Raw genomic sequence first — 144,179 nt, forward strand, 5'->3', positions numbered from 1 at the left:
AACAACAGTGTGTGGCAACCTTGTGAAGACTTACAGAAAACGTTTGACCTCTGTCATTGCCAACAAAGGATATATTACAAAGTATTGAGATGAAATTTTGTTTCTGACCAAATACTTATTTTCCACCATAATATGCAAATAAAATGTTAAAAAAACAGACAATGTGATTTTCTGGATTTTTTTTTCTCAGTTTGTCTCCCATAGTTGAGGTCTACCTATGATGTAAATTACAGACGCCTCTCATCTTTTTAAGTGGTGGAACTTGCACTATTGCTGACTGACTAAATACTTTTTTGCCCCACTGTATATGTATATATATTAATATTTTTTCCAGCGCTATACAGCTTGAAAGCCGGTAATTCAATTACCGGCTTTTTCTTTCTCCTTCCTAAAACCCGACATGATTTGAGACATGGTTTACATACAGTAAACCATGTCTTCTCTCCATTTTTTTTGCAGATTCCACACTACTAATGTCAGTAGTGTGTATCTGCAAAATTTGGCCGTTCTAGCTCTTAAAATAAAGGGTTAAATGGCGGAAAAAATTGGCGTGGGCTCCCGCGCAATTTTCTCCGCCAGAGTAGTAAAGCCAGTGACTGAGGGCAGATATTAATAGCCTGGAGAGGGTCCACGGTTATTGGCCCCCCCCCTGGCTAAAAATATCTGCCCCCAGCCACCCCAGAACAGGCACATCTGGAAGATGCGCCTATTCTGGCACTTGGCCACTCTCTTCCCATTCCCGTGTAGCGGTGGGATATGGGGTAATGAAGGGTTAATGCCACCTTGCTATTGTAAGGTGACATTAAGCCTAATTAATAATGGAGAGGCGTCAATTATGACACCTATCCATTATTAATCCAATTGAATGAAAGGGTTAAATAAAACACAAACACATTATTTAAAATTATTTTAATGAAATAAAAACAATGGTTGTTGGAGTATTTTATTCTACGCCCAATCCAGTCACTGAAGACCCTCGTTCTGTGAAAGAAAAAACATAATAAACCAACAATATACTTACCCTCCGCAGATCTGTAACGTCCAACGATGTAAATCCTTCTGAAGGGGTTAAAACATTTTGCAGCAAGGAGCTTTGCTAATGCAGGCTGCTCCTCGCTGCAAAACCCCGGGGAATGAGTCTAAATATAGATCAATGAGCTATATTTAGCTTCATTTGCGGTGAGCCGCCCTCTGCTGGCTGTTTATAGATCGTGGGAACTTGCCTAGAAAGCCTGGGAGCTTTCTAGGAAATTTCCCACGATCTATGAACATCCAGCAGAGGGCGCCTCACCGCAAATGAAGCTAAATATAGCTCATTGATCTATATTTAGACTCATTCCCCGGGGTTTTGCAGCGAGGAGCAGCCTGCATTAGCAAAGCTCCTTGCTGCAAAATGTTTTAACCCCTTCAGAAGGATTTACATCGTTGGACGTTACAGATCTGCGGAGGGTAAGTATATTGTTGGTTTATTATGTTTTTTCTTTCACAGAACGAGGGTCTTCAGTGACTGGATTGGGCGTAGAATAAAATACTCCAACAACCATTGTTTTTATTTCATTAAAATAATTTTAAATAATGTGTTTGTGTTTTATTTAACCCTTTCATTCAATTGGATTAATAATGGATAGGTGTCATAATTGACGCCTCTCCATTATTAATTAGGCTTAATGTCACCTTACAATAGCAAGGTGGCATTAACCCTTCATTACCCCATATCCCACCGCTACACGGGAATGGGAAGAGAGTGGCCAAGTGCCAGAATAGGCGCATCTTCCAGATGTGCCTGTTCTGGGGTGGCTGGGGGCAGATATTTTTAGCCAGGGGGGGGCCAATAACCGTGGACCCTCTCCAGGCTATTAATATCTGCCCTCAGTCACTGGCTTTACTACTCTGGCGGAGAAAATTGCGCGGGAGCCCACGCCAATTTTTTCCGCCATTTAACCCTTTATTTTAAGAGCTAGAACGGCCAAATTTTGCAGATACACACTACTGACATTAGTAGTGTGGAATCTGCAAAAAAAATGGAGAGAAGACATGGTTTACTGTATGTAAACCATGTCTCAAATCATGTCGGGTTTTAGGAAGGAGAAAGAAAAAGCCGGTAATTGAATTACCGGCTTTCAAGCTGTATAGCGCTGGAATAAATATTAATATATATACATATATGTGTCTCACTGACATATATATATATATATATCTATTCTATGTGTACACATTTATTCTACCTATTCTACTGTAAGCTGTCAGTGTGATTTTACTGTACACCGCACTGAATTACCGGCTTTTCTCTCTAACAGCGCTGCGTATTTCTCGCAAGTCACACTGCTCGTCCGTGTGAAATCCGTATTTTTCACGCTTCCATAGACTTTCATTGGCGTATTTCTTGCGCAGTACGGTGACAAACGCAGCATGCTGCGATTTTGTACGGCCGTAGAAAGCCGTATAATACTGATCAGTAAAATACGGCAGATAGGAGCAGGGGCATAGAGAATAATTGTGCCGTATTTTTTGCGAGTTTTACGGACGTAGTTTCTGCGCTCTTACGTCCGTAAAACTCGCAAGTGTGAAGCCGGCCTAAGACTATTCTATCTTGAAATACCAGTAAGAAAGGCGGGTCTACCGATAGGGCCTGGATGTCGCTAACCCTTCTAGCTGAGGTTAGGGCTACCAATAGGGCAACTTTATATGTTAGAATATTTAGAGGTATGGAATCTAGTGGCTCAAATGGGGAGCCAGTTAAGGCCTCTAACACTAAATTTAAATCCCACGGAGGTAGACGGGGAATATGGACCGGATTACTACATTCACAAGACAAGGATATCGGAAGGAGATATAAAAGGGGAGACAAGGGGCGCAGAGTCTAAGTGTAGGTGTATATTCACAGCAAGAAATATATATTGTTGCACTCACCCTTTAGATGTCTTGTATGTACATTCAATTGATCCGTATGATGGATCCATGCCTTATAATATTCCGTCATGCAGCACTATTGCAGGAACTATGCCAGCCTTGATCCAAGGATTGCATGTGAATACAATGTTTAGAGAGAAAAAAAACAATTCCTTTCTTGGCGCTTCCGGAAGACAAGGATAGTTTGAAGGTTGAGATAATTTGCTCAGTACCAAATTTATTAGGACACTTTAATAAGAACAAAACAACGCGTTTCAGCCCACAACGGCCTTCATCAGGTATTATATATGTGCTTTTAAAATTGTTTTAAAAGAAAGTTATCTTTATAGACTGGTGACTCCTAACACATAGCAGGGGTGTGCCTGAATTAATTGGGATTAACACTCCACCCCAAGTAAGTCAGTGTAATCTTAAACCAATCCTGGTGTATCAAATGTTATAATGGTATAATAAAAAATAAAAAAAATTATATGTAAATAAATATACAAGACATTATAAATTGTAAAGTTACACAGTAAATCCTTTCGAAAAGTATATAAAAAACAATTAAATTACATATCGTCTTAGCAAAATTTAAAAATTTAAAAGTTAGGCAAGGAGAGAGAAAAAAAAAATAAAAAAGTAAAAAATAAAATAAATGAATGACTAAATACGCGAAGCATATTATAAACTGCAAAATTACACAGTGGATCCTGTAATCCTTTCCACAAATAGTTATAAAACAATTAAATAGCATTTTAGCAGAATTCAGAAGGGAAAAAATATACATATACCTATACGCACATACATACATATATATACACTTTTTTTTTTTGTCTTTCCTCCTTTTTCTCTTTTCTTCTCTCCCTTTTCCCTTCATCTTTCATTTACCTCTTCTCCCTCTCCCTCCTCCTCCCCTCTCCATTGCGAATCTCTATACAAAAAAAAGTGTATATATATATATATGTATGTGCGTATAGGTATATGTATAATTTTTCCCTTCTGAATTCTGCTAAAATGCTATTTAATTGTTTTATAAATATTTGTGGAAAGGATTACAGGATCCATTGTGTAATTTTGCAGTTTATAATATGCTTCGCGTATTTATAAATTTATTCATTCATTTATTTTATTTTTATTTTTTACTTTTTTTTTTTTTTTTTTTTTCTCTCCTTGCCTAACTTTTAAATTTTTAAATTTTGCTAAGACGATATGTAATTTAATTGTTTTTTATATACTTTTCGAAAGGATTTACTGTGTAACTCTACAATTTATAATGTCTTGTATATTTACATATAATTTTTTTTATTTTTTATTATACCATTATAACATTTGATACACCAGGATTGGTTTAAGATTACACTGACTTACTTGGGGTGGAGTGTTAATCCCAATTAATTCAGGCACACCCCTGCTATGTGCTAGGAGTCACCAGTCTATAAAGATAACTTTCTTTTAAAACAATTTTAAAAGCACATATAATACCTGATGAAGGCCGTTGTGGGCTGAAACGCGTTGTTTTGTTCTTATTAAAGTGTCCTAATAAATTTGGTACTGAGCAAATTATCTCAACCTTCAAACTATCCTTGTCTTCCGGAAGCGCCAAGAAAGGAATTTTTTTTTTCTCTAAACATTACATTCACAAGACTTAATAAATCTGGAGACCCACTTATTAGCTGCTATATTGTCTCCATATAGGGCTCCTAATGCTGAGACCTGAACTCTCAAGGTGTTTACCGATAAACCTAATTCTCTACCTTTTTGTAGGAACTCTAGAATAGGTATTACCGGAACTTGCTTAGTGAACAGTATTGTATAAAAGTTTAAGAATTTTTTCCATACCCTACTATATAATAGAGTGGTAGATCTTTTCCTACATAGTAACAGGGTGTTTACCAGTTCTTCTGAAAACCCCCTTGAACTTAATAACTGCCGCTCAAATTCCACGCCGTCAAGTGAAGCCCTTTCACTTGCGGGTGGAAAAATGGGCCCTGGGACAGCAGCTCTTTGTCTAATGGGAGGATCCATGGATCGCATAGACACATGCTCTGGAGACAAGAGAACCATGGCCTCTTTGGCCAAAAGGGCGCAATGAGGATTACTCTTGCTTGTTCCCTCCTGATCTTCCTGATCACTAGCGGAATCAGAGACATCGGAGGAAAGGCGTATGCCAGTTTGAACTTCCAAGGGTGGTGAAGGGAGTCCAACATGTCTGGATAATCCATGAGGTTCAGGGAAGCAAATCTTGTTACCTGTCTGTTACCTCTTGTGGCGAACAGATCTATTTGAGGTATGCCCTATGCTTCTGTTATTATTCTGAATATGTCTCTGTTTAAGGTCCATTCTCCCTGGCGTAGTCTGTTTCGACTGAGGTAGTCTGCTTTGGTGTTTTCCGCCCCTCTGATGTGTAGGGCTGTTAAGGATGCAAAATGAGACTCTGCCAACTGGAAGATGTCTGCTGCTACGGTCATCAGGGTTCCTGATCGCGTACCCCCTTGACGGTTTATATATGCCACTGCGGTGGAATTGTCCAACAGAACTCTCACATGTGCTCCCTGAACCTGTGGAAGAAAATGACTTAAGGCATATTCTACCGCTTTTAACTCTTTCCAATTGGAATAACATGTCAATTCTGTCTGATTCCAGGTGTCTTGGACCAGATCATCTTCCATATGTGCACCCCACCCCATAGGGCTGGCGTCAGTGGTAATCCTCTTAGAAGGATCTATCATCCATGGTACACCCTTTGAAAGGTGATCCATATCTAGCCACCAGGATAGGGATCTTATGACATCTCTGGAAAGAGTTAGCTTACTCTCAAGATGTCGTCTTTTCCCCTGGACTGACAATACTTCATACTGTAATTGGCGGGTATGAAATTGAGCCCACGGTACAGCTGGTATACATGAGTATAATGATCCTAGTAAGGACATAGCCTTCCTCAGGGTCATGTGGGGTTTTTTCATTGCCTCTGACACTTTTGATTGTATAGTCACTTTTTTTGAATGCGGGAGGAAGCTTTTCTGACTTATTGAATCTAGCTGGATTCCTAGAAATATTTGAACGGTGTCTGGATTCAGCCTGGACTTTTCGAAGTTGACGATCCAACCCAACTCCTGTAGGGATGAGATCGCATTAGATAACTGCATTTTACATTGAGTTATGGAATCTCCTATTACTAGAAAATCATCCAGGTAGGGTCTTATTAAAGTGTCCTGCTGGCGTAAATGAGCCATCACTTCTAGAATCACCTTTGTAAAGATGCGGGGAGCCATAGAAAGCCCAAAGGGCATTGCTACATATTGAAAGTGACGAACCTGTCCTGCCAGGATGACTGCTACCCTTAGGTACTGCTGGTGTTCGGCATGTATGGGAAGATGATAGTAGGCATCTTTTAGGTCTATCCCGGCCATGACACACCTAGGGAACAAAAGCTTGATGGCAGAACTAATAGATTCCATTTTAAAGGTATGGTTACACAAAAAGGAATTTAATTTTCTTAAATTTATGATGGTTCTAAATGAACCATCTGGTTTATTGATCAAAAATAAAGGGGAATAGAACCCCTTCCCTTTTTGATCCTGGGGAACCTCTATCAAGACTTTTTTAGATAGAAGAGATAGGATTTCTGACTCTAGAGCTTCTTGTTGTTCCCGTCCTTTTGGCGATGTTACTATAAAAGAATCCCAAGGGATTCTATTAAACTCTAATTTTAATCCGTATCTAATAATGTCCAGAATCCAATGGCTAGATGTTATTTGTTCCCATTTAGAAAAGAAAAATTTTAATCTGTCGCCTACTTCATAGTTAGCGGTACTTGCTACACTTTGTATTATAGGATCCGCTAAGCAGAGCACCTTTTTGTTTAGGATCCTTTGTCTCCCAGTGATCCCTTTTCTCAAACGGTTTGTTTCTGGTAAAGGGCCGTCTTCTGAAGGCTCTCCTGTAAGATGGAATATATTGGTCAGGGAAGCCTTTCTTTCGCTCTCCCGCTTTATTTAAGAGCTCATCCAGTGTTTTTCCAAAAAGGAACTCACCCTGGCAGGGGATCGCACAAAGTTTTGCCTTTGCTTTTGCGTCCCCTTTCCAGTTCTTCAACCAGAGTGCTCGCCGGGCTGTATTCACTAGGCCGGATGATCTGGCTGCTAGGCATAGCGAATCCACAGAGGCATCTGCCATGAACGCTATAGCCTCTTTTATTAGAGGGATTTTCGGTAGAATTGACTCTCTCGAAGTTCTACCTCTAATTTGTTCCTCCAGTTGTTCCATCCACACTGGTAGCGACCTTGCCGTGCAAGTAGCAGAAATGGCAAGCCTGAATGCCCCCGTATTAGCCTCCCATGATCTTTTAAGTAAGGCCTCTGCTTTTCGGTCTAATGGGTCAGTTACAATCCCCGCATCTTCCACTGGCAAGACCGATTGTTTAGAGGTTGATGCTACTGCCGCATCAACTTTTTGCACCTTTGACCAAGAATTCAGCTCCTCATCACTGAAGGGATAGCGTCTCTTAGAGGATGATGGTAGGAATCCTCTTGTATTCTGTTTATCCCACTCCTTCTTACTTAAATCTTTAATCGTGGGTATGACGGGAAAGGATCTACGTTTTCTCTGTCCTAATCTCGCGAACATGATGTCCTGAGCTGACTTCTTTCCCTTCTCATCTGGACACCCCATCGTGCTTCTGACAGCTTTTACTAAGTTGTCTACACTGCTGTTAGGCAGACACAGCCCCCCTTCATTTTCGGATGAACTCGGCTGAGATTCCGATTCGTCTGAGGATTTATGTACCACCTCTGACTCTGAGCTTGCTGGAGATGGGGACCTGCTTGGTTGGCGGGTACTGGTGCTACTTGCATGCGCCAAACCCTGCATCTCTTCCCAGATTATGGCTCTAACGTCAGACGGAGTCATTATATACTCCTGACGTAAGGTTAGCATGATGCATTCTGAGCATAACCTTTTCGTATAAGAATCCAGTAGGGGCTGCGCACATAAGGCACATTCTTTGTGCTTGGGTTTGCGTGTCTTTTTCCTAGTCTAGAGGAAGGGGACACAGGAGGAACATACATCAGCATATAGGCAGAGGATCTTTTAAAAACTCACCCAGTGAAGCTGACAGGTACCGGTTCTGGAGGCGTATTCTTTGATAAGGGATCTCTCTGTTTGGTGGAAGATCTCTCCTGAGGTCGACCACCATTCTTAGTGCTGCTCCTGGCGCTTGTCTCCTTTCTGGGAGAACGCTCTGTCGCAGCCGGTGAAGCCATACTCACACACACCGGCCGACGCTAGCGCCGTAGATTTAAATATGGCGCCGAATCTCCTGCCTCCCCGGACCTAACCCGGAAGTGCTCCAGCAACTTCCGGGTTAGACGCGCCGCTCCTTCTCACCATGCGGCGGCTGCTGGATATTAAGCCGGCCGCAGAGCGCGCGCGTCCTCATTGAGCCGAGCGGACCAGCGATGACCGGACCATGGCGACTTGACCAGACGAGGTGGGAGGCTGCAAGCAGTGGCTCCCCCGCCACTGCCTCTGGAACCGCAGCCCCTGCCGTTCCCACGGAGACCGACGCAGATGGGTGCATGGCCCAGGAATCCTCTTGACTGCAGGTACTTCGGATTCCTATAGGAACAGGAAACCTAAACTGAGGAGGAGAGGGGACCGCCTCCTTTTATTCTGTAGGTTTCCTGTTCCTATGGGCGGATCCCTCGCTCTCATGTGGGGTGCTGTCGTGGCGAAGGGTAAAAAGCAAGTCGTCACTCACATCTGTTAATGTAAATGTAGGGGGCTTCCATGTTACTCAGAGTATAAAGGGTCTGGAAAAGCGAAATGGCTCCTTGCTCCCTAAAAGAAATAAGCATATTGTATGCTCCCAAATCCACATGCCCCCCTCCATTCTGAGCCCCAGTGTGCCTGAACCACATTTAGTGCTCATGTTTGGCATTTCTGTAGTGATGAGAATCCGCCTAATTTTCAGGTCCATGTCTCCTGAAGCACGGGCTAGGCATAATATACTGGTGACTGCAAAGTACTGGTCACTACTGCGTACTGATCACAATGGCAGTTTGCAATTTTCACTTAGCAACATACACTCTTGCCTGTTTCTGGAAAACATCCATGGAGTAAAAATCATCACGACATCTGTAGATAAATTCCCAAAGGGTTATAATTTCCTAAATGGGGTTACTTGGGGGGGGGGGGAGTTTCTGCTTTTCTAGCACTTAGAGGCTCTTGATGTGGAATCCGCAAACTAGTTGTCATGCCGTAAGCGGCGTTAAAGGGGCAGGACGGCGTACTGGGACCCCCACCTGTTTCTACCACTTTAATGGGGCCCTGGCCTTCCCTTATCTCGGGGGTACCTATGAAGATTAGGAGGCCCGAGCCGCCAGCGTATCCCTGTCTCCTGTACAGGCCCTATTAGTGGCCCCCTCTCCCTCCAAGGGAGGTGGACTGCACCAGTGTAATTATACAACAAATAACGGTAAACAGACAAGGTAACTAAAGATTCAAACTCACCAAATGCTCACACAACCACAGAGGAAACACAGAGAAGGGAAGAGAAGGAATAAACTTAGGAACGAAAACAGGTTTAACATGCAACCAAAACTGCAATCACCAATCTCTGTAAATAAACCTCCAACACCTCTCTCCATCAACCTCCAAGCCAGGCAGTAGAACTGATCACTGATACTAGCTGAAATCAGGACTGGGTCTATATAGAGGATCAGATTACAAGATCCATTTCAGCTGAGAGAGACCCAGCTCTCAGCAACTTAGCAATAAGGTTAACTCCTGCACTGCTGGCACAAAGCAGCTAGGTCAGAAAACAGGTGAAGAGTTTCTGTTCACTGTGTGTGAACGAGGCCCAGAGCGCTGCGGTTCTCTGGAACCTCTCTGTCGCGGTAGCCCCGTGACACTAGTCTAGGAAAATCTGCACTCCAAGAGGCAAATAGCGCACAATCCCTCCCAAGTCTCTCTGTATGGCTAAACAGTACTGTACATCCACATACAGGGTATTTCTACGTTAAGCAGAAATGTAGGGACACATATTGGTGCTATTTTTTACCACTTCCCAGTATGAAAATGTGAAACTTGAGGCTAACACAGAATTTTGGTGGTAAAAATGAAAATTATTTTTTCTTCACTGCCCAGTGGTATAAAAGTCTGTGACACACCTGTTGTAATGGGGGTTTTGCAACAGAGAGTCTAGAAGACCGCAACATCTGATTGCTCCCACTCCTGCGCTGAGAAGTAGCAAGTCTCCTTCATTTGAATGGTGTTTATTTCTTCTGGCAGAACAGCCATTTGGGGAGCCCTGAGCTCAGTTAGCCACTCCCATTCCCTTTATAATCTTGGCTCTGACACAAATCCATGTCAGAGCTAGTATTTGTGGCATGGCTTCAGGAGGGAGAGGTGTTTATATGAGGAGTGTTGAAGGAGTTATCTGTGACTTGCATGGTTTGTAAGTGTGGTAATTCCCTTCCTTTCTCCATTTTTGTTTTTTTCCCCTACCTCCACTCCCCAGTGCATTCCTCTGTTTTATGTGGGTGAATATTTTGTATGCCTGAAATTTTCTGTTAACCCTTGTTTGTTTATCCTTGTTTGTCGGGTTAGTGTACTGCGGTGCACAATAGCACCCCTCTTCCCTGGGTGGGGGATAAAAACAGATGGAGGGCTAAGATAGGTCAAAGGTGGCAGCCCCGGCATCTTCACCTTCGGAAGTATTGTAGAGAAAAGGGTGAGCTAAGGCACCCCCTAGAGCTCTGGACAGGGAAGAAGCTCCCTGTCCCATATCACCCGAAAGGTGTGTCGTGACACCTATGGTGTCAATATAATCACTACACCCCTAGATAAATTGAGAGATTTAGGTTGTAAAATGGGGTCACTTATGGGGGGTTCTGCTGCTCTGGCACCTCAGGGGCTCTGCCAATGTAACATGGCACCCTCAAACAAGTGCAGCAAAATCTGCACCGAAAGGGTATGTGCACACGTTGCAGATTTTGCTGCAGATCCGCAGCGTTTTTGACGCTGCGGATTCGCAGCTGTTTTCCATGAGTTTACAGTACCATGTAAACCTATGGAAAACAAAATCCGCAGTGCACATGCTGCGGAAAAAAATGTATGGAAACGCTGAGTTTACACCTGCTCCATATTAGGAATCCGCAGTTGGAATCTGCACAAAAACCGCGGTAATTCCACAGTAAATCCGCAGGTAATCCGCAGTGCACTTTACCTGCAGATTTACAAAAACAGGTGCGGAAAAGTCCGCAAAGATCCCACCTACGTTAGCACATACCCTAATATGATGCTACTTCCCTTATGAGCTTTGCACTGTGCCTTAAAAGTAGTTTTCAACCACATATTGGGTATCTGTGAACTCAGGAGAAATTTGGGGTCTATTTTCTCCTGTTACCCTTGTGAAAATACAAAATTTGTAGCTAACAAAGATTTTTGTGGGAAATTTTTTTTTTTTTTTATATTTTTTTTCACGACTTAATGTTCTAACCTTCTGTGAAGCACTTGGAGATTTAAGGTGCTCAATACACATCTAGGTAAGTTCCATAGGGGGTCTAGTTTCCAAAATGGTGTCACTTGTGGGTTTTTTTTTTTACTGTTTAGGCACATCAGGGAATCTCCAAACGTCACTAATTATTCCAGCTAATTTTGCATTCATAAAGTCAAATGGCGCTCCTTCCCTTACAAGCCCTGCTGTGCGCTCAAACCATAGTATTCCCCCACAAATGGGGTATCGGTGTAGTCAGGAGAGAAATTACACAACAAATTGTATGATCGATTCGCTCCGGTTATCCTTGCGAAAGTAAAAAATGTTAGGTCTAAAGGAAATTTTTTGTGAAATAAAAGTTTATTTTTTCCTTCTACATTCTATTAATTCCTGTGAAGCAACTAAAGGGTTAATAAACTTCTTAAATGTGGTTTTGAGAAGCGCATTTTTTTAGAAAGGTGTCACTTTAGGGTATTTTCCATCATATAAGCCCCTCAAAGTCACTTCAAATGTCATGTGGTTCCTTAAAGGGAACCTGTCACCTGAATTTGGCGGGACTGGTTTTGGGTCATATGGGCGGAGTTTTCAGGTGTTTGATTCACCCTTTCCTTACCCGCTGGCTGCATGCTGGCTGCAATATTGGATTGAAGTTCATTCTCTGTCCTCCATAGTACACGCCTGCACAAGGCAAGATTGCTTTGCGCAGGCGTGTACTATGGAGGACAGAGAATGAACTAGAATCCAATATTGCAGCCAGCATGCAGCCAGCGGGTAAGGAAAGGGTGAATAAAACACCTGAAAACTCCGCCCATATGACCCAAAACCAGTCCCGCCAAATTCAGGTGACAGAGTCCCTTTAAAAAAAAAAAAAAAATTGTTTTGCAAATTTTGTTGTAAAAATTAGAAATCGCTGGTCAACTTTTAACCCTTAATACTTCCAAACAAACAAAAAATTATATTTCAAAAATTGTGCTGATGTAAATAAACTAGACATGTGGAAAATGTTATATATTAATTATATTGTGTGACATGACTCTCTGATTTAAAGGCATAAAAAGTAAAAGTTGGAAAGTTGCAAAATTTTCTACATTTTTGCCAAATGTCCGATTTGTTTCTCAAAGTCATATCAAATACATTTTACCACTATCATGAAGTAAAACATGTAATGAGGAAACAGTCTCAGAATAAGGCCGGGATCACACATGCAAGAAACACGTCTGTGTCTCGCATGTGAAATCCAAGCTCTGACGCCGGCACTCCAGAGCGGAGCGTGCAGCTCCACGTGTTGCTATGTGGCCGCACGCTCCGCTCTGGAGTGCCGGTGCCAGAGCTTGGATTTCACATGCGAGACACGGACGTGTTTCTCGCATGTGTGATCCCGGCCTAAGTGGGATCTATTGATCTAAGAAAACGTGGGATCTACTGAAGCATCCCAGAGTTATGACCTCATAAAGTGATCAGTGGTCAGAATTGTAAAAATTGGTCTGATCAGGAAGGTGAAACTAGGAGTTAGTCATACCGGTAACGGTATTTCCAGGAGTCCATCATGACAGCACCACAGGAGGTTGCTCTTCATATCCTTGATAGGGACAGGAACACAGAAGAGGTTAAATAGCCCCTCCCCACCTCCACCCCTCAGTGATTTTACAAAGTACCACATCAGGATGGATACAACACAATTTTATTGAACTTCCTCTCTATACATGTTCATATCACACATTAGACAGTAGTTCAAGGGGGGGCAAATAATGGGTGCTGTCATGATGGACTCCTGGAAATACCGTTACCGGTATGACTAACTCCTAGTTTCCAGGTCGTCCCTCATGACAGCACCACAGGAGAAATACCAAATAACTCCTATTAGGGCGGGATTACAGCTTGGAAGGCTCTTCTCCCAAAGCTAGTCTGTTGCTTTGAAAGAACGTCCAGCTTGTAGTGCTTGCAAAAGGTATTTGAGTTAGACCAAGTTGCCGCCCGGCAAATTTGGTCCATGGATGCACCCGCACTCTCTGCCCATGAAGCAGATACTGCTCTCAGAGAGTGGGCTTTTAGGTGATCTGGAGGAGATTCACCAGCTGAAATGTACGCAGCGCAAATGGTAGATTTGATCCATCTGGCCAGAGTCGCTTTTGAGGCTTTTTTGCCTCTATTTTTCCCGGACATCTGGATAAAGAGATTAGAGTCAATTCTCCAGCTGTCTGTAAGTTTTAGATACTGCAACACTGTTCTCTTAACATCCAGAGAATGAAGAGAATGTTCTTTTTCGTTATTGTAGTTCTGGCAGAACGTAGGTAAAACTGTTTCCTGGTTTCTGTGAAAGTCCGTCACAACTTTTGGAAGAAATGAGGGATCCAACTTTAAAACGATGCAATCTTCTTGTATCTTTAAGTATGGATCTGTTATGGACAGGGCTTGAATTTCACCTATTCGCCTTGCTGTCGTTATTGCGACGAGGAAAACAGTCTTGAATGTCACAGATTTTAGGTCTGCCTGATCAAGTGGCTCGTATGGAGCTTTCCGTAGCTCATTTAGCACCAAAGTGAGGTTCCATGAGGGTACTAAGCTTCGTATTGTTGGTCTGATACGTTGTGTAGCTTTAATGTATCTCATTATCCAGGGATGATTCGCTATTGGATAGTCATAAAAGGCAGTTAAAGCTGAGATTTGTACCTTTAGCGTACTAGGTCTTAAGCCCATATCAAAACCTGTTTGGAGAAAATTTAGTATTTGAGGAATATCTGGTTGTTGGAGAACGGATATTGGAGTATTGGTCTGTGCACCAAACTTCTTCCAAATCTTCTGGTATATAGCCGAGGTCACCGGCTTTCTACTTTTTTTCATGGTCGAGATAACTGACTCAGACAGTCCCTTTGATCTCAAGATCTCCCTTTCAAGATCCACGCTGAGAGTTGTAGCATCTTTAGATTTTGATGGACCAATGGTCCCTGTATTAGAAGATCCCGTCTTAGTGGTAGTAACACTGGGTCTTCCACCGCCATCCACTTCAGCAGAGGAAACCAGCTCCTCTTGGGCCAATATGGCACTATTAGGATTACTACGGCTAAACTTTCCTGAATTTTCCTCAAAACTCTGGGAATTAGGGCTAGTGGAGGAAACGCGTATGCAAGTTCCATGTCCCAATGTTGAGCCAATGCATCTATGCCAGTTGGATTGTCTCTTGGATTTAGCGAAAATAATTCTTTCGTTTTTGTATTGCTCCTTGAGGCGAATAAATCTATTTGTGGGGTGCCCCACTGTTGGATTAATTGAGTAAAGATTTCTTCGTTTAGAGACCATTCTGACGGCTGTACCTTCTCTCTGCTGAGAAAGTCCGCTATTTGGTTCTGTGAACCTTTTAGGTGTACTGCTGTGATGGACTTTACGGTATCTTCCGCCCAGGAGAATATTTCTTCTGCTAGTGTCTGAAGTGGACGGTGCCTTGGTCCTCCTTGATGTAGGAGAAAAGCTACCGTGGTCGAGTTGTCTGAGAAGACTCGGATGTGGTGTCCCTGAATCTCGTGTTGGCACCTTTTTAGTGCTTCCCAGACCGCTCTGAGTTCCCTGTAGTTGGAGGAACTGTCGCGTATCGATGGTGGCCATGTCCCCTGAAGGTATCGACCTTCTATGTGGGCTCCCCAGCCCCTTGAGCTTGCATCGGTGGTTATATTTATGCATGGAGATATTTTCCATGGTTTTCCTCTTTTGAGGTTTTTTATGTTGATCCACCATGAGAGGGACTGCTTTACCTTGCTGGGTAACCACATCCTGTTGTCTAGTGAATCTTTTCTTCCGTTCCATACCAAAAGAACTTCCCTTTGAAGCGTTCTGGAGTGAAACTGGCTCCACTGTACACTGGGAATGCATGAGGTCATCAGACCTAGAATCCTCATTGCTTTCCTGATGGAGATGTATTTCCGTTTTTTTATTGATTGAAGTTCTTTTTTTATTGACCGTTGTTTTTGGTCTGGTAGGAAGGAGTATTCTAGTTCGGAATTTAGTAGTACCCCTAGAAATATCTTCTGCGTCTCTGGTTCGAGACTCGATTTTTTTGCATTTATTACCCACCCCAGACGTTTCAGGAGTGACGTGGTAATTTCTAAGGATTCTTCCATCTGTTGGGATGAATCTGCGATCAGCAACAGATCGTCCAGATATGGTGCGATGAGAACTTCCTTTTCTCTTAAGTAGGCCATGACCTCCGTCATGAGCTTCGTAAATATCCTTGGGGCAGAGGAGAGACCAAATGGTAGGCACTGAAACTGGAAATGAAGTATTTTCTTGTGGTTTCTTATTGCGAACCTGAGGAATTTTTGATCTGAGGGATGGATGGGAACATGATAGTAAGCATGTTTGAGATCTAGCGTGCACATTACAGAGTTCTTTTTTATTAGCAGTGTAATTGATTTGAGAGATTCCATCTTGAAGCGTTTGTACGCCACCCATTTGTTTAATGGTTTTAAGTTTATTATTGTCCGGTAATCTCCGTTTGGTTTTCTTATGGAGAACAGACTGGAGTAATGCCCCTGAAAATGTTAATGATGGGGTACCGGTATTATGACGTTTAATTCTAAGAGTTCCTGTATGTCTGTTATCAGCCTTTGATGTACTGCTGATGACTCTGTCTGTGTTAAGCAGAATCTCTTGGGGGGTAGATGAGTAAACTCTATCTTGTAACCCTGTGCCACTGTCTGTAGAATCCATTGATTCTGAGTTATGTTCTGCCATCCTTCTTGGAAGTATTGTAGTCTCCCTCCTATATTGTTGGCGTCATTGTTTGCTGGGTCCTGTTGATTGGTCTCGAAAGGAACCTTTTCCTCTGCCTCCTTTAGGGTAGCTCCACCTACCGGACTTCCCTTTGCCTCTGTAGTCCTGTCTTGGGTGGGAGCGAGTTTTTCGGAAGAATTGCGGTTTCTTTGGCTTCTCCTCAGGGAAGCCTTTCTTCTTATCAGACGCTTTTTCAAGTAGCTCGTCAAGGACTGGACCAAAGACGTGAGAACCTGAGAATGGAATCGAACACAGCTTGTTCTTGGATTGGGTATCTCCCGTCCACGATCTCAGCCATAAGGCCCTTCTTGCTGCGTTTGACAGCGCATTATTCCGGGCAGCAAAGCGTACGGATTCCGCTGAAGCATCTGCCATTAAATCAGTCGCCATCTTTAAAACTGAAAAGGATTTAAGGATTTCTTCCCTTGGAGTTCTGTTTTTAATATGACTCTCCAGCTCGTTCACCCAAAGACTCATGGACCTTGCTACAGAGGTAGCCGCTATATTCGTCTTCATAATGGCGGCTGACGATTCCCAGGCTTTCTTAAGAAGATCTTCTGACCTCTTATCCATTGGGTCTTTTAACCCTGACGAGTCCTCAAAGGGAATAGCCGTTTTCCTTGTGACTTTGGCCACGGGAATGTCGATCTTTGGAACCGACTCCCAGACTTTAGTTTCTTCTGGGTCAAAGGGAAGACGGTATTTGAAGTCTCTCGGGACTACTAATTTTTTTCCCACATCTTCCCACTCTTCCATTATCATTGCAGTTATGTGATTGTTGACCGGAAAAACTCTATTCCTGCGAGTTTTCAGGCCCCCAAACATCTCGTCTTGAACTGATAAAGGCTCAGACGAGTCTTCTATTTTCATAGTGCTTCTTACTGCTTTTAGCAGTATATCCGTATTTTCGGATGAGAACAAGTATTTCTTCCGTTCTTCCGGAAGCACAGTTAATGCATTGTCCTCTTCGTCCGAGCCCGGATCGGAATAACCTGAGACCTTTCCTTCCTCGGAACTCACATCCATATCCCATCTAGGCCTTTTAGGCCGCGGAGATTGGGGTGGCACCATAGTAGACACTGTAGCTTGGACTTCGTCTCTAATCATAGATTTAATATTATCTAACAGCGAAGCCTGTTCGTCTTTAAGAAGTTTAGCGATGCATTTTTCGCATAATTTCTTCTTATAGCCCTCTGGGAGTTTGGTGGTGCACAATGGGCATTTAATAGTCATTTTTTTTAGTAGTTGACCTCTCGGGAAAGTCCTTATCCTGAAATGTAAAGGAGATCCCTGTAGGTACAGAACTAACATTTTGTAATGCATCCCGTACCACGTACTACTCACATGGTCCGTGTGCAGCTCTAAGGATTGGACGTCTGGGCGAGTAGCACCTTCCATGTTACTGGGTCAAGTGTGCTGTCAGATGTCGGTCATTAAGTAGCAATCTTACCCAGCTTCAAGACATCTGATTCGTCCTCCTTCCGAGCTCAGCTGCTGGCCTCGACGGTGATTTCAGGTTCCCAGCTGTACTGCGCATGCGTCATCTGGAACGCACGCAGACCAGCCTGGGACCTGGATACCGGCGCATAATCTTCAGCCATTGCGCTCTGATCTCCCCCTGCAGCTCCCAGGCGCCCCGGAAACAATCGGCGCCGCCGACCCCCGGAATCCGGCCATGCCCCCCGGAAGTCGTCACCTCCGGCTGGAGCGCCGGACCGGAAGTTAGGGGAGCGACGCCAGCAGCGGCCGCACGTGGAGCCTGAGGGAGCGCCGGACATCGCAGCTGCTGCCGCAGCGCCCCCTTTGGTGAGGGGATGAGGCAGCGCATGGGAGCAGACAGCTCGACCTAGTCGCAGAGGGACCTCCAGCGGTATCGTGCGACTTCAGGAGTCGCCAGACTCTCGTGGCCAGAGCCTCCTCCAGGAGGATGGAACCGCTTTCAGGAGCTCCTGCTCCACCGAGACCTGACGGATCAGGTAAAAAGAAAAAAATCTAATCTTCTGGAGATCTCTCTCCTGCGTCTGTCCCTGATAGGGACAGGAAAAACACTGAGGGGTGGAGGTGGGGAGGGGCTATTTAACCTCTTCTGTGTTCCTGTCCCTATCAAGGATATGAAGAGCAACATCCTGTGGTGCTGTCATGAGGGACGACCTGGAAAACAGGCTTCGGGGTGAAGGGGTTAAATAAATATATTTGTTGCTTGAGATCTGATCTCAACGAGATTCGAACCTCCAACCTGCACCATTGTAGGAAATAGCAAAAAGTATGAGCCACAGCCTACACCGACAACCATGGGAAAATTATCTTTACATGAAGGTGAATTGTAGACTTTAAAATCACAGGTAGTCTGTGAAATATGTGAAAGTGAAATGTGAATATGTGAAAGTCAGATATTTTTCTTCCTATAAATTACTATAAATAATTAAAAGCAATTATATAAATGTCATTTTAATTTGCTTTCAAATAAATAATTGACATCGAACATTAGCAAAAATCAGACAAAATGTAACGCTAGGGCCGTGTTCACACACACTGTAACTGCTATATTTATTCTAGATTATTTCTGCACGTAGATGTGAACTTGACCACACCTTACATGACTATTGCAGTTTTCCTGATGAAGAAGTTGGTCCAACTTTGACACACATTGAGAATATACCACATAGTCAATCCTCTACATCAGTGTTTCCCAAACAAACTCCAGTCCTCACGGACCCCACAGGTCATGTTTTCAGGATTTCCTTAGTATTGCGCAAGTAGTGGAAGTATCATCAAGGCATCAGGAATTGTCTCACCTGTGCAACACTATGGAAATCCTGAAAACATGACCCATGGGGTCAGTGAGGACTGGAGTTTGGGAAACACTGCTCTACATCTTCTGGATTTCTGTATTTCACCATCAGAAGCGCAGACTACCACGCCTATCCTATTAATTGTCAGCACCACATGACGTAATCACAATCTTCTGATTATTGCGGTTTTGCTGTATTTTTTATGCCTTTTTCGCCTTATTTGATGCATTTTTGGTACAGATGTGAAGCAGCATTTACAAAGCTTATTTATTAGTACGGAAAAGCTTTATTTCAACTCTAAAAAAATACATTTTTTACATTAGTTTTTCTCAGGCTCCACATAGAAGCAAAAAGGAAAAAGCATCAAAACCGCACAGATCAGCAGCATCTTCAGACGCACAGTGAGCACAGATCGCATGAAATCACATCCACCTGTCCAAGCAATTTGGATGTGATCTCATGAAAACTTCTGATCACTGAGAGTCTAAGGGTATGTGCACACGTAGATAAAACCTCTGCGGATTTTTCCGCACCTGTTTTTAGAAAAACGCAGGTAAAAAACACTGCGGATTTAATGCGTTTTTTGTGCGGATTCCACCTGTGGTTTTACACCTGCGGATTCCTATTATGGAGCAGGTGTAAACCGCTGTGGAATCCGCACAAAGAATTAACATGCTGCGGAATAAACAACGCTATGTTTCCATGCGTTTTTTTCCGCATGTGCACTGCGGATTTTGTTTAAAAAGGGTTTACATGGTACTGTAAACTCATGGAAAACCGCTGCGGATCCACAGTAAAATCCGCAGCGTGTGCACATAGCCTAAAGATACTGCTGATCCGTGCGGTTTTGAGGCTTTTTTTTTCTTTCTCTATAAGTTTTTATGTGGAGCCTAAAAAAAGACATGTAAAACAGTGCAGATAGTTTATGTGCAGAATCAAAGGTACAGTGCCAGCAAAAAAAATCTTTACAAGTTCAATGAAACCACAAAATCTTAATATTCAAGTGGATTCAAGTGTTTTATTGTGGATATTTTATTACAATTAGTATTTTGTCATGTCACCCTTACATTTTATCATCATCTGCAGTCGTTTAGGCATGGATTCAGCAAGGCTGGCTAAGCATGTGGAGTCCATGTTTACCCACAGTGTCTTCAGCACCTTAGTCTTAACTGTATATTTTGGGTCATACCATGACACGGTACTCGGACGACGCACAACCTTTGAGCTTCCCCTGACCAGCCTGAAAGTGCTCTCATCACTAAACATCACTTTCTTAAACTCTTCAGATGTCCAATCTTGATATTTCTTACAAAAGGCAAGCCTTTTCATCTTCATTGCTGCTGTGAGCAGGGGCTTCTTTGCAGCATGGCAACTTGGTAGACCCAGGTCCTTCTGCAGGCGGTGCCGAATTGTCCTAGTTGCGATGTTCTGGAGGAGCATAGGGTACTTGTTTTTTAGTTCAATGGCAGTTATAGAAGGATGTGACATCACTTCACGCTTCAGAAGCTTATCAGTCCTTGGTAAAGTCTTCTTCGGTGCGTCAGAGCCTGACTACCTCTGCGGTACCATCCCAGGAGGCAATGATGCCGCCGACCGCTTCAGTTGATAAATTGCTTCTCTTGACACCCCCAGATCTCTAGCTACAGCAATCACCGAATCCCCCTTCTCGAGCAGAGTCAAGGCACGGGATTTATCTTCCATTTTGAGCTTCTTTCGACCCATTGTGGGAGATAATAAAAGACTGCCTAATAGCAAAACTGGCTGAGCTGCACATAACAACCAATCAGAGTGCAGCTTTCGCTTTACCAGAGAAGTGAAAACTGAGCGTTGATTGGTTGATATTTGCAGCAAAGCCAGCTTTAATATTAGACAGAATATTATCTCCCCCATTGTGTACATTTTTAAAAAGTGAAATTATGATGTGGATTTTATATGTAAAGTTTTTTTTTTGCTGCGCAAGTGTAAAGATTTTTTTTGCCGGCACTGTAATCTGTGGTATAAAAACACATTAATAATGCGGCTTCACATCTGCACCAAAAATGCATCAAATAACGGGAGAAATACATTAAAAGTTCAGTAATAACTAGAGGAGATTGTTATTACGTGGTTCGGTGCGGATCCTGCAGAAAACAAAACATTATTTCTGCACCGTGTGAACACGGCCTTACAGACACAGAAAGCCAGATGTCGTATAGAGAAGATTCTGGAACATGAGGAAGTTCTATCTGCTCCGACTGTGAATGATGAACACAAATATCTCCATAGATCCCAACCGTCCCGGATACAGCGGACAGTCCTGGATTTGGGTCTCTGCCCTGCAGTCTCGGGGGTCTGCTGAATGCCCCTCACTGCCCTCATGTCCCCTCCGATATCTCCTCCTGGTGGGGCAGAAAGAAGTGGGAAATGTCTGTGGCCACAGGGGGCGCTAGAGGGGAAGAAACATTTACCGGGTGGTGAGCAGAGATTCTCCCTCTCTCTATTCTGGAGTTCTGCTTCCAGGACCTGTGATGATGTCACAGTCATGTGATCAGTCAAATGGGGGCAGGAGCAAGATGGGAGCATGTAGGGAAGTGGTGACATGTAAGAGCTGAAGGGAAAAGTCTGCACTGGTGAGTGGTAATGGGGGAGCAGGGACTGTGTGATAGGGGGGGACAGGACTCAGTCCTGGGGGGCACCGGACTCTGCACATTAGGGTACAGCCGGCTCCACATGTAAGAGCTGAAGGGAGAAGTCTGCACTGGTGAGCGGTAATGGGGGAGCAGGGACTGTGTGATAGAGGGGACAGGACTCAGTCCTGGGGGGCACCGGGACTCTGCACATTAGGGTACAGCCGGCTCCACATGTAAGAGCTGAAGGGAGAAGTCTGCACTGGTGAGCGGTAATGGGGGAGCAGGACTGTGTGATAGAGGGGACAGGACTCAGTCCTGGGGGGCACCGGGACTCTGCACATTAGGATACAGCCGGCTCCACATGTAAGAGCTGAAGGGAGAGGTCTGTACTGGTGAGCGGTAATGGAGAGCAGGGACTGTGTGATAGAGGGGACAGGACTCAGTCCTGGGGGGCACCGGGACTCTGCACATTAGGGTACAGCCGGCTCCACATGTAAGAGCTGAAGGGAGAAGTCTGCACTGGTGAGCGGTAATGGGGGAGCAGGGACTGTGTGATAGAGGGGACAGGACTCAGTCCTGGGGGGCACCGGAACTCTGCACATTAGGGTACAGCCGGCTCCACATGTAAGAGCTGAGGGGAGAAGTCTGCACTGGTGAGCGGTAATGGGGGAGCAGGACTGTGTGATAGGGGGGACAGGACTCAGTCCTAGGGGGCACCGGGACTCTGCACATTAGGATACAGCCGGCTCCACATGTAAGAGCTGAAGAGAGAAGTCTGCACTGGTGAGCGGTAATGGAGAGCAGGGACTGTGTGATAGAGGGGACAGGACTCAGTCCTGGGGGGCACCGGGACTCTGCACATTAGGGTACAGCCGGCTCCACATGTAAGAGCTGAAGGGAGAAGTCTGCACTGGTGAGCGGTAATGGGGGAGCAGGGACTGTGTGATAGAGGGGACAGGACTCAGTCCTAGGGGGCACCGGGACTCTGCACATTAGGGTACAGCCGGCTCCACATGTAAGAGCTGAAGGGAGAAGTCTGCACTGGTGAGCGGTAATGGAGAGCAGGGACTGTGTGATAGAGGGGACAGGACTCAGTCCTGGGGGGCACCGGGACTCTGCACATTAGGGTACAGCCGGCTCCACATGTAAGAGCTGAAGGGAGAAGTCTGCACTGGTGAGCGGTAATGGGGGAGCAGGGACTGTGTGATAGAGGGGACAGGACTCAGTCCTAGGGGGCATCGGGACTCTGCACATTAGGGTACAGCCGGCTCCACATGTAAGAGCTGAAGGGAGAAGTCTGCACTGGTGAGCGGTAATGGGGAGCAGGGACTGTGTGATAGAGGGGACAGGACTCAGTCCTAGGGGGCACCGGGACTCTGCACATTAGGGTACAGCCGGCTCCACATGTAAGAGCTGAAGGGAGAAGTCTGCACTGGTGAGCGGTAATGGGGGAGCAGGGACTGTGTGATAGAGGGGACAGGACTCAGTCCTGGGGGGCACCGGGACTCTGCACATTAGGGTACAGCCGGCTCCACATGTAAGAGCTGAGGGGAGAAGTCTGCACTGGTGAGCGGTAATGGGGGAGCAGGGACTGTGTGATAGAGGGGACATGACTCAGTCCTGGGGGGCACCGGAACTCTGCACATTAGGGTACAGCCGGCTCCACATGTAAGAGCTGAGGGGAGAAGTCTGCACTGGTGAGCGGTAATGGGGGAGCAGGGACTGTGTGATAGAGGGGACATGACTCAGTCCTGGGGGCATCGGGACTCTGCACATTAGGGTACAGCCGGCTCCACATGTAAGAGCTGAAGGGAGAAGTCTGCACTGGTGAGCGGTAATGGGGGAGCAGGGACTGTGTGATAGAGGGGACAGGACTCAGTCCTGGGGGGCACCGGGACTCTGCACATTAGGGTACAGCCGGCTCCACATGTAAGAGCTGAAGGGAGAAGTCTGCACTGGTGAGCGGTAATGGGGGAGCAGGGACTGTGTGATAGAGGGGACAGGACTCAGTCCTGGGGGGCACCGGGACTCTGCACATTAGGGTACAGCCGGCTCTACATGTAAGAGCTGAAGGGAGACGTCTGCACTGGTGAGCGGTAATGGGGGAGCAGGGACTGTGTGATAGAGGGGACAGGACTCAGTCCTGGGGGGCACCGGGACTCTACACATTAGGGTACAGCCGGCTCCACATGTAAGAGCTGAAGGGAGAAGTCTGCACTGGTGAGCGGTAATGGGGGGCAGGGACTGTGTGGTAGAGGGGACAGGACTCAGTCCTGGGGGGCACCGAGACTCTGCACATTAGGGTACAGCCGGCTCCACATGTAAGAGCTGAAGGGAGAAGTCTGCACTGGTGAGCGGTAATGGGGGAGCAGGGACTGTGTGATAGAGGGGACAGGACTCAGTCCTGGGGGGGCACCGGGACTCTGCACATTAGGGTACAGCCGGCTCCACATGTAAGAGGTGAAGGGAGAAGTCTGCACTGGTGAGCGGTAATGGGGGAGCAGGGACTGTGTGATAGAGGGGACAGGACTCAGTCCTGGGGGGGCACCGGACTCTGCACATTAGGGTACAGCCGGCTCCACATGTAAGAGCTGAAGGGAGAAGTCTGCACTGGTGAGCGGTAATGGGGGAGCAGGGACTGTGTGATAGAGGGGACAGGACTCAGTCCTGGGGGGCACCGAGACTCTACACATTAATGGCTTAGGGATTATTTGGTAGAGAAATAGGAGTACTGAGGAATTTTTCCTTTATTCTCACTGACTGTAGTTATGTAAGCCTGTATTTATGCCTGTGTGCTTGCTGTCTGGATTCATATACACCTGTCCACTTGCTGACTATAATCATATAATCCTGTATTTGCACCTCCGCAATCGCTGACTGTGTTACTGCTGTGACTACATCACTATCTGTTCACCACATGTCTAGTCTTTTTTTTTCTCCTAGGTACATGTCTGTTCCTTTACCTGCATTCTGTACTTTATCTCGATCCGTGCATCATCTTATCTACACATTACTGTGCTCAGATCTGTTAGCTTGCGAAGTTGCGAAGCCAGTGGCTTGCGAAAGGTAAAAAGCAAAGGAGTGCATACTATGTTTAAATATTTTTGTAATCCGATTTGTGTGTGATGCATCAGCACTAAATACACTAAGTTGGTGAAGTGAGAAAAATATAGGTATAAATTACATTTATGGTGTTAACTAACTAAAAATTGGCATGTGCATATGTATTCATCATTTTTGCTATGAGGCCCTTAAAAATTACAGGTGGAACCATTTCCCTTCATAAGTTACATGCTTAGTGAAAGGAAGTCCACCTGTGTGCAATCTGAGTGTCAAGTGGTCTGTTAGTATATACAATTTACCTTTTCTGAAAGGTCACAGAGGCTACAGGCTGCAACATCATTAAGCAGGAGGTACCACTAACCAAACAACACCGTGAAGACCAAGGTGGGATCTCCAAACAAGTTAGGCACAAAGTTGTTGCGAAGTACAAGTCATCATGGTTGGGTTAGAAAAAAATATATATAAGAGGCATCGTGATTACTCGCTAATCCCGCCCCCTGCACAGTAGCTCCGCCACCACCACATCACACACAATCCTGCCCCCCACCCCATTACCACACACAATCTCGCCCCCACCACATCACCACACACAATCCCGCCCCCCCACCACATCACCACACACAATTCCGCCCCCCCACCACATCACCACACACAATCCCGCCCCCCACCACATCACCACACATAATCCTGCCCACCACAACACCACACACAATCCCGCCCCCCCACCACATTACCACACATAATCCCGCCTCCCCACCACATCACCACACATAATCCCGCCTGCCCACCACATCACCACACATAATCCCGCCTGCCCACCACATTACTACACACAATCCCACCCCCCACATTACCACACGAGGCTCCATCCTCACACATTACCACACGAGGCTCCATCCCCCACATTACCACACGAGGCTCCGTTCCCCCACATTACCACACGAGGCTCCGTTCCCCAACATTACCACACGAGGCTCCGTTCCCCCACATTACCACACGAGGCTCCGTTCCCCCACATTACCACACGAGGCTCCGTTCCCCCACATTACCACACGAGGTTCCGTTCCCCCACATTACCACACGAGGCTCCGTTCCCCCACATTACCACACGAGGCTCCGTTCCCCCACATTACCACACGAGGCTCCGTTCCCCCACATTACCACACGAGGCTTCGTTCCCCCACATTACCACACGAGGCTCCGTTCCCCCACATTGCCACACGAGGCTCCGTTCCCCCACATTGCCACACGAGGCTCCGTTCCCCCACATTGCCACACGAGGCTCCGTTCCCCCACATTGCCACACGAGGCTCCGTTCCCCCACATTGCCACACGAGGCTCCGTTCCCCCACATTGCCACACGAGGCTCCGTTCCCCCACATTGCCACACGAGGCTCCGTTCCCCCACATTGCCACACGAGGCTCCGTTCCCCCACATTGCCACACGAGGCTCCGTTCCCCCACATTGCCACACGAGGCTCCGTTCCCCCACATTACCACACGAGGCTCCGTTCCCCCACATTACCACACGAGGCTCCGTTCCCCCACATTACCACACGAGGCTCCGTTCCCCCACATTACCACACGAGGCTCCGTTCCCCCACATTACCACACGAGGCTCCGTTCCCCCACATTACCACACGAGGCTGCGTCCCCCCACATTAGCACACGAGGCTGCGTCCCCACACATTAGCACACGAGGCTGCGTCCCCACACATTAGCACACGAGGCTGCGTCCCCACACATTAGCACACAAAGCTATTGAATGTTGTCATTATTTACTTTAGTTTAATCACCAGCAGCGTTAATTAGATAGCAATGAGCGTGCCGAGCGTTAGCTGGCTGGAAACAGCTAGTGTGAAACAGCTAGTGTGTGTGTGTGTGTGTGTGTGTGTGTATATGATACTTCGGAGCACCAATAGAGAGAGAGAGAGAGAGGGTCGCACACCAAAACTCTCAGCCCGGGCAGGGAGGGCAGTAATCAGAAAGGCACCATAGAGACCAAAGGCATAGATCCCAACTGTCGTGGATTCATCAGGATTGTCTCGCTTTGAGGGTTTAGTGCCGTCCCATCAAAGCTTTTGTCCAGACTTCTAATACCCAATGTCTTCATTGCTCTTATCTCCTCCTCCTTGGGGGGCAGGGCTGCTTCTCCCTGCTCAGTAGATGAAATAAATTATATATTCACCCTTCTTGTCCTGTGATCAGACTCCTTTAAGGGTATGTTTCCAAGTTCAGGAAACGCTGCGTGTTTGACGCTGCGTAGAGCCGCAGCATCAAACACGCAGCGTCCAGATGTTACAGCATAGTGGAGGGGATTTCATGAAATCCGTTCTCCACTATGCATTAAAAGATGCATTCGGCAGACCCGCGTAAACAGACATGTGGCACGTCTTTTCAGAACGCAGCATGTCCTTACAATGCTCAAACAACGCATGAAAAACGCAGTTGACCTCAGGTGCAGATTTTACCTGCGTAAAATCCTGACCAAATCCTGAACGTGGACACATACCCTTACTCATGTCTCATTGTTCTTAGGCAGCAGTTCTAAATAGGAGCCATAGCCCTCCATGCTACATATTAGATTTTGTTATTCTTGAGATGTATTGCAGGCAGTGACCCCTGAAGTAAATTATACAGGTACATTGTATACAGCAGTGTACTTTGTTGTACTTGTTTAATGAGGTGAAGAAAAAGTCAGATATTTTTTTGGGTCATATGAAACTACTAAAAATGATAAAAAGAAATTACAAAAAAATCTTTTTTTTTTTTTTGCATGTCATCCCAGGTCTCAAATCACAACCTTCAACAGGCAGAAGGCAAAGCTGCTGAGCCCCAGGCTCCAGTGAAATTACAGCGAGAATTTTGTATACTTGATCTGTATTGCAGGCTCTGATACCACAGGCAGGTTACATAGTGATACATCTGTACATAACAGTGTATTTCTAGATTCTAGAGAGAGAATAAAATGAGATTTTTTTTCTGCAGGTTGCACTACATGACGCAATAACAATATTCTATAATTATCCCTATATTTTATGCATTTTGTGTGCAGATGTGAATCCGCATTTTTAATGTTTATTATTAAGCATTGTTTCTGCGATTAAGAATGCAATGGAATTTTTTCTCTTTTTGTTTTTTTTTTTTTAAGGCTTCACATGGAAGCCTATAGAGGGAAAAAAAAGCATCAAAACCGCACAGTTCAGCAGCGTCTTTAGATTTAATGGAATCGTATCCACTTTGTTTGGACTAGTGTTCACATGTAGCATAAATGCTTTTTTTGCACAGAACTTCTGCTGTGTTTACCTGACCAAGCAAAGTGGATGTGTTTTCATGAGAACTGCGGTCTTAAGACGCTGCTGAACTCTGCGGTTTTGGTGCTTCCTGTAGTTTGGTGCGAATCCTGCAGAAAACAAAAAAACACTATTTATGAAATGCGTGAACATGGCCTTATAGATACCAAAAATCCAGATATCATATAGTGAAGCTACATACAGATGAGAAAGTTTTGGCGGCTCTGACTGTGAATGAAGGAACAAAAATAATCCAGAGGTCCCAACTAGAAATGAGCAGAACATACAGATGACGTCCCGGTCGATGTCGGCGTAGCGAGGTGAGCGGGGGGCGTGGTTAGATGGTGATGTCACCTGTCCGTGTATGACGGACGTGTGTAGGGGCCAATCCTGACGCGTTTCGAGGGAAACGTCCCTCTTCCTCAAGATATGGCACCTGCACTGCCGCTGTTCTTATATAACTATCCACGCCTCTGCAGCCCTGTGATCTATCAACAGATGGTGCATTATGCTAGTCTGCTCATACCTGACCTAAGGCCGGTTTCACATGTCAGTGGCTCCGGTACGTGAGGTGACAGTTTCCTCGCGTACCGGAGACACTGACTCACGTAGACACATTAAAATCAATGTGTCTCTGCACATGTCAGCGTGTTTTCACGGACCGTGTGTCCGTTTTGAAAACACGGAGACATGTCAGTGTTCGTGGGAGCGCACGTATTACACGAACCCATTAAAGTCAATGGGTCCGTGTAAAACACGTACCGCACACGGATGTTGTCCGTGTGCCATGCAGGAGACAGCGCTACTGTAAGCGCTGTCCCCCCCGCGTGGTGCTGAAGCCGCTAATCATTTCTTCTCTCCAGCATCGTTCGCTGGAGAGAAGATATGAAAACTTTTTTTTTTTATGTGTTTAAAAAAATAAAAATCCTGTCCCCAACCCCCTCCCCCCCGCTGTTAATAAAATACTTACCCGGCTCCCTCGCTGGCGCTGCTTCCTGTCCTCGCCGCAGCTTCTCCTGTATGAGCGGTCACGTGGTGCCGCTCATTACAGAGATGAATATGTGGCTCCACCCCTATGGGAGTCCGACAATGAGGAAGATCCCACATTCCTCTATTTCTCTTCCTCCTCCTTTCCAGCAAGATGCTCTAGGACGAAGGCAACCCCTACAGCAATCGATCAAAAATTATCAGTGTGTTATTCCGGATTTCATGGGCAGCTCAGGAATCCAATTTAAAAAAACAGACCTCACTGAAATTAACTTTTAAACTTCTTTTTCAGTGAGGAAATAATTCATATACACCAGATGGACCCCTGTAATTGCAGCGGAAATTGACATTTTGGGGCATTATGCCGCATATGGGCAAAGTCAGAAAACCAGAGCTTCAGCAATACTGGAGTGCTGATATACTCTACAGCACGTGCAGATTTAGGGTCTATGAAGGGAAAGACACCCAGATTGACCCCCTGATTGCTTCCATATCCTGGTGGTGAGTGCTAAAATTGTGTGAGAATTGCTGCACCCACTGATGGATAAGGGTTATCACCTCTACAATGATAGCTTTTACACAAGCATCCTGCTCTTCAAGACCCTCTCTGTCAGAGATACAGTTGCATGTGGCATTGTGCGAAAAAATCAGAGGCCTCTGGACAACTTCTGAGAAAAGCAGAGCCCACTGCAACGACAACATGCTGGTGGTCGAGTATAAGGGCAAGAGGATGTCCTTCTCTTGACCACCATACAACATGGCAACAGCTCCCTTGTCACTGTCCCAGGTATACAATACAAGTCTCAAAGCCAGATTGTATCATGGATTGCAGTACATGGGGTGTAGATCTCCTAGATCAGGTCCTCAGACCATACAGCGCCATGCGACAAGCTAAAGGATGGTAAAAGAAAATTGTGCACATTGTACAGATGGCACTGTGATGCAAGGCAATATACCTGCTCACCCTTCACCAGCTGCAGCAGATCCGGGAGTCCGTTATCAGCGCTGCTGTGAGCGCTCAGCTAGATGCAGGAAAGAAAGTGATTGAGCTATAGGTATATTATGGATAAAATCGAATTTTTATTCTTGTTCATTTAAAAGAAGGTATCCGAAAACATTTACCAAAAATATTTGGAGAAAGGGGGAAACATGGGAGGAAAAACATATAATCACCAGACGCGTTTCGAACAGGACATGTTCTTAGACTTGATGTCATTGTGATGGCACTGTACAACGCTTTTGTGCTGTTTCGATCCGCAAGCAATATGGGAACCTTCCTTTAGTTTCATGGGGTAGTCAAAGGCCCTAATGTTTGGCATTCAGGATGGTGAGGGTCCCAGTACTTCTGAAACTGATGGTGTCTGTATGCCAGGTCAACATTTTCCCAGAGAGGTTCCCTAAACAGGGATGTACACAAAAAAAGGTACAGAGGATGCTCCAAGAGGGGAATCTGAGAAGACACAGTTTACCATTGTGAAACCTGCCGTGAGAAAGCTGGCCTTTGCGTTAAACATTGCTTCAAATTGTACTACACGCCCAAAAATTAATACAAATTGTTTTTTACCTGTTTACACAGCACCCTTTTATAATGTGATGTACTCCGCACAACTTACACATACCTCCATATTATAAACTCATATACCAGTAAAACTAAAAGCATTATAGTCATTACTATAAAACTATGCTTCTAGATAAATTCCTTTAGGAGTGTAGCTTCCAAAATGTGGTCACTTGTGTGCAATTTCCACTGTTTAAGCACATCAGAGACTCTCCAAACATGACATGTCGCGCGCAGACCATTCCATCAAGTCTACGTTCCAAACCATCACTCCTTTTTTTTTTTCTGAGTCCTGCTGTGCACCAAAATAGTTGGGGTACCTGTACTCAAGGGAATTTGCACAACCATTTTGGGGTCCATTTTGTCCTGTTACCCTTGTAAAAATATAGTTGGGGCTAAAAGTGTAAAAAATGTGATGATGATTTTTTTTTTTTCACAGCCCAACGTTATAAATTTATGTGAAGCACCTGGAGGTTTACGGTCCTCACAACACATCTAGATAAATTCCTTAGGGAGGGATCTAGTTTCCAAAATAGGGTCACATGTGTGGGGTTTCCACTGTTTAGGCACATCAAAGGCTCTCCAAAAGTGACATAGGGTCCACTTTTGATTCCAACCTATTTGCGTTCAAAAAGTAAAACGATGCTTCTGACCCCTGCCGTACGACCAAACAGTAGTTTGCCCCAATATCTGCATAATCAGGAAAAATTGCAAAACTAATTTTGGGCTGAATTTTCTCCTAATAACCTTGTGGCAAAAAAAGTTAAATGCTCATTTTTTCCTTCCACATAGCTTTAGTTCATGGGAAGCACCTGAATGGTTAATAAACTTCTTGAATGTGTTTTGAGTACCTTGAGGGGCTTTAGAATGGTGTCACTTTTGGGTATTTTATGTCGTATAGGACCTTCAAAGTCACTTCAAGTCATTTTGTTTGAAAAATTAGAACTTGCTTGTCAACTTAACCCTTCTAGCTTCCTAACAAAAAAAATTGTTGCAAAAATTGTGCTGATGTAAAGTAGACACGTGGGAAATGTTATTTATTACCTATTTTGTGTGACATAACTGTCTGGTTAAAGGGGATAAAAATGAAAAGTTTGAAAATTTGGGAAATTTTTATTAAATTTCTGATATTTTCCCAAAAATATTGTATTGAACACATTTTGCCACTATTATGAAGTACAAAATGTCACAGGAAAACAGTCTCAGAATCACTAGGAACCGTTGATGTGTTCAAGAGTTTTTAACACATAAAATGACACTAGTCAGAATTGAAAAATTGGCCTGTTCGTGAATTTAAAAAAAAAAAGTCTTGGGTGAAGGGGCTAATGAATTGCATCTCATAAAGTTTTTTTTCAGTAATTAGAGTCATTATTTCTGCCCTGACACCTGTCTCCTTGGTTTTCTCGATTTATGCAGTACCTCTCTGGGACCATTTAATTTCCTTGGAGTACAATTTTCTGTAGGTTATATTACTGTTCTATCATTATCTGTTACTGGTTTCCCCGATTCTGCCATCCTGATCTCTGGGTATGTTCCTTGCACTTTGTCTTGTTTTCATTAAATATTTAATAAAGATTCAGATAATTTAGATTTTTCTATTTAGACTTGTTCTGTGTTTTTGGTGCTGGATTGGAGATATTCCTTGATAAATCTCTATGTGACTATAATCAGGATTGTGTGTTCTACCGGGGGAAGGACAGGGCCACGACTGGGTGTAGTGATCATGTGACGCCGGTAACGGCTCCGGAGATGTCTTACATGGGATCTGTACAATGTTACATTGTCATCTTCTCCCCATACAGGTCTCGGATATATCGGATCCTCTCAGTGGAGATCTTCTATATATGAGAATTTTCCTGAGTGACCCTACAAGGATGGATAGGGACAGGGACAAGATGGTGGAGAGGATATTACACCTCACCCTAGAGATCCTCTTCCGGCTTACTGGAGAGGTGAGAGATTCTGATGACGTCACATTACACCATTCTTATCTATGGGAATAACAGATGGACAGAACTGGAGAGGTGAGGACTCTGGAAATGTCTGTAGTGAGATTTATTAATGTGTCTCTCCATAACCAGGATTACACAGTAGTGAAGAAGACCTCTAGTGAGCGCTGTCAGGACCCTGTGTCTGATGGATGGGGAAGACCCCTGAGTTCAATCATAGGGCCTGCACCTCACCCCCTGATACATGAGGTCATCAATGACCAGAAGATCCTAGAACTCACCTACAAGATGATTGAGCTGGTGACTGGAGAGGTGACATTGTTGGGAATGCTGGGACATTTTACCATGACGCCATGAAGGGATCGGAGGGATGATGGTATCATTGTATGTGTCAGGTTCCTATAAGGTGTCAGGATGTCGCCGTCTATTTCTCCATGGAGGAGTGGCAGTATTTAGAAGGACACAAAGATCTGTACAAGGATGTCATGATGGAGGTTCCCCAGCCCCTCACATCACCAGGTAATAGACAGGACTAAATACACACGGCCTATAATTATATGTATTTAAATAATTAATTCAGTCCCTGTATGTGTTTTCTCCAGTTCTATCCAGTGAGAGGACAACACTAGAAAGATGTCCCCGTCCTCTTCTTCCACAGAACTGTGTACAAGAAGATCCCAGTGTTCCTCAGGATTATCAGGTGGATGGAGGGAAGGATTTATAATTTCTCCCCTATGATGTATGGAAGGCTATGAAGGTCTTGTACTCAGTCTTATTTTATCCACCAATTTAAGAGAAAAGTGATATAGCTGTCTAAATCAAACGGGGATAGCATCACAATACTCGGACTGGCCAATGCTTTACTGATCCGAACAGGACAGCAAGTATTTCTATACAGCTGTCATGTTCGGGTAAGCATCATAGGGCCCCCCCAGAATCCTAAACATGCATAAGCCCAACATTGCATGAGCCCCAAAATTCCCCCAGCATCATATACCCCCCAAAACCCACACAGGCATTCTCCCAGCATCGTACACCTTCCAAAATCTCAGACCGGCATCCCACCACCGTATGCTATCAAAATCCCACACAGAAGTCCCCCTCCCCAGCACCATATGCCCCCTAATTCCCAAACATGCATTCCTCCATCATTGCATGCCCTCTAGATTCCATGCAGGCATTTCCCTACAAAACCTTCCACGCTTTAAGGACACCACACTTCGCCCCTTTGCACCTGCAGCTTCTCATTGATGCAGAAAATGAGCACTAAAGATGGAGCCCGTTAACCACAGTTTTCCACTACGATTAGTGGTGCACTGCGCTCCTAAGGAAACCAGAACACACCCACAACATGAGACAGGGGCTGACTGGCAAATTTTGGCCTGGGGGGCAAGCACACAGCAGTGGCCCATGAGTAGCGGCTCGTCCTTAAAGGGGTTGTCGGATCTTATGCTACATGTCTACAGTCACTATGTGTGAATCCTCATATCGTGCGCACTGTGCGCTGTGAAGATTCTCTGGTGCTGGCAACAGGTGGTCTTGTGACCACAAGCGTGCAATATATATTCTCAGCCACATTTCGACTAGACTGTTTTGGGCCTTGTTCAATACAGTTGCATTAGGCCATGCAAGTCTACTCGGCATGTGACCGCATGTATGCAAATCACAAACTTGCAGCCAGACACCCGCCAAATAACCACAGCTCTGCGAGCAATGTGAGAAGCACAAGTCTGCAGACACATAGAATGACAGAGTGAATGCACTAATGACACGCACGCACGCACGCACGCACGCACAGCCCCACTGTATAATGACACGCGCACGCACAGCCCCACTGTATAATGACACACGCACGCACAGCCCCACTGTATAATGACACGCACGCACAGCCCCACTGTATAATGACACACGCACGCACAGCCCCACTGTATAATGACACACGCACGCACAGCCCCACTGTATAATGACACACGCACGCACAGCCCCACTGTATAATGACACACACACACACACACACGCACAGCCCCAATGTATAATGACACACGCACAGCCCCACTGTATAATGACACACGCACAGCCCCACTGTATAATGACATACATGCACGCAGCTCTGACACACCAGATACCTCATACACACCAGATACCTCATACACACATCACACAATCTCCTCGGTGGTGCAGGGGCGGCTGATGTCCACGTGCAGCTCTTAAGTTTCTCCTGCTCACAGCTCTGCACTGTCCGGGCACCTCCCCCGTCTCTCCTTCTCTGCCGGGATAGCTGATAAGAGCAGGAGAAGCCGGTGCTCCGTGCACACACAGGCCGGAATCTGACCTTTCATCTTGATTGCTGCTGGCTCTCTCCCTCAGAGTGGCAGCGCCGCACAGGAGCCTGCTCATCACATACTGCTGCAGCCTGCATGTCGAGGCTGCTGGCGGGATGACGCCACCGCGCACTACAGGTGTGCTATGTATTACAATTACTGCTAGTCCTCCAGCGGCCCTGTGCAGCTGCTTAGGCACCGGCCCGGGGGGCATATGCATTCCTGACACCTGGCCCAGTCCATCCCTGACACGAGATTGAAATGAGGTCATACCTGGCAGGAGCCCAAACATTCTAGCATCTACTGGAGGAGAAGTCTGCATTGATGACAAGTAATGAGAGAGCAGGGACTGTATGATACCGGGCATATGATTCAGTCCTGGGAGCTAAAGCAGTAGGATTCTCTGCCCATTCCTTCACAGGGATTTTCTCCTTTGTCTCATTGGGGGACACATGACTGTGGGGTGTATGCTACTGCCGCCAGGAAGCTGACACTAAGTAGATAAAAAAAAAAAAATTAGCTCCTCCTCCGACATATACACCCTGACAGAGACAGCTCCAGTTTATGCTTAGTGTCCATAGGAGGCACATCTCTGGGTTTTTTCCCAGATCCTTTTCCTTTAAAACCATGAAGATGAGACCGGGGCGACGGACCCTTTTGAAGGGTCCGATCTCCCAAAACCTACAATGGGCGAGCACGTATCCTCTCCCGCGACGTGGGAACACTTGCCGGATCTGCCCATGTCCACCCTAAGGTAACGAAACCCTAGGCTGTACAGGCACATATTGTAGATTGTGAGCCCTCGCGGGCAGGGTCCTCTCTCCTCCTGTACCAGTTGTGACTTGTATTGTTCAAGATTATTGTACCTGTTTTTATTATGTATACCCCTCCTCCTATGTAAAGCGCCATGGAAAAAATGGCGCTATAATAATAAATAATAACGTCTGTCCGTGCAGCCTCCTAATCAAGTTCCCGGCTCTTGGCATGTTAGGCCGCGGACGGATGTCCCGCCCCCTTCTTACCGCGTCTTCTTCCGGCGGTCACGCTCCCTCACCGGGAAAGATCCAGGAGCAGAAACTAGGCCCCAGCTTCTGCCTGTAGTAGGCCGCAGCCTGAAATAACCCTTCCCCCTCGTGGTGGATCCGCCCTCCAATCGAGCGCACTGTGTTTATAAGGATGGCTCTAGCACTTCTCCCGGTGACAGCCTTCACTACAGGCACGGGGACACAGGACTGGGGTAAGTACTACTCACCCTCCCCCCCTTCCCCCAGCCTGACAGCTGAAATATTTAGACGACCTTTTGGTAAAAGGTACAAATTTTCAGGCATGCGAGGAGAATATCAACATTACTATGGATACTCTGTCTCGCCTAGGGTGGCTAGTGAATTTAAAGAAGTCATCTCTGGTGCCATCCCGGAAAATTTCCTTTCTAGGGATGGTCTTCGACACCTCCCGAGGTCTGACGGTCCTTCCCCGGAACAAGGTCCTGACGCTCCGGCAGGAAGTGAGCGTCCTTTGCCAGCCAGGCGCCCACATGATCAGGTTTTGCATGAGGGTCTTAGGATGGATGGTGGCAGCGATAGAGGCAGTGCCTTTTGCGCAACTCCATCTTCGCCCTCTCCAACATGCGCTTTTATCCTGGGACAAAAGTCCATCCTCCCTCAATCTCAGGTGTCGTCTGTCTCCCCAGGTCAGACAAGCTCTGAAATGGTGGACAATGAGTCCCTCTCTGCAGCAGGGGAAGCCTTTTCCCCCAGCCCATTGGCTGGTGGTCACAACGGATGCCAGCCTGCTCGGTTGGGGAGCAGTATTATGCCACCGCACAGCCCAAGGACGCTGGTCCTCAAGGGAATCAATCCTTCCGATCAACCTGTTGGAGATTCGGGCGATTCGGCTGGCTCTGCAGCCTTTCTGGCAGGCCACCCGGTCAGGATCCAATCAGACAATGCCACGGCGGTGGCATACATAAATCACCAGGGAGGCACCTGCAGCAGGGCAGCCATGCACGAGGTGAAACAAGTCGTCTGCTGGGCCGAGAGGAACCACTCTGTTATCTCGGCGGTTCATATTTCGGGCAAGGAAAATTGGGCAGCGGACTTTCTCAGCAGGCAGGGCCTTGCGTTCGGGGAATGGTCTCTCTATCCCGACATTTTTTTTGCAGATATGCCAGCGTTGGGGAACCCCGGACGTGGATCTAATGGCCTCAGGATTGAATGCCAAGGTACCCAGGTTCGTCGCCCGGTATAGAGATCCACAGGCAATCGCGGTGGATGCAATAGTTCTACCTTCGAAACAGTTTCGGCTTCCATATCTGTTTTCCCCTCTGGCACTACTCCCGAAGGTGGTCAGGAAGGTCAAGATAGAGGGAGTTCCTTCAATTCTAGTGGCCCCAGATTGGCCACGTCGGTCATGGTAAGCATATTTTATGGAAGACACGTGGCACAGCTGTGAGGTGCACAAAGAAGGTTCCCAAACCAGTAGCAATAAGAAATAGACTTTGGCACTCAACTTCAATATGTCGTAATTTTTATTAGCAGCCACTCGTACAGACGTTTCGGTCAGTATTATTGACCTTCCTCAGTGTACTGCATTGACATAAAAAAAATAGAACAGAAGAATATATTATCTATGTACATAAGATACAAATAAACATCAAAAATACAAAAAAACCATTCTCAGTTCTACAATGGAACATAGAGACCAATACACTATTATATACCGTGCATATATAGTGATGGATGGGAGAATAGGGAATGGGGAAAAGGAAAATAGAATAATGGAAAGAGAAAAGGATCATACCTTATAATCAGAGTTAGCAAGGATGTGGCTCAAAATTTGTAGTAAAGGTCCTAATATAAATGTATAAGGGAGGTCCTAAAATAGATCCTAAATAGAAAGAAGGGAGTATATAATGACTGGGTAATCAGAGGTGTGCTTAGACTACATTAATGAAACTAACCCATATGTCGGTCCCAATAAGGGTAATGTGTGGAAAAAATCCAATGTTGGTTTTTCGTTATGGTAAGTAAAGCTAAATGAGAAAATAAAAAGATAAAATAAATAGTGGAGCATAATGTGCATGATAAGGGTACAAAAGTGGTGACGACTGATTGGGTAAATCTACATACCCTATGAGAGTGGAGATATTATATGGGCCGAACAGGTGGGTCACAAAAGACCTCTTACCTAAATAAAAAATAATAAAATAAATATATAATAAAGGGAAACCCCATAAAGTGTAATGCCAGTTACTGTTATAATGTCTTACCTAAGATAGATAGTAACTGAATGTAGAACAAGCGAATGTATCATATGGATCTAATAGGTGGACCAAGGAACATCTTTTACCTAAATAAAAATTACCCAAATAAACGGAGAGAATAGAAAACGGGAATCTCAACCGGGAAATAACTAGCTCCATTAGGATGTCTTACCCAGGATTGGAAGTCGTTACATACGGACCAAAGTAAATGGAACAGGAATATGTCCCTGTCCTAAACGGAAGAACAGAAGCGGCTATAAGTCTGGAGTATAACCAGTAAATGACTAGTCCCGCCTATAAAATATCTGACAGAAGAGAGATCTTACCTAGAACGGATGATTAAGAGAAACGCGGTGTCCACCGCTAGTTTGGAGGTACTGCATCCAGGTTTGGAGCGCTCTTTTATGGGCTGGGGGCGGGGCTACAAACCGGCCGCATACCGGAAGTACGTCACTGGAAGTGACGTACCATCTGTACGGGTCGAATACCTGTCCTCCTAGATAAGGTGGCGATGCGTGCCATGTAACAAATGGTCCGCAGGTGTAAAGGGAGAGATGGCACACTAATGGAAGGAAGGGGGCGTGACGCATACCGGCCGTATACCGGAAGTGCGTCATTAAGACTATGTGACCCTCCCCTTGTGTGTGCGTGTCACTGGGGCATAAAACAATATGGTGGTGCGTTCCACCAATGTAAATAATCTACCAAGGGTGGAAAGAATGAATATATCATACAGCTGGAGCTATAATGTTTGTAGATAAATGTTAGATACTCTACCGGTGTGAAGAGGGGTAGAAAAAGGAACGGAGAGGGGGAAAATAAAATAAAGAATAAAAATAAAAAAATAATAAAATAAAAAAATGAGATAAATAAGGATAAGGAAACAATGATAATGATAATAATAGGAGACAAAAGGACCGGGATGGGGGTCAAAGCGGACATTGGGTCAGGCCCACGCACATCTACACAGAGATTTCTTTCACAACCTAGAACAGGAACATACCCATGCCTACACTGTAATCAGTGTGGGAACGTATTAAAAGGAGATCATTTCTACCATCCCCACTCGGGCAAACAATACAAAATCAAAGATTATAGTACCTGTGACACCTCTTTTGTGGTATACTCCATCAAGTGCCCCTGTGGCCTTTTATACATTGGTGAGACATCACAATCCATTAGAGACCGCATCAGTAAGCACAAGTCTACTATAAGATGTAAAAATACGTTGCTCCCATTACCTCACCATTTCATAGAAGCAGGACACTCCATACCCCAACTCAAATTTCAGGTCATCGAGCATGTTCCTGCACCCAGACGGGGGGGTAACCGTATCCAGACCCTCAAAAAAAGGGAGGCGTTCTGGATACATGAGTTGGAGACCATGACCCCTAGGGGTCTAAATAGGGAGTATGATCTCCTCTCATTCATATGATTTCCTGAGATTATAATAACTACTGTTCAGTACTTTACGCATTTTTCTCTATATTTATTGTATTCTAGGCTCTAGTCTACTTTGTTTGAATTTTATACTGATACGTTGCTTTATCTTACAGAGTCAACAATATTGAATGTGACGGCACGGAATTGTTCACATCCTGATCCTCCTTCCCCTGGACCCCCATCCCGGTCCTTTTGTCTCCTATTATTATCATTATCATTGTTTCCTTATCCTTATTTATCTCATTTTTTTATTTTATTATTTTTTTATTTTTATTCTTTATTTTATTTTCCCCCTCTCCGTTCCTTTTTCTACCCCTCTTCACACCGGTAGAGTATCTAACATTTATCTACAAACATTATAGCTCCAGCTGTATGATATATTCATTCTTTCCACCCTTGGTAGATTATTTACATTGGTGGAACGCACCACCATATTGTTTTATGCCCCAGTGACACGCACACACAAGGGGAGGGTCACATAGTCTTAATGACGCACTTCCGGTATACGGCCGGTATGCGTCACGCCCCCTTCCTTCCATTAGTGTGCCATCTCTCCCTTTACACCTGCGGACCATTTGTTACATGGCACGCATCGCCACCTTATCTAGGAGGACAGGTATTCGACCCGTACAGATGGTACGTCACTTCCGGTGACGTACTTCCGGTATGCGGCCGGTTTGTAGCCCCGCCCCCAGCCCATAAAAGAGCGCTCCAAACCTGGATGCAGTACCTCCAAACTAGCGGTGGACACCGCGTTTCTCTTAATCATCCGTTCTAGGTAAGATCTCTCTTCTGTCAGATATTTTATAGGCGGGACTAGTCATTTACTGGTTATTCTCCAGACTTATAGCCGCTTCTGTTCTTCCGTTTAGGACAGGGACATATTCCTGTTCCATTTACTTTGGTCCGTATGTAACGACTTCCAATCCTGGGTAAGACATCCTAATGGAGCTAGTTATTTCCCGGTTGAGATTCCCGTTTTCTATTCTCTCCGTTTATTTGGGTAATTTTTATTTAGGTAAAAGATGTTCCTTGGTCCACCTATTAGATCCATATGATACATTCGCTTGTTCTACATTCAGTTACTATCTATCTTAGGTAAGACATTATAACAGTAACTGGCATTACACTTTATGGGGTTTCCCTTTATTATATATTTATTTTATTATTTTTTATTTAGGTAAGAGGTCTTTTGTGACCCACCTGTTCGGCCCATATAATATCTCCACTCTCATAGGGTATGTAGATTTACCCAATCAGTCGTCACCACTTTTGTACCCTTATCATGCACATTATGCTCCACTATTTATTTTATCTTTTTATTTTCTCATTTAGCTTTACTTACCATAACGAAAAACCAACATTGGATTTTTTCCACACATTACCCTTATTGGGACCGACATATGGGTTAGTTTCATTAATGTAGTCTAAGCACACCTCTGATTACCCAGTCATTATATACTCCCTTCTTTCTATTTAGGATCTATTTTAGGACCTCCCTTATACATTTATATTAGGACCTTTACTACAAATTTTGAGCCACATCCTTGCTAACTCTGATTATAAGGTATGATCCTTTTCTCTTTCCATTATTCTATTTTCCTTTTCCCCATTCCCTATTCTCCCATCCATCACTATATATGCACGGTATATAATAGTGTATTGGTCTCTATGTTCCATTGTAGAACTGAGAATGGTTTTTTTGTATTTTTGATGTTTATTTGTATCTTATGTACATAGATAATATATTCTTCTGTTCTATTTTTTTGATGTCAATGCAGTACACTGAGGAAGGTCAATAATACTGACCGAAACGTCTGTACGGTCATGGTAAGCAGACCTGGTGCAGTTGCTCGCCGAAGCTCCTTGGCGGCTGCCTGCCTGTCCGGATCTTCTGTCACAAGGTCCGATATTCCACCAGAACTTAGAGGCTCGGCGTTTAACGGTTTGGCTGTTGAATCTTGGATTCTGACGCAGGCCAGGTTTTCTCAGAAAGTTGCTGATACTATGATTAGCGCCCGGAAATCCACCTCAGTGGGAATTTATCACCACACCTGGAAGGTTTACCTTTCATGGTGCAGGAAACAGTCTTCCCCCTCTTCGTTTCTCCATTCATAACATCCTAGTATTTCTTCAGGCCGGCCTGGATTCGGGCCTCGCACCTAGTACCCTCAGAAGACAAATATCAGCTTTGTCGGTGCTCTTTCAGCGTAAGCTATCAATCTGCAGGTAAAAACTTTTTTACAGGGAGTTTCTCAAAAGGTAAAGCCTTATAGGGCCCCCCTGGAAGCCTGGTACCTTAAATCTGGTCTTAAGTGCACTACAGGAGGCTCCTTTTGAGCCTCTTCAAGACGTCTCTTTATCGTACCTCTCTTGGAAAGTCGTGTTTTTGGTGGCCATAACCTCCATTAGGCGGGTTTCAGAGCTGGCGGCCCTGTCCTGCCAGGCTCTGTATTTAAGGTTTCATCAAGATAATGTTGGGCTCAGGCCAGTACCTTCCTTCTTGCCAAAGGTAGTTTCCTCATTCCACATTAACGAGGATATTGTCTTGCCTTCCTTTTGTCCAGCACCAGCGCATCGTGTGGAAAAAGCTCTCCATACGTTAGACCTAGTGAGAGCTCTGAGGAGATACGTTTCAAGGACTGCATCTTTTTGTCAGACAGATGTTCTATTCGTTCTTCCTCAGGGTCGTAGGAAGGGACTCGCAGCCTCAAAATCTACCTTAGCCAGATGGATACGATCAACTATTCAGGAAGCTTACCGTATCAAGGGTACGGTCGTCCCGGCTGGGATCAAGGCGCACTCCACTCGAGCAGTGGGGGCTTCCTGGGCGCTTCGGCGCCAGGCATCAGCAGAACAGGTTTGCAAGGCCGCAACCTGGTCCAGTCTGCACACCTTTGCCAAGCACTATAACATCCATACTCAGGCCTCTGCAGATGCAAGTCTGGGTAGAAGGATTCTTCAGGCAGAGGTAGCACACCTATAGGCGGTAAGTGCCTAGGGGCTTATTCAGCTGGGTTTTCTTCCTACCCAGGGACTGCTTTGGGATATCCCACAGTCCTGTGTCCCCCAATGAGATGAAGGAGAATCATGGATTTTTGTGTTACTCACCGTAAAATCCTTTTCTCCGAGTCGTTCATTGGGGGACACAGCTCCCGACCCTTATTTTTATTAATTATCTCAGTTAATTATCAGCCGGTGGAGTTATTCTAGACATGTTGTCTCTATATTAATGCTTTTTTACTTTCTCTCCTACTGCTTTTGCACCAAACTGGAGCTGTCTCGGCCAGTGTCAGGGTGTATATGTAGGAGGAGCTAATTTTTTTTTTTTTAATCTACTTAGTGTCAGCCTCCTGGCGGCAGTAGCATACACCCCACAGTCCTGTGTCCCACAATGAACGACTCGGAGAAAAGGATTTTATGGTGAGTAACACAAAAATACGTGTTTTTTTTTTTTTTTTTTTTTTTTAATAGAGAATTAGCACCAAGGAGTTTTTCTATCACCCATGACGGTACCACGGAGAAAGCTGATCCACCCTTCAAGGACAGAACTATAATCAATCTGAAGAGCCTGAACAAATTCCGGGCATTCAAAATGGAATCCATAAGATTGTCCAAAAGGTGCTTTTCCCAGGTTGCTATATGATAGTACTTGTCCTTTAGATCAAGAACAATCCTGTTGCGATTCATGTGAGGTACCAAAAGTTCATGAGTTGCTTTCTCCATAAAAGGGAAAATCAAACACTTTCATTTCCCTCCCTTTCGGATTGTCAGTAGCTCCTTCAGTTTTCACGAAGATAATAGTGGAAGTGACAGATCACCTTCGGGAAAAGGACACTCGAGTAGTTACATATTTGGACTTTTTTTGATCATAGGCAGATCAATGCATTACTGCAGCTCCCATTTAAAACAAAAGAAGTCTGCAGTACCATGAAAGACTTCGGCTGGTTATTAATCCTAAAGAAGTCAAAGTTAATACCCCTAACAGTGCAAGTCTTTTTAGGCCTTATACTAGACTTGGTAAATAAAAAATGCTATCTCCCAGAGAAAAAGGAGAAAATATGCAGCCATGTGTCAAGCAGTAAAAGGTCCCACTATAACTCTCAGGAAAGCTATGTCAATTGCTGGGTTATTTGATCTCTTGTATCCTGGCAGTACTATGGGCTGAGATAAACATTAAGGTTTTATAGCGGGATGTTCTGGCATATGAATATGCACTAAAAGGACATCTGGGGAGAATACTAACACTCTCTCCAATAATGACTCATTCCTTTCTTTGGTGGTTAGACATAGACTTTTTTTTAACAAGTGGAGTACCTTGGGTAAATCAGATATTGTGGGTGATTACTACAGATGGATGACCAAAGGGATGTGGTGCCAATGTAGAGCATCACCTTGTTCAGGGAAAATGGACGAGAGAAAAGAAGTAAGGTTCCCCAAATATAAAAGAACTGCCAGTGGAGCATGCCATGAAATACCGCCTTTCGTTCTTACAGGGGCATTATGGAAAAGTCCTTTCAGACAACCAGGTGACCTCAGCCATCAGGGAGGAACCCGGTCTAATTCTCTAATGGAAGTGAGCACTTTGATTTTTCAGATGGCAGAAAATCATCTCCTCTCTTTAACAGCTCTTCACATAAAGGGGAAAGAAAACTATCAAGTCGACTTCTTAAACCACAATTGGCTAAAGCAAGAAGAATAGGCTCTGAACCAGTTATTCTTCAATCAGATTGTAGACCTGTGGGGGCTTCCAGACATAGATCTATTTGAGAACAGAGAAAACGGGAAAGTGGAGAAGTCCTCTTCTTTGAATCCCAGAGAGGATCATCAGATGGAACTTCAATCTAGCTTATGCTTTTCCACCAGTTATGTTAATACCAGCAATCCTGAGAAAAATTCAGAGAGGATCATGCAAGAATAATCTTGATAGCGCCATTTTGACCCAAGAGGCCACGGTTTTCTTGAATGAGGCTAATGTCAATCATGGAGCCATCGGTACTACCAGAGGTTCCATTTCTACTCTCCCGTGGCCCGGTTTGGCATTCTCAAGCATCCAGTCTTCATTTGACAGCATGGACCTTGTGAGGTCAACTTTTGAGAGAGAGGTTTTTCTTCAAACCTGGTCTCCACCTTGCTCCAGAGTAGAAAATCAGTCAGTGCAAAAATTTATGGTAGGACCTAGAAGAAATTTCTAGCCACCTCAGGGGCGAGTCTAAAGAACGGGTGCCCTTCAATACTATTTGCTTGATGCCCTGTTCTCTGACACGATGGACACCTGACCCTGCTATCACCTGAATGCCATATCATCTACCCAATCACCTGCCAAGTCTTTCTATTAGCTTTTTAGCCCTTGAGTAGACTATCTTATGTCAGACCAATATGCTCTTTTTGCGCATGTGTCACCGAGTACACGACACCAAAACTGTCTCCATTCTATATGAGTTTTTCTTACTACTTGATATTTGTATTGAAATCACCTGCTGTCACTATATGCACCTTTTATATTGGCTAAATGCAATTTAAATGTTTGGCTAAGCTCCTCACCCCTATCCCCTACCAACACATCCCTACCCCTATCCTCCCTCTACCAAAAACCACTAACAAAGCATTTGTGAAACATGCATTGGGTGTTTGGTGGGTGAAATTGTTATCACATATTTATAATTATTGTTTGTGAATCATTTGTAGGATATATATTCATTTTCATATTTGCCCAAGTTACTTTTTGTTTGGATATATATCCGTATGTTAATGAATACTGATTCGTATAAACTTAAAATTTTCTATTTTCTCGATTTCTGCAGTGCCTATTTGGGACAGTCACTTTTGCTGGAATTGCAATTTTAGGTAGTTTTGATTAGAGGGTATCTAGGACTTTAGAAAGGCAACTACCTGTCTGTTGTACCCGTCGCTGCTCCTGACAGAGATTGAACTGCTCCCGGTCAACGGAGCAGCAGTTTCCCTGAATGTTGACAGGGCGGGACTACTAGTGTCATGCTGATTGACAGCTGGCTTCCCCCAATTAGGCAGCAGGAATCTGCTGTCAATCAGCATGACACCAATAGTCCCGCCCTGTCAACAGGGAGAGAAACTGCTGCTCTGTTGACCTGAGGTAGCTGAATCTCTGTCAGGAGCAGTCAATGACCAGTGTCGGGAACAACACGCAGGTAGTTGCCTCTGTTAGCAACTACATGCCTTTTTTTTTTTTTAAGTGCCGGATATCCCTTTTAATGTTCTATCATTATCTGTTACTGATGTTTCCGGTTCTGCCATCCCGATCTCTGTAGATATTCCCGACACCTTATAACTTTGTCTTGTTTTTATGGAAAATTTAACATTTTTTTCATTTAGATTTGTTCTGTGTTTTTGGTGCTGGATAAGAGATATTCTGTGATTAATCTTTGTATGTGACTATAATGGGATTGTGTGTTATACCGGGGGCAGGACGGGGCCATGACTGGATGTAGTGATCATGTGACGCCAGTAACAGCTCCGCAGATTTCTTACATGGGATCTTTATGATGTTACATCGTCATCTTCTCCCCATTCAGGTCCCTACAATATCGGATCCTCTCAGTGGAGATCTTCTATATAAGAGAATTCTCCTGAGTGACCCTACAAGGATGGATAGGGACAGGAACAAGATGGCGGAGAGGATATTACACCTCACCCTAGAGATCCTCTTCCGGCTTACTGGAGAGGTGAGAGATGCTGATGAAGTCACATTATATCATTCTTATTTATGAGAATAACAGATGGACAGAACTGGAGAGGTGAGGACTCTGGAAATGTCTGTAGTGAGGTTTATTAATGTGTCTCTCCATAACCAGGATTACACAGTAGTGAAGAAGACCTCTAGTGAGCGCTGTCAGGACCCTGTGTCTGAGGGATGGGAAAGACCCCCGAGCCCAATCATAGGGCCTCCACCTCACCCCCTGATATATGAGGACATCAATGACAAGAAGATCCTAGAACTCACTTACAAGATGATTGAGCTGCTGACTGGAGAGGTGACACTGCTGGGAATGCTGGGACATTATACAGTAACGCTATGGAGGGATCGGGGAATGACGATATCATTGTATGTGTCAGGTTCCTATAAGGTGTCATGATGTCACCATCTATTTTTCCATGGAGGAGTGGGAGTATTTAGAAGGACACAAAGATCTGTACAAGGACGTCATGATGGAGGTTCCCCAGCCCCTCACATCACCAGGTAATAGACAGGACTAAATACACACGGCCTATAATTATCTGTATGTAATGAATGAATTCAGTCCCTGTATGTGTTTCCTCCAGTTCTATCCAGTAAGAGGACAACACCAGAGAGATGTCCCCGTCCTCTTCTTCCACAGGACTGTAAACAAGAAAATCCCAATGTTCCTCAGGATCATCAGGTAAATGGAGAGAAGATGTCATGAGATCTTACCACTCCTTTGTGGTTCATTTGCACTAAAGTTGTTCCATCTAGCATGTCCACATACATGGATATTCCCTCTCTGAACCCTGCTTATACAGGTACTATACAGATGATCAGGTTTTAAATACATCAGATAGGGATTATATACATTAGTTAGGACTGCTCTATATGGGTATACCTTGACGATTGGTGGAGCAGCTTAGTATACATTTTTTTGCAAAAAAAAAAACTAAATACCCTGTTTTTTTTCCATCTTTTGACTAGCACTTGCTTATTACTATGATTTTTTTACAGCAGAGTATTTTTGACCTCACTGTGCTCTTTTGTGTCTTCAAGTTTCTTGGTGGTGTGAACATGTTCCAACAGACTTGTTCCATGTGCAAGTAGCCCATGTGTTTCTGCTTCTATACTTATCTACCCTGTTAAGGGCAGAGCAAAATCCTGCAATGCGCAGGCGTTGGGCCTTTCTGACCTTTCCCGGCGCCTGCGCACTGCAGTACTTTGCTCTGTCCTCAACAGGGCAGATAAGTACGCCTGCGCAGGAGTGCGATGCTGAGCAGGCAGTGTGGATGATGCAGGGATGCGTTATCCACATGAAGCAAGAAGTAGGACAGCGATCTTAAGAAGCTGGGCGGTGTCGGATCAAGAAGAGCGACTCCCCGTGGACTGCATCGCCCCACAAATGAGTATAATAAAATATATTTTTCCGTTCTTCCAGGTCCAGAATGCTGTATATCAGCCCAGAAAGGAGGTGGCCACATCTCATATCGGCCAAACCTGGTGACAGGTTCCCTTTAATTGCTGCAGTTCTGAAGGCAAATGGCAGCCCAATTTGCTACTATATGGATGTCTCTAGTAATATGGCCATTCATTGTATGTTTTATACTTGGTGGAGATGATGGATAAAGCTGATCGGAAACAGATGTTGTCTGGATCTTCTCAAATGTCTCCATCTGTCTGTGACTTATACAATCTTTGTTTCAGGGTGAAGATCTGCCCCATGTTAATACTACAGAGACATATGTGAGGGGTGATGAGCGGTGTAGAGAGGAGATTCCTACAGATAACCGCACAGGTGAGTAGTGACCACGAAATGCAGAGAAGTCACAGGTTGTAATCAGTCACTGACTTGTAGAGTAACTTTAGATGTTCGGGATTTTTTTCGGGTGTGATCACATGAAACTTTTGATCTGGATGTAGGGGATAATTCATTATTGGAATCTTCGGGGCTGATCTTTGTAAATACAAAAAATGTGCTAAGAACTATCCTTCAGGTAGTTGCTTTTACCTGCCTCTTGTGCCTGCTGCTGATCTCACAGGCCACTTTTACTGGTGATTCAGCTTCTCTTCCACTCTGCTGTGTTGGTGGGGAGTGACTGATGACGTTATGCTTATTGATAGTTTAACTGCAGGGAACTGGCTTGCAATCATCATGATATCGGAAGTCCTCTCTTGTTGACAAAGCAAAGCTGCTCTGCTGTCGTGCAGCAGCTGAATCACCGGCAGGAGCGGTTCCCCAAAAATTTGTAAACTTTTCAGTGTTTCATGCTTTTTTTTCCCCATCTTATATACTGCCCCCCCTCTGCCAAGGCCCCCCAACTTTGGGCACCTTCCGCCATCATACAGTGGACAAGCGACAGAGCATCAGCATTGCCGTGTAGTTTCCTGGGCCTTTACTATTTATGGAAGCTAAGAACCCCCTGGTCACTTGGGCATTGTTTTCCTTCTTCTCTTGCATCCACCTCACACTAACCTGCACCCTCACCTAATAGGTAGTATCGTAAAGTGTCCAATGCCCACTTGACGGCCAAACTATTCTTCTCTACTTTCCAAATAGTTCTTCTTGCTGTAAGACAGTTTCCAACTCTGGTACATTATCTGGTGTTCATTACACTGGGGAACAATTTGAAAAAAATTTTCTGTTGAGTTAGGTTTTTGAGCTGATTTATACTAAAATTGGCATGCTGATTCCAAAAATGTAGTCAGTTTTTTTCTGGCACGTCAAGTTTTTCCTCCACAACTTACCTGCCAGAGAAGCACAATTGCACTGATATCTGTAATAAGACTTGTTATCTGATTACAATTCGACTCATATAGAGCTACGTGGCAACTTGTAAGAGTAGTCACAACTGAGACAGTGTGGTGAGAGGTGTGTGCAGCTCCCAATACGTCATAATTATCAATATTTTTACACAAAAAAATTATCATAGTAGGAATAAATAGGATTTGTGATAGCTTTTCTCTTTACATTGGGCGCTTAGTTGTAATTTATATATCTTTTATGATTTTTTTTCTTTGTTAGTTTTCAAAGCTTGTAACTTTCCATCTCAGTGTTTTATTTACATATGTACATATTTCCTTTGTTTCAGATCATGTCTGCTTCTTATATATTTCATTTTTTGTTCATATTTGTACTATTTAAAAAAAAACAACAACACTTTTTAGGTACAGTAGTTTACATATTTTTGAGAAGACAAAAATCCTATAGTTCAAAAACTTGACGTGATAGAGAAAAACTGAGATCATTTCTGGATTCAGCATCCAAAAATTAGTTAAGAACAGTTGTCTGACCTAACTCCTAAAAAATTGTGTTCCCCAGTGTTATCATTCAACTCCTGAAACAAGACTGCACCTAATCTGACATCCGATGCATCCGTCTGGACCACAAATTCCATGGAGAAATCCAGATCAACTAACACTGGCTGTTTACTCAGAGTTAGCTTCAGTTCCTGGAATGCTGTCTCCACTTCTGGAGACCACTTAGCCATAGCCGTCTTCGTACCCTTAAGGAGGTCTGACAGTGTTGCCTCTATCATGGCAAAATTAGGGATGAACCGACGTTAGTAGCCTTCAATTCCTGGTAACGCTCAGACCTTCTTCTTTGGGAGAGGTTGTGGCCAATTCCGGATTGAGTAACCTAATTCACTTGAGGTTTGGTTTCGCCCCTCCCTACGACATAGCCAAAGTTCTTGGCTTCTTCCATTCCATGTCACATTTCTTCAGATTGATGGAAAACCCTGCCTTCCTTAAAGCATCAAATATCACCTGGATCACGATGTCATCCAGGTAAGCAGCGGCGTATGTCTTGTTTAAGCTAGGATTTGGTCCATGGTTCTCTGGAAGGTGGCTGGAGCTCCTTGCAACCCAAATGGCAACCTGCCATACTGGAAACAACCATCTGGCATTAAAAAGGCTGTCTTCTCTTTGGCCTCTTTGGACCGTGGAGTCTGCCAATACCTTTTTGTGAGATCCAGAGCAGTAATGCACTAGGCTGGCAGTAGCCTTTCAATAAGCTCATCAACACGGGGCATTGAATATGTGTCAAATTTAGAAACTTCATTCAGCTCGTGTTAGTCATTTCATTCTCCATCTGGTTTCTGCAACAAGACTATAGGAGTAGACCATCCACTCTCGGACTCTTCAGTGACTCCTAGGTTTACCATCCACTTCACCTCCTTAGAGATTACCTCTAGGCAAGCTTTGGGAATCTGATATGGTTTAAAATTCACCTGGAAAGGACTTCATTTTCTATTTTGTGATTACAACCTGGCCACTCTGAAAATAGGTCTCTGTTCCGAAGAAGAAATTCTCAGCACTGTTGCTTTTGGGCACGTGACATCACCTCTGCCCCCATGACGTGGTCAAATCAACTTTGGACTCCCCACCAACGCTTTCACGGGCTCTCTATATCGCCATGGCTTAATCTGGTTGACAGGGCTTCTTTGTCCCTGGTTGGTGGACTTTATAGTTGACATCACCAAACTTTTCAAGTACTTTGTAGGGGCCCTGCCATTTGGCCAGATATGTACTCTACTGTGGGTACCAGCACTAGTACATGATTCCCAGTCCTGAACTGTCTCACCCTTGCCGACTGATTGTACACCGTTGACTGGGCCTCTTGCGCCTGGAGGAAGTGCTCTCTCACAATGGGTATCATTTCAGCAATTGGTTCCTGCGCTTGGACCACATTCTTGATTATGATCCTGTAGAGTGTAGCATCTGCTTCCCATCTATCCTTTGCTATATTCAGGAGTCCATGGGGGTGTCGGCCATACAACAGCTCAAACTCTCAACTGCCTGGTACCTTTCCACTAGGTCAACCAGGTCATTGGCATTCCGGGAGATCTTTCTGGGCAACCCAGGAATGCATGTGCCACAGAATGGAGTGTATGAACCCTTTCCATGATGACCCTCTCAAGTATCTGTGCTGGGGAGGAAGATTCCGGTTGTAACCACTTTTGAACCAGGTGTAGAAGGTTGAATATTTAGGAGCCTGGAGGTTTGTCACCGTGATAGGCCCAGTGGTGCACCCGTTGCATCCTGACATGGTCACTCCTAAGCGCGCCAATGTCTCAGTTTTCAACTTAGCGTACTCTTTTGCATCCTGCAAGGCCTGGTCATAAAGGCCTTCTGCGGTTCCTCCATTGAATTTGGCACCAGAACCTTCACCCACTGCTACGGAGGTAACTTCTCTTGTTCTGCCACCCTTTTGACAATAGTTAGGAATACCTTGATGTCATCTTTTGCAAGGCTCTCCTTACCAGCTTCCTTGCACCTGAATCATCACCTTAACTTGGGAGATGGGGCAGTTGCCATGGCACTAATCACCTCGGCTAGTCTTTCGATATGCTGCCTGTGACGGGGTGTACGGCAGAGCAAGAAGGGGCAACAGGCCAAGGGATGATTCCACGGATTTATTATCAAGAACGCTGGAACAACACATGCAGGTTCGGGGGCACCTCCCGATAATCCTTGTGCCAGCTAACAAAGCAATAGTCCACACGAGTCCAAGGGATCCCAAACAATCTCACGAACGACGAGATATGTCCTCAGCTCAAGTCTCACCCCATTCACTTCCACAGTCCCAGATGGGCGTGGGGTCTTGCCTCAGCTAAGAATCCCCACTCCTTCTCCTTCAAGGATCAACTCGCATCTGATCTCAAAATAAGAATGGATTGTCTGACCTCCTGGGATCCGCCCATGAAGGGGGGGTAGGGGTCACACCTTCTATTCAATGGTTGGGTCCACCAGAAGATTCTAGACTGGTGGGCTCCAAGTAGTCTATGTAGTATGTACTGTACATTTGACTAGCCACCTGCTGTGAGGAAGAATGGCTATTCTTTCACTAGTGGTATTGACAAAGCTTAATTACATTATAGCTCAGGGCTGCAAGTATTGGGGGAAGGAGACATATTGTTACAGGTGAACTCCCAGCACAAGAAAATACATAAATTACAGCTAATAGAAACCAGAGAACAGTTACATACATCAAATGGCATATTATTCAATACAGGACAGGGCAAAAGTACATATCATGACACTGCCTCTGCTGATGCTTCCATAGCTGTTGCTGCCGGAGACTAGCCTGCACTAGTTTCTTTATCAGCTTCCCCATATTACATGCCTTTACTTCTGCTGTTGTTTTTACTCGAGACATGCGGATTCCCCGCAGCAGTCACATGTGCTCCTCATGATTCGTGCCCGTGCTTCTGCACCAACTATAAACTTTTTACTCACGCGGTTGCGCTTGAGGTAGGTTCGGCAAGCGGTTTAAGTAAAACGTCCAGGATGGTTTATTAAGACTCCATAACTGATGCCAAAAGGAAAGGAAATAAGCGGCCTTTCAGTGCTGGCAAAACAAAGTAAACAGTTCAAATAACGGCACTTTAGTGATAGTCTAGGACACTGGGGTTGAAAAGTATCCAGCATACCAACTTTGTCTTGAGACATCACGCAGGAGGCCTTCTTACCGCCACACATTGTGCAATAATGATACAGCGGGACTTGTTTATATCCGCCATACCACTCCCCGGGGTGGGGATATGTGAGCAGTCAGTCCTACCCCTCTCTCTGACTGATTGTAAACCTAGCCCTTGCTACTCACTATTAACCCTCTCAGCACCATACGTGCTACATATCTCCCATCAATGATGTGTCCAGCGGCCATCTTACAAACGCTGTGAAAATTGTCCACGTCAGAAAAAAACTACTGACACACAGATTACAAAACTAATACACAGACTAAAAATGAATCTATATGATCCTATCAAAAACCGGAGACTTCTACTTTAAAAATATAACAAACTTTATTGATACAGAAACGACTATACACAATAAAAATAAAGATTGTGAGGTGGAACGTAAAAGCACATCATGTGGCATGGCCATAAATAGTTGAAACAGAACAACGAAAAAAAGGAGCCATAATTCTCATGCATATAATTTCATAATACTCTCTGGCATAATATACTCATATGTGCCGATGGACCTAAATATAAATATGTAAGCAAACAATATGTATGCGGTTTGGATAACACTCAGTGGAAATTAGTATGGTATGGCTAGACTATAAACATCAGTGTAATAGTTCTAAAATTAAATTAATGCTAAACAATAAAGTGCATAGTGCAAAAATACAGTCAAAACTATATTACCATGTAGGGCGTTAGAAAAAAAAGTAGCATGCTTATTCAACTGAATATAATCGCCTGATGGTGTAGAACTTAATGTATTAATACATTGCTCAGTTGAAATACCACCACCTAATGGTCTAAGTAAAAAAAAAAAATATATATATATATATATATATATATATATATATATATATATATATATATATATATATATATATATATATATATATATATATATATATATATATATATATATATATATATATATATATATATATATACACACAGTGGGGCAAAAAAGTATTTAGTCAGTCAGCAATAGTGCAAGTTCCACCACTTAAAAAGATGAGAGGCGTCTGTAATTTACATCATAGGTAGACCTCAACTATGGGAGACAAACTGAGAAAAAAAAATCCAGAAAATCACATTGTCTGTTTTTTTAACATTTTATTTGCATATTATGGTGGAAAATAAGTATTTGGTCAGAAACAAAATTTCATCTCAATACTTTGTAATATATCCTTTGTTGGCAATGACAGAGGTCAAACGTTTTCTGTAAGTCTTCACAAGGTTGCCACACACTGTTGTTGGTATGTTGGCCCATTGCTCCATGCAGATCTCCTCTAGAGCAGTGATGTTTTTGGCTTTTCGCTTGGCAACACGGACTTTCAACTCCCTCCAAAGGTTTTCTATAGGGTTGAGATCTGGAGACTGGCTAGGCCACTCCAGGACCTTGAAATGCTTCTTACGAAGCCACTCCTTCGTTGCCCTGGCGGTGTGCTTTGGATCATTGTCATGTTGAAAGACCCAGCCACGTTTCATCTTCAATGCCCTTGCTGATGGAAGGAGGTTTGCACTCAAAATCTCACGATACATGGCCCCATTCATTCTTTCATGTACCCGGATCAGTCGTCCTGGCCCCTTTGCAGAGAAACAGCCCCAAAGCATGATGTTTCCACCACCATGCTTTACAGTAGGTATGGTGTTTGATGGATGCAACTCAGTATTCTTTTTCCTCCAAACACGACAAGTTGTGTTTCTACCAAACAGTTCCAGTTTGGTTTCATCAGACCATAGGACATTCTCCCAAAACTACTCTGGATCATCCAAATGCTCTCTAGCAAACTTCAGACGGGCCCGGACATGTACTGGCTTAAGCAGTGGGACACGTCTGGCACTGCAGGATCTGTGTCCATGGTGGCGTAGTGTGTTACTTATGGTAGGCCTTGTTACATTGGTCCCAGCTCTCTGCAGTTCATTCACTAGGTCCCCCCGTGTGGTTCTGGGATTTTTGCTCACCGTTCTTGTGATCATTCTGACCCCAAGGGGTGGGATTTTGCGTGGAGCCCCAGATCGAGGGAGATTATCAGTGGTCTTGTATGTCTTCCATTTTCTAATTATTGCTCCCACTGTTGATTTCTTCACTCCAAGCTGGTTGGCTATTGCAGATTCAGTCTTCCCAGCCTGGTGCAGGGCTACAATTTTGTTTCTGGTGTCCTTTGACAGCTCTTTGGTCTTCACCATAGTGGAGTTTGGAGTCAGACTGTTTGAGGGTGTGCACAGTTGTCTTTTTATACTGATAACAAGTTTAAACAGGTGCCATTACTACAGGTAATGAGTGGAGGAAAGAGGAGACTCTTAAAGAAGAAGTTACAGGTCTGTGAGAGCCAGAAATCTTGATTGTTTGTTTCTGACCAAATACTTATTTTCCACCATAATATGCAAAAAAAATGATAAAAAAACAGACAATGTGATTTTCTGGATTTTTTTTTCTCAGTTTGTCTCCCATAGTTGAGGTCTACCTATGATGTAAATTACAGACGCCTCTCATCTTTTTAAGTGGTGGAACTTGCACTATTGCTGACTGACTAAATACTTTTTTGCCCCACTGTATATATATATATTATGGGTTACTGCTCAGATAAGTGATTTTCCTCCATTATTGGACCAATCCACAAGAATTTTATAACCAAAAGTAAGCATAATTTAATTAATTAGTGAGGTGTTGGGTTAAATATGCAAATGCCTCCAAATAAAAATGTTTGATAAATTTTGCAATGCAGCATAAGATGGCAAAAGGAAAAAATGTGGTTATTAGTGATTCAGTCATGAACCTACAAGTAAACCAACATATCATACAAATTCCATATGTTGCACAGTACACTGCATGTAGCCCATACACTAAACCCATGAAAGGATAATTACTGATGTTCAAAAGTACTGGCCATTTACGCACAGGAATCCCTGAGGCGCATTTCGCGTGAGCTCCTTCCTAGAGGGGTATGTAATGACCCAGGTAATCAGTTTCAAATAATGCCGTAATTACCTGAAGTGCAGCAGGAATGTGGCACTGATGTCATGACCCCAAATGTCACTAACCTTCGTCTCTGCGTCTGATGTCACGTTCCCACTACCCTACCTGACGCACCAGGGCAGGGGTTGGGGCCCGAGATGTCGTGGTGACGCTTTGTTGTGATGGATGAGAGACTCGGCCATGAAAAGAGCGGAGTCTGCTGTCCCATTGCAATTCCCTGTTGTGTCCCCTTTTTTAAATTAGTCTAAAAAACTAATTAAAGCTGCCAAAAAGGAAACAGAGAAGCACATTGCTAAGGAGAGTAAAACTAATCCCAAACTGTTCTTCAACTATATCAATAGTAAAAGAATAAAAACTGAAAATGTAGGCCCCTTAAAAAAATAGTGAGGAAAGAATGGTTGTAGATGACGAGGAAAAAGCTAACATATTAAACACCTTCTTCTCCACGGTATTCACGGTGGAAAATGAAATGCTAGGTGAAATCCCAAGAAACAATGAAAACCCTATATTAAGGGTCACCAATCTAACCCAAGAAGAGGTGCGAAACCGGCTAAATAAGATTAAAATAGATAAATCTCCGGGTCCGGATGGCATACACCCACGAGTACTAAGAGAACTAAGTAATGTAATAGATAAACCATTATTTCTTATTTTTAGGGACTCTATTGCGACAGGGTCTGTTCCGCAGGACTGGCGCATAGCAAATGTGGTGCCAATATTCAAAAAGGGCTCTAAAAGTGAACCTGGAAATTATAGGCCAGTAAGTCTAACCTCTATTGTTGGTAAAATATTTGAAGGGTTTCTGAGGGATGTTATTCTGGATTATCTCAATGAGAATAACTGTTTAACTCCATATCAGCATGGGTTTATGAGAAATCGCTCCTGTCAAACCAATCTAATCAGTTTCTATGAAGAGGTAAGCTATAGGCTGGACCACGGTGATTCATTGGACGTGGTATATCTCGATTTTTCCAAAGCGTTTGATACCGTGCTGCACAAGAGGTTGGTACACAAAATGAGAATGCTTGGTCTGGGGGAAAATGTGTGTAAATGGGTTAGTAACTGGCTTAGTGATAGAAAGCAGAGGGTGGTTATAAATGGTATAGTCTCTAACTGGGTCGCTGTGACCAGTGGGGTACCGCAGGGGTCAGTATTGGGACCTGTTCTCTTCAACATATTCATTAATGATCTGGTAGAAGGTTTACACAGTAAAATATCGATATTTGCAGATGATACAAAACTATGTAAAGCAGTTAATACAAGAGAAGATAGTATTCTGCTACAGATGGATCTGGATAAGTTGGAAACTTGGGCTGAAAGGTGGCAGATGAGGTTTAACAATGATAAATGTAAGGTTATACACATGGGAAGAAGGAATCAATATCACCATTACACACTGAATGGGAAACCACTGGGTAAATCTGACAGGGAGAAGGACTTGGGGATCCTAGTTAATGATAAACTTACCTGGAGCAGCCAGTGCCAGGCAGCAGCTGCCAAGGCAAACAGGATCATGGGGTGCATTAAAAGAGGTCTGGATACACATGATGAGAGCATTATACTGCCTCTGTACAAATCCCTAGTTAGACCGCACATGGAGTACTGTGTCCAGTTTTGGTCACCGGTGCTCAGGAAGGATATAATGGAACTAGAGAGAGTACAAAGGAGGGCAACAAAATTAATAAAGGGGATGGGAGAACTACAATACCCAGATAGATTAGCGAAATTAGGATTATTTAGTCTAGAAAAAAGACGACTGAGGGGCGATCTAATAACCATGTATAAGTATATAAGGGGACAATACAAATATCTCGCTGAGGATCTGTTTATACCAAGGAAGGTGACGGGCACAAGGGGGCATTCTTTGCGTCTGGAGGAGAGAAGGTTTTTCCACCAACATAGAAGAGGATTCTTTACTGTTAGGGCAGTGAGAATCTGGAATTGCTTGCCTGAGGAGGTGGTGATGGCGAACTCAGTCGAGGGGTTCAAGAGAGGCCTGGATGTCTTCCTGGAGCAGAACAATATTGTATCATACAATTAGGTTCTGTAGAAGGACGTAGATCTGGGGATTTATTATGATGGAATATAGGCTCAACTGGATGGACAAATGTCTTTTTTCGGCCTTACTAACTATGTTACTATGTTACTATGATGATACATGGAGTGTTGTTTCTACTCAAAAACATCAATTCACTTACCACATGGATTCTCAAAACTGCCAGAAAGCAGAAACCGCAGTGTCGACATTTATATTAAAAACTGTCTTAAATGTTGAAATATATAATAATAGTAATTTCAATCTTTGTGTGTATATTAAGTGAATATAAGTGTCAAGTATAGGACTGCAAAAAGAAGTCACTCTGCATCTGGCTGCAGAAGGTCTCTGCCTTTTGGCTTGGCAGACGCCTTCTTAATCCTTCTGACTCTTGGACCCAGTGACAACCTCCCTCCGGCTGTAATTGTCACACAACTGGACCTGGGTGTTTATAGACTCCCAGTGTGCTTCAGTGAATCGCCAGTGTTATTTACATTTCTTGTGAAGACTTTAAGCTATAGCAGTCAGCTATCTTCCACTCTGGTGTTTGGAGGCTGCCAGGTGTTACCTCTCTGAGTCTGCTCAAGATAAGATTTTGTCTACCCTCTCTGTCTTTAGTTGTAGTGGGGACTGACTACTGCTAACCCCGTCCCATTCTTAACCAGGGCCTATCACTAAGGGTCAGGCAGGGATTAGGTTCCTGCTCGGCGAAAGGGGCAGAACCTATATAGGGATGTTTATGGCAGACAGGGTGATGTGTTAGAGCTGCCTAGGGGCCTCTAATCCCCACTTCCCTAGTGTTTGGGCTCCCCCATCTTTTCCCCTTGTTTTGTACTTAGTCTTCCCACACTGTGTGTGACAGAAACATGCAAAAAGTGCTTAGCAAAACAACTGACTTATAGGATACTGTTATGTCAGTTGGTGATATTAAAGAAGTGTGTTTACTCTATTAGTATATGTTCTATGTATTTGTAATAACTTATGAGATAAACACGGAGCACAGTGACTGTCCTTTCCACCTATCGCGGACATCACTCCAATGCCCGCACTGGGTTTGATTGAATGGTCCTTGTGCTCCTGTAGGTCAGTTATTTTCCTAAGCGCTTTTTGCATCTTTCTGCACTTTTTTTTGCAGTCCTTTACTTGACACTTTTACATTTACTTAGAAATTTTAGAGATGTGTGTAGATGTTATCACATACTACAGCATTTATGACCATTTTTAATATAAATAGACACTGCGGTCTCTGCTTACTTATATGGTTTGGAGAATCCATGGGGTTAGTGAATTGATGTTCTTGAGTAGAAACAACACTCCATGTATCATCCTCTAACTTCAAAGAGGGAACACTACTAAAGTAACTATCATTGTAATGTAATTTCAATATGCAAATATACCATTAGGGTCCAGCAGGATGCGCTCGTTTCATGGCTGAGTCTCGCGTCCATCAAAACGAAGCGATAACGTGATGTCACGGGCCCCACTCCCTCCCTAGACGCGTCGAGTAGGAGACTGGAGACAACGAGACAGAGGCCAGTGACCTTCTGTGCCATGATAGGATTGTCACATCCCTGCTGTCCTTCAGGTCATTATGGCATTATTTAAGACTGACGGGCCGTTACATAACCCCTCTAGGAAGAAGCTCATGTGAAACGCGTCAGGGGATTCCTGTACTCAACTGGCTGTACCTTTGAACATCGGTAATTATTATGCTTGGAAATGTTTAGTGTATGGGCTACATGCTGTGTACTGTGGAACATATGGAATGAATTTGAAGGATATATTGGTTTATTTACGCACTTGTCTCTTTGTAGGTTCATGACTTTCAACCACTAGTAACCACAAGGTATATAATGTTTTTTTTTTTTATATTGCCATGAAATATTGCTGGGTGGCAGTATTACGTCAAACGAGAGATAATGTTGCCTATACTTTGAATTATTGCTTTTTTTCTAACTGAGCAATGTATAGATACATACATTTTTTTTACACCATTTGGCGATTATATTCAGTTGAATAAACGTGCTACTTTTTTCCTAACGTCCTAGTATTTTTGCACTATGCACTTTATCGTTTAGCATTATTTTGATTTTAGAACTATTACACTTCCGTTTATATTCTAGGCATACCATACTAATTTCTACTGGGTCTTATCCAATCTGCATGCATATTGTTTGCTTACATATTTATATTTATGTCCACCATCACATACGAGTATACTATGCCGGAGAGTATTATGAAATTATATGCATGAGAATTATGGCTCCTTTTTTTTCGTTGTTCTGTTTCAACTATTAATGGCCATGCCACATGATGTGCTTTTACTTTTCCACCTCAGTCTTTATTTTTATTGTGTAATATCGTTTATGTATCAATAAATTTTGTTATATTATTGAAGTAGATGTCTCCGATTTTTTTTTTTTTTTTACAGGATTTTTCTGAAGATGCTACAAATAATAATAAAATAATTGGTTGCCTATTCATCGGTTATTTAAAAATGATCCAGCACAAAGCTATTCAAGTATGACCAAAAAAAACCTGATGTCTAAGGCCTAAAGCTGCATTCACATTCTGAAGTGCTCTGCGCTGAGCACTGTGTCTGGGGTTTATGACTATATACATGGGTATATGCACGTGCCTCTGACCATTCAGATCAATGAGGCAAACGTAGACAGACGCAATAGATCAGGGGAAGGTCATTCTACATTCTTACGTGGGCTCCCGTATCTGCTTTAGGCTAAAGTTTGAATTTTCATATAAAGTATTCAGTCGTCCCGCTGCTGTGGCCATGGAGTTTGATAAAGCTGGATGTAGATGGCCATGTCAAAAATAGTCAAAGTCATGTTTGCAAATTGCGGACTTGCTTGGCTCCATGTGCAGCTCTAGATTTCTGTTGTGGATCGGTGCAGGAACTGCCTTCTTTTGCACGCAACATCTTGATAAAGTAAAGATTAGCAAATCAATTTGATGCAGATTGAATGCATGTAGAATTTTAGATAATTCACTTATCTCTGCAAATTCAAACAAATTTAATTTGGGTGAACCACAGCTTTTCACTTTGCAGATTATTGCATTCGCCGCAGGAGACTCGTGTGGCCACATGGGCTTTCGCATGATGCCTTGCACTATCACATCGCATGGTGTAGCATAACAAATCAGGAGAAATCAGAGCCTTTTACAAAAGCTGAGGCAGGTAGTGATGTACCCTATTTAGGGTGGTCTTGGATAGTGAGAGGACATCAGAGCTCAGAAAAAGAGATAGGAATAGAAAGACCCAAATACTTCACAAAGTGTGAGTTATACAACAGCAGTAAAAGATTATTATTATTATTATTTATTATTATAGTGCCATTTATTCTGTAGCGCTTTACATGTGAGGAAGGTATACATAATAAAAAGCAAGTACAATAATCTTAATCAAAACCCGTCACGACTGGTACATGAGGAAAGAGGACCCTGCCCGCGAGGGCTCACAGTCTACAAGGGATGGGTGAGGATACAGTAGGCAAGGGTAGAGCTGGACGTGCAGTGGTTTGGTCTATCAGTGGTTACTGCAGGTTGAAGCTTGTTGGAAGAGGTAGGTCTTCAGGTTCTTTTTGAAGGATTCCACAGTAGGCGAGAGTCTGATATGTTGTGGTAGAGAGTTAGAGTATGGCAGATGCACGGGAGAAATATTGTATGCGATTGTGGGAAGAGGAGATAAGAGGGGAGTATAGAAGAAGATCTTGTGAGAATCGGAGGTTGCGTGCGGGTAAGTACCGGGAGACGAGGTCACATATGTATGGAGGAGACATATTGTGGATGGCTTTGTATGTCATGGTTAGGGTTTTGAACTGGAGTTGTTGGGTAATGGGGAGCCAGTTCCAGTGATTAACAGAGGGGAGAGGCTGGGGAGTAGCAGGGGGACATGTGGATTAGTCAGGCAGCAGAGTTTAGAATAGATTGGAGGGGTGCAAGAGTGTTAGAGGAGAGGCCACAGAGCAGGAGGTTGCAGTAGTCAAAGCGGGAGATGATGAGATCATGGACTAGGGCTTTTGTAGATTCTTGGTTTAGGAATGTACGGATCGGGGGAAATATTTTTGAGTTGAAGTTGGCAGGAAGTGGAAAGGGCTTGGACATGTGGTTTGAAGGAGAGCTCAGTGTCAAGGATTAACCCGAGGCAGCGAGCTTGTGGGACTGGGGAGAGTGCGCAGCCATTTACTTTAATGGATAGGTCTGTTGGGGGAGTCAAGTGAGATGGGGAAAAGATGATGAATTCTGTTTTGTTCATATTACGTTTTAGAAATCTAGCGGAGAAGGATGAGATTGCAGACAGACATTGTGGGATTCTGGTTATTAGGGTGGTGATATTTGGTCCAGAGATGTAGATCTGTGTGTCCTTGGCATAGAGAGAATACTGAAAGCCATGGGACTCTATGAGCTCTCCAAGGCCAAAGGTATTGATGTAGAGGAGCAGAGGCCCTAGGACTGAACCTTGCGGAACTCCGACAGATAGGGGACGAGATGAGGAGGTGGCGTGCGAGTGGTAGACGCTGAATGTCCGGCCCAAGATGGGGCCAAGTCAGTGATGCAAAGAGATGAGAGGTATGTAATAATAGGGAATGGTCAACTGTGTCAAAGGCAGAGTGCAGGTCTAGGAGGATGAGGACAGAGTAGTGTTGCTTGGCTTTGGCAGTTAATAGGTCATTGGTGACTTTAGTTAAAGCAGTTTCAGTGGAGTGATGCAGCCGGAAGCTAGATTAAAAGCAGTCAAAGAGGGAGCAGGAAGAGAGGTGGGAGGACAGTTCACGATAGATGTGTTGTTCCAGTAGTTTTGAGGCATAGAAGTGATATGGGGCGATAGCTAGATGCAGAGGATGAGTCAAGAGAGGGCTTTTTGAGGATATGTGTGATTGAGGCATATTTAAAGCTTGAGAGGAAAACACCAGTTGTTAATGATAGGTTAAAGAGATGGGTTAGGGCTGGTGATGAAGACTGTGGTGAGGGTTGGTATAAAGTGAGATGGGATCAGGTCAAGTGCACAGGTGGTGAGATGTGATCTTGAAAGTAGAGAGGATGGAGTGGAGTTGATCTTCTGTAATGGTGGAGAAGTTGGATTTGGAGGAGGAGGGCTGGGCAGTTAGGAGGAAGGGCTCTGGGGGTTGTCGACCAAAACTGTCTCTGATGTTATCGATCTTCTGCTTGAAAAATGAGGCAAAGTTTTCGCCCGAGATGAGCGGAGAGGGAGGGGTTGCTGTAGGACGGAGGAGAGAATTGAAAGTGTTGAGAAACTGTTTAGAGTTATGAGACAGGGAGGATGAGAGATGAGAAGTAGGTTTGTTTTGCTGCAGTGAGTGTGGCCTTGAAAGTTGTGAGGGACTGTTTGAATGCGATGAAGCGCTCATTGGAGTGGGATCTTTTCCATGTCGGCTCAGCAACCCTGGTAGCCCGTCTCAGTTATTTGGTCAGGCTGGTGTGCCAGTGCTGTCTGTTGATTTTGCGAGCTTTGGTATGTGTGAGAGGGGCAACCGATTCCAGAGCTACAGCTATTGTGGTGTTACATAAAGCAGCAGCGGGATCCACATTGTGTAGGGAACTTATGTCTGTAAGAGGGAGGAGGGATTCAGAGAGTGACTGTAGTTCGAGGTGTTTAATATTTCTGTGAGTTTGTTTAGTGGAGATTGTGGACAAGGAGTGGAGAGGGAAGAGAATGTAAGTAGGTTGTGGTCAGAAAGCGGGAGAGGTGAGTTAGAGAGGTTAGATAAGGAGCAGAGATGGGTGAAGATGAGGTTCAATGTGTGGCCATCTTTGTGAGTGGCTGCAGAAGACCATTGAGCAAGGCCGAAGGAGGAAGTGAGAGATAGAAGTTTAGTGGCAACTGAGAGAGAAGTGTCAATGAGGATGTTGAAGTCACCAATGATAGTGGGAATGTCCGCGGAAAGGAAAATAAGTAGGCAGGTGGTGAAGTGGTCAAAGAAGGTGGTGGCTGGCCCTGGGGGGCGGTAAATGACAGCCAGTTGAAGGGGGAATAGATGTACACATAGTGCACCTCCAAAGGAAGGGAGGGTAATAGAGGGTGGCAGTGGAATAGGGCTGAAGGGGCAGTTATCTGACAGGAGAAAACCAACTCCTCCACCATCCTTGCTGCTGGGTCGGGGTGTGTGGGAAAGGTGAAGTCCACCAAACGAGAGTGCAGCAGTAGAGGCTGTGTCAGACGGAGTGAGCCAGGTTTCGGAGGCGAGGAAGGAAAGTTTGTGAGTAATGAAAAGATCATGGATGTAGGAAAGTTTGTTGCAGACAGAGTGAGCGTTCCATAGTGCTCCTGGGACTGGGGAAGCGGGGGGCTGGGCAAATGGGTATAAGGTTAGAGAGGTTACAGAAAGTTGTGACAAAGCCTGGTTGGGAGGTAGAAATGACTTTGGGAATGTGGTGAGGAGGACCAGGGTTTGGAGCAATATCACCGGCAGTGAGGAGGAGCAGAGAAAGTGTTAGCAGGTGGGAGCTGGAGAGAGTATGAGGCGACTATCTGAGTTTGGAGACAGAGGACTGTATGTTGAGGAACAGTTTAGAGGATGAGGTGAGATGGATGGAGAGGATTGAAGAAGAGATGACCAGTTCCTTACTAGGTGTAGGGATTATGGGGGGTTAATAGAAAGTGAAGGACTATAGGGGTGAGAGTGAAAACAAACAGAAAAAATAGTTTACGGTGACTGTATCCAATTACCTTCAGTTCCCTTCTGGTTCCATTCTGGAATTAATTCTGAGCATCACAGTTCTATGATACACTTTTGTGATACACGGGGCAGACTGACGTCTTGGCAGACTTATGCTAAACAATATATGTGCAACAAAGTGCATTCAGGTGTGAAGCAGAGGTGAGTGGTCTGTGCTCATCTTGGTCAGATAATTGAGTGGACCAGATGTATATGATCATGGCCGAGTAAACAAAGTCATAAATAACATTGGGGGTATTGTATTGGTCAATTGAAAAGCATACCAAGTTTTTCTACAGGCTGAAGTAGGAAAGTTCAGTGTGGAAAAGAAAGATGACATACCAAATTTTGCTACAGGGTGAGGTAGGAAAGTTCAATGTGGAAAAGCTGGATGACATACCTGTAGGGAGAATAGGTAAAAATACATGCTGTTTACAGTGCGATGATGTCAGATGGCAGGGTAAAATCTGTATACATCATTCTGGAATTAATTCTAAGCATCACACTTCTATGATACACTTATGTGATACACGGGGCATACTGAAGTGAAGATGAGTGAAGTATTCTGTGAATAATACATAGATTTAATTGATCATTTGAAAGAGACAGAAGAGTGGTGCCAGAAGCAGAGCCAGAGCCAGTGAGATTGATCTTGGATATAGTGTTGATGGGCTGTCTTTTTTTTTTTTTTTTTTTTGAGTTGCATAATTTGTTTTCTAAATTTTTCATGCACTAGAAAACAGCAAGCCAGCACAAAATTTGTCAAAACCTGAACTTGGTCTCAGTCAACGAAAGTGGGCTTGTCACAAGTGACCAACTGTACTGAATTTTTCCATTACTTGCAGGGTTGGACTGGCCAACCGGAGAACCGGAGGATTCCCCGGTGGGCCCAGCCACTGACACCTGCTGGCATATTGGCCAGCAACTGCCTAGGACCCCCACTGCTCCAGGGACCCCCCAGCCAGCGGTACACCCAGCTGCTATGGGGCCCCTGAGTCAAGGGGGCCCATACTGGTGCCAGAGAGCAGCTGCTGGACAGAGCCTGTCCCCACTTCTAAAGAGAAACGAATATTCACGCTTCCCTACGCCCCCCATGTCCGTGGAGAGGCATCAATACCATTTCACTTTAATGGTGGGCAGTGTTAGCCGCTGGCTGAGGCTAACACTGCCCACCGTTGATGCTGAATGGGGAGCCCCGGAGGTGGGCCCCTAAAGAGTGGTGATCCTTGATTGGGATCCCTGCAGCTTGGGACCAGAGCGGAGCTGCAGGGATCCACGCTGTCCTCTTTCCTGCCTAGCACTTCCTGTCTGATTGTGCGGCTGGATGATGTCATCATTCAGCGCGACTGTTTCAGAGAGAAAGTTGCCGGGATGTGCTGCGGCTGCTGGGAACGTGCGGAGAGGTGAGTGGGTGTGGTATGTGTGTCCCTGCCTCCGTGTATGCAGCTGTGTGTGGGGGAGCAATGATGATGATGATGATGATGGTGCTGGAGAAAATGATGATGATGGTGGTGGGGGAAGCGATGATGATGGTGCTGGAGACGATGGTGGTGGTGGGGGCAATGATGATGATGGTGGTGGGGGAGGCGATGATGATGATGGTGGTGGGGAAGCAATTATGATAGTGCTGGAGACAATGATGATGGTGGTGGTGGGGGAAATGATGATTATGGGGGAGGCAATTATGATGATGGTGGTGGGGACGCAATAATGATGATGGTGGTGGGGAAGCAATGATGATGGTGGGGAAGCAATGATGATGGTGGGGAGGCAATGATGATGGTGGTGGGGAAGGCAATGATGGTGGGGAAGGCATGATGATGTTGGTGATGGGAGAGGCAATGATTATGTTGGTGGGGAACGCAGTGATGATGATGGTGGTGGGGGAGGCAATGATGATGGTGGTGGGGAAGAAAGCAATGATGGTTGTGGTGTAAAGGACAAATATGGTAGTGGTGGAAAGGACAAAGATGGTAGTGGTGGAAAGGGCAATGGTGTTGAGGGGTTTGCATTATACTCTGAGGGGGCTACATTATATTCTGTGGAGGAGCTGCATTATATTATATGTGGGGGCTGCATTCTCTCAGGGGGCTACATTATACTATATGAGGGGAGCTGCATTATGCCCTATGAAGGGGCTACAGTATATTCTATGGGGGGCTGCCTTATGAGGGGGTTGCATTATACTCTGAGGGGACTACATTATAATCTGTGGAGGGGCTGCATTATGCCATATGAGGGAGCTACCCCAACCCCTGCTACATAATTAAGACGTGCTACCTTATATTATGCCCTGATATTAGCATGTTTTATTACACAATTGGTGGTCTTGAATTTATTTCTATGTAGCTACATAGTGGGCCCCAAGAATGATTTTCTCTGGTGGGCCCAAGGTGCTCCAGTCCGACGCTGATTACTTGTGTACCTACTTTGCATTATTTGTTTTTTAAGAGAAGAGAATTCTGTAAAAAAAAAAAACTACAAAATAATGTAAAAAATCCAGACATTTAACTGAGTATGTCTGTTTTTGCACAGCTGTATACTAGTTTATTACCTTTACATGCGACAAAAATACAGCAGGATTTGGCAATTGCTGGGTTTTTGGATATCTACCTACCTACTTAGTATGTATTTTCTTGTCATTTTTGAGAAGGGAGAATAATTTAGAATAAAAAGATACTTTGATCAAATATAGGGTTGTAAAAATGTATGTCAATAGCAATTGCAAAGAAGAGGGACGTGTAAAAGAGAAAAAAAAACAGATGATGCCACAACTGATGTTTCTGGAGGAGGTTAAATAGCACCTGCAAGCTTTGGTCATGGTTGTACTAGTCGTGAGTTGTTCTGCAATGTGAAGGCTTTGCAGGAGTAAAAACAGTGGACATACAAGCAAGGAAAGTCAAGGAACTAAATCTCTTCATAAACACATGAAGCAACATCACCTAGTCTTTTGAGAAAAGCACGCTGGCCAGCTATATGGGCAAGGCCAATCTATCCTCCTACACGTTCTCCTCGTACTTGTATGTTTGGTAGTTAGGCAGCATCTCCAAGAAGCAAGTGGTCGGTGGCATTATTTGCATCATCCACAACTACGGTTTTTCATACTCCTACTCTATTTCTATCTCGCTCTCAGGCCACCGTCCCTCAGTGTGTGACAATGAAACAGGTGTACACTCCCAGTCAACCACTTGTGCCAAACTCAACTCCAGCCCAGTCAAGTTCTTGTTGGTGCCATCACTGATTTACGACTTGGTGAGCCCCATAGAATTTCGAGTGATGATAGTGTGTTCTCAGCCTTGCTGGAAGATTCCATTATTTCTTCGTGTCTGCTCTGTGCTCACGTGGATAGCATTACAAGGGCACTCTTTCTCTTGGCATTGAGCTTGAATGTGTTCTGCAGCACAGAGCAGTAACTACAGTCATGTACAGTACATGTCTATCATGGCTCACTGTACAAAGGTTTTGAACAGCAGCGATGCAGCCTTGCATGCAGAACTTAGGATGAAACCAAAATTAGCAGATGTTGTGCAGTAAGTAAATAGTAATAGTGCATGTAAATGACATACGGTACTTATGACACTATTAGGACATTATTATTAGTATGAGGTGGTCTCTCCAGAAAGCTAATTAAACAGCCACCCTGGTAGTTACAAAATAATCAGCCATGGGCATAAGGAAGGACTGACTTCAAAATTTAACGCAACTGACCTGCTAGATATTACAAATAGACGTCTCTCTTTATCTGCTTTCAGTGTGAAAATCTCATATAGTTTTAGATCAAATTTGTGCAGAAATACGAAACATTTTGAAGGATTCACAAACTTTCAAGCACCAGTGTAAGTAATCTACACAAGTACCAGGGACGGACAGCTATGTTCGGAGAGGACACTGCTGCAAATAATTTTTCATATCTCCCAGTGCTCCCATATTCAGCCAATGTTTCTATTAGCTTACATAACATATATAAAAATATGTAGGACTTGTTCACCTTTCTTGTATCCACTGTTTAGTTACATTAATAAAATCATATACAAAACATTACTATTTATCCAAAGCCATAACTTGTGTACATGACCAAACTTCTCCAATGTGCTTTACTCTGTACTATAGTGCTTGTACTTGTCAGAGAATGTAGGAGAAGGAATCACCTAATAAAACTGATTACAGACCCCTTTTATAAGTCTTCTCTGAACATGTAACTGGAACAGATTTATGCCAGACACATTGAAACATGAACCGAGCAGATGGATATCCTAGAGAAACTTGTAAGGACATAACCTGGTGGCCTAAACCTGTGATTTCAGTCCCTCTTTGTGGTCTATTGTCTTAGTCTGTCAATAATTGAATTGTATTACAGTTTGCACAGAAATTCTATACAGTATATAATAATACAAATAGTAATATAATTCCAATGCAATGTTACTGAAAAAATCATTTTTATTCTTAGCAGGTGACTGTTCCAAGAGCTCAGAGGGACATCTGATATTCTCAGACTTTTCAGCAGATAATCTTGGTATCACACCAGATAATTGTAAAGAACATGTTATTATACCAGACACCCCTCAAGATGTAATCAGAAAAAAAATGTCATCTGATCCTTTTCAACAGGTCCTTTTCCCTGCTCCATCAAAGACAAATATGCAAAACAAAAGTCAGATAAGTGCTGTGGAACATGAAATAGCTCACACAGGGGAGAAACCATTTTCATGTTCAGAATGTGGGAAATGTTTTTCAACGAAACAACACCTCAATACACATCATATAATACACACAGGGGAGAAACCATTTTCATGTTCAGAATGTGGGAAATGTTTTAATCGGAAAACGCATCTTGATGTACATCTGAAAATTCACACAGGAGAGAAGCCATTTTCATGTTCAGAATGTGGAAAATGTTTTATTTGGAAATCGTGTCTTGTAACACATCAGATGACACACACTGGAGAGAAACCATTTTCATGTTCAGAATGTGGTAAATGTTTTAATCGGAAAACAAATCTTGCTGCACATCTGAAAAATCACACAGGGGATAAGCCATTTTCATGTTCAGAATGTGGAAAACGTTATAGTAAGAAATCAGTACTTTTTAACCATCAGAGAATTCACGCAGAGGAGAAGCCATTTTCTTGTTCAGAATGTGGGATACGTTATAGTGAGAAATCCGTACTTCTAACACATCAGAGAATTCACGCAGGGGAGAAACCATTTTCTTGTTCAGTATGTGGTATACGTTATAGTGAGAAATCCGTACTTCTAACACATCAGAGAATTCACACACGAGAGAAGCCTTTTTCATGTTTAGAATGTGGGAAATGTTTTAGAGATAAATCAAGGCTTGTTACACATCAGAGAATTCACACAGGAGAGAAGCCTTTTTCATGTTCAGAATGTGGGAAATGTTTTAGAGATAAATCAAGTCTTGTTTCACATCAGAGAATTCACACAGGGGAGAAGCCATTTTCATGTTCAGAATGTGGGAAATCTTTTACATATAAATTTAGTCTTGTTATACATCAGATAAGTCACACAGGGCAGAAACCATTTTCATGCTCAGAGTGTGGGAAATGTTTTATCCAAAAATCAAAACTTGTTACACATCAGAGAACTCACACAGGGGAGAAGCCATTTTCATGTTCAGAATGTGAGAAATGGTTTACAACAAAATCATGTCTTGTTAGACATCAGAAAATACACACAGGGGAGAAGCCATTTTCATGTTCAGAATGTGGGAAATGTTTTAATCGGAAAACACATCTTGTTGCACATCTGAAAACTCACACAAAGTAGAAGCCTTTTTCCTGTTCAGAATGTGGGAAATATTACAGTACTAAATCACAACTTGTTACACATCAGAAAATTCACACAGGAGCAAAACCATTTTCATGTTGAGAATGTGAGAAATGTTTTAAAATGAAATCATGTCTTGATACACATCTAAATACTCACCCAGGAATGTAGCCATTTTCTTTTTTCTCTAATTCAAAGTTTTTTTTATTTTGTAACCACATAATATAACAATAAACAGAAAATCAAAGACTGTAAGAGGAATAACCGAAAAAAAGGATATGTAGACCATTACCAAAAGCATCAAAGCATATGAATAAAGAGAGATAATTATGATACAAATTTGAAACTGATGATATATATGGATAATTAAGGCGTTTAAAGGATGGTGAATAAGAAGAAAATGAAAAACCAAGGCGATCCATGGGTATTCATCACTTTATAGGGTAACTTGGATTACAATTAGAATGAAAGGACGTCGATTGGTGGGAAAGTATTCGACAATTTGTTGTCTATATAAGTTCAATAAGGGGACAAACTATAAGGCACCTTAGGATAGTTTGGTAGAGTGGAAAATATAGATGAAGGTTTCCCAGTGAACTCAATTAGTAGTGGTTGTAATAGTCTCTTCGTGTGTTTGGGCTATAGGCTTTTCCATAGCATGGTTTCTATCCATCTCTACGAATCATTCTTCTAAAGAAGGGGGGCCTTTGGAATTCCAATGATGTGGTAATATTGTTTTGACTGCCTAATGTAGATGCTTTTAATGGTGATTTTCTTGGGCATAGAGAACATGTATAACCGTGTGTCCTAGGTACTGATACTCTTGTTACCGCCTTAACCCCTTCCCGACCTGTGACGCCACGTAGGCGTCATGAATGTCGGTGCCAATCCGACCTGTGATGCCTATGTGGCGTCATGGAGGGATTGTGTCCCTGCAGATCGGGTGAAAGGGTTAACTCCAATTTCACCCGATCTGCAGGGACAGAGGGAGTGGTACTTCAGCCCAGGGGGGGTGGCTTCACGCCCCCGTGGCTACGATCGCTCTGATTGGCAGTTTCACTTTCAACAGCCAATCAGAGCGATTTGTAATATTTCACCTATGATAACTGGTGAAATATTACAATCCAGCCATGGCCGATGCTGCAATATCATCGGCCATGGCTGGAAACTCTGATCTACCCCCCTCCCCCCCCCCCCACCGCCACTGATCTCCTCCCCAGTCCTCCGTCCTGTGCTCCCCTCCGTCGTCCTGTCTGCTCCCTCGTCCTCCTGCCCACTCCCCCCGTGCTCCGATGCCCCCCACCCTGTGCTCTGATCTCGCCTCCCTCCCCCCCCCTCATACTTACTGAGCATCCCGGTGTCTGTCCGTCTTCTCCATGGGCGCCGCCATCTTCCAAAATGGCAGGCGCAGTGCGCCCGCCGAATCGGCCGGCGATTCGTTCTAGGTAGGTTTTATCACAGTGATCAAAATATATCACAGTGATAAAAAAAAAATAGTAAATGACCCCCCCCCCTCCTTTATCACCCCCATAGGTAGGAACAATAATAAAATAAAGAAAATATATTTTTTTTTTTCCACTAGCGTTAGGGTTAGAACTAGGGTTAGGGCTAGGGTTAGAATTAGGCTATGTGCACATGGTGCGGATTTGGCTGCGGATCCGCAGTGGATTGGCCGCTGCGGATTCGTAGCAGGTTTACAGTAACATGTAAACCTATGGAAAACCAAATCCGCTGTGCCCATGGTGCAGAAAATACCATGCGGAAACGCTGCGTTGTATTTTCCGCAGCATGTCAATTCTTTGTGTGGATTCCGCAGCGTTTTACACCTGTTCATCAATAGGAATCCGCAGGTGAAATCTGCACAAAAAAAACACTGTAATTCCGCAGGTAAAACGCAGTGCCTTTTACCTGCGGATTTTTCAAACATCATGCGGAAAATCTCACGAATCCGCAACATGGGCACATAGCCTTAGAGTTAGGGTTGAAATTAGAGTTAGGGTTGGAATTAGGGCTAGGGTTGGAAATACGGTTAAGATTAGGCTTGTGGTTAGGGTTAGGGCTGTGTTGGGGTTAAAGTTGTCATTAGGGGTGTGTTGGGGTTAGGGTTGTGATTAGGGTTATGGCTACAGTTGGGATTAGGGTTAGGGGTGTGTTAGGGTTAGTGTTGAAGTTAGAATTGAGGTGGTTCCACTGTTTAGACACATCAGGGGTCTCCAAACGCAACATGGCGCCACCATTGATTCCAGCCAATCTTGCGTTCAAAAAGTCAAATGGTGCTCCCTCCCTTCCGAGCCCTGACGTGTGCCCAAACAGTGGTTTACCCCCACATATGGGGTACCAGCATACTCAGGACAAACTGGGCAACAACTATTGTGGTCCGATTTCTCCTGTTACCCTTGCGAAAATAAAAAATTGCTTGCTAAAACATAATTTTTGAGGAAAGAAAAATGATTTTTTATTTTCACGGCTCTGCGTTATAAACTTCTGTGAATCATTTGGGGTTTGAAAGTGCTGACCACACATCTATAGAAGTTCCTTTGGGGGTCTAGTTTCCAAAATGGGGTCACTTGTGGGGGGTTTCTACTGTTTAGGCACATCAGGGGCTCTGCAAATGCAACGTGATGCCCGCAGACCATTCCATCAAAGTCTGCATTTCAAAACGTCACTACTTCCCTTCCAAGCCCTGCCGTGCGCCCAAACAGTGGTTTACCCCCACATGTGGGGTATCAGCGTACTCAGGACAAACTGGGCAACAAATATTGGGATCCAATTTCTCCTGTTACCCTTGTGATAATAAAAAATTGCATACTAAAACATAATTTTTGAGGAAAGAAAAATTATTTTTTACGGCTCTGCGTTGTAAACTTCTGTGAAGCACTTGGGGGTTCAAAGTGCTCACCACTTATCTAGATAAGTTCCTTGGGGGGTATAGTTTCCAAAATGGGGTCACTTGTGGGGGGTTTCCACTGTTAAGGCACATCAGGGGCTCTGCAAACGCAACGTGATGCCCGCAGACCATTCCATCAAAGTCTGCATTCCAAAACGCCACTGCTTCCCTTATGAGCCCCGACGTGTGCCCAAACAGTGGTTTAACCCCACATATGGGGTACCAGCATACTCAGGACAAACTGGGCAACAAATATTGGGGTCCAATTTCTCCTGTTACTCTTGTGAAAATAAAAAATTGCAGGCTAAAAAATAATTTTTGAGGAAAGAAAAATGATTTTTTATTTTCCCGGCTCTGCGTTATAAACTTCTGTGAAGCACTTGGGGGTTTAAAATGGTCACCGCACATCTAGATTAGTTCCATGGGAGGTCTAGTTTCCAAAATGGGGTTACATGTGGGGGAGCTCCAATGTTTAGGCACACAGGGGCTCTCCAAACGCGACATGGTGTCCACTAACGATTGGAGCTAATTTTTCATTCAAAAAGTCAAATGGCGCTCCTTCCTTTCCGAGCCCTGCCGTGTGCCCAAACAGTGGTTTACCCCCACATGTGAGGTATCGGTGTACTCAGGAGAAATTGCCCAACACATTATAGGATCCATTTTATTCTGTTGCCAATGTGAAAATGAAAAAATTGAGGCTAAAAGAAATTTTTTGTGAAAAAAAAAAAGAAGTACTTTTTCATTTTTCCGGATCAATTTGTGAAGCACCTGGGGGTTCATAGTGCTCACTATGCATCTAGATAAGCTCATTGGGGGGTCTAGTTTCCAAAATGTCCGCTAAAGATTAGAGCCAATTTTTCATTGAAAAAGTCAAATGGCGCTCCTTCCCTTCCGAGCCCTGTCGTGCGCCCAAACAGTGGTTCCCCCCATATCTGGGGTATCGGCGTACTCAGGATAAATTGTACAATAACTTTTGGGGTCCAGTTTCTGTTTTTACCCTTGGGAAAATAAAAAAATTGTTGCTAAAAGATCATTTTTGTGACTAAAAAGTTAAATGTTCATTTTTTCCTTCCATGTTGCTTCTGCTGCTGTGAAGCACCTAAAGGTTAAACGTTTTGAATGTGGTTTTGAGCACCTTGAGGGGTGCAGTTTTAAGAATGGTGTCACTTTTGGGTATTTTCAGCCATATAGACCCCTCAAACTGACTTCAAATGTGAGGTGGTGCCTAAAAAAATGGTTTTGTAAATTTCGTTGTAAAAATGAGAAATCGCTGGTCAAATTTTTAACCCTTATAACTTCCTAGCAAAAAAAATTTTGTTTCCAAAATTGTGCTGATGTAAAGTAGACATGTGGGTAATGTTATTTATTAACTATTTTGTGTCACATAACTCTCGTTTAACAGAATAAAACTTAAAAATTTGAAAATTGCGAAATTTTCAAAAAATTTTTGCCAAATTTCCTTTTTTTCACAAATAAACGCAAAAATTATCGACCTAAATTTACCACTAACATGAAGCCCAATATGTCACGAAAAAACAATTTCAGAACCGCTAGGATCCGTTGAAGCGTTCCTGAGTTATTACCTCATAAAAGGACACTGGTCAGAATTGCAAAAAACGGCCAGGTCATTAAGGTCAAAATAGGCTGGGTCATGAAGGGGTTAATAACTGTGATGACAATGTCCCAGAATGTTCCTAGAGCCGGGATAGACCACTATATTAGTGACATCATCTCCCTGCGCACCCTACAACGCCAACATAGACTAGATACAAAGTGGTGGGTACCGGGTACCACCTTGAAACCATTTTATAGCTTGTTTCTTGTAATTTAGTGACCATAACCGATTTGTTGGAGAGGAAAAAGCATTGATCCCACTGATCTATTGTAAGTATTCTTGGGAGATTCCCAAGAGGCCATGTGGGGGGGAAGGGCGACATACAACTTTTCCAAAAGTGATAATGGGCAGAGAGATTCTGGATAACTGTCCAGTGAAGAGTAACAGTGTTGAAGTTGTATGTGTTCAAAATTATGATGTATTCTATGAGAAATGTCACCTAGAATTGTAGAAAGGGATAAGAGCATACTAAATGGAGCTACTTGGTGTATACATAAGGACATCTTTTTGCAGCTGGCTAGGAAGGAATTTGAGGAAGCGTCAGGTAGAAACCTAGAGTGATCAGTTATAGGCATCAATAGTCAGGGGTGGATTAAGGGTAGCCAGGGCTGTTCAGACACTGTGGGCCCCCCGGGTCATGTGACGGGTGACGGGGGTCATGTGACGGGGGTCATGTGCCATACCCGAGCCAGATTATTCCAGAAAAATGGCCGGGCCCTACTCTACTATAACCTATTAAATATTTGTTAAAATCTGCAATACAATTTAGGTATATTTTGACCAATAATATCACATACAAGGAACAAATACCACCGCACCATGTCAAGACCACATATTACCATTTGGTGACCAAATAGCACATACAAGGGACAAATACCACAACACCATTTCCAGACCACATATTACCACCACATAGTGACTGAATACTACAATTCTGATCAGTAATAAAAAAGAAAACAAAAAACAAACAAACACAATACTATAACACTATAAGTGCCAGTATTCACAGGAGATCTGTACTTAGTATGCAGTGTCTGTGTAGAGGTAATACAGAGATCACTGGTGGTATTATACACAGGAGCTCTGTATATAATGTATATGGAATACAGTGATCACTGGTGACATAGTACACAGGAGCTCTGTATATAGTATACAGTGTATAGTGTCAGTGTATAGGTAACACTGACTCACCAGTGACGTCTCTAGGTGAAGTCCTTCATCTTTCATCCAGCAAAGACCGCCATCATTTTTTCTAGCCAGGACTCGTTTCTGCAGGAAATAACACAGTTATCTCGAGCTCCGCTTGCAGAACACATTACTTAATTTTTCACAACTTCTACATTACAACACGAAGAAAAAAAGGCGACAGTGTCACTCTGCACAGTAACAGGACCGCCCCCCCATTTAAAACAGTATATTCAAAAAAATAAAATAAATACATCACTGCAGTAATAATATCCCTTAATTAGCCCCTATGGTAATAATATTCCCCACCCTGGCCCCGTGTGTCTCATTCCTGGCTCCAGCCATATGTTCTCCCATCCTGCACTCATGACTATCCATTCTACACCATATGATCTCCCCATCCTGCCCCATCTGTCTCCATCGTATCCATCCTGCCCCATGATCCAATCCTGCCCCGTGTCTCCAATCATGCCACGTGTCTACATTCTGCCCATGCCTCCAGTCCTGCCCCCAGTGTGTCCAGCATATTACCCCCAGTGTGTCCAGCAATCTGCCCCAGTATGTCCAGCATATTGCTCCAGTGTGTCCAGCATTGCCCCCAGACAGTGTGTCCAGCAATCTGTCCCAGTGTCTCCAGTATTGCCCCCAGTGTGTCCAGCAATCTGCCACAGTATGTCCAGCATTGCCCCCAGACAGCTTCCAGCAATCTGCCCCAGTGTATCCAGCATATTACCCCCAGTGTGTCCAGCATATTACCCCCAGTGTGTCCAGCAATCTGCCCCAGTATGTCCAGCATATTGCCCCAGTGTGTCCAGCATTGCCCCCAGACAGTGTGTCCAGCAATCTGCCCCAGTGTCCAGCATTGCCCCCAGACAGTGTGTCCAGCAATCTGCCCCAGTGTCTCCAGCAATCTGCCCCAGTGTCTCCAGTATTGCCCCCAGTGTGTCCTCCAGCAATCTGCCCCAGTGTCTCCAGTATTGCCCCCAGTGTGTCCTCCAGCAATCTGCCCCAGTGTGTCCAGCATATTACCCCCAGTGTGTCCAGCAATCTGCCCCAGTATGTCCAGCATATTGCCCCAGTGTGTCCAGCATTGCCCCCAGACAGTGTGTCCAGCAATCTGCCCCAGTGTCCAGCATTGCCCCCAGACAGTGTGTCCAGCAATCTGCCCCAGTGTCTCCAGCAATCTGCCCCAGTGTCTCCAGTATTGCCCCCAGTGTGTCCTCCAGCAATCTGCCCCAGTGTCTCCAGTATTGCCCCCAGTGTGTCCTCCAGCAATCTGCCCCAGTGTCTCCAGTATTGCCCCCAGTGTGTCCTCCAGCAATCTGCCCCAGTGTCTCCAGTATTGCCCCCAGTGTGTCCTCCAGCAATCTGCCCCAGTGTCTCCAGTATTGCCCCAGTGTGTCCTCCAGCAATCTGCCCCAGTGTCTCCAGTATTGCCCCCAGTGTGTCCTCCAGCAATCTGCCCCAGTGTCTCCAGTATTGCCCCCAGTGTGTCCTCCAGCATTGCCCCAGTGTGTCCTCCAGCATTGCCCCAGTGTGTCCTCCAGCATTGCCCCCCAGTGTGTCCACCGTAACCGTTAGCTTATCAAAAAAAAAAACAGTCTCCTCACCTCTCACCTGTCCGCGCTCAAGGCGGCGAGCTCCTTCCAGCAGCGCACACTCGCCGGCGACTGACAATGATGTCAGACGCCGGCGACGTATGCGCTGCGGCCGACATCAGCTGCCAGCCTCCAATTGGCTGGCGGCTGTTGTTGTTACCTATTGATGTGCGGGCGCGCGCCCGCACATCAATAGGAAACCGCCGCAGCACCGGAAGGGGCCCGGTGAGCAGAGGAGAAGGGGCCCAATGCGGGCCCCCTCTCTCTGCCCACCGGATCCGGGGGCACATACATGCCGGCCCGGCGGTGGGCATTCAATCACAGACGATTAGTGGAGGGTCAATCTGTGCGGCAGCCCAGGGCCCCCCCAGACCACTGGGCCCTGGGCTACCGCCCATATTGACCCTCTGAAAATCCGCCCCTGTCAATAGTCCCCTCTGACCAATCAAATCACCCCTCGTACTTGGTTTATATATAGTCTTCAGTGTCTGCCTGATGCTTTGATACTGAAATATTATTATGCGCTACAAAGGGTCAAGTCCATGGAAAAGAGTCTTTTTTCACTATAAAAGAGATTCAATAACTTAACTAAAAACAAGAAATAAACTTTCACTATAAACCAAGAACAGATCCCTCATTGTCTGTGTCAGGAACATCATCATAAATTTAACAGTTTTGCCTCGTGTTTCACCACTGTCAATATCTCTGACTGTTCTCCTCAAAAAGAAACATTTCCATTTTATATGTGAAAGTGATCTTGTCCTAATTAGTGTTGAGTGAATATACTTGTTACTTGAGATTTCTCGAGCATTCTCGGGGGTCCTCTGAGTATGTTTTAGTGCTCGGAGTTTGTTTTTAGCGCTGCAGCTGAATGATTTACATCTGTTAGCCAGCATAAGTACATGTGGGGGTTGCCTGGTTGCTAGGGAATCCCCACATATACTTATGCTGGCTATCAGATGTAAATCATTCAGCTGTGGCGCTAAAAACTAAAACTCCGAGCACTAAAAAATACTCGGAGGACCCCCGAGCGTGCTCGAGAAATCTTGAGTAACGAGTATATTCGCTCATCACTAGTCCTAATCCTTTTCACAGCTGAGGTTTTGCCTCACAATAATGTGAGCTAAACATGTCAGCAGCACAAATCTATAAAGGCACGGATGATTGACCTCATGGAGACCAAAACATCCAACACCGCGGAGACACCATCACGTGTTTCTCAACGCAGTGATCCAGAACACTGCCCCCAAATATACAAATGCATGTAGAGGAGCTGCGGAGACACCATCACGTGTTTCTCAACGCAGGCAGTGAATAGCCAGGCCTTTCCCCGGGAAGGAACAACCAAGGGAAGGGCAGCATCCAATAAAGGAAAACATCCAATAAAGGAAAACTACCTATGCCAAGCATGGTATCCATCCACAGACAGCTGTTTCGGGGTTTTTGCCCCTCATCAGTGTGGAGTAGGAATCTGGCTATTAGGAGCAGTGCCTAGTAGAAAGTCTATAAAGGCACGGATGATTGACCTCGTGGAGACCAAAACATCCAACACCGCGGAGACACCATCACGTGTTTCTCAACGCAGTGATCCAGAACACTGCCCCCAAATATACAAATGCATGTAGAGGAGCTGCGGAGACACCATCACGTGTTTCTCAACGCAGGCAGTGAATAGCCAGGCCTTTCCCCGGGAAGGAACAACCAAGGGAAGGGCAGCATCCAATAAAGGAAAACCACCTATGCCAAGCATGGTATCCATCCACAGACAGCTGTTTCGGGGTTTTTGCCCCTCATCATGGTGGAGTAGGAAACTGGCTATCAGGAGCAGTGCCTAGTAGAAAGTCTATAAAGCCACGGATGATTGACCTCGTGGAGACTAAAACATCCAACACCGCAGAGACACCATCACGTGTTTCTCAACGCAGTGATCCAGAACACTGCCCCCAAATATACAAATGCATGTAGAGGAGCTGCGGAGACGCCGTCACGTGTTTCTCAACGCAGGCAGTGAATAGCCAGGCCTTTCCCCGGGAAGGAACAACCAAGGGAAGGGCAGCATCCAATAAAGGAAAACATCCAATGAAGGAAAACCACCTATGCCAAGCATGGTATCCATCCACAGACAGCTGTTTTGGGGTTTTTGCCCCTCATCAGTGTGAAGTAGGAAACTGGCTATCAGGAGCAGTGCCTAGTAGAAAGTCTATAAAGGCACGGATGATTGACCTCGTGGAGACCAAAACATCCAACACCGCGGAGACACCATCACGTGTTTCTCAACGCAGTGATCCAGAACACTGCCCCAAATATACAAATGCATGTAGAGGAGCTGCGGAGACACCATCACGTGTTTCTCAACGCAGGCAGTGAATAGCCAGGCCTTTCCCCGGGAAGGAACAACCAAGGAAAGGGCAGCATCCAATAAAGGAAAACATCCAATAAAGGAAAACCACCTATGCCAAGCATGGTATCCATCCACAGACGGACCTCATCCGTGCCTTTATAGACTTTCTACTAGGCACTGCTCCTGATAGCCAGTTTCCTACTCCACACTGATGAGGGGCAAAACCCCCGAAACAGCTGTCTGTGGATGGATACCATGCTTGGCATAGGTGGCTTACCTTTGACCCTCACACAAATCTGGCCCCTGTGTAGCATTCCGGAGGTCAGACTGGTCATATCACAGCGGAACTGCCAGACTGGACACAGCAGTTACAAACCCTCAGAGAAATATTACAGTTTATTAAATAAATAATACTTCTCTGACATAAAAGATCTTGAAAATGGAGTGTAATTGAAGCAAAGAATGTTATACTAGTTGTTGCAGAACTTTTCATACAGCCCCAGGAGTGAATCTGTACAGGAGGGTGAGAAGTAGTCTATGGCCAAGAATGGCCTCGAAGAGCTGCTCATCTGGTCACTTGCAGTACCGGTCAGCACGTAGGGGTCTGGTGTAATTCGGCTGCTCCTGAAGTCAACGTCGCACAGGTCCAACTGTAAGAAGAATCCTTTAGCCTCTGTGTACAAGATTTGGTCTTCATGGCTCCAGAAAAGAGATGTTGACACTGATATAATATTGTTTGCAATTCAGATCCAGTATTGACTTAATTGAATGCAGCAAAATGAGGGTCGTTGCTTGTGCTGTTGCTAGATAATATTTACAGCAATCAGGTAAACTGACACAACCAGCATCTTTTGGGCAGGTTATAATATTATACTGGATTCTTGGGCAGCTTGATGGCCAAACAAAGCGACTAAAACAACATTGAATTTTAACCTAAAAAGACTATAGTATATACAACAGGATGGATTGCAGCTGGTATGGCAGTCTAGGTAGAACTGTCCTCTTAAGAACAATAACTGCCAAACTAGGAGAATTCTCTCTAGTTCCAGGAGTTAAGATCCAACCGTGAGAAAAAGAATTGAAAGTTGAGAGAGAATAGCCTCGAGATCTGAGGGAACGTCGATGCACAGATAGTTTATATTGTTACCTGGCGGCCATTTAATGGGAAAGTTGGACTTTAGAGTGTTCACTAATTGTTGGAGTAGAAATACATTCAGTGCTTCAGATATGTCCATGTTTATCTTGAAGTTGGACCATTTCTCTAAATACATTAATTCAATCAGAGAGGGAACAGATATACCGTATGTGGATTGGTAATATACAGGTCCTTTTCAAAAAATTAGCATATAGTGTTAAATTTCATTATTTACCATAATGTAATGATTACAATTAAACTTTCATATATTATAGATTCATTATCCACCAACTGAAATTTGTCAGGTCTTTTATTGTTTTAATACTGATGATTTTGGCATACAACTCCTGATAACCCAAAAAACCTGTCTCAATAAATTAGCATATTTCACCCATCCAATCAAATAAAAGTGTTTTTTAATAACAAACAAAAAAATCAACAAAGAATAATGTTCAGTTATGCACTCAATACTTGGTCGGGAATCCTTTGGCAGAAATGACTGCTTCAATGCGGCGTGGCATGGAGGCAATCAGCCTGTGACACTGCTGAGATGTTATGGAGGCCCAGGATGCTTCAATAGCGGCCTTAAGCTCATCCAGAGTGTTGGGTCTTGCGTCTCTCAACTTTCTCTTCACAATATCCCACAGATTCTCTATGGGGTTCAGGTCAGGAGAGTTGGCAGGCCAATTGAGCACAGTAATACCATGGTCAGTAAACCATTTACCAGTGGTTTTGGCACTGTGAGCAGGTGCCAGGTCGTGCTGAAAAATGAAATCTTCATCTCCATAAAGCATTTCAGCCGATGGAAGCATGAAGTGCTCCAAAATCTCCTGATAGCTAGCTGCATTGACCCTGCCCTTGATGAAACACAGTGGACCAACACCAGCAGCTGACATGGCACCCCACACCATCACTGACTGTGGGTACTTGACACTGGACTTCAGGCATTTTGGCATTTCCTTCTCCCCAGTCTTCCTCCAGACTCTGGCACCTTGATTTCCGAATGACATGCAAAATTTGCTTTCATCAGAAAAAAGTACTTGGGACCACTTAGCAACAGTCCAGTGCTGCTTCTCTGTAGCCCAGGTCAGGCGCCTCTGCCGCTGTTTATGGTTCAAAAGTGGCTTTACCTGGGGAATGCGGCACCTGTAGCCCATTTCCTGCACACGCCTGTGCACGGTGGCTCTGGATGTTTCCACACCAGACTCAGTCCACTGCTTCCTCAGGTTCCCCAAGGTCTGGAATCGGTCCTTCTCCACAATCTTCCTCAGGGTCCGGTCTCCTCTTCTCGTTGTACAGCGTTTTATGCCACATTGTTTCCTTCCAACAGACTTACCATTGAGGTGCCTTGATACAGCACTCTGGGAACAGCCTATTTGTTGAGAAATTTCTTTCTGGGTCTTACCCTCTTACTTGAGGGTGTCAATGATGGCCTTCTTGACATCTGTCAGGTCGTTAGTCTTACCCATGATGGGGGTTTTGAGTAATGAACCAGGCAGGGAGTTTATAAAAGCCTCAGGTATCTTTTGCATGTGTTTAGAGTTAATTAGTTGATTCAGAAGATTAGGGTAATAGGTCGTTTAGAGAACCTTTTCTTGATATGCTAATTTATTGAGACAGGTTTTTTGGGTTATCAGGAGTTGTATGCCAAAATCATCAGTATTAAAACAATAAAAGACCTGACAAATTTCAGTTGGTGGATAATGAATCTATAATATATGAAAGTTTAATTGTAATCATTACATTATGGTAAATAATGAAATTTAACACTATATGCTAATTTTTTGAGAAGGACCTGTAGATCAGGAGATAATCAGCAAATGATGACCATGTGAATTCTCTCCCTGCAATCATCTTGATTTCATGTATATCAGGGATTTTCTATAATTGGTACTTAGAGGAGGGGGAATAAATGACAGCTTTGTTGGGTGCCTTTATTTTTTGAAAAGGGGTCTGAAAATAAACCATTAATTTTTAGTGTGACTATCGGTGAATGTTATCGAGCAAGTATTGTAGATCTAAATATTGGCACTAGACCAATACGGTCCAGCATTTGTGAGACAGAAACCCAGGAAATTATGTTAAAAACCTTTGTCATCCAAACACAGTACCATCTGTAGAGTTTTATATAAGTGTGAATAATTAATGTCAAGTGTTTTGAGGATTTTGTCAGGATGATTTAATCTCAGAAAATTGAACCCCTATCTATTTACAAGTTATTGTGCATACATGATCAAGTTAAGATTTAAATAGGAAATTTGGTGGTAGCTTTGCAAGATTGGAGATGGTGTAGACTTTAGTGCCAATGGGTGCTCTCGTCCGCAGGCCTGGCTGGCTATAGAAAGACCACATGGACCAGTGCTCATCCCACTGAACGCCCACACTCCTCTGTGGGCAGAATACTACTCAGACAACACAGGATAAGGGTAACCCTGAGTGGCAATACTTTATTGAACCACCAACAGACAATAACATATAGTACAGACTTAGAAAGTACATAAGATGGTGCAAATGGCAGTGTCTCGCCCTTCCGCTGGCTCGCCAGGAATTAGAACATTTGTGACTTCAGGCTTCCAGGGCCAACTACCCCAACCAATAGCACCCTGCTTTTGGTGGGCACCCATTGAGGTATGTGGCCAGGAGACTTGATTGTCCCAACCAGGTTTTGAGGATTAAGTGATGGGCAATGGAGAAGATCTGTATTCCTCCAGCTGGTGCTATGATTCCCTGGATGATGTTCTGTAGAGTTTGACTGGAAACTGAGGCTGATCATCCTTTTATAGTTAGCTCTTATTCAGGCATTTTTTTCATTACCCACCATATCACCATGGAGCGAGAGAGGATCTGCCCTCAAGGAAATCCCACAGCTTTAAAAGGCGGGGTCCTCAAGTATGCTTCAGTGGTTTCCTGTCCTTGAGGGAGATCCTATAGCTGCTGGGGAGGGAAGATCTTATCTAGGCCTAAGGTCCCAGTATCGCTTGGATTGGTATCCAGTGGTCCCTGATGAGCTGAGTGCGGCATGCAGGGACATTTCTCCTGGAACACAGCCGGTCTGTGCACAGTGTATCCTAGGGAGCTGGCAGAGAAGGAGTGATGTCAGTTTCAGGGGCTCGGCTTGGCATGGCACAGTGTTTCCCTGGAACCAACCAGAACATCTGACGTCCGTGGTGCTGTGCATCTTTGGGAGTCGGCATATCATGATTTTAGCATTCCGGGAACACTGCCTGGCATGGCTTTGTGGGTCCCCGGAATGAGGCCATGGTATGGTCTAGTGCATGTCCATGTAGCAGTAGCAGAATCCAGGAAAGGGGCTGAATAAATGCATCCCCTACTCCTGATTCTGGGGGAGGGCTCAGAAAGGTGATAGAGGATAAGAACTTCCCTGTACCTCAAGGCTATGCTGTGATGAGATATTCCTGATGGTGGACAACAGCCAGCCTAAACTAACTAAACTAGTCCTGCTTCAGGTGGGGTGAGTAAGGGTTGAGCCCTGGATAAAAATTGTCCTAAATGCCTGTATTTTTATTTATATGTTTTATAGGACAGGCCTAGAAAAGCGCAATCTAAAACTGAGCAGAAAGATTGTTTTTTATGCAAGGGTAGATTAGCGGCACCTACACTGAGGCTGTGTAAAGCATGCATTGAAAGAACCCTTACGGATCAGTCCCCCTCCCTCATGGTGCATATGAAAACCATGATTAGGGTGGAAAATAAAAAAAATTCTAAAGGAGATTAAAGCCGTAAGATCAGCAAGAGAAACTAGCATAAACTCTAGCTCAGAGGAAGAAATAGAACACGGAGAGTTACATAAGTTGAAAAAAACCTAGGTCCATCAAGTTCAACTTTTTGTCAATAAATTAACTATAATCCGCAATGTTGTGTATTGAGAAAATCATCCAGCCTTTTTTAAAAGCTGTTAGTGTTTGCCATTACTACCTCTTGCGGTAGAGCATTCCACATTCTGACTGGTCTAAAGGTACCGTTACACTAAACGACTTACCAACGATCACGACCAGCGATACGACCTGGTCGTGATCGTTGGTAAGTCGTTGTGTGGTCGCTGGGGAGCTGTCACACAGACCGCTCTCTCCAGCGACCAACGATCAGGGGAACGACGTCGGCATCGTTGAAACTGTCTTCAACAATGCCGAAGTCCCCCTGCAGCACCTGGGTAACCAGGGTAAAATCGGGTTACTAAGTGCAGGGCCGCGCTTAGTAACCCGATATTTACCATGGTTACCATTGTAAAAGTAAAAAAAAAAAAACACTACATACTCACATTCCGATGTCTGTCACGTCCCCCGCCGTCAGCTTCCCGCACTGACTGTCAGCGGCGCTGGCCGTAAAGCAGAGCACAGCGGTGACGTCACCACTGTGCTCTGCTTTACGGCCGGCGCTGAGTCAGTGCAGGGAAGCTGACGGCGGGGGACGTGACAGACATCAGAGTGTGAGTATGTACTGTTTTTTTTTTTTTTTTTAACTTTTACAATGGTAACCAGGGTAAATATCGGGTTACTAAGCGCGGCCCTGCACTTAGTAACCCGATGTTTACCCTGGTTACAAGTGAAAACATCGCTGGATCGGCGTCACACATGCCGATCCAGCGATGACAGCGGGTGATCAGCGACCAAAAAAAGGTCCTGATCATTCCCTATGACCAACGATCTCCCAGCAGGGGCCTGATCGTTGGTCGCTGTCACACATAACGAGATCGTTAGCGGGATTGTTGCTACATCACCAAAAGCGTGACGTTGCAATGATATCGTTAATGATATCGTTATGTGTGAAGGTACCTTAACTGTAAAGAACCCTGGAGTTAGGTGATTACTATACAGATGCCTCATCGTCATCCTCTTCCGACAGCGAAAATCCATCTTATTTCCCGGCAGAAGACACAAGCAAACTAGTGAAGATGCTTAGAGCAACCATGAAGGTAGAAAAAGGTTAAAGAGCCCAGATCCATGCAGGACCTACTGTTCGGTAGACTAGAGATCAGGAAGCATAAATGTTTTCCTATCCATAAAAACATAGCCTCACTAATTAGAAAAGAGTGGAAGAAGCCAGACAGGAATGGCTTTTATACCAAAGGAAAAAGGAAGTGCCCCTTTGAAATAGAGGACTCGGACATCTGGGACAATGTACCCAAGATAGATGTGGCGGTGTGCAAGGTGTCCCAAAATATAACGTTCCCATTTGGTGATGCAGGGCTTCTAAAGGACCCACATGATAGAAAAGAAAAGAGCTTTCTAAAGAAAGCCTGCAAATCTGAAGCAGCAGCCTTTAAACCAAATATAGAAGCCACATGTACAGTGAGATCTCTGAGCGTGTGGCTAAGCCAATTATAACAACAGATTAGAAATTAATGCCAGATTTCCTGGCAGATACCTCGGCGGGCGTGGTCTGGTTAACAGTGCTTGCCTGTGTCTTCTCAAATTCAGCTAGAAGGGCCCTATGGCTAAAAAAAATCATACTGGAGGCTTCCACTCAAGTCTAGACTCCGCGGCATCCCCACTGAGGCTGAATATCTCTTCGGGTCCTCCTTAGACCTGATTTTGGATAACGCTGCAGATGCATAGAAAGGGTTCCCTCAAACTAGCTCCACGAAATTAAAAAGACCTTTTCGTACATCAAGCACAAATTTTCAAGGGGTTCCAAGGCAAAGTAACACAAAATGGAAGGGGTGCATGAATAAATGAAAGACTTCCAGTTTTTGTCTGGATTCCCTAAAAAACCAGGGAGACAATAGCGCCAGTGCCCAGATAGGTGGAAGGCTGAGACAGTTTCTTCCTACCTGGGAACAGATTTCCCTAAATCCATGGATACTAGACACCATAGGATAAGGGATGAAACTAGAATTTCTTACTCTCCCCCAGAAAGATGTGTGGTCACAAAAGACCTGTGCTCCGGGGCAAAACAAAGGGCCTAAGGAGGGAATTAATGTCTTATAGAATGGGGGCATTGACTTGCGCAGGAAACTTCAGTGGGAAATTCTGAAAGAAGAGAAAGCCGAAGGAAACCTAGACAAAAGGATTATTATTTCAAGAGACAAAAAAGAATTCTTAAGATGGTGGCAATGTGAAATAAATCTCTCCCGGGGAGTCCCATGGGAAATCTGGAATCACAAAGTAGTCACCACAGACTACTTTTCATCTGGGAAAAACACATGGGGGAAAAAAATGTTCAAGAGGGATGGCCACAAAATCTGATAGATTCATACTTCAACAGGCAGGCGCTAACAGCTATCAAGCTGGCTTTACTAGAAATCCTACCAGACATGAGGGGCCACTATGTCAAAGCTCTGTCAGACAACAAAACAGAGGTAGCATACGTAAACCAGCAGGGAGGCACGAAATCAAAAGAGCTCATGACCGAAGTAAGCATGTTAATGACTTTAGCCTAGGGAAACTTAAGGTAAATATCGGCAAGTTATCTAAAGGGGGAGGAGAGCTCGGAGGCAGATTACCTCAATCGTCACCTGATAGACCAAGACGAGTGGTCTTTAAACCTGGGACTGTTCCAGAGAATTTTCAATCACTGGGGGAGACCCCAAATAGACTTGTTCACAAGCATATCAAACAAAAAAACAGAATTTATTCTCCCTAAATCAGAAAGACCTTCCCTACAAGGTTGACGCCCTACTCCACACATGGCCAAGGGAGCTAGTTTATGTTTTCCCTCCAATCTCTTTAATTCCGATAGTTCTCAGGAAAATTTGGACAGACCGAGCAGAAGTGATATTTATAGCTCTCTTCTAGCCCAGGAAAGCTTGGTTCGCCTGGCTATGTCGACTGACTTTGGCAGACCCATGAGTACTTCTGGAGATTAACCCCTTCAAGTCTCGGCCCTTTTTCGTTTTTGCGTTTTCATTTTTCACTTCCCTCCTTCCCAGAGCCATAACTTTTTTATTTTTCCGTCAATATGGTCATGTGAGGGCTTATTTTTTGTGGGACGAGTTGTACTTTTGAACGACACCATTGGTTTTATCATGTCTTTTACTAGAAAACAGGAAAAAATTCCAAGTGCGGTGAAATTGCAAAAAAAGTGCAATCCCACACTTGTTTTTTGCTTGGCTTTTTTGCTAGGTTCATTAAATGCTAAAACTAGCCTGCCATTGTGATTCTCTAGGTCATTACGAGTTCCTAGACATCTAACATGTCTAGGTTTATTTTTTATCCAAGTGGTGAAAAAAAATTCAAAACTTTGCTTAAAAAAAAATTTAAAAAATGCCATTTTCCGAAACCCGAAGCGTCTCCATTTTTCATGATCTGGGGTCGGGTAAGGGCTTATTTTTTGCGTGCCGAGCTGACGTTTTTAATGATACCATTTCGGTGCAGATATGTTCTTTTGATTGCCCGTTATTGCATTTTAATGCAATGTCACGGCGACCAAAAAAACGTAATTCTGGCGTTTTGGATTTTTTTCTCGCTACGCTGTTTAGCGATCAGGTTAATGCTTTTTTTTATTGATCGGGCGATTCTGAACGCGGCGATACCAAATACGTGTAGGTTTTTTTTTAATTGTTTTATTTAGGATGGGGCGAAAGGGGGGTGATTTAAACTTTTATATTTTTTATATTTTTTTTATATTTTTAAAAACTTTTTTTTACTTGTGCCTTGCTTCAATAGCCTCCATGGGAGGCTAGAAGCTGGCATAGCCTGATCGGCTCTGCTACAAAGCAGCGATCATCAGATCGCTGCTATGTAGCTGAAATGCAGGTGTGCTGTGAGCGCCGACCACAAGGGGGCGCTCACAGCAGGCCGGCATTAGTAACCATAGAGGTCTCAAGGACCTCTATGGTTACCTTCCTGATGCATCGCCGACCCCCGATCATGTGACGGTGGTTGGCGATGACATCATTTCCAGCCGCCCGGCCGGAAGCGCCGGTTAAATGCCGCTGTCTGCGTTTGACAGCGGCATTTAACAGGTTAATAGCGGCGGCTGAATAGCGATTTCACCCGCCGCTATTGCGCGCACATGTCAGCTGTACAAAACAGCTGACATGTCGCGACTTTGATGTAGGCTCACCGCCGGAGCCCACATCAAAGGGGGTGACACGGCATGCGCAGTACTAGTACGGCGCATGTCGTGAAGGGGTTAAAAAGCTCATATGCCAGGAACCCATACTACATCCCAACATGAGCGGTCTTCATTTGATGGCATGGCATTTGAGCAGAAACTTCTAGCAGCTAGAGGATGCTCCAAAAATTGAATCTTCACCCGTATGAAATCCAGGAAAAACTGATAATGATTATAGACTATGGGGAAAGTTCTTAAACTTTTCAGGGTTAGGCTACTTTCACACTGGCGTTTTTTTGAATACGTCGCAATGCGCCGTTTAGGGGAAAAAACGCATCCTGCAAAGTTGTTTGCAGGATGCGTTTTTGCCCCATAGAGTAACATTACCGACGCATTGCGACGTATTGACACACGTCGCAACCGTCGTGCGACGGTTGCGCCGTGTTGTGGCGGACCGCCAGAAGCAAAAAACGTTAAATGTAACGTTTTTTGCTGCCGACGGACTGCTTTTTCCGACCGCGCATGCGCGGCCGGAACTCCGCCCTCACCTCCCCGCACCTCACAATGGGGCAGCGGATGCACCGGAGAAATGCATCCGCTGCACCCATTGTGCGGCGCATCAAATGCTAGCGTCGGAATCTCGGCCCGACGCACTGCGACGGGCCGAATCCGACGCTAGTGTGAAAGTAGCCTACGACCCGCTGAGGAACAGCCAGGTCTCCTGGGTGTCTATTCTGAAGTTCTTATAAAGAGGGTGCTAGAAAGGGCTGAAAAAAGTACCCTCAAAGTTCATGCTGCAGCCCTAGGGCCCTTTTTGACCAGAAAATTGCTGATCACCTTTTAAGGCTGCCGTCACACTAGCAGTATTTGGTCAGTATTTTACATCAGTATTTGTAAGCCAAAACCAGGAGTGGGTGATAAATACAGAAGTGGTGACGTGTTTCTATTATACTTTTCCTCTATTTGTTCCACTCCTGGTTTTGGCTTACAAATACTGATGTAAAATACTGAACAAATACTGCTAGTGTGACGGCAGCCTAATAGTTAGATTCTTTAACCCCTTTCCAACATTGGGCGTAATAGTACACCGATGTCTGACTCCCCTTGTTTGATGTGGGCTCCGGTTCTGAGTCCTCACCTTTTCAGCCACATCATGAATTGTGATCCACCTGCAGCTGTTAAATGCCGCTGTCAATCTCTGACAGCGGCATTTACTTTGCTCTTACCGGAAGCATGTCGTAAATGCCGCCCATCGGTGACCTCGTCACCTGATTACAGGTCACCAATGGGTTGGCATGACAACCAGAGGTCTCCAGCAGACCTCTATGGTTGTCATTGTTGGATTGCTATGAGCGCAGCCCAGTGGTCGGCGCTCATAGTAAGTGAGCATTTCTGCTACTCACAGGCGATCTAATCATCGCCTGTGTATAGCAGAGGCGATCGGACTGCAGATTCTAGTCTCCCATAGAGACTATTGAAGAGTGCAAAAAGTAAAAAAAAAAGTTTTTAAAAATATTTAAAAACATAAAAGTTCAAATCACCCCCCTTTCGCCCCATTCAAAATAAAATAATTTTTTAAAAATTCAAATATACACATATTTGGTATCACCACATTCAGAATCGCCTGATCTATTGATATTAAAAAGAATTAACCCGATCGCTGAACGGCATAACGAGAAAAAAAAGACAAAATGCCAGAATTAATTTTTTTGGGTTGCCACAACATTGCATTAAAATGCAATAACGGGCAATCAAAAGATTGTTTCTGCACCAAAATGATATATTTAACCCCTTCATGACCCAGCCTATTTTGACCTTAAAGACCTTGCCGTTTTTTGCAATTCTGACCAGTGTCCCTTTATGAGGTAATAACTCAGGAACGCTTCAACGGATCCTAGCGGTTCTGAGATTGTTTTTTCGTGACATATTGGGCTTCATGTTAGTGGTAAATTTAGGTCAATAAATTCTGCGTTTATTTGTGATAAAAACGGAAATTTGGCGAAAATTTTGAAAATTTCGCAATTTTCACATTTTGAATTTTTATTCTGTTAAACCAGAGAGATATGTGACACAAAATAGTTAATAAATAACATTTCCCACATGTTTACTTTACATCAGCACAATTTTGGAAACAAAATTTTTTTTTGTTAGGAAGTTATAAGGGTTAAAATTTGACCAGCGATTTGTCATTTTTACAACGAAATTTACAAAACCATTTTTTTTAGGGACCACCTCACATTTGAAGTCAGTTTGAGGGGTCTATATGGCTGAAAATACCCAAAAGTGACACCATTCTAAAAACTGCACCCCTCAAGGTGCACAAAACCACATTCAAGAAGTTTATTAACCCTTCAGGTGCTTCACAGCAGCAGAAGCAACATGGAAGGAAAAAATGAACATTTAACTTTTTAGTCACAAAAATTATCTTTTAGCAACAATTTTTTTATTTTCCCAATGGTAAAAGGAGAAACTGAACCACGAAAGTTGTTGTCCAATTTGTCCTGAGTACGCTGATACCTCATATGTGGGGGTAAACCACTGTTTGGGCGCACGGCAGGGCTTGGAAGGGAAGGAGTGCCATTTGACTTTTTGAATCAAAAATTGGCTCCACTCTTTAGCGGACACCATGTCACGTTTGGAGAGCCCCCCGTGTGCCTAAAAATTGGAGCTCCCCCACAAGTGACCCCATTTTGGAAACTAGACGCCCCAAGGAACTTATCTAGATGCATAGTGAGCACTTTGAACCCCCAGGTGCTTCACAAATTAATCCGTAAAAATGAAAAAGTACTTTTTTTTCACAAAAAAATTCTTTTAGCCTCAATTTTTTCATTTTCACATGGGCAACAGGATAAAATGGATCCTAAAATGTGTTGGGCAATTTCTCCTGAGTACACCAATACTTCACATGTGGGGGTAAACCACTGTTTGGGCACATGGTAAGGCTCGGAAGGGAAGGAGCGCCATTTGACTTTTTGAATGAAAAATTATTTCCATCGTTAGCGGACACCATGTCGCGTTTGGAGAGCTCCTGTGTGCCTAAACATTGGCGCTCCCCCACAAGTGACCCCATTTTGGAAACTAGACCCCCCAAGGAACTTATTTAGATGCCTAGTGAGCACTTTAAACCCTCAGGTGCTTCACAAATTGATCTGTAAAAATGAAAAAGTACTTTTTTTTCACAAAAAAATTATTTTCGCCTCAATTTTTTCATTTTCACATGGGCAGTAGGGTAAAATGGATCATAAAATTTGTTGGGCAATTTCTCCCGAGTACGTCGATACCTCATATGTGGGGGTAAACCACTGTTTGGGCACTCGGCAGGGCTCGGAAGGGAAGGCGCGCCATTTGACTTTTTGAATGGAAAATTAGCTCCAATTGTTAGCGGACACCATGTCGCGTTTGGAGAGCCCCTGTGTGCCTAAACATTGGAGCTCCCCCACAAGTGACCCCATTTTGGAAACTAGACCCCCCAAGGAACTTATCTAGATGCATATTGAGCACTTTAAACCCCCAGGTGCTTCACAGAAGTTTATAACGCAGAGCCATGAAAATAAAAAATAATTTTTCTTTCCTCAAAAATGATTTTTTAGCCTGGAATTTCCTATTTTGCCAAGGATAATAGGAGAAATTGGACCCCAAATATTGTTGTCCTGTTTGTCCTGAGTACGCAGATACCCAATATGTGGGGGTAAACCACTGTTTGGGCGCACGGCAGGGCTCGGAAGGGATGGCACGCCATTTGGCTTTTTAAATGGAAAATTAGCTCCAATCATTAGCGGACACCATGTCACGTTTGGAGAGCCCCTGTGTGCCTAAACATTGAAGATCCCCCAGAAATGACACCATTTTGGAAACTAGACCCCCAAAGGAACTAATCTAGATGTGTGGTGAGGACTTTGAACCCCCAAGTGCTTCACAGAAGTTTATAACGCAGAGCCATGAAAATAAAAAAAAAAAATTATTTTCTCAAAAATGATCTTTTAGCCTGCAATTTTTTATTTTCCCAAGGGTAACAGGAGAAATTTGACCCCAAAAGTTGTTGTCCAGTTTCTCCTGAGTACGCTGATACCCCATATGTGGGGGTAAACCACTGTTTGGGCACATGCCGGGGCTCGGAAGTGAAGTAGTGACGTTTTGAAATGCAGACTTTGATGGAATGCTCTGTGGGCGTCACGTTGCGTTTGCAGAGCCCCTGATGTGGCTTAACAGTAGAAACCCCCCACAAGTGACCCCATTTTGGAAACTAGACCCCCAAAGGAACTTATCTAGATGTGTGGTGAGCACTTTGAACCCCCAAGTGCTTCATAGAAGTTTATAATGCAGAGCCGTGAAAATAATAAATACGTTTTCTTTCCTCAAAAATAATTATTTAGCCCAGAATTTTTTATTTTCCCAAGGGTTACAGAAGAAACTGGACCCCAAAAGTTGTTGTCCAGTTTCTCCTGAGTACGCTGATACCCCATATGTGGGGGTAAACCACTGTTTGGGCACATGCCGAGGCTCGGAAGTGAAGTAGTGACGTTTTGAAATGCAGACTTTGATGGAATGCTCTGTGGGCGTCACGTTGCGTTTGCAGAGCCCCTGATGTGGCTTACCACTAAAAACCCCCCACAAGTGACCGCATTTTGGAAACTAGACCCCGAAAGGAACTTATCTAGATGTGTGGTGAGCACTTTGAACCCCCAAGCGCTTCATAGAAGTTTATAATGCAGAGCCGTGAAAATAATAAATACGTTTTCTTTCCTCAAAAATAATTATTTAGCCCAGAATTTTTTAATTTTCCCAAGGGTAACAGGAGAAATTTGACCCCAATATTTGTTGTCCAGTTTCTCCTGAGTATGGTGGTACCCCATATGTGGGGGTAAACTACTGTTTGGGCACATGCCGGGGCTTGGAATTGAAGTAGTGACGTTTTGAAATGCAGACTTTGATGGAATGCTCTGCGGGCGTCACGTTGCGTTTGCAGAGCCCCTGATGTGCCTAAACAGTAGAAACCCCCCACAAGTGACCCCATTTTGGAAACTAGACCCCGAAAGGAACTTATCTAGATGTGTGGTGAGCACTTTGAACCCCCAAGTGCTTCATAGAAGTTTATAATGCAGAGCCGTGAAAATAATAAATACGTTTTCTTTCCTCAAAAATAATTATTTAGCCCAGAATTTTTTATTTTCCCAAGGGTTACAGGAGAAATTGGACCCCAAAAGTTGTTGTCCAGTTTCTTCTGAGTACGCTGATACCCCATGAGTGGGGGTAAACCACTGTTTGGGCACACGTCGGGGCTCAGAAGGGAAGTAGTGACTTTTGAAATGCAGACTTTGATGGAATGGTCTGCGGGTGTCACGTTGCGTTTGCAGAGCCCCTGGTGTGCCTAAACAGTAGAAACCCCCACAAGTGACCCCATTTTAGAAATTAGACCCCCCAAGGAACTTATCTAGATATGTGGTGAGCACTTTGAACCCCCAAGTGCTTCACAGACGTTTACAACGCAGAGCCGTGAAAATAAAAAATCATTTTTCTTTCCTCAAAAATTATGTTTTAGCAAGCATTTTTTTTGATTCACAAGGGTAACAGGAGAAATTGGACCCCAGTAATTGTTGCGCAGTTTGTCCTGAGTATGCTGGTACCCCATATGTGGGGGTAAACCACTGTTTGGGCACACGTCAGGGCTCGGAAGTGAGGGAGCACCATTTGACTTTTTGAATACGAGATTGGCTGGAATCAATGGTGGCGCCATGTTGCGTTTGGAGACCCCTGATGTGCCTAAACAGTGGTAACCCCTCAATTCTACCTCCAACACTAACCCCAACACACCCCTAACCCTAATCCCAACTGTAGCCATAACCCTAAACACAACCCTAACCGCAACACACCCCTAACCACAACCCTAACCCCAACACACCCCTAACCATAACCACAACCCTAATTCCAACCCTAACCCTAAGGCTATGTGCCCACGTTGCGGATTCGTGTGAGATATTTTCGCACCATTTTTGAAAAATCCGCGGGTAAAAGGCACTGCGTTTTACCTGCGGATTTTCCGCGGATTTCCAGTGTTTTTTGTGCGGATTTCACCTGCGGATTCCTATTGAGGAACAGGTGTAAAACGCTGCGGAATCCGCACAAAGAATTGACATGCTGCGGAAAATACAACGCAGCGTTTCCGCGTGGTATTTTCTGCACCATGGGCACAGCGGATTTGGTTTCCATATGTTTACATGGTACTGTAAACCTGATGGAACACTGCTGCGAATCCGCAGCCAAATCCGCACCGTGTGCACATAGCCTAATTCTAAAGGTATGTGCACACGCTGCGGAAAACGCTGCGGATCCGCAGCAGTTTCCCATGAGTTTACAGTTCAATGTAAACCTACGGGAAACAAAAATCGCTGTGCCCATGCTGCGGAAAAACTGCACGGAAACGCAGCGGTTTACATTCCGCAGCATGTCACTTCTTTCTGCGGATTCCGCAGCGGTTTTACAACTGCTCAAATAGAAAATCGCAGTTGTAAAACCGCAGTGAAATGCGCAGAAAAACCGCGGTAAATCCGCCATAAATCCGCAGCGGTTTAGCACTGCGGATTTATCAAATCCGCAGCGGAAAAATCCGCAGAGGACCAGAATACGTGTGCACATACCGAAACCCTAACCCTAGCCCTAACCCTACCCCTAGCCCTAACCCTAACCCTACCCCTACCCCTACCCCTAGCCCTAACCCTACCCCTAGCCCTAACCCTACCCCTAGCCCTAACCCTACCCCTAACCCTAACCCTACCCCTAACCCTACCCCTAACCCTAACCCTATTCTAACATTAGTGGAAAAAAAAAATTTCTTTATTTTTTTATTGTCCCTACCTATGGGGGTTACAAAGGGGGGGGGGGTCATTTATTATTTTTTTTATTTTGATCACTGAGATAGATTATATCTCAGTGATCAAAATGCACTTTGGAACGAATCTGCCGGCCGGCAGATTCGGCGGGCGCACTGCGCATGCGCCCGCCATTTTGGAAGATGGCGGCGCCCAGGGAGAAGACGGACGGGACCCCGGCTGGATCGGTAAGTATGATGGGGTGGGGGGGACCACGGGGGGGGGGATCGGAGCACGGGGGGGGGAATCGGAGTGCGGGAGGGGTGGAACGGAGCACGGGGGGCGTGGAACGGAGCACGGGGGGGCTGGAATGGAGCACGGGGGGGTGGAACGGAGCACCGGGGGGGGTGGATCGGAGTGCAGGGGGGGTGATTGGAGCACGGGGGGGTGATTGGAGCACGGGGGGAGCGGACAAGAGCACGGGGGGGAGCGGAGCACTGGACGGAGGGGAGCCGGAGCAGTGTACCGGCCAGATCGGAGGGCTGGGGGGGCGATCGGTGGGGTGGGGTGGGGGCACACTAGTATTTCCAGCCATGGCCGATGATATTTCAGCATCGGCCATGGCTGGATTGTAATATTTCACCCGTTATAATGGGTGAAATATTACAAATCGCTCTGATTGGCAGTTTCACTTTCAACAGCCAATCAGAGCGATCGTAGCCACGAGGGGGTGAAGCCACCCCCCCTGGGCTAAACTACCACTCCCCCTGTCCCTGCAGATCGGGTGAAATGGGAGTTAACCCTTTCACCCGATCTGCAGGGACGCGATCTTTCCATGACGCCGCATAGGCGTCATGGGTCGGAATGGCACCGACTTTCATGACGCCTACGTGGCGTCATGGGTCGGGAAGGGGTTAAAAACTTCAGCTCAGCATGCAAAAGAAAAGCCCTCACTCAGCCCCAGATCATGAACAATGGAGACACTAGTATCTGAAAATGGCCCATTTTATTTATTTTTTTTAAACTTTGGAATTTTTTTTCACCACTTAAATCAAAAAGAGACTATACATGATTCCTGTCTGTGAACTCGAAATTACCTAGAGAATCATAATGGCTGGTCAGTTTTAGCATTTAGTGAACATGCTAAAAAAAAACAGTGGAATTGCACTTTTTTTGCAATTTCACTATATTTGGAATTTTTTTCTCGTTTTACAGTACATGACATGTTAAAAGCAATGGTATCTTTCAAAAGAACAACTTGTCTTGCAAAAAAAAGCCCTCACATGGCCATTTTGACAGAAAAATAAAAAAAAGTTATTGCTCTGGGAAGAAGGGAAGCAAAAAATTAAACCGCAAAAGCAAAAATACCTCTTGTCCTTAAGTAGAGATGAGGGGTGTTCGTGTTGAACTGTTCACCCATTTCAACTCCGAGCTGTTTTGGGCGGTGTTTGAGGTGGTAGTTTGAGTACTTCATGCATGAACCGTCACACAGGATATGAGGCATAAGTTGCAGTGGGAAGCTCACTGTGCTACAATGCGGCCTAGTGGGCCGGGCCAACCACCGTCTGCCCCATCAAGTGCATCCGCAGCCTCTTCATCCTCTGTGACTGTGGGGACAGCAGTTGCACATGGTTTTGGACGCAGACCTTCCACCTCTTTACCCGCAACAGCCAGTGTGATTGGCAGGTTGTCAGTAAATTTGCAAGTGGAAACACCTGCTGGTGTTGAGCACTCTCCAACATCGAGACCAACACATTTTGATCAAGGCAACATAATATCTCCGCCTGCACCTTCCTCACAGACCAGCAGTTTGCCGGGGACACCCTACTCAACCCTGTCTAAGCACGGCAGCCAGCCCTCAGTCCCTCAGATGTGGACAAGTAAAAGACCATTTCCTCCTAGCCATGACAAAGCTAAGAGGTTGAATTTCACCATCTGCAAGCTGTTGGCTACAGAAATGCTGCCTTTATGCCTGGTGGACACAGAGGATTTTTGATACCTTATGACCTTATGTCCGTCGCAGTGCCCCAGTACCAGATGCCCAGTCACCACTACTTCTCAAAGAAAGCTGTGCCTGCGCTACACCAGCATGTCGCACACAACATCACCACTTCCTTGAGAAATTCTGTGTGTGACAGGGTGCATTTCACCACAGACACTAGGACGAGTAGACATGGACAGGGGCATTACATGTCGGTGACTGGGCACTGGGTAACTATGGTGACAGCAGGAGAAGGCTGCTGTCCAAGTCTTGCCGTCCCCACGAGTTGGGTGTCGATCCTCTGTATCTATAAGTTCCTCCACTGCTTCTGCCTCCTCACCCTCTCGGTCCTCCACCTGCACCCAAAGCTTGTCTGGTAATGCCACCCGCATTCTAACTGCGCAGAAGGAATCCTGCATACCTCCTTACTATGCTGTCACCAGGGCTCAACAGCATCGGGCGGTGTTTACCTTGAAATATCTGGGAAATGTGAGTCACACAGCTGAGGAGTTGTGGTCAGCTCTGGAGAACGAGTTCCATCAATGGTTGTCTCCACTAAACCTGCAGCCAGGGAAGGTCGTGTGCAACAAAGCTGCAAACCTGGGTGTGGCCCTTCGCCGGGGCAATGTCACACACGTGCCTTGTATGGCTCACGTTTTGAACCTGATGGTCCAGCAATTTTTATCCCACTATCCCGGACTAGATGGGCTTCTGCAGAGGGCACGGTTGCTGTGTGCTCACTTCCGTCGTTCGCATCCCGCAGCTCAACGACTTACATCTCTACAGAAGTCGTTGAGCCTGCCAGTTCACCGGCTGAAATGCAATGTGCCCATATGGTGGAATTAAACTCTGCACATGTTGCAGCGACTGTGGCAGCACCGACGAGCCCTGGTGCAATACGTTATGACATATAGCTTGGGCCAACGAAATCCAGAGGTGGGGCAAATCACGCTGCAGGAGTGGTCTCAGATCAGGGACTTATGCACCCTTCTGCACAGTTTTGAAATAGCCATGAAGATGTTTAGTGCTGACGATGCCATTATCAGCAAGACTATTCCGGTCATTTACATGCTGGAGCATACCTTAAACAGTATTCGGAGTCAGGTGGTGGGACAAGAGGAGGAGGAGGAGGAACAGGAGGAGTCGTATGCGGAAGGGATAATATCTCCAAGGTCCAGACGGTTGGCAGCACCAAGGCGGCTGGCATTGGAGGGTGGGGGAGAGGGATTACCGAGGGCGCATGGTAGCAGCCAAACTGTTGAGGAAGGTGCAGGAGCCGAGGAAGAAGTGGAGGATGAACTGGCGCTGGGCACGGAAGACTCATCAGATGAGGGAGACCTTGATCAAATTTCTGTTGTGCGAGGTTGGGGGGAGAGGGCAGAGGAATGAAGCATGATTCTCACCTCGCCGCTACCAAGACAACAAGGACTTGGTCCTCCTTAATGCGCAAGACACATGAGTGCCTTCTTGCTGCAGTACCTGCAACATGACCCTCGGATTCTCAGAGTCCGAAGTAATGCCGACTACTGGGTTGCCACACTCTTAGATCCCCGGTACAAAAGTAAATTCGGCGAAATAATTCCTGCCATAGAAAGGGATTCACGCATGCAGGAGTATCAGCAGAGACTGTTACAGAATCTTACATCTGCTTTTCCACAAAACACCAGTGGTGCACGTAGTGAATCTCTGAGTTCTAACTTGCCAACCGTGGGACTGTCGAGTCATCACTCAAACCGTAACAGTAACATCGTATCTGGTGGTAACAGCAGTTTTTTCCAATCATTTCAACAATTTTTTAGACCATCCTTTGCAAGGCCACAGGAGACAAGAAGTCTGACGCATAGCCAACGCCTAGAGAAGATGGTACAGGAGTATCTCCAAGTTAACATCGATGCCATGATTGTGGAACTGGACCCTTGCTTATTTTGGGCTCGCCAATCACGCCTTGGAGATCTTGTCGTGCCCCGCAGCCAGCGTTCTCTCTGAACGTGTGTTCAGCGCTGCTGGTGGTGTGCTGACAGATAAGCGCATGCGGCTGTCCAATGAGAATGTAGACAGACTAATGTTCATCAAGATGAACAAATCCTGGATCCGCAAGGACTTTTCTATCCCTGTGTCATCCTGGGGAGACTAAAAGCTTGATGATTTTTGAAAATCACCTCACCAACCATTTTAACAAACTCTGGGGAAATTGATGCCACTTAAAGGGACACTGTCACCTGAATTTGGAGGGAACAATCTTCAGCCATGGAGGCGGGGTTTTGGGGTTTTTGATTCACCCTTTCCTTACCCGCTGGCTGCATGCTGGCTGCAATATTGGATTGAAGTTCATTCTCTGTCCTCCATAATGCACACCTGGGCAAGGCAAGATTGCCGTGTGCAGGCATATACTACGGAGGACAGAGAATGAACTTCAATCTAATATTGCAGCCAGCATGCAGCCAGCGGGTAAGGAAAGGGTGAATCAAAAACCCAAAAACCCCGCCTCCATGGCTGAAGATTGTTCCCTCCAAATTCAGGTGACAGTGTCCCTTTAAGTGGTGTCTTTGGCCAATTTTTGGAAAAAAAATGGAGACTATTTTTGGAGTCCCCTTGCTGTGTTTTACATGACATTGGCATCATGAATTCCAGGTGGGTGGAGTCGCTCCCCTCCCTTTAACCTTTAGAAACTACATACACTATGTCTTGGGGTAAGGCCGGTTTCACACGTCAGTGGCTCTGGTACGTGAGGTGACAGTTTCCTCACGTACCGGAGACACTGACTCACGTAGACACATTAAAATCAATGTGTCTCTGCACATGTCAGCGTGTTTTCACGGACCGTGTGTCCGTTTGGAAAACACGGAGACATGTCAGTGTTCGTGGGAGCGCACGTATTACACGGACCCATTAAAGTCAAAGATGTCAGTGTGCAGTCTGTGTGCCGTGCAGGAGACAGCGCTACAGTAAGCGCTGTCCCCCCAGCGTGGTGCTGAAGCCGCTATTCATTTCTTCTCTCCAGCATCGTTCGCTGGAGAGAAGATATAAACAATATTTTTTTTTGTTGTTTAAAAAAAATATCCCTGTCCCCAACCCCCTCCCACCCCCTGTGCGCCCCCCCTGCTGTTAATAAAATACTTACCTGGCTCCCTCGCTGCTTCTTCTCCTCGCCGCAGCTTCTCCTATATGAGGGGACACGTGGTGCCACCCATTATAGTGATGAATATGCGGCTCCACCCCTATGGAAGTTGCCATTCCAACTGTTAGATCTTCCCGAGTCTGGCAATTTTTTAAAGAATCTGACAAAAACCCCATACAGGCCATTTGCAGCACCTGCCATGCCCACATCAGCAGGGGTAGCAAAACTACCAGCCTGACCACCACCAGCATTATCAGGCACATGGCAGCAAAGCACCCGACTTTGTGGGCCAAACCCAGGCTCCAGGAACACTGTCTTCAGGTGACACCACTGCTTCTTCCACTGTTTTGTGTAGAAGCCAATCCCCAGTCCACGGTGCATGCGAAGATGCCTCGTGCATTACACCTGTTGTTGCCCACAGTTAACCAGCACCATCATCAAGCCTGTCCACGTCTTTGTCTCAGTGCAGCCTTCAGTTGTCTATACCCCAGTCATTGGAACGCAAGCGGAAATATGCAGCCAACGCCCCACAGGCCACAGTACTAAATTCTCACATTTCTCGTCTGCTTGCACTTGAAATGTTGCCTTTTAGGCTCATTGAGATGGAAGCTTTCCGCAACCTGATGGCAGTGGCCATCCCAAGTTACTCGGTCCCCAGTCACCACTATTTCTCCCGGTGTGGCGTACCGGCATTACACCAGCACGTGTCCCACAACATTGCCCATGCCCTCAACAATGCTGTTACTGGGAAAGTCCACCTAACCACGGACACGTGGACAAGTGCTTGTGGGCAGGGATGGTATATCTCACTGATGGCACACTGGGTTAACATAGTGGAAACCAGGACCCAGTCGGACCTTGGGATGGAACACATCCTCCCGACGCCGAGGATTGCGGGCCCTACGTCAATCAGGGTTGCCCCCACAGTCTACAGCTCCTGCACCTTCTCCTCTTCAGCCTCCATCTCTGAAATGAGCACATCAGTCAGAAGATGGAAGCACTATAGCATTGCCTCAGCCAAGCGGCAACAGGCTGTGCTGAAGCTAATCTGCATAGGTGACAAACCGCACAATGCTGAAGAGTTGTGGACAGCGCTGAAAGAGTAGTCAGATTTTTGGATGACACTGCTGAACCTACAGCCAGGCATGGTCATGTGTGACAATGGCGGGAACCTGGTGGTGGCTCTGAGGCAAGGTGAGCTCACACACGTACCTTGCCTGGCCCATGTACTTAACCTCGTTGTTCAACGTTTTCTCAAAAGCTACCCGGAGCTGCCGGATCTGCTACTGAAAGTACACAACCTGTCTGCCCATTTTAGAAAGTCAGCTGCAGCTTCAGCCGGCTTTGCCATGCTTCAGCAGCTTCCGGCTCACCGACTGTTTTGTGATGTCCTCACGTGTTGGAACTCTACACTGCATATGTTGGAAAGGATTTGTGAGCAGAAGAGGGAAGTTGTTGACTACCAGCATCAACAAGGCCGTCGTTTTTCAGTTCAGACTCCACACATAAGACTTGAGGTGTGGACATGCATGTCAGACATATGTACCATCCTCAAAAACTTTGAAGACTGCACCAAGATGGTGAGCGGTGATGATGTCATAATTAGCATCACCATCCCGCTTCTCTGTGTTCTGAAAACCTCTCTGCTCACAATTAAAGAGGATGCTTTGCAGGCAGAGCACGAGGACATGGAACAAGGAACCATACAGGGTGATTACACTCAGCCCAGCCTCATGTCGTCCCAATGTGGATTGGTAGACAAAGAGGAGAAGGAACAGGAGCTACTTTCATGCACTATAGACGGTACTACAAGCACAGTTGTCATACCGTCTGTTCAGTGTGGATGGCCTGAGGACAGGGAAGATGAGGAGGAGAAGGAAAGCATGGTCAGTCATCCTGTTGGTGAGGACACGGAAGTCTTGCCTGTTAGCAGTCTGGCACGCATGGCTGACTATATGTTGCGCTGCATTTCCCGTGACCCTCGCATTATAAAATTTTTGGGTGACACTCATTACTGGTTGGTGACACTTCTAGACCCTCGCTACAAGGAGAACTTTCAATCACTTCCAGAGGAAGACAGGTGTACTAAAATGGTGCAGTACCAGAGGGCCCTTGTAGCGGAATTACTAAAAAAATTCCTATCTGAGAATGCTGGCAGCAGACGTCAGAGTTTGGTGTACAACCAAGGTGTACAAGCAAGAGAGGCAGTACAATCCAGCACAAGCAGGGGAACAATGGCAAAGTTCTGGGACAGTTTTCTCAGACCCTCCCATCACGGTGGCACAGAGGCAAAGGGTGCTGTCACAAGAAGCAGGGCCGTATTTGCCACTAGGCACTCGAGGGCACGTGCATAGGGCGGGGACGATGCGGGGGTGGCGCCTGAGCAAGTGAGCAAGGTTTTTTTTTTCAACTCCCGACCGCCCGCCACCCTCCCCTCCCCCCAGGGACAGGGGACGGGGATGAAGGAGGACGGTAAGCCGCCCGCACCATGAAAGATGGGAGAAGGAGCGGGTGGGTGGAGAGATGAACCATGCATATGGGGGGAATATGAGCCATGCATACAAGAGGTGGGGGGGATATGAGCCATGCATACAGGGGGGGGGGGAATTATGAGCTATGCATACAGGAGGGGGTGGTGGTGGAATATGAGCCATGCATACAGGAGGTGGGGGGGAATTATGAGCCATGCATACAGGGGGGGAATTATTCTCATCCTCATCATTCACAACCACTAGAACACCAGGGTGAATGTATTCCGTGATGCAAAAGTCATTTTTGTGCAAGGGTGTTTTTATGATGCCCGTTACTATTTTGAAATTTAAAAAAAATGTACTCCCCTAGGGGGAAATGTTTCTCAGCCCATGCGCTTAGTGTATGGGCATTACGAGTCTAGGAGACCCGCTCCTTTAAATTGGGCCTAGTTTTTAATTAGGCCTTCCTCTACGTCTCATCATCCACAGCCACTAGATCACCAGGGTTAACGTGTTCCGTTCTGCTACAGCCAGTCAATTTTTTGGCAAGTGTGTCTATGACCCCCATAATTATTTTTTAAAAATGTATCCCCCATGGGGAAATGTTTGTCAGCCCATGCACTTAGTCTAGGAGACCCGCTCCTTTGTAATGGGACGGGTTTTTTTAGGAGGCCCTCCTCCATGTTTCTTCCAAGGGGGATTGTGGTGCGTGTAATTTTGGGTCAAGGCAGCCCTTGCATTCAATGCATAAGGAAACAGTATGGCAGGACCAACTGAAGAATGTGAAGTGGGTTTTCCTGTGGCCATCTAAAACTGATAACACCAGTAGCGTAGCTACCAGGGGGCAGAGGGGGCTGTCGCCCCGGGCCCAGTCACATGGAGGGGCCCACTCGGAGCCACGGCCACTTCAGTTACATTAAGCAATAAGCGGCCGCGGCTTTCTGATGTGTAGGAAACATGTCTGGGACTCTGCGGCGCCGCTGCCTAGCGGAGAATCTGCATGCTGCACAGCAGCCAATAGCAGAGTCTCACTGCAGCGCATGGTGCGGGCTGGAGCGATGCTAACCTGATAGTCTTCTGAGAGGCTAGCAGCGCTGCGGATAGCTCCACCCCAGGTGCGCTCCGATTGGTTCACACTGGCCCTGGGTCCTAGTGAGCAGCTGCAGCTTAGGTTGTGCCAGAAGCCCAAGACAGTGCCTGTCCTGGACCAACTATTATCACGGGCGGACATTTTCATAAATGTAAGGGCTGCTGTGGAACAAAATGTTAAAATTAAAGCACATGATGTTTGTATGTTAATGTGGGAGTGGGGTGAATGTGAGGGGAAGAGGGGGAGCTGAATTAGGGAAGTGGGGTGGTGCTGTAGGGGCCTTGTATTCCATTTCTTAGATATGCAATCTTATAGCTGTGCGGCCCCTGAGGAGGCGGTGGGGGCCCTGTACCAGAAGTGGGCCCCATGCCTGTGATTGCAGGGTCAGCTTGATGAGAGAGGGAGTGTTATATTCCTCTCATCATCCCCCCTGTTAGCGTCTGACGTCACAAACGCCGAAACTGACGGGGTAGTGATGATGTCAGTACCCGGTGCCCGCTGTTAGGAGATGAGCGGGCGCTCAGAGCACCGCAGGAACAAGGAAGGAGAAAGGCGAGTATTGGTTTTTTTTTATCGGGTGCATTATACTATACAGGCTGCCTAATGGGGGTGCATTATATTGTACTGGCTGCCAAGTGGGGGCGCAATATACTATACTGGCTGCCTAATGGGGGTGCATTATATTGTACTGGCTGCCTAATGGGGGTGCGTTATATTGTGCTGGCTGCCTAATGGGCGTGCATTATACTATACAGACTGCCTAATCGGGGTGCATTATACTATACAGGCTGCCTAATGGGGGTGCATTACACTAATCAGACTGCCTAATGGGGGTGCATTATACAGTACAGGCTGCCTAATGGGAGTGCATTATACTGTACAGACTGCCTAATAGGGATGCATTATACTGTACAGGCTGCCTAATGGGGGTGATACAGTACTGACTGCCTAATGGGGCTGCATTATATTTACTGGCTGCCTAATGGGGGTGCGTTATATTGTACTGGCTGCCTATTGGGGGTGCATTATACTATACAATATAAAGTGACTAGCACACTCCAGGGTGTTGTGATGCAAAAAAGTGGGGATTTATTACATACAGTAAATCACAAACGTTTCGGTCGATACTGGACCTTCATCAGTGTGCTAGGTATAATTGTATACTTGTATGGCCCCAAAAACAATAGAATACTCGGATTTGCATCAACTGATGGTGAGTCAGAATAATAGGTGGCGCTGAGGCTTAAAAGAGCTGTCAGTACGCTGGGACACTAGGGATAAATGCGGTATCCACCACTAATTAATTGTATGTAATAAATCCCCACTTTTTTGCATCACAACACCCTGGAGTGTGCTAGTCACTTTATATTGTATACGTTCAGGTTTGGGCACCTATGACTGTGCACCTCCCCTATTTAGGCTGTGCTCAGCATCTTCTATATCACATTATACTATACAGACTGCCTAATGGGGGTGCATTATACTGTACTGGCCTATGAGGAGAGCGTTCTAATATACAGGCCTATGGGGAATGTATTATACTGCACAGGCCTATGGGGAGTGCATTATACTATACAGGCCTATGGGGAGTGCATAATACTATACAGGCCTTTTGGGAATGTATTATACTATACAGACCTATAGGGAGTGCATTATACTATACAGGCCTATGGGGAGAGCATTATACTATACAGGCCTATGGGGAGTGCATTATACTATACAGGCCTATGGGGAGTGCATTATACTATACAGGCCTATGGGGAGTGCATTATACTATACAGGCCTATGGGGAGTGCATTATACTATACAGGCCTATGGGGAGAGCATTATACTATACAGGCCTATGGAGAGTGCATTACACTATACAGGACTATGGGGAGTGCATTACACTATACAGGCTTATGGGGAATGTATTATACTATACAGTCCTATGGGGAGTGCATAATACTGTACAGGCTTATGGGGAATGGATTATACGATACAGGCCAATGGGGAGTGCACTATACTATACAGGCCTATGGGGAGTGCATTATACTATACAGGTCTATGGGGAGTGCATTATACTATACAGGCTATGGGGAATGTATTATACTATACAAGCCTACAGGGAGCGCATTATACTACACAGGCCAATGGGGAGTGCACTATACTATACAGGCCAATGGGGAGTGCATTATACTATACAGGCCTACGGGCAGAGGCGTAGCTAGAGCTTTTGCCGCCCGGGGCTGTTCCCGAGTTTGGCGCCCCCCCTCTCCCCCTCCCCCGGCTCAATACACACAAAGGTTACCAAAAATGGTTTTCCTGTTTTGTAGAACTTAAACTGGGCCTAATGGTGTCACCCCCACATGCCAAACCTGTGAGTTAATACCACCACACCATGACCAGGCCACATAGTGACCCAATAATACTACATACAAGGGACAAATACCACAACACCATTTCCAGACCACATATTACCACCACATAGTGACTGAATACTACAATACTGATCAGTAATAAAAAAAAAAAAAACACAATACTATCACCATAAGTGCCAGTATTCACAGGAGATCTGTACTTAGTATGCAGTGTCTGTGTAGAGGTAATACAGAGATCACTGGTGACATTATACACAGGACCTCTATATAGTATACAGTGTATAGTGTCAGTGTATAGGTAACACTGACTCACCAGTGACGTCTCTAGGTGAAGTCCTTCATCTTTCATCCAGCACAGACCGCCATCATTCCTTCCAGCCAGGACTCGTTTCTGCAGGAAATAACACAGTTATCTCGAGCTCCGCTTGCAGAACACATTACTTAATTTTTCACAACTTCTACATTACATCACATGAAGAAAAAAAGGTGATATAGTGTCACTCTGCACAGTAACAGGACCGCCCCCCATTTAAAACAGTATACTCAAAAAATAAAATAAATTCATCACTGCAGTAATAATATCCCTTAATTAGCCCCTATGGTAACACTGTTCCCCACCCTGGCCCCGTTTATCTCATTCCTGGCTCCAGCCATATGTTCTCGCATCCTGCCCTCATGAGTATCCATTCTACCCCATATGATCTCCCCATCCTGCCCCACCAGCCTCCATCGTATCCGTCCTGCCCCATGATCCAATCCTGCCCCGTGTCTCCAATCATGCCCCGTATCTACATTCTGCCCATGCCTCAAGTCCTGCCCCCAGTGTGTCCAGCAATCTGCCCCAGTGTGTCCAGCATATTACCCCCATGTTGTCCAGCAATCTGCCCCAGTGTGTCCAGCACTGCCCCAAGTGTGTCCAGCAATCTGCCCCAGTGTCCAGCATTGCCCCAGTGTGTCCAGCAGTCTGCCCCAGTGTGTCCAGCATATTACCCCCAGTGTGTCCAGCATATTACCCCCAGTGTGTCCAGCATATTACCCCCAGTGTCCAGCATTGCCCCAGTGTGTCCAGCATATTACCCCCAGTGTGTCCAGCAATCTGCCCCAGTGTCCAGCATTGCCCCAGTGTGTCCAGAAGTCTGCCCCAGGGTCTCCAGCATTGCCTCAATGTGTCCAGAAATCTGCCCCAGGGTCTCCAGTATTGCCCCAGTGTGTCCAGCAATCTGCCCCATGGTCTCCTGTATTGCCACAGTGTGTCCAGCATTCTGCCCCATGGTCTCCAGTATTGCCCCAGTGTGTCCAGCATTCTGCCCCATGGTCTCCAGTATTGCCCCAGTGTGTCCAGCATTCTGCCCCATGGTCTCCAGTATTGCCCCAGTGTGTCCAGCAATCTGCCCCATGGTCTCCAGTATTGCCCCAGTGTGTCCAGCAATCTGCCCCATGGTCTCCAGTATTGCCCCGGTGTGTCCAGCAATCTGCCCCATGGTCTCCAGTATTGCCCCAGTGTGTCCAGCAATCTGCCCCATGGTCTCCAGTATTGCCCCAGTGTGTCCAGCAATCTGCCCCATGGTCTCCAGTATTGCCCGGTGTGTCCAGCAATCTGCCCCATGGTCTCCAGTATTGCCCCAGTGTGTCCAGCAATCTGCCTCATGGTCTCCAGTATTGCCCCGGTGTGTCCGGCAATCTGCCCCATGGTCTCCAGTATTGCCCCAGTGTGTCCAGAAGTCTGCCCCAGGGTCTCCAGCATTGCCTCAATGTGTCCTGAAATCTGCCCCATGGTCTCCAGTATTCAGTGTGTCCAGCAATCTGCCCCATGGTCTCCTTTATTGCCCCAGTGTGTCCAGCATTCTGCCCCATGGTCTCCAGTATTGCCCCAGTGTGTCCAGCATTCTGCCCCATGGTCTCCAGTATTGCCCCAGTGTGTCCAGCAATCTGCCCCATAGTCTCCTGTATTGCCCCAGTGTGTCCAGCATTCTGCCCCATGGTCTCCAGTATTGCCCCAGTGTGTCCAGCATTCTGCCCCATGGTCTCCAGTATTACCCCAGTGTGTCCAGCAATCTGCCCCATGGTCTCCAGTATTGCCCCAGTGTGTCCAGCATTCTCCCCATGGTCAGACTATTACCCCAGTGTGTCCAGAAATCTGCCCCATAGTCTCCTGTATTGCCCCAGTGTGTCCAGCATTCTGCCCCATGGTCTCCAGTATTGCCCCAGTGTGTCCAGCAATCTGCCCCATGGTCTGCAGTATTGCCCCAGTGTGTCCAGCATTCTGCCCCATGGTCAGACTATTGCCCCAGTGTGTCCAGCAATCTGCCCCATGGTCTCCAGTATTGCCCCAGTGTGTCCAGCATTCTGCCCCATGGTCAGACTATTGCCCCAGTGTGTCCAGCAATCTGCCCCATAGTCTCCTGTATTGCCCCAGTGTGTCCAGCATTCTGCCCCATGGTCTCCAGTATTGCCCCAGTGTGTCCACCAATCTGCCCCATGGTCTCCAGTATTGCCCCAGTGTGTCCAGCATTCTGCCCCATGGTCAGACTATTGCCCCAGTGTGTCCACCAATCTGCCCCATGGTCTCCAGTATTGCCCCATGGTCTCCAGTATTGCCCCAGAAAACCAGGGATTCAAGCTAGAGGAGGCTAATTTGCATATTCCAGGTGCCTTCTGGGAAAAGCAAGGAGTCTCCCTAAGCTAGAAGATCGTTGGGTACAGCCGGGACCAGCTGCTTGGAAAGCATCACCAAACCAGGGATTCAAGCTAGAGGAGGCTAATTTGCATATTCCAGGTGCCTTCTGGGAAAAGCAAGGAGTCTCCCTAAGCTAGAAGATCGTTGGGTACAGCCGGGACCAGCTGCTTGGAAAGCATCACCAAACCAGGGATTCAAGCTAGAGGAGGCTAATTTGCATATTCCAGGTGCCTTCTGGGAAAAGCAAGGAGTCTCCCTAAGCTAGAAGATCGTTGGGTACAGCCGGGACCAGCTGCTTGGAAAGCATCACCAAACCAGGGATTCAAGCTAGAGGAGGCTAATTTGCATATTCCAGGTGCCTTCTGGGAAAAGCAAGGAGTCTCCCTAAGCTAGAAGATCGTTGGGTACAGCCGGGACCAGCTGCTTGGAAAGCATCACCAAACCAGGGATTCAAGCTAGAGGAGGCTAATTTGCATATTCCAGGTGCCTTCTGGGAAAAGCAAGGAGTCTCCCTAAGCTAGAAGATTGTTGGGTACAGCCGGGACCAGCTGCTTGGAAAGCATCACCAAACCAGGAAATCAAGCTAGAGGAGGCTAATTTGCATATTCCAGGTGCCTTCTGGGAAAAGCAAGGAGTCTCCCTAAGCTAGAAGATCGTTTGGTACAGCCGGGACCAGCTGCTTGGAAAGCATCACCAAACCAGGGATTCAAGCTAGAGGAGGCTAATTTGTATATTCCAGGTGCCTTCTGGGAAAAGCAAGGAGTCTCCCTAAGCTAGAAGATCGTTGGGTACAGCCGGGACCAGCTGCTTGGAAAGCATCACCAAACCAGGGATTCAAGCTAGAGGAGGCTAATTTGTATATTCCAGGTGCCTTCTGGGAAAAGCAAGGAGTCTCCCTAAGCTAGAAGATCGTTGGGTACAGCCGGGACCAGCTGCTTGGAAAGCATCACCAAACCAGGGATTCAAGCTAGAGGAGGCTAATTTGTATATTCCAGGTGCCTTCTGGGAAAAGCAAGGAGTCTCCCTAAGCTAGAAGATCGTTGGGTACAGCCGGGACCAGCTGCTTGGAAAGCATCACCAAACCAGGGATTCAAGCTAGAGGAGGCTAATTTGTATATTCCAGGTGCCTTCTGGGAAAAGCAAGGAGTCTCCCTAAGCTAGAAGATCGTTGGGTACAGCCGGGACCAGCTGCTTGGAAAGCATCACCAAACCAGGGATTCAAGCTAGAGGAGGCTAATTTGTATATTCCAGGTGCCTTCTGGGAAAAGCAAGGAGTCTCCCTAAGCTAGAAGATCGTTGGGTACAGCCGGGACCAGCTGCTTGGAAAGCATCACCAAACCAGGGATTCAAGCTAGAGGAGGCTAATTTGTATATTCCAGGTGCCTTCTGGGAAAAGCAAGGAGTCTCCCTAAGCTAGAAGATCGTTGGGTACAGCCGGGACCAGCTGCTTGGAAAGCATCACCAAACCAGGGATTCAAGCTAGAGGAGGCTAATTTGTATATTCCAGGTGCCTTCTGGGAAAAGCAAGGAGTCTCCCTAAGCTAGAAGATCGTTGGGTACAGCCGGGACCAGCTGCTTGGAAAGCATCACCAAACCAGGGATTCAAGCTAGAGGAGGCTAATTTGTATATTCCAGGTGCCTTCTGGGAAAAGCAAGGAGTCTCCCTAAGCTAGAAGATCGTTGGGTACAGCCGGGACCAGCTGCTTGGAAAGCATCACCAAACCAGGGATTCAAGCTAGAGGAGGCTAATTTGTATATTCCAGGTGCCTTCTGGGAAAAGCAAGGAGTCTCCCTAAGCTAGAAGATCGTTGGGTACAGCCGGGACCAGCTGCTTGGAAAGCATCACCAAACCGCGCGCCTTATGGCGCGCGAATTTTTGCCTATAGGACATTATTGCAAGAGAGCTTGGCTGAGTAGATTACACAAGAAGGAAAACACACAGCAAGTCAGCAGGATCTAGAAGCAACATGGCAGATGTGACAACCTACATGGTGAGCTGCAGCATGTGCTACATGTTCACAGATCGACGAGAAGAAGAATCAAATTTCACCTGTCAGAAGTGTAGACTAGTGGCCCTTTTAGAAGAAAAGGTGCGGGGTCTGGAAGAAAGAATAGCAACTTTGAAACTCATCAAAGAGAATGAAGACTTTCTAGACAGAACAGAAGCATCTCTACTGGTCACAGAAGGTGAAAAAAGTGTCAGAGAACCTCCAAAAGCAGATGAGTGGAAGCATGTGACCAAAAGAAGCAAGAAGACCATGGAGAAATCACCAACCACACAACTGAAGAACCGATATCAAATCTTTGTAGAGGATGAAGATGGCACACCTAAGGATGAAGCAATACCAGCAAGCAAAAAAGAAAAGGGCACACAGCAACAAGTGACAGCAAAAAGTACAGCCAAGAAGCAACGAAGAGTGGTGGTGGTGGGAGACTCACTACTGAGAGGCACAGAAGCAGCCATCTGCAGACCGGACATAACTGCAAGAGAAGTATGCTGCCTTCCAGGTGCGATGATCAAGGATGTGACCGATAGGATACCAAAGCTCTTCAGCTCCAAGGACGTCCACCCATTTCTTCTGATACATGTTGGCACCAATGACACGGCAAGGAAGGACCTACCGACAATCTGCAAGGACTTTGAAGAGTTGGGGAAGAAAGTAAAGGAACTGGATGCACAGGTAGTTTTTTCTTCTATCCTTCCAGTAGACGGGCATGGCACCTGGAGATGGAACAGGATCCTTGATGCAAACAACTGGCTAAGACGATGGTGCAGACAACAAGGATTCGGATTCCTGGACCACGGTGTGAATTACTTGTACGATGGACTCCTCGCCAGAGACGGACTACACCTCAACAAACCTGGGAAACACACATTCGCCAGAAGACTCGCTACACTCATCAGGAGGGCGTTAAACTAGAAGAAGAGGGGACGGGAAGAAAAACATTAGACTTGAACAAAGAAGACCCAGGAAAACATACTCAGAAGGGAGGTAAGAACATTTCTAAAACAATCCACAGCGAGGAGACTGGAACAAAACAAAATCCTCTAAACTGCATGCTCGCAAACGCCAGAAGCCTGACAAACAAGATGGAAGAACTAGAAGCAGAAATATCTACAGGTAACTTTGACATAGTGGGAATAACCGAGACATGGTTAGATGAAAGCTATGACTGGGCAGTTAACTTACAGGGTTACAGTCTGTTTAGAAAGGATCGTAAAAATCGGAGAGGAGGAGGGGTTTGTCTCTATGTAAAGTCTTGTCTAAAGTCCACTTTAAGGGAGGATATTAGCGAAGGAAATGAGGATGTCGAGTCCATATGGGTCGAAATTCATGGAGGGAAAAATGGTAACAAAATTCTCATTGGGGTCTGTTACAAACCCCCAAATATAACAGAAACCATGGAAAGTCTACTTCTAAAGCAGATAGATGAAGCTGCAACCCATAATGAGGTCCTGGTTATGGGGGACTTTAACTACCCGGATATTAACTGGGAAACAGAAACCTGTGAAACCCATAAAGGCAACAGGTTTCTGCTAATAACCAAGAAAAATTATCTTTCACAATTGGTGCAGAATCCAACCAGAGGAGCAGCACTTTTAGACCTAATACTATCTAATAGACCTGACAGAATAACAAATCTGCAGGTGGTCGGGCATCTAGGAAATAGCGACCACAATATTGTACTGTTTCACCTTTCTTTCACTAGGGGGACTTGTCAGGGAGTCACAAAAACACTGAACTTTAGGAAGGCAAAGTTTGACCAGCTTAGAGATGCCCTTAATCTGGTAGACTGGGACAATATCCTCAGAAATAAGAATACAGATAATAAATGGGAAATGTTTAAGAACATCCTAAATAGGCAGTGTAAGCGGTTTATACCTTGTGGGAATAAAAGGACTAGAAATAGGAAAAACCCAATGTGGCTAAACAAAGAAGTAAGACAGGCAATTAACAGTAAAAAGAAAGCATTTGCACTACTAAAGCAGGATGGCACCATTGAAGCTCTAAAAAACTATAGGGAGAAAAATACTTTATCTAAAAAACTAATTAAAGCTGCCAAAAAGGAAACAGAGAAGCACATTGCTAAGGAGAGTAAAACTAATCCCAAACTGTTCTTCAACTATATCAATAGTAAAAGAATAAAAACTGAAAATGTAGGCCCCTTAAAAAATAGTGAGGAAAGAATGGTTGTAGATGACGAGGAAAAAGCTAACATATTAAACACCTTCTTCTCCACGGTATTCACGGTGGAAAATGAAATGCTAGGTGAAATCCCAAGAAACAATGAAAACCCTATATTAAGGGTCACCAATCTAACCCAAGAAGAGGTGCGAAACCGGCTAAATAAGATTAAAATAGATAAATCTCCGGGTCCGGATGGCATACACCCACGAGTACTAAGAGAACTAAGTAATGTAATAGATAAACCATTATTTCTTATTTTTAGGGACTCTATAGCGACGGGGTCTGTTCCGCAGGACTGGCGCATAGCAAATGTGGTGCCAATATTCAAAAAGGGCTCTAAAAGTGAACCTGGAAATTATAGGCCAGTAAGTCTAACCTCTATTGTTGGTAAAATATTTGAAGGGTTTCTGAGGGATGCTATTCTGGATTATCTCAATGAGAATAACTGTTTAACTCCATATCAGCATGGGTTTATGAGAAATCGCTCCTGTCAAACCAATCTAATCAGTTTTTATGAAGAGGTAAGCTATAGGCTGGACCACGGTGAGTCATTGGACGTGGTATATCTCGATTTTTCCAAAGCGTTTGATACCCTGCCGCACAAGAGGTTGGTACACAAAATGAGAATGCTTGGTCTGGGGGAAAATGTGTGTAAATGGGTTAGTAACTGGCTAAGTGATAGAAAGCAGAGGGTGGTTATAAATGGTATAGTCTCTAACTGGGTCGCTGTGACCAGTGGGGTACCGCAGGGGTCAGTATTGGGACCTGTTCTCTTCAACATATTCATTAATGATCTGGTAGAAGGTTTACACAGTAAAATATCGATATTTGCAGATGATACAAAACTATGTAAAGCAGTTAATACAAGAGAAGATAGTATTCTGCTACAGATGGATCTGGATAAGTTGGAAACTTGGGCTGAAAGGTGGCAGATGAGGTTTAACAATGATAAATGTAAGGTTATACACATGGGAAGAAGGAATCAATATCACCATTACACACTGAATGGGAAACCACTGGGTAAATCTGACAGGGAGAAGGACTTGGGGATCCTAGTTAATGATAAACTTACCTGGAGCAGCCAGTGCCAGGCAGCAGCTGCCAAGGCAAACAGGATCATGGGGTGCATTAAAAGAGGTCTGGATACACATGATGAGAGCATTATACTGCCTCTGTACAAATCCCTAGTTAGACCGCACATGGAGTACTGTGTCCAGTTTTGGGCAGCGGTGCTGAGGAAGGATATAAGGGAACTAGAGAGAGTACAAAGGAGGGCAACAAAATTAATAAAGGGGATGGGAGAACTACGATACCCAGATAGATTAGCGAAATTAGGATTGTTTAGTCTAGAAAAAAGACGACTGAGGGGCGATCTAATAACCATGTATAAGTATATAAGGGGACAATACAAATATCTCGCTGAGGATCTGTTTATACCAAGGAAGGTGACGGGCACAAGGGGGCATTCTTTGCGTCTGGAGGAGAGAAGGTTTTTCCACCAACATAGAAGAGGATTCTTTACTGTTAGGGCAGTGAGAATCTGGAATTGCTTGCCTGAGGAGGTGGTGATGGCGAACTCAGTCGAGGGGTTCAAGAGAGGCCTGGATGTCTTCCTGGAGCAGAACAATATTGTATCATACAATTATTAGGTTCTGTAGAAGGACGTAGATCTGGGGATCTATTATGATGGAATATAGGCTGAACTGGATGGACAAATGTCTTTTTTCGGCCTTACTAACTATGTTACTATGTTACTATGCCCCAGTGTGTCCAGCATTGCCCCCAGACAGAGTCAGACATAAAGAAAAAAAAAAAAAGTAAAATCCTCACCTCTCCCGTTCCTAGCGCAGGTCCGGTGCAGTAGTCAGCGTCTCTCCGGCTCTGCGACGCTCAGGACAGAGAGGCTGAGCGGCGCGCACAGTAGTGACGTCATCGCGCCCTCTGCTCTGAGACGTCGCAGAGTCAGAGGACGCTGCAGCTGCCGGCGCCGCAGGAACCAGGAGAGGTGAGTATTAGAGCGGGGGGCGGGGGCCCGGGGGTGGGGGGAGCCTGGTCGTGGCAGCGGATGGCGCCGCCCGAAGATTTAAAGGGGCGTCTTTTTTTTTTCTTTCTCTTTCTCCTCCTGCAGCGCCGGACGCCCCCCGCATTGTGCCGCCCGGGGCGGACCGCCCCCCCCCCGCACCCTCCTTCCTACGCCACTGCCTATGGGGAGTGCATTATACTGTACAGGCCTATGGGGAGTGCATAATACTATACAGGCTTATGGGGAATGTATTATACGATACAGGCCAATGGAGAATGCACTATACTATACAGGTCTATGGCGAGTGCATTATACTATACAGGCCTATGGGGAATGTATTATACTATACAGTCCTATGGGGAGTGCATAATACTGTACAGGCTTATGGGGAATGTATTATATGATACAGGCCAATGGGGAGTGCACTATACTATACAGGCCAATGGGGAGTGCACTATACTATACAGGTCTATGGGGAATGCATTATACTATACAGGCCTATGGGGAATGTATTATACTATATTGAGGACTATTTGGCACATTATACTATATGGAGGCTATCTAGGGGGGATCATACAGTGTGGGGATTAAAGTGAAGGGGCCATCACACAGTGTTGGGGCCATCAAGCAGTTTGTGGGCTACTAAGGGGTCAGTATACTATGTGGGGTACATTACAGTGAGGCATCATGTTATGTATAAGAGAGCATCATGCTGTGTATAGCGGAGCTGTACAGGGGGAGACTCGGGACATTATTCAATGTTAAGTGGGCACTTATTGTTATAGGGGAACTCAGGTTACTGTGACTATCAAAGGGGCACACAGGGCATTATGACTTTCTAGGGAGCAAAATGTGGAAACTGTTTTCTAGGGCACTTGCACCTGGCTTTACTAAATTATAGAGGGGTGCATTAGAATTTAGAGGGCACAGAGAAAAACACAGCAGGTGCAGTAATAGGGACACATACGGCAGCAGCATTGGGGTACCAGTAGGATGAGGAGTTTGTGCAGGTTGGGAATAGATGGTGACATGCTGACAATGAGAAGTGAAATGTGCCTTTCTTGTTGCTCTGCAGGCAAGTCATGGGTGGAAGAAGTTATCATGTCGGTCTGGGCCAGATGGAAAAGACCGGAAAAGTGAACGGTTTCATCAGAAAGAACGTCACCATCTGTAAGGCTACTTTCACATTAGCGTCGTCGACGCACAACGACGCATGCATCATGCGCCCCTATCTTTAACATTGGGGACGCATGCGTTGCGTTGTCATGCGTTTTTGTGAAAACGCACGACGCATGCGTCGTTTCACTGCACCTGGGGTGGCGTCGGAGACGCTACATGTTGCATTTTTGTAGCGTCGATAAAACGCATGCGTCGCACTTGCGTCGCTCGTGCGTCGTCATTGCGTTACAATCTCCCATTGAAACCAATTGACAACGCACGTGACGCAAGTGCGTGCGTCGTGCGTGCGTTTTGCGACGCATGCGTCGTTAAATAAAATTACACAAAAAAGTGTCTAGACAGTGATAAACATCCCCCATATATAAAGAGAATGTTTGGATTGTTTGTCACTTCTGCTGCAGCATACCCTACACACCAGACGTCATCATCTGCTGTCCAGAGCTGTAAGTATAGAATGATTCTGCGCATTTTCTACATGTTTTATTTTTAAATTGTTTTATTGCAAGTTGTGTATTATATTCTGCACTGTGGTTGTGTAAAGACATTGTTGTATTTTTAGTCTGGTTGTGATGTATGGCGTTGTATAGGATGGCTTTTCATTGTCTCCGGCCTTGATTATTGTTCTTTCCAGGATTGACTTTTCTTTTCCATTTATTGGTTTGGGGGTGTTTTTTTATTCTGTTGTGATGTATTTTTCTTGCGTTATATGATGGCGTTTCATTGTCTCCGGCCATGTTGGTTTTATTGTAAAGTATGGTAGTATAGAATGATTCTGCGCCCTTTTATTAAATGTAATTATTTTTATTGCAAGTTGTGTATTATGTTCTGCACTGTGGTTGTGTAAAGACATTGTTGTATGTTTCTGGTTGTGATGTATGCCGTTGTATGGCCTTTTATTGTCTGCGGCCCTGTCGGTTTTATTGTAAAGTATGGTGGTGTATCCAGGATTGCCGTTTCTGTCATTAATTTTTGGGGGTTGTTAATTTTTTTGTTTCAAAAATCTATTGTGAAATTTGGGTTGCTCCGTGCATACTGTTGTTCCAATTTTTTATTTTTTTTTTAAATAGAAATGTTTGCTTTTTTAATCAGTTTCTGAGGTATTTAAGGTCTTTATATTTAGCCGTTTTCTTTTTTTTTTTTTTTTTGAATTGTCACGTATGGCGGTATGGTTTGGCTTTTCTTTTGACTTTTGGCAATCAATGTAGTAAAAATTTTGTTAAAAAAACCCTGTCTTTTTGGATTACGACATAGGGTCTGTTGTGTATTTGTTTTGTTATCTTTAGGCTTTTGTTTACTCTGGCATTGTGTTGTCTCTGCCATTGTTTTTTGTTTCAATGTGGCAGTGTTGTTTGCTCAGCGTTAGTTCAGTTGGCATTGTACATAAAAGTGCAATGTTCTTTGTGGTTGAAATGTAAATGTATTGTTTTTATTATATTTTCCTATGTTCCGCTGTATTGTGCATAGGATAAATTTTATTTTGTTTTTTATTTCAGAATTTCATCTAGTAAAAATGGCCAGCGAGTCAAGCATCACCCCACCGCTGAGGAGTCCGGTGAGTACATGATCTACTGTTGCTTACTATTCGGTGTCATTTGTAGACGGGTCACTCAACTTTTTTAAAACTATTTTCCAGGCTTCTTCAAGTGAGGAGGAGAGCCAGGAGGAACATAGCCCTGAGGAGCAGAGACCACGGGACCAAGCTGTGGTGGCAGGACGGCGAGTAAGTTTTTATGTCAAACAACCTATTCCTTTAACTTTTTTTTTTTTTTTTGGGTATGGGGGGTGGTGGGAGGGGGGGTGTCGGAGGAGGTTGGGAGAACAATTTTTATCTTGCAAACATTAATATTTTCCAATTATTCTAGGTTTCACAACGGGCCCATGATGAACCACTGGACATCGACCTCATGGTTGCATCCATACAGGAGCGAGGCCCGTTGTGGGACAGCCGTGACCCCCGGCACGCGGACCAGGGCGTGTTGCGCCGTTTGTGGCTTGAGGTGGCAAAATCGCTGTGGGATGGCTTAGACAGCGCTTCCCCCGCGGTCAAAGATAAATTTCGTAAGTATTGCCGAAATGCTGCTCTGACCCATCATGCCAGGATACACAACCGTCTGTGATGTCTTCTATTGGGATTGCACACGGTTGCGTTATCAATTTCAATATTTTCTCTCAACCTAATTTTTTTTTTTACTTTATACACAGTTAAACAATTGAAGACCAGATGGCGCTCCATGAAGGACCGTTTTAAGAGGGTCATGAAAAAGGAGAGACAGATTCGTAGTGGTGCTGCAGCTTCAAGGACCTCAATCTATAAATACAGTCGCATTCTGCAATTCCTGCGACCGGTCCTTGAAAGCCGAGAGTAAGTATAGTACCTATTCCCACACCTCGTTTGGAAAACATGCATATTCACGTAGTATATTTCCCAGCCACGTAGTTTATTGCCCAGCCATTTATTTTGGCAATTACGAAGTATACAGCACACAGACAGATAGTAGATTGGCCAGGCCCGGGCAATATTTCATAGTGGAGTAGTATATTGCCCATCCAGGTTTATCCCAGATTTAAAAAAAAAAGGAAAAATATAATAGACACGGCATACCTTCTACTCCAAGGCAGGTTATGTTCCCAGGGTTGCTCAGCTCGCAGGACCTGTGATGACGTCTCGGTCACATGACCGTGACGTCATGGCAGTTCCGACGATAAGCGTAATTGTCGGGCGTTACAAACGCCAAACATGGGTGACTATTTAGAAAAAAATAAATGTATTCTATTTTTAATATTGATGTGGCATATGCAGTGTCAATATTAAAAATTGGTTAACATTAACGGCGGCAATGGATACCGCCGGTAAAGTTAATTAATGACAGGGGAGTATGCGGGCGACGGGCATTCACTGCGGGGAGTAAGGAGCGGGCATTTGTAATCAGGCCTGTGACCCGCGCTGATTGGTCGCCTCAGCCATGTCAGGCAGCTGGCCGGTTCAATCAGCAAACCGTTACGACTGACAGACTGAACTAACCCTAACAGTTATGTTAAATTATAATGTGTGATGCAATGTTAACTTTTACACAGGTGGTGACGAATGTGAAATGTTATATTCTATGTATACTAATGGTTTCCTTATGTTTTCACAGAACACACAGCAGCACCCGCAAGCCTGTCCGACCCTCTGGAGCGGTCCTTCGTGAATCGCCATCTGACCCATCACAGCCATCCCACAGCGAGAGCAGGTCTGCACCACCACAATCTGGCAAACCGGCAGCCGGTCCATCAGATGTTCCCCTGGCCGAGGCCTCTGTCGCTCCTTCCTTTGGGTCTTCCCGACAGCGTCAGCGGGCCTCGGACAGGCCGCTACTGCCCGAATTTTTGCATTTGAGCACGGTCTTCCAGAATTGTTTCAAGGCGCTGGGCGATAGAATGGACACAGCTCTGTCCAATATCGACCGGCGTCTTCAAACAATGGAATCGGAGCTCTCGAGGCCGGCCAAACATTTTTTTAGTGCCATTGAGAAGGGCATGGTGGAACATCTTACGCCGGAACTCCAGATTTCGGTGATGCAGGCCTGCAATTATGCATACGTGACTGCTCTGCAGCAGGCTCGGGTCATGCAGTCAGCGACTACAATGCCCGCAGTACCATCGCTGGCTACCATGGCTCCGACTCCTGTTGCAGAACACCAACACAGAGCTCCGCGTGCCGAGGGCCACCGCCGCCGCCACCGCCACCATAGAACAGAGCCCCAAACTTCTGCTCCTGCCAGGCCTTCAAGGGCACAAAGACGGGAAGCCGAACCCCACCCAGAGGGAGAGAGGAGAAAAAAACGAAAGAAGACCAGAAATACAACGTCGGCTATGGCTGCTCCAACAACTAGCACACCCAGTACCCAGCCTGGGTCTACCCGGAGCAGGAGTAGCCATAGCCAGTCCACATTGGCTAGGACACTGCTAGGACACGGCTAGGTCCCTCCTCCCTCACCTCCTGCGTTGGCATTATCGCCACCCTCAACAGGCTGGACTGACGTCGGCATCCCGTCCAGTGTGTTAAAATATGGTGGTTCCTCCCCCTCGTCCTCCTCCTCGTTCTCCTCAACCCACACCCAAACTGGAGGATATCAATCCCCCTTTGTTGCTGACGTTCATACCCCTTAACCTTTACCCATTTTTTCTTTTTGTGTCCCCAGTAATAAAATTGTTAATTTGATCAAAAATACGGAGTTTCTTTGTCTAAAATAAAGTTTGCACCAAATCACACCTTGCGCCGTATAAGCAAATCTTGTGTTTGTAACACCTGATGTGCAATGTCTGACACAATTTTATCAATTTTTTGTTCACATTTTTTTAGGGCTGGCTTTCATTGTACTATGAGATGTTACAAACACAAAGAGCATTTCACAATATATCAATTTTAAAACCTACCGTAAAGGTACCATCACACAACGATTTCATTAACGATTTAGTTGTTTTTTGTCACGTAGCAACGTTATCTTTTCTGAAATCGTTATGCGTGACAGCGACCAACGATCAGGCCCCTGCTGGGAGATTGTAGGTCTCTGCGAATGATCAGGACCTTTATTGGGTCACTGATCACACGCTGTCATTGTTGGATCGGCGTGTTTGACACCGATCCAGCGATGTCTTCGCTGGAAACCAGGGAATATCGGGTTACTAGCGCAGTGTTTTACCCACTCAAAAAAGTGAAAAATACCAAAAAATACTACACACTTACATTACGGTGTCTACCACGTCCCTCGCCGTCATCTTCCCGCAGTGAATGACACTGTCATTCCCGGCCGTAAAGTAAAAGCAGAGCACACCGTTGATTTAAACGCTGTGCTGTGCTTTAGGGCTGGCACAGTGCGGAAAGCTGACGGCGATGTACGTGTCACACACCGGAATGTAAGGGTTTTTTTGTTTTTTGTTTTACATTTACAATGGTAAACAGGATAAACATCGTGAGTGCGGCCCTGCGCTTCATAACACAATGTTTACCCAGATTACACGGGGACTTGGTCTTTTTTGGTCGCTGGAGAGCTGTCTGTGTGACAGCTCTCCAGCAACCACACGACGACTTAACAACGATCACGGTCAGGTCGTATCACTGTTCGGGATCGTTGGTTAATCGTTTTATAATGGTACCCTTAAGGTTGTTGGTCAGGTGAGGTGGTAGCAATGTTCAGTGTCGCCACTATTTGACTCTGGACCTATTCCAGCATCATGAGTCCAATAGTGTAAACTCAGTAGAGTTTAGCAAACATGATCGTCTCCCTCCTTGTCAAGCCAGGTTCCATATGCAAATAGTCTGCAAGATTAAAAATGGTTGACAAGGTGGGAGCCGATCATGTTATATTTTAAAACTATGGAACACACGGCTGAACAATTTTTTTGTTTTGTCACAGTCAATTTGGGTACTGGTGCTCACATTACTAAATTTTGTGGGACACACATTAGTTTCTAGAACATTGGATTTTAAATTTTGTTTAATTTGGAAACACATGGGAGATTTGTTTTGTTAAAACGGAAAGGCACAATAAAGAACTTTATTTCAAAACACAACACAGTAGAACTTCAGGGGACATTACAACATTTAAATAACATTACATAGGCTGGTAAAATGTCATGGACTCAACAGTGTTTACATGACAGTGTTTTGATTGTATCATTAAAACCAAGATGAAGTATAAATTAAACCATTTGATCTTGCCATGAAACACGCCCAACATCTGAAACAAAGTATGCAGCAAATCGATCCCTCATATGAGCAATTTCCAAAGTTGTCCTCAGAGGATGATCTTGATAATCAGGCAATGGATTTGGTATGGGTTCATCTAGTTCCACGTTGACTCTCTCTTTATCAATAATATAATTGTGGAGAACCACACAAGCCTTCACCACCTCATCCACTGTCTCAATTTTCAAATTTATTGCGGATCCTAAGATACGCCATTTGGAGACAAGGATTCCAAAGGCGCACTCCACAGTTCTTCTGGCCCTGGACAGTCTATAATTAAAAATACTTTTTGTGCGGTCCAAGCCCCGACTGGAGTACGGTTTCAGTAGGTTGGCACTCATTTGAAAAGCCTCATCCCCAACCACAACAAATGGCATGGCTGGGCCTTCGGTGTTGCGAAGAGGTCGTGGCTGGGCGTGGCTGGGGGAAATTAAAATTGTTCTCGTATAATCTTCGGCCCATGTCAGACTCCTTAAATGTCCGTGAATCATTTGCACGGCCAAACGCTCCAATGTCCACGGCGAGAAACCTGCAGTCCGCACCTGAAATTGCCATGAGCACGGTGGAAAAGTATTTTTTATAATTGAAAAACAGAGATCCACTTCTTGCAGGCTTTGTAATCCTAATGTGCTTCCCATCCACTGCTCCAATACAGTTAGGGAAAGAACACAGTTGTTCAAATTTTTGGGCGTTGGCCTCCCATAACGCTGTCGTTGGTATTGGTAAAAATTCATCCCGGAGGTTGTCGCACAATGCGCGGCATGTGTCGGCAATAATACCCGAAAGTGTGGAGACTCCAATCCGAAACTGGAAATGCAGTGATCTCTTTTTTGAAACATAAATTTTTATTTATTTACAAATTGTGTCGAGCATTACATCTTGAAATGCAGTGATCTCAAGGTCTCTCCGGTAGCCAGGAAACTGACAAGAAGAAAAATAAATAAATTTAATTTAATTACATAAAATAAATTTTCATTTTTAATTCCAATCCCCCACCCCACAAAAACAAAACACGTTACTTTAAAAAATGGCAAGAACATATAAATCCTTCACATTGCATTACGTACCGTAGAGTCACCAGCAGACGTTCCTCGGGGGAAATTGATTTACGGAGCTGTGTGTCCTGCCTGGAAATGGCTCCTTCCACCAGACGCAGCAGATAGCGGAAGCTGTTTTGAGACATCCTGGTGTACTCAAAGTATTTATCCTGGTTGTCATTTAACTCGCCAAACAAACAATGGTAGGCTCCACGACTCTCTCGGACTTCCACTATAGGGTGTAGCCAAAAACGCCGACGACTCCTTCTCCATAGTTTTTCACTTTTTCTCTGTTCATGACAGGCAATAGCGTAAGCAATAGCAATGGCAAAATCCAGCTCCATATTGAGGTAGATACTCTCCATGGGACGCTCCATCTTGATGCTGTAAAACCACGCAATGGTAGGAATTTATCTATGCCGGGGTATATATACCACAATTCCATTATACCCACCCTCTTCTATCCATTGGTGGAATTATCTAGTGTCTAGACAGTAGACCCACCCTCTTCTATCCATTGGTGGTATTATCTAGTGTCTAGACACTAAATTGGGTTGAAAGATGACATCATTGTTTGACAACGCATGCGTCGAAAAACGCTGCGTTTTTCGAAAAAAACGCAACAAAAACGCACAAAAAACGCAGCGTTTTACGACGCATCCGTTCAACGCATGCCTCAAAAAGGGTGCGTTGCCGATGCGTCATGCGTTGCGTCGACGACGCTGCGTCGCATGACGCTAATTTGAACGTAGCCTAACTGTGCTGTGATCTCTTAAATGTTCTGTAGGACTGGTATTTACCACTGACCATATGGCAGTAATATCTATGTTTGTGTTTATACATTATAGAGATTATCTTCAGTAACAGTGTGGTCATCTGCTGTGATTTTCCTCCAATATTAGAGTGCGTCACCCAGTTGTAATCAAGGTTACCTGGTTAGGAGCCCACTGAAAAGCTTCACCCCCCCTGAACCAAAACCCTAGCCTACAGCTCTGGGTCACACATTGTGCTGCTGCTCCAGTAGACTTGGATGCAACACATTAAAAAAACACAAAAATGAGGCATTATATCTGCTCCAAAAACACATCAAATAAGGATGTGGTAATGTGACTCACTTAGCTACTCAAAGAAGTAGACACAAGAATGTTTCTTCTGCTGCTTTATTCGCATGCCATAAACCATTGCAGGGTTCAATAACATAAACGTGGCCTTTTAGGCAAAATGGGAAAACAAAAGATAATGCATAGTACAGTCCATATGCCTGCAGGGATCCGCCCTCTAAGGGTACAATCAGAACAGTTGCACATAACCGCTTCTATTGTGCTTCCTGCCTCCAGATCCACAGAGAAAAAAAAACTCAGTGGTCAGACATTTAATTTGTGGAGCCATACCCTTGGGGCCTTGAGAAGGATATATGGTGAGTGACTGCCCACCCATTTCTTACAACCACTCACAAAAAAGCCCAACCCTGTCATGGCTTATTAACCCCTATCAGCACATAACATGCTGTGGCAAAACTTCTGGGTTTTTACATCAGGGAAGATGTCAATCTTCGTGATACAACTCTTCCTTCACTTACATTAACAGTAACCTTGTCACATATCCCCCCTCTGCTCAAAATCAGGGGTTTAGGCACCTAACAGGGTTACCGTATTACCGTGTAATTTGCCAGGTCAATGCTCTACGTGGAAGCTAAAGTCCTGGAGGTCTAAGAACCATCCCAGGGCTGCATGGTTTGACACTAGTTTGAACCTACAGCCTAGTAGGTAATACTTGAGTGTATCCACGGTCAATTTTATGGCTAAACACTCTCAACAACTGCATAATTTTTCTCACAGGAAGAGAGCTTCCAGCTATTATACGGGATGTGATGTTCTTCACCATTTATCTCTTGAGACAGCACGGCTCCCAACCCAACTTTGGAAGCATCTGCCTGGACGACAAATTCTTTGCTGAAGTCCGATGCGACCAGGACCGGCTGTTTACATATGGCCACCTTCAGCTGTTGGAATGCCTCCTGTTTCAGCAGTCCATTTGGCTACCATCAATTTGGTGCCTTTAAAGAGATCTGCAGAGGTGTGGCAATCATGGCGAAATTTGGGATAAACCGCTGGTAATACTCCACAATTCCAAGACATGCCCTCATCTGCTTCTTGAAAAGCTGTTGCTGCCACTTCTGGATTGCCTCAACCTTGTTTACTTGTGGATTGATTTTGCCTCTGATGATGATATAGCCTAAGTATTTAGCCTCTTCCATCCCCATGGCACATTTTTTTGTATTTTTTGGGGATTTGTGGTAAACCCCACCTTTCTTAGAGCCTCCACAATCTCCTGTACCTTTGGAAGATTACTACTCCAGTCTGGGCTGAAGACCACAATGTCATCCAGATAGGCTGCGGCATACTTCTTATGCAGAGCTAGGATCTGATCCATGGCCCTCCAGAAAGTGTCGGGGGCACCCTGCAGTCCAAAAGGCATTCTGTTATATTGAAATCACCCATAAGGTGTTGAGAAGGCTGTAGTCTCCTTGGCACTCTTGGCCATGGGGATTTGCCAGTAGTCCTTCTTCAGTTAGAGGGTGGTAATGTACCTCCCAATGAATTCATTAGGGCATCGTGTACACATCAAATTTGGACACTTCATTGAGCCTGCGGTAGTCATTGCAAAACTGCCACCCCCCCATCAGGCTTTGGCATAAGAATGATGTGACTTGACCATCCGCTTTTTAACTCCTCTATAACTCCGAGGTCTAGCATTCTCTTCGCCTTTGTTGAGATTACCACAAGGCGTGCTTCGGAAATCCTATATGGCTTAAGGTTCACCCTTATATGTGGCTCTATCAGAATGTCATGTTCCACCACTTACGTACGCCAAAGCCACTCCGAGAACAGGTCACAGTTCCGTTGCAGCAGTTCTTGACACTGTTGATTCTTGGCCGGTGTTAGTCTCCACAATCGTGACATCCTCCACTTTAACTTCGGGACGAGCTCCCAGGCAAGGGTCTTCCAATGATTCCTCATCTCGCCACGGCTTTAGCATTTTCATATGGCAGACTTGGGGAAGTTTCCTTAGCCCTAGCTGGTGGACCTAGTAATTGACCTTGCTCAGTTTTTCCACTTCCTCATATGGGCCTTGCCACTTGGCCAGGAACTTACTCTCGACCGTGGGCATAAGCACCAGTACACGGTCTGCAGGCTGAAACTGCCTCAGCCATGTGTATGGGTTATAGGCGCTTACCTGTGCCTCCTGTACCTTGAGATGTGTATTCACAATAGGCATCACTTTTGCCATTCGATATGCAAGAGCCCTTGAAAATGTCACCCATACAAGAGCACGAATGGAGAGAAACCAGTTAAGGCTTGAGGAACTTCACTGACAGAGAAGAGCAGGAACAGAAGCAGATAGTCCCAATCTCGACCGTCCTTCTGAATTACCTTTTTGAGCATCGCCTTAAATGTCTTATTAAAGCGCTCCACTAGGCTGTCCATCTATGGATGGTAGATGGATGTTCACAGCTGGGCAATTTTGAGGACCTTACACAGCACTTTCATCACCTTACTGTCCCGCCCATCTTAGAAAAAAATATGTACAAGCTCTCGGGCTATACACTTGACAGATGAGTTCCTTAATGGTACAGCCTCGGGATAACGAGTCCCATAGACCATGAACACCACAATGTATTGATGTTCCCGTGCAGACAGAACTAGGGGGCCTTTTAGGCCCATAGCAATTCTCTCAAATGGCACCTCTATAACAGGTAAAGAGATCAGGGGATTTTGGAAGTGAGAGACGAGAGGGGTTATTTCGCAGATAGGGCTGGACCTACAATAATTTAGGATCTCCCGATAACATCAGAATCGGAAATTTGGCGAAAATTTAGAAAATTTCGCAATTTTCACATTTTGAATTTTTATTCTGTTATACCAGAGAGTTATGTGACACAATATAGTTAATAAATAACATTTCCACATGTCTACTTTACATCAGCACAATTTTGGAAACAATTTTTTTTGCTACGAAGTTATAAGGGTTAAAATTTGAACAGCGATTTCTCATTTTTACAACAAATTTTTACAAAACCATTTTTTTTTAGGGACCACCTCACATTTGAAGTCAGTTTTAGGGGTTTGTATGGCTGAAAATGCCCAAAAGTGACACCATTGTAAAACTTGCACCCCTCAAGGTGCTCAAAACCACATTCAAAAAGTTTATTCACCCTTCAGGTGCTTCACAGCTGCAGAAGCAACATGGAAGGAAAAAATTAACAGGTGTTTTACCTGCGGATTTACCGCGGATTTCCAGTGTTTTTTGTGCAGATTTCACCTGTGGATTCCTATACAGGAACAGGTGTAAAACGCTGTGGAATCCACACAAAGAATTGACATGCTGCAGAAAATACCGAGCGGTATTTTCCGCACCATGGGCACAGCGGATTTGATTTTCCATAGGATTACATGGTACTGTAAATGTGATTGAAAACTGCTACGAATCCGCAGTAGCCAATCCGCTGCGGACCGGCAGCCAAATCCGCACCGTGTGCACATAGTCTAATACTAACCCTAATTCCAACCCAAACCCTAATTCTAACCCTAATTCTAACCCTAACCCTAATTGCAACCCTAACCCTATTTCTAACCCTAACCCTAATTGCAACCCTAACCCTAATTCTAACCCTAACACTAGTTGGAACAATAAAAATAAATATATTTTATTATGTTCCCTACCTATGGGGGTGATAAAGGGGGGGTTTATTTACAATTTTTTTTTATTTTGATCACTGTGATAGGATCTATCACAGAGATCAAAATGAATGAACGAATCTGCCGTCCGGCAGATTCGGTGCGCGCACTGCGCATGCGCCCCCCATCCTAGAAGCTGGACGGACACCTGGAGGGACCCCGGGAATCCGGAGGCACGGGGAGGTGGGATCAGACAGGGGTTTGCCGGACAGGACAGAGGGGAGATGATTGCAGCCGAGGACATAACAGAGGGAAGACTGACAGCGGCGGCAGATTGCCGCTGTCAGTCGGCGGGGGCAGATCGGGGTCTCCAGCCATGGCCGATGTTATTGCAGCATGGGCCATTGCTGGATTGTAATATTTCACCAAGTTTCATTGGTAAAATATTGCAAATTGCTCTGATTGGCTGTTGAAAGTGAAACAGACAATCAGAGCGATCGTAGCCATGGGTGGGGAGGCAAAGCCACCCCCCCTAGGCTGAAGTACCACTCCCCCTGTTCCTGTAGGTCGGGTGAAATTTGAGTTAACCCTTTCACCCGACCGGCAGTAACGCGATCATTCTGTGACGCAGCATATGCGTCACAGGTCGGATTGGCACCGACTTTCATGACGCATATGCTGTGTCACAGGTCAGGAAGGGGTTAAATGACACGGTACACGACTGCGGCTCCTTGCCGGGTTGACAGTCCACATTACAGTCCCAGATAAGGGTAATTTGAACAACACCCTTGGTTGTAGTCCTTTAGTTCTGGGGACATATGACACTGGGTGGCTGTGTGTCCAGTATTGTGAGATTGCCAACAACCACTCACTTGCAAGCCAATCCCTGTCATGGATGGTTAACCTCTCTCAGCACATAACATAAACTTCTGGGTTTTCACATCACAGAAGACATACCTCCCAACTGTCCCGGATCCAGTGGGACTGTCCCGATTTTGACAGTCAGCCCTGCGATCCCAGGCGGGACATTAGTTGTCCCGCAGTGGTTGGGAGGTGTGCTGCAATATCAGGCGGTCAGCCTCATCCCTGCACCCGCAGAGCAGCCTGAGCACAGCACACCACATATTGGCTGCTCCGTGCACACAGGACCTGTGAGAAGGTCACATGGGGAGGAGTCAGGGGTCACATGATCGGGACCTCGGTGGATTGCAGGACTCGGCTGTGCTGGTTGCCAACTTTCCAGGGTGCTGCTGGATGAGGTAAGTAAGCTGCCTGTTATATGTGGGGTCATGAGGTGTTTACAGTGTGGATGTGTTGTGAATTCCGCTCTTGGGCTCCCTCCGGTGGTTGTAAGTGGCACTTTTGTGAGTTCTGCTCTTGGGCTCCCTCTTGTGGTTTCTAGTGGTATGGCTGCTCCTTGGAGTTAGCTGTCATCAGCTGCCTCCACTTATCTTCTCTTCTGCTCGGCTATTTAGGTCTGGCTCTTTCTTCAGCCAGTGCCACTTGTAAATTGTTCCTGGTTGGATTCACATCTCTTTGGAGTTCCCTGTTATCCTGACCAGTTCTGCTAAGCTAAGTTTTTGCTTGCTCTTTTCTGTCCATAGATTGTGGACTTATCCATTCTGTGCTTTCTATGTTTGTCCAGCTTATCAGTGTGAATTAATTCTGTCTTGCTGGAAGCTCTGGGAGGCAGATTTGCCCTCCACACCTTTAGTCAGGTGTGGAGATTTTTTGTAAACTCTGCGTGGATTTTTGTAGTGTTTTATACTGACCGCACGGTATTCCATCCTGTCCTATCTATTTAGCTAGACTGGCCTCCTGTGCTCATCCTGGTTTCATTCTGTGTATGTCTTTTCCCTCTCCACTCACAGTCATTATTTGTGGGGGCTAATCTATCCTTTGGGGATTTTCTCTGAGGCAAGATAGTTTTCCTGCTTCTTTCATTAGGGGTAGTTAGCTCTTAGGCTGTGACGAGATGCCTAGGGAGAGTTAGGAGCATTCCACGGCTACTTCTAGTGTTGTGTTGAGCTTAGGGACTGCGGTCAGTACAGTTACCACGTCCTTTAGAGCTCGTTCCATGTTGCTCCTAGACCACCGTATCATAACAGTACAAGTGGCCAAAAATGAATTAAATGCATCTCAAAAGAAGGAAAAGAAAGTTCTGAACCATTTTTTTTTCTGTGCTTTGGTTTGTCTTTTTTTTTTCCTCTTGATATCTGGGTGGTTCAGGATATATGCTTTGGCATGTATGTTCAGGGTTTGTTTTCTCGTGTGGATCAACTTGCTGCAAGAGTATCCAGGACTATGTTGTCCAGACTCCGGCTTTAGAGCCCAGAATTCCTACTCCTGATTTGTTTTTTGGGGACAGATCCAAGTTTTTGAACTTTAAAAATAACTGCAAATTGTTTTTTGCTTTGAAACCCCGTTCTTCTGGTGATCCCATTCAGCAAGTAAAAATCATCATATCCTTGCTGCGTGGTGACCCTCAAGACTGGGCTTTTTCTCTTGAAACAGGGGATACGGCATTATTGAATGTAGATGCATTTTTTTCAAGCGCTCGGATTATTGTATGACGAACCTAATTCTGTGGATCATGCAGAAAAAACCCTGTTGGCCTTGTGTCAAGGTCAGGAAGCGGCAGAGTTATACTGCCAGAAATTTAGAAAATGGTCTGTGCTCACTAAATGGAATGAAGAGGCTCTGGCTGCTATTTTCAGGAAAGGTCTTTCTGAAACCCTTAAAGATGTTATGGTGGGCTTTCCTACGCCTGCCGGTTTGAGCGAATCTATGTCTCTAGCCATGCAGATTGATCGGCGTCTGCGCGAGCGCAAAGCTGTGCACCATATGGCAGTATCCTCTGAGCAAAGTCCTGAACCTATGCAATGTGATAGGATTTTGACTAGTATAGAACGGCAGGAATTCAGACGTCAAAATAGGCTGTGTTTTTACTGTGGTTATTCGGCTCATGTTATCTCTGATTGCCCTAACCGTACTAAGAGAGTCGCTAGGTCTGTTACCATTAGTACTATACAGCCTAAATTTCTCTTATCTGTGACCCTGATTTGCTCATTGTTGTCCTTTTCTGTCATGGCATTTGTGGATTCAGGCGCTGCCCTGAACTTAATGGACTTAGAATTCGCCAGGCGCTATGGTTTTTCCTTGCAGCCTTTGCAGAGCCCTATTCCTTTGAGGGGCATTGATGCTACACCCTTGGCCAAGGATAAACCTCAGTACTGGACACAGATGACTATGTACATGGCTCCTGCACATCAGGAAGATTGCCGTTTTCTGGTGTTGCACAACGTGCATGATGTTATTGTACTGGGATTTCCATGGTTACAGGAACATAATCCGGTGCTGGATTGGAAAACTATGTCGGTGACTAGTTGGGGTTGTCAGGGGATACATAGTGATATTCCTTTCATGTCAATTTCCTCTTCCCCCTCTTCTGAGGTCCCTGAGTTTTTGTCGGATTTCCAGGATGTATTTGATGAGCCCAAGTCCAGTTCCCTTCCTCCACATAGGGACTGTGATTGTGCTATTAACTTGATTCCTGGTTGTAAGTTCCCTAAGGGCCGACTTTTCAATCTGTCTGTGCCAGAGCATGCCGCCATGCGGAGCTATGTTAAGGAATCTTTGGAGAAAGGGCATATTCGGCCCTCTTCGTCACCAATGGGAGCGGGTTTCTTTTTTGTTGCTAAGAAGGATGGCTCCTTAAGACCCTGTATTGATTATCGTCTTCTTAATAAGATCACGGTCAAAGTCCAATACCCCTTGCCTTTGCTTACTGATTTGTTTGCTCAGATTAAGGGGGCTAGTTGGTTTACTAAGATTGACATCCGAGGGGCATATAATCTTGTTCGTATTAAACAGGGTGACGAATGGAAAACTGCATTTAATACGCCCGAAGGCCATTTTGAATACCTTGTGATGCCATTTGGGCTCTCTAATGCTCCATCTGTGTTCCAGTCTTTCATGCATGATATTTTCCGCAATTATCTTGATAAATTCATGGTCGTATATTTGGATGATATTTTGATTTTTTTCCGATGATTGGGAGTCTCATGTGAAGCAGGTCAGGATGGTGTTCCAGATCCTTCGTGATAATGCTTTATTTGTGAAGGGGTCTAAGTGCCCATTCGAGTTCAGAAGGTCTCTTTTTTGGGTTTTATTTTTTCTCCCTCGTCTATAGAAATGGATCCTGTTAGGGTCTAAGCTATTCATGACTGGATCCAACCCACATCTGTGAAGGGTCTTCAAAAATTTTTGGGCTTTGCTAATTTCTATCCCCGTTTAATTGCCAATTTTTCCAGTGTGGTTAAGCCCCTTACTGATTTGACGAAGAAAGGCGCTGATGTGACGAATTTGTCCTCTGAGGCTGTTGAGGCCTTTCAGGAGCTTAAATGCCGATTTACTTCTGCTCCTGTGTTGCATCAACCGGATGTTTATCTTCCTTTTCAGGTTGAGGTCGACGCTTCTGAGATTGGGGCAGGGGCCGTTTTGTCTCAGAGGGAGTCTGATGGTTCTTTGATGAAACCGTGTGCTTTTTTTTCCAGAAAGTTTTCGCCTGCAGAACGCAATTATGATGTCGGCAATCGGGAGTTGTTGGCTATGAAGTGGGCGTTTGAGGAGTGGCGACATTGGCTTGAGGGAGCTAAACACCGTGTTGTGGTCCTGACCGATCATAAGAATCTGATTTACCTCGAGTCGGCCAAGCGGCTGAATCCTAGACAGGCTCGATGGTCCCTGTTTTTCTCCCATTTTGATTTTGTGGTCTCGTATCTTCCGGGATCTAAGAATGTTAAGGCTGATGCCCTCTCTAGGAGTTTTTCGCCTGATTCTCCTGGAGTCCTTGAGCCGGTTGGCATTCTTAAGGAGGGGGTGATTCTTTCTGCTATCTCCCCTGATTTGCGGCGGGTGCTTCAGGAATTTCAGGCTGATAGGCCTGACCGCTGTCCAGTGGGGAAGCTGTTTGTTCCTGATAGATGGACAAGTAAGGTAATTTCTGAGGTTCATTGTTCAGTGTTGGCTGGTCATCCTGGGATTTTTGGTACCAGAGATTTGGTTGCTAGGTCCTTTTGGTGGCCTTCCTTGTCTCGCGATGTGCGTGCTTTTGTGTAGTCCTGTGGGACTTGCGCCCGGGCCAAGCCTTGCTGTTCCCGCACTAGTGGGTTGCTTTTGCCTTTGCCGGTCCCTGAGAGGCCCTGGACGCATATTTCCTTGGATTTTATTTCGGATCTTCCTGTTTCCCAGAAGATGTCTGTTATCTGGGTTGTTTGTGACCGGTTCTCTAAAATGGTCCATCTGGTACCTTTGCCTAAGTTGCCTTCCTCCTCAGATCTGGTTCCATTATTTTTTCAGCATGTGGTTCATTTGCATGGCATTCCGGAGAATATTGTGTCTGACAGAGGTTCTCAGTTTGTCTCTAGATTTTGGCGGGCCTTTTGTGCTAGGATGGGCATTGATTTGTCTTTTTCTTCGGCATTTCATCCTCAGACTAATGGCCAAACTGAGCGAACTAATCAGACCTTGGAGACCTATTTGAGATGCTTTGTGTCTGCTGATCAGGATGATTGGGTGTCTTTCTTGCCGTTGGCCGAGTTTGCCCTTAATAATCAGGCTAGTTCGGCTACTTTGGTTTCACCTTTCTTTTGTAATTTTGGTTTTCATCCTTGTTTTTCTTCTGGGCAGGTTGAGCCTTCTGATTGTCCTGGTGTTAATTCTGTGGTGGACAGGCTGCAGCAGATTTGGACTCATGTGGTGGACAATTTGACGTTGTCTCAGGAAAGGGCTCAACGTTTTGCTAACCGCCGTCGGTGTGTTGGTCCCCGGCTTCGTGTGGGGGAATTTGGTTTGGTTGTCTTCTCGTCATGTTCCTATGAAGGTTTCTTCTCCTAAGTTTAAGCCTCGGTTTATTGGTCCTTATAAAATTTCTGAAATTATTAATCCGGTGTCTTTTCGTTTGGCTCTTCCTGCCTCTTTTGCCATTCATAATGTTTTCCATAGATCTTTGTTGCGGAGATATGTGGTGCCCGTTGTTCCCTCGGTTGACCCTCCTGCCCCGGTGTTGGTTGAGGGAGAGTTGGAATATGAGGTTGAGAAGATTTTGGATTCTCGTTTTTCGAGGCGGAGGCTTCAGTATCTTGTCAAGTGGAAGGGTTATGGCCAGGAGGATAATTCTTGGGTTGTTGCCTCCGATGTCCATGTCACCGATTTGGTTCGTGCTTTTCACTTGGCTCGTCCTGATCGGCCTGGGAGCTCTGGTGAGGGTTCGGTAACCCCTCCTCAAGGGGGGGTACTGTTGTGAATTCCGCTCTTGGGCTCCCTCCGGTGGTTGTAAGTGGCACTTTTGTGAGTTCTGCTCTTGGGCTCCCTCTTGTGGTTTCTAGTGGTATGGCTGCTCCTTGGAGTTAGCTGTCATCAGCTGCCTCCACTTATCTTCTCTTCTGCTCGGCTATTTAGGTCTGGCTCTTTCTTCAGCCAGTGCCACTTGTAAATTGTTCCTGGTTGGATTCATATCTCTTTGGAGTTCCCTGTTATCCTGACCAGTTCTGCTAAGCTAAGTTTTTGCTTGCTCTTTTCTGTCCATAGATTGTGGACTTATCCATTCTGTGCTTTCTATGTTTGTCCAGCTTATCAGTGTGAATTAATTCTGTCTTGCTGGAAGCTCTGGGAGGCAGATTTGCCCTCCACACCTTTAGTCAGGTGTGGAGATTTTTTGTAAACTCTGCGTGGATTTTTGTAGTGTTTTATACTGACCGCACAGTATTCCATTCTGTCCTATCTATTTAGCTAGACTGGCCTCCTGTGCTCATCCTGGTTTCATTCTGTGTATGTCTTTTCCCTCTCCACTCACAGTCATTATTTGTGGGGGGGCTAATCTATCCTTTGGGGATTTTCTCTGAGGCAAGATAGTTTTCCTGCTTTTCTTTAGGGGTAGTTAGCTCTTAGGCTGTGACGAGATGCCTAGGGAGAGTTAGGAGCATTCCACGGCTACTTCTAGTGTTGTGTTGAGCTTAGGGACTGCGGTCAGTACAGTTACCACGTCCTTCAGAGCTCGTTCCATGTTGCTCCTAGACCACCGTATCATAACAGGATGTAGCAGAGCCATGTGTGTACAAGGTGTACGGAGCAGAGCCGTGTGTGTATGAGGTGTATGGAGCGGAGCTGAATGTGTACGAGGTGTACGGAGTGGAGCCGTGTGTGTATGGAGCGGAGCCGTGTGTATGAGGTGTACGGAGCAGAGCTGAATGTGTACGAGGTGTACGGAGAGGAGCTGAATGTGTATGAGGTGCATGGAGCGGAGCTGAATGTGTACGAGGTGTACGGAGCGGAGCTGAATGTGTACGAATTGTATGGAGCGGAACTTAATGTATACGAGGTGTATGGAGCGGAGCTGAATGTGTACAAGGTGTATGGAGCAGAGCTGAATGTGTACAAGGTATATGGAGCGGAGCTGAAGGTGTACGAGGTGTATGAAGCGGAGCCGTGTGTGTATGAGGTGTATGGAGCGGAGCTGAATGTGTAAAAGGTGTACGGAGCGGAGCTGAATGTGTATGAGGTGTATGGAGTGGAGCTGAATGTGTACAAGGTGTACGGAGTGGAGCTGAATGTGTATGAGGTGTATGGAGCGGAGCTGAAAGTGTACGAGGTGTATGGAGCAGAGCTGAATGTGTACGAGGCGTATGGAGCAGAGCTGAATGTGTATGAGGTGTATGGAGCAGAGCTGAATGTGTACGAGGTGTACGGAGTGGAGCCGTGTGTGTATGAGGTGTATGGAGCGGAGCTGAATGTGTATGAGGTGTATGGAGCGGAGCTGAATGTGTACGAGGTGTATAAAGCGGAGCCGTGTGTGTATGAGGTGTATGGAGTGGAGCTGAATGTGTACGAGGTGTACGGAGTGGAGCCGCGTGTGTACGAGGTGTATGGAGCGGAGCGCGTGTGTACGGAGCGGAGCCGTGTGTGCAAAGTGTTTGGAGCGCAGCCGCGTGTGTAGGAGTAGCTATGTGTGGCCATTATATGGTACGAAGTATCATGTGCGGCCATTATACAGTATGGAGCGTCATGTGGGGTCATTATACAGTATGGAGCATCATGTGTGGTCATTATACAGTATGGAGCATCATGTACAATCATACAGTATGGAGCATCATGTGTGGCCATTATACAGTATGGAGCATCATGTGCAGTCATTATACAGTATTGAGCATCATGTGTGGCCATTATACAGTATGGAGCATCATGTGTGGCCATTATACAGTATGGAGCATCATATGCGGCCATTATACAGTATGGAGCATCATGGAGGAGGCTAATTTGCATATTGCAGGTGCCTTCTGGGAAAAGCGAAGAGTCTCCCTAAGCTAGAAGATCGTTGGGTACAGCCGGGACCAGCTGCTTGGAAAGAATCACCAAACCAGGGATTCAAGCTTGAGGAGGCTAATTTGCATATTGCAGGTGCCTTCTGGGAAAAGCGAAGCGTCTCCCTAAGCTAGAAGATCGTTGGGTACAGCCGGGACCAGCTGCTTGGAAAGAATCACCAAACCAGGGATTCGAGCTTGAGGAGGCTAATTTGCATATTGCAGGTGCCTTCTGGGAAAAGCGAAGAGTCTCCCTAAGCTAGAAGATCGTTGGGTACAGCCGGGAGCAGCTGCTTGGAAAGAATCACCAAACCAGGGATTCGAGCTTGAGGAGGCTAATTTGCATATTGCAGGTGCCTTCTGGGAAAAGCGAAGAGTCCCCCTAAGCTAGAAGATCGTTGGGTACAGCCGGGACCAGCTGCTTGGAAAGAATCACCAAACCAGGGATTCGAGCTTGAGGAGGCTAATTTGCATATTCCAGGTGCCTTCCGGGAAAAGCGAAGAGTCTCCCTAAGCTAGAAGATCGTTGGGTACAGCCGGGACCAGCTGCTTGGAAAGAATCACCAAACCAGGGATTCGAGCTTGAGGAGGCTAATTTGCATATTCCAGGTGCCTTCCGGGAAGAGCGAAGAGTCTCCCTAAGCTAGAAGATCGTTGGGTACAGCCGGGACCAGCTGCTTGGAAAGAATCACCAAACCGGGGATTCGAGCTTGAGGAGGCTAATTTGCATATTCCAGGTGCCTTCCGGGAAGAGCGAAGAGTCTCCCTAAGCTAGAAGATCGTTGGGTACAGCCGGGACCAGCTGCTTGGAAAGAATCACCAAACCGGGGATTCGAGCTTGAGGAGGCTAATTTGCATATTCCAGGTGCCTTCCGGGAAGAGCGAAGAGTCTCCCTAAGCTAGAAGATCGTTGGGTACAGCCGGGACCAGCTGCTTGGAAAGAATCACCAAACCGGGGATTCGAGCTTGAGGAAGGCTAATTTGCATATTCCAGGTGCCTTCCGGGAAGAGCGAAGAGTCTCCCTAAGCTAGAAGATCGTTGGGTACAGCCGGGACCAGCTGCTTGGAAAGAATCACCAAACCGGGGATTCGAGCTTGAGGAGGCTAATTTGCATATTCCAGGTGCCTTCCGGGAAGAGCGAAGAGTCTCCCTAAGCTAGAAGATCGTTGGGTACAGCCGGGACCAGCTGCTTGGAAAGAATCACCAAACCGGGGATTCGAGCTTGAGGAGGCTAATTTGCATATTCCAGGTGCCTTCCGGGAAAAGCGAAGAGTCTCCCTAAGCTAGAAGATCGTTGGGTACAGCCGGGACCAGCTGCTTGGAAAGAATCACCAAACCGGGGATTCGAGCTTGAGGAGGCTAATTTGCATATTCCAGGTGCCTTCCGGGAAGAGCGAAGAGTCTCCCTAAGCTAGAAGATCGTTGGGTACAGCCGGGACCAGCTGCTTGGAAAGAATCACCAAACCGGGGATTCGAGCTTGAGGAGGCTAATTTGCATATTCCAGGTGCCTTCCGGGAAGAGCGAAGAGTCTCCCTAAGCTAGAAGATCGTTGGGTACAGCCGGGACCAGCTGCTTGGAAAGAATCACCAAACCGGGGATTCGAGCTTGAGGAGGCTAATTTGCATATTCCAGGTGCCTTCCGGGAAGAGCGAAGAGTCTCCCTAAGCTAGAAGATCGTTGGGTACAGCCGGGACCAGCTGCTTGGAAAGAATCACCAAACCGGGGATTCGAGCTTGAGGAGGCTAATTTGCATATTCCAGGTGCCTTCCGGGAAGAGCGAAGAATCTCCCTAAGCTAGAAGATCGTTGGGTACAGCCGGGACCAGCTGCTTGGAAAGAATCACCAAACCGGGAATTCGAGCTTGAGGAGGCTAATTTGCATATTCCAGGTGCCTTCCGGGAAGAGCGAAGAGTCTCCCTAAGCTAGAAGATCGTTGGGTACAGCCGGGACCAGCTGCTTGGAAAGAATCACCAAACCGGGGATTCGAGCTTGAGGAGGCTAATTTGCATATTCCAGGTGCCTTCCGGGAAGAGCGAAGAGTCTCCCTAAGCTAGAAGATCGTTGGGTACAGCCGGGACCAGCTGCTTGGAAAGAATCACCAAACCGGGGATTCGAGCTTGAGGAGGCTAATTTGCATATTCCAGGTGCCTTCCGGGAAGAGCGAAGAGTCTCCCTAAGCTAGAAGATCGTCGGGTACAGCCGGGACCAGCTGCTTGGAAAGAATCACCAAACCGGGGATTCGAGCTTGAGGAGGCTAATTTGCATATTTCAGGTGCCTTCCGGGAAGAGCGAAGAGTCTCCCTAAGCTAGAAGATCGTCGGGTACAGCCGGGACCAGCTGCTTGGAAAGAATCACCAAACCGGGGATTCGAGCTTGAGGAGGCTAATTTGCATATTCCAGGTGCCTTCCGGGAAGAGCGAAGAGTCTCCCTAAGCTAGAAGATCGTCGGGTACAGCCGGGACCAGCTGCTTGGAAAGAATCACCAAACCGGGGATTCGAGCTTGAGGAGGCTAATTTGCATATTCCAGGTGCCTTCCGGGAAGAGCGAAGAGTCTCCCTAAGCTAGAAGATCGTCGGGTACAGCCGGGACCAGCTGCTTGGAAAGAATCACCAAACCGGGGATTCGAGCTTGAGGAGGCTAATTTGCATATTCCAGGTGCCTTCCGGGAAGAGCGAAGAGTCTCCCTAAGCTAGAAGATCGTCGGGTACAGCCGGGACCAGCTGCTTGGAAAGAATCACCAAACCGGGGATTCGAGCTTGAGGAGGCTAATTTGCATATTCCAGGTGCCTTCCGGGAAGAGCGAAGCGTCTCCCTAAGCTAGAAGATCGTCGGGTACAGCCGGGACCAGCTGCTTGGAAAGAATCACCAAACCGGGGATTCGAGCTTGAGGAGGCTAATTTGCATATTCCAGGTGCCTTCCGGGAAGAGCGAAGCGTCTCCCTAAGCTAGAAGATCGTCGGGTACAGCCGGGACCAGCTGCTTGGAAAGAATCACCAAACCGGGGATTCGAGCTTGAGGAGGCTAATTTGCATATTCCAGGTGCCTTCCGGGAAGAGCGAAGCGTCTCCCTAAGCTAGAAGATCGTCGGGTACAGCCGGGACCAGCTGCTTGGAAAGAATCACCAAACCGGGGATTCGAGCTTGAGGAGGCTAATTTGCATATTCCAGGTGCCTTCCGGGAAGAGCGAAGCGTCTCCCTAAGCTAGAAGATCGTCGGGTACAGCCGGGACCAGCTGCTTGGAAAGAATCACCAAACCGGGGATTCGAGCTTGAGGAGGCTAATTTGCATATTCCAGGTGCCTTCCGGGAAGAGCGAAGCGTCTCCCTAAGCTAGAAGATCGTCGGGTACAGCCGGGACCAGCTGCTTGGAAAGAATCACCAAACCGGGGATTCGAGCTTGAGGAGGCTAATTTGCATATTCCAGGTGCCTTCCGGGAAGAGCGAAGCGTCTCCCTAAGCTAGAAGATCGTCGGGTACAGCCGGGACCAGCTGCTTGGAAAGAATCACCAAACCGGGGATTCGAGCTTGAGGAGGCTAATTTGCATATTCCAGGTGCCTTCCGGGAAGAGCGAAGCGTCTCCCTAAGCTAGAAGATCGTCGGGTACAGCCGGGACCAGCTGCTTGGAAAGAATCACCAAACCGGGGATTCGAGCTTGAGGAGGCTAATTTGCATATTCCAGGTGCCTTCCGGGAAGAGCGAAGCGTCTCCCTAAGCTAGAAGATCGTCGGGTACAGCCGGGACCAGCTGCTTGGAAAGAATCACCAAACCGGGGATTCGAGCTTGAGGAGGCTAATTTGCATATTCCAGGTGCCTTCCGGGAAGAGCGAAGCGTCTCCCTAAGCTAGAAGATCGTCGGGTACAGCCGGGACCAGCTGCTTGGAAAGAATCACCAAACCGGGGATTCGAGCTTGAGGAGGCTAATTTGCATATTCCAGGTGCCTTCCGGGAAGAGCGAAGCGTCTCCCTAAGCTAGAAGATCGTCGGGTACAGCCGGGACCAGCTGCTTGGAAAGAATCACCAAACCGGGGATTCGAGCTTGAGGAGGCTAATTTGCATATTCCAGGTGCCTTCCGGGAAGAGCGAAGCGTCTCCCTAAGCTAGAAGATCGTCGGGTACAGCCGGGACCAGCTGCTTGGAAAGAATCACCAAACCGGGGATTCGAGCTTGAGGAGGCTAATTTGCATATTCCAGGTGCCTTCCGGGAAGAGCGAAGCGTCTCCCTAAGCTAGAAGATCGTCGGGTACAGCCGGGACCAGCTGCTTGGAAAGAATCACCAAACCGGGGATTCGAGCTTGAGGAGGCTAATTTGCATATTCCAGGTGCCTTCCGGGAAGAGCGAAGCGTCTCCCTAAGCTAGAAGATCGTCGGGTACAGCCGGGACCAGCTGCTTGGAAAGAATCACCAAACCGGGGATTCGAGCTTGAGGAGGCTAATTTGCATATTCCAGGTGCCTTCCGGGAAGAGCGAAGCGTCTCCCTAAGCTAGAAGATCGTCGGGTACAGCCGGGACCAGCTGCTTGGAAAGAATCACCAAACCGGGGATTCGAGCTTGAGGAGGCTAATTTGCATATTCCAGGTGCCTTCCGGGAAGAGCGAAGCGTCTCCCTAAGCTAGAAGATCGTCGGGTACAGCCGGGACCAGCTGCTTGGAAAGAATCACCAAACCGGGGATTCGAGCTTGAGGAGGCTAATTTGCATATTCCAGGTGCCTTCCGGGAAGAGCGAAGCGTCTCCCTAAGCTAGAAGATCGTCGGGTACAGCCGGGACCAGCTGCTTGGAAAGAATCACCAAACCGGGGATTCGAGCTTGAGGAGGCTAATTTGCATATTCCAGGTGCCTTCCGGGAAGAGCGAAGCGTCTCCCTAAGCTAGAAGATCGTTGGGTACAGCCGGGACCAGCTGCTTGGAAAGAATCACCAAACCGGGGATTCGAGCTTGAGGAGGCTAATTTGCATATTCCAGGTGCCTTCCGGGAAGAGCGAAGCGTCTCCCTAAGCTAGAAGATCGTTGGGTACAGCCGGGACCAGCTGCTTGGAAAGAATCACCAAACCGGGGATTCGAGCTTGAGGAGGCTAATTTGCATATTCCAGGTGCCTTCCGGGAAGAGCGAAGCGTCTCCCTAAGCTAGAAGATCGTTGGGTACAGCCGGGACCAGCTGCTTGGAAAGAATCACCAAACCGGGGATTCGAGCTTGAGGAGGCTAATTTGCATATTCCAGGTGCCTTCCGGGAAGAGCGAAGCGTCTCCCTAAGCTAGAAGATCGTTGGGTACAGCCGGGACCAGCTGCTTGGAAAGAATCACCAAACCGGGGATTCGAGCTTGAGGAGGCTAATTTGCATATTCCAGGTGCCTTCCGGGAAGAGCGAAGCGTCTCCCTAAGCTAGAAGATCGTTGGGTACAGCCGGGACCAGCTGCTTGGAAAGAATCACCAAACCGGGGATTCGAGCTTGAGGAGGCTAATTTGCATATTCCAGGTGCCTTCCGGGAAGAGCGAAGCGTCTCCCTAAGCTAGAAGATCGTTGGGTACAGCCGGGACCAGCTGCTTGGAAAGAATCACCAAACCGGGGATTCGAGCTTGAGGAGGCTAATTTGCATATTCCAGGTGCCTTCCGGGAAGAGCGAAGCGTCTCCCTAAGCTAGAAGATCGTTGGGTACAGCCGGGACCAGCTGCTTGGAAAGAATCACCAAACCGGGGATTCGAGCTTGAGGAGGCTAATTTGCATATTCCAGGTGCCTTCCGGGAAGAGCGAAGCGTCTCCCTAAGCTAGAAGATCGTTGGGTACAGCCGGGACCAGCTGCTTGGAAAGAATCACCAAACCGGGGATTCGAGCTTGAGGAGGCTAATTTGCATATTCCAGGTGCCTTCCGGGAAGAGCGAAGCGTCTCCCTAAGCTAGAAGATCGTTGGGTACAGCCGGGACCAGCTGCTTGGAAAGAATCACCAAACCGGGGATTCGAGCTTGAGGAGGCTAATTTGCATATTCCAGGTGCCTTCCGGGAAGAGCGAAGCGTCTCCCTAAGCTAGAAGATCGTTGGGTACAGCCGGGACCAGCTGCTTGGAAAGAATCACCAAACCGGGGATTCGAGCTTGAGGAGGCTAATTTGCATATTCCAGGTGCCTTCCGGGAAGAGCGAAGCGTCTCCCTAAGCTAGAAGATCGTTGGGTACAGCCGGGACCAGCTGCTTGGAAAGAATCACCAAACCGGGGATTCGAGCTTGAGGAGGCTAATTTGCATATTCCAGGTGCCTTCCGGGAAGAGCGAAGCGTCTCCCTAAGCTAGAAGATCGTTGGGTACAGCCGGGACCAGCTGCTTGGAAAGAATCACCAAACCGGGGATTCGAGCTTGAGGAGGCTAATTTGCATATTCCAGGTGCCTTCCGGGAAGAGCGAAGCGTCTCCCTAAGCTAGAAGATCGTTGGGTACAGCCGGGACCAGCTGCTTGGAAAGAATCACCAAACCGGGGATTCGAGCTTGAGGAGGCTAATTTGCATATTCCAGGTGCCTTCCGGGAAGAGCGAAGCGTCTCCCTAAGCTAGAAGATCGTTGGGTACAGCCGGGACCAGCTGCTTGGAAAGAATCACCAAACCGGGGATTCGAGCTTGAGGAGGCTAATTTGCATATTCCAGGTGCCTTCCGGGAAGAGCGAAGCGTCTCCCTAAGCTAGAAGATCGTTGGGTACAGCCGGGACCAGCTGCTTGGAAAGAATCACCAAACCGGGGATTCGAGCTTGAGGAGGCTAATTTGCATATTCCAGGTGCCTTCCGGGAAGAGCGAAGCGTCTCCCTAAGCTAGAAGATCGTTGGGTACAGCCGGGACCAGCTGCTTGGAAAGAATCACCAAACCGGGGATTCGAGCTTGAGGAGGCTAATTTGCATATTCCAGGTGCCTTCCGGGAAGAGCGAAGCGTCTCCCTAAGCTAGAAGATCGTTGGGTACAGCCGGGACCAGCTGCTTGGAAAGAATCACCAAACCGGGGATTCGAGCTTGAGGAGGCTAATTTGCATATTCCAGGTGCCTTCCGGGAAGAGCGAAGCGTCTCCCTAAGCTAGAAGATCGTTGGGTACAGCCGGGACCAGCTGCTTGGAAAGAATCACCAAACCGGGGATTCGAGCTTGAGGAGGCTAATTTGCATATTCCAGGTGCCTTCCGGGAAGAGCGAAGCGTCTCCCTAAGCTAGAAGATCGTTGGGTACAGCCGGGACCAGCTGCTTGGAAAGAATCACCAAACCGGGGATTCGAGCTTGAGGAGGCTAATTTGCATATTCCAGGTGCCTTCCGGGAAGAGCGAAGCGTCTCCCTAAGCTAGAAGATCGTTGGGTACAGCCGGGACCAGCTGCTTGGAAAGAATCACCAAACCGGGGATTCGAGCTTGAGGAGGCTAATTTGCATATTCCAGGTGCCTTCCGGGAAGAGCGAAGCGTCTCCCTAAGCTAGAAGATCGTTGGGTACAGCCGGGACCAGCTGCTTGGAAAGAATCACCAAACCGGGGATTCGAGCTTGAGGAGGCTAATTTGCATATTCCAGGTGCCTTCCGGGAAGAGCGAAGCGTCTCCCTAAGCTAGAAGACCGTTGGGTACAGCCGGGACCAGCTGCTTGGAAAGAATCACCGAA

At 45.6% G+C, this 144,179-nt stretch overlaps 1 protein-coding gene across 1 annotated transcript; it reads left to right on the plus strand.

The window, feature by feature from the left end:
• Positions 1-21,470: 21,470 nt before the first annotated feature.
• On the plus strand, positions 21,471-70,430 carry LOC138666994 (zinc finger protein 250-like). Its single transcript, XM_069755207.1, has 12 exons — positions 21,471-21,554; positions 24,498-24,620; positions 32,258-32,407; positions 32,537-32,716; positions 32,800-32,923; positions 33,007-33,104; positions 45,982-46,131; positions 46,261-46,440; positions 46,523-46,646; positions 46,730-46,827; positions 47,835-47,925; positions 68,752-70,430. Exons 3-12 carry the CDS (start codon positions 32,300-32,302, stop codon positions 70,089-70,091), a joined length of 2,493 nt encoding a protein of 830 aa, XP_069611308.1. The 5' UTR covers positions 21,471-21,554; positions 24,498-24,620; positions 32,258-32,299; the 3' UTR covers positions 70,092-70,430.
• Positions 70,431-144,179: the final 73,749 nt, after the last annotated feature.

The sequence above is a fragment of the Ranitomeya imitator genome, chromosome 2, assembly GCF_032444005.1.
Source record: "Ranitomeya imitator isolate aRanImi1 chromosome 2, aRanImi1.pri, whole genome shotgun sequence".
NCBI classification, from domain to species: Eukaryota; Metazoa; Chordata; class Amphibia; order Anura; family Dendrobatidae; genus Ranitomeya; species Ranitomeya imitator.

What these genes read in the sequence shown, in the direction of transcription:
- LOC138666994 (XM_069755207.1), top strand. Translation starts at nt 32,300, where the DNA reads ATGAGAATTTTCCTGAGTGACCCTACAAGGATGGATAGGGACAGGGAC. An exon ending in CCAGCCCCTCACATCACCAG is followed by an intron (nt 32,924 to 33,006) that starts GTAATAGACAGG and finishes TGTTTTCTCCAG; the next exon opens with TTCTATCCAGTGAGAGGACA. An exon ending in TCTTCCGGCTTACTGGAGAG is followed by an intron (nt 46,132 to 46,260) that starts GTGAGAGATGCT and finishes CTCCATAACCAG; the next exon opens with GATTACACAGTAGTGAAGAA.